Here is a 111,053-nt window from a genome sequence, read left to right as displayed (position 1 = left end):
TCTACAAAGGACTGTGTAAAATACCATGCCCAACTCCAAATGTCCCTGGGACATTTGTCTGTGGCATCTGGGTGCTTAAAGAACAAAAAGAAGTAAACAAAGTTTCTGGAGTCCAAAAACTTCCTGAGGTCTTTGAAAACCTTTTGCCTGCATTTTCTTTGTAGCAGGAATTAGGCAAGAGGCCTGAATCCTTTGTGTGAGGGTCGGGTGAGAAAGAGAAGAGGTGCTGGGTAATCTAGGCCACGGTGAGCCAACCACACTCCTGCAGAGCTGCCCTGATCTTCCACTCTGGTGCCTGAAGTAGCCAGACACACACACACACACACACACACACGCACACACACACACACACACACACACACACACACACACACACACACACACCATCTCCAATTTTCTTTTCTTTTGCTCAAGGCTAGCACTCTATCACTTGAGCCACAGCACTACTTCTGGCTTTTTCTGTTTATGTGGTACTGAGGAATCGAACCCAGGGTTTCACACATGTTAGGCAAGCACTCTACCACTAAGCCACCTTCCCAGCCAGCCTCTCCAGATTTTCTTAAAAGACCACCAAATGTGAAGGGATTCACGACTTTTAGGGGAGCCCTGTCCTCAGGGGGGTGAGGCACAGATGCCACCTCGTCCCAAGGAAAACTCTTCTCGGCATTGCTGGGCTCCTACGAAGACAGAGTTGGTTGAGTGTCAAGTTCCGAATAAACGAGTCCTACGTTGGCCCCACACGGGCCCCCGCGTCTCCGGAGCGGAGCGCGCCGAGTGTCCGGCGCGTGGCTGGACCGCGAAGCTGAACCGTGCAGAACGGGAGCTGATGCTGGCAGCACGGGAGGAGAGGCAGGGCCCGTCTTTCGCTGGCACTGGGGTACGGAGACTTGGGAGTGTGGACATCACGACCACCTTGATTGCCCGGTCAAGCCCAGCCTTCTCTGTTCACCGGTTCCCGCCCACCCATGCCTCGCCTGGCCGGGGAGTGGGGGGGAGAGGGGAAGCGAGCGACGTCCCGAGGGGGGGGGAATCCCACGAGCGTGCGTGTGTGTGTGTGTGTGTGTGTGTGTGCGCGTGTGTGTCCTCTGCGTCCTCCGGTCACACAGCCCCACCTGGCGCGGGGCGGGGCGGGGCGATCGGGGCCCCGGGCCCCGCCCCGAGCGGCCACCGGCCCCGCCCCGCCCGCACCCCGCTGGCTCCGGCCGGCCCTTCCCGCTCGCTCCTCTCGACGCGGTGTCCGACCCTGACCGCGGGCGCGCCGGGGACGCGCCTGGCACCGCCCCCCCCTCCTCCCAGCCTCGCCAACCCCGCCAGCCTCGCGCCCGCAGCCCGTCCCCTCCCTCCGCCCTCCCTCTCTGCTTCCCTCCCTCCCGCGCACTCCCAGGCTCGCTCGCAAGCACCCACCCCGAGGGCTTACACGTCCGGCCGTCCGAGTGGGATCCGCTCCCAGCCCCGTGAGCCCGAGTCTCCCGCAGACCACGGGACTCCAGGTTCCACCACCGGCGAGGAGGTCGCGGTCAGCGATGGCCCTGAGAAGCGCCTTCCCCGCGGCGGCGGTCCTGCTCGGGAGCATCCTCCCCAGCCTCCTCCCGCTGCCCGCGGAGGCCGGGCAGCCTCCGCAGGAGAGCCTGTACCTGTGGATCGACGCGCACCAGGCCAGAGCGCTCATAGGTGAGGCCCCGCGCCCCGCGCCCGCGCCCGCGCCGCTCTGCGTCCCCGCTCTCCTCCTGGAAGCGGGGCGCGCGTGTCCTCGGTGCGCCTCCAAACTTAAACTTCCGAGGGTCGCTGCGAACCCTCCTTTGAATTCCTTAATTAAGATCTGAAAGCTTATCAAGTTCTCTCCATTAAAAAAAATAATAATAACAGCCCCAAACCATGCTGTGGCCGGTTGTTACTGCCCAAGGTCTTTAGGGGAGTTCAGTGTTGATTTGCATCGTTAACTCCAGACTTGTTTTTTCCTGAACACAAGTGTCTGTTAACATCATCCTTAACTGTAGGGGGAGGAAAGGAACTCTGGCAGGTGCTCAGACGGGACCCCCTACTATTCTTTGGCCTTCTCCTCCTTCTCTCTTCCTCTTCCTCCTCCTCCTCTTCCTCCTCCTCCTCCTCCTCCTCCTCCTCCTCCTCCTCCTCCTCCTCCTCCTCTTCCTCCTCATCCTCTTCCACCTCTTCTTCCTCCTCTGCCTCTCCTCTTCCTACTCTTCCTCCTCCTCCTCGTCCTCCTCCTCCTCCATCTTCCTCCTCTTCTTCCTCTTTTCCTCCTCCTCTTCCTCCTCCTTCTCTCCTTCCTCCTCTTGCTCTCTTCCTCCGCCCTCCTCCTCCTCCTCCTCCTCTTCTTTTTCCTTCTAATTTGAAATCTTTCAAGTCCAGCTGGTTTGATGGTTTTGTCTATTATTTAAAAACAGGATTTGAAGAAGATATCCTGATTGTTTCCGAGGGGAAAATGGCACCCTTTACACATGACTTCAGAAAAGCACAGCAGAGAATGCCCGCAATTCCTGTCAATATCCATTCCATGAATTTTACCTGGCAAGCTACAGGGCAGGTAAGTTGTGATCATCAGCGAGTGGGGGAATGTATCCCTTCAGCTTTTTTTTTAACTTCTTAATGACAAATAGAAATAATAGTGCATAGTGTGTAGTATGATAAATTTACTGTTTTCAAGAGTAATTTCTCCTTTGGTTACCAAAACAATAAAGAATCAATTTTGAAGTATTTAAGGTTGTCACATAAGCCAAGCAGCAGTGGCTCATGCCTGTAATCCTAGATACTCAGGAGGCTGATATCTGAAGATCATGGTTTGAAAGTAGGCAGGAAAGTGGGTAAGACTCTTATTTCCAGTTTACCACCAAAAAGCTAGTGGTGGAAGTGGCTCAAGTGTAGAGGACTAGGCCTTGGGTGAAGAAGCTAAGGGATAGCACATAGGCCCCAAGTTCAAGCCCCAGGACTGTTACAAGATTAAAAGTTGTCACATAAATGATTCTCAACAGAAAAAAGTGAGCAATGGCCGATTGCTTACTATTTTGATAAGACTAAGTGTCTTGAGGTTGCTGAAGATATAAGGATCTCAATTACCAATAATACTGTCTTTTTATATTCAAATTTAACATAGCAGTTAAAAGACTCTTTTCCCATAGTATCTACTAATCAATTGATGTCATTCATGCTTTACAGCAAACTTTCAAAGTCTATAAGTATATTTGACATCCTATCATCATATGTTGAATGTTACTCAATGAAATGTGGATGCTATCTATTTCTGATAGGCCATAGACTATCATATTAAATGCTATATGTCACATTCAAATGCTACATAAAAATAATGCAGCCTAATGATGTTTTAAGTTACCATTTAAAATGCTTCCTATGGAACATTGACAACCACCATCTATTTTTTTTTTTATTGTGAGAATACCGTACAGAGGAGTTACAATTACATGGGCAAGATAACGAGTACATTTCTTATCAAGCATTGTTGCCTCCTCGTTGTTTCCCCTTCCCATCCCTTCCCATACCACCATCTATTTTTATAAAGCATTCCTTCTATTCCTTACCACATAAGCATCTTTTATGTGTTACCTTAAAAAAAATACTTTCAAGGGTAACAACCTCAGACAAGAAATGTACTTATTACCTTACTGATGTAACTGTAATCTCTCTGTACAGCATCTTTAAAAGAAAATAAAATTTAAGTTAAAAAAGAACTAAAAATACCTTCAAGAAGTTGTACGAAGGGGTTTCAATTCAACATATAGTTTATTAGTACAATGCATCTTGGTCAGTATCACTTCTTCTATCCATCATTCTCCATGATCTCTCCCAACTCCTCCTATACATCGTATACATTTTCAGAATAATATAAATGGCCTCTTATTTTGGAAAGAAAGGGAGAGCAAAATATTTATGTGAGTTTAGCTTCTATGGTGCAATTGAAGAATAGACCCAAGAGGACAAATGGTAAGTAATAAAATCTTTTGCTCATTAGTTGTTAAAATGTGTCCACTGTGAAAATCATTATAATTATAATTAATGTCACATTTTCAGGGTTTTTTTTCCTTTATTTTCTAACTTCTGAGATGGCTATTTTCAATAAGAATGTGATCAAGAAAACACTTTATAAAAAGTAACTATTTGAAATTGAGAAACCCCTTTGTTTCCTACTAATTGCCTGTTATGGCACAGGCATGACCATTTTAGCTCTTTCTTTTCCCCCCCACTTTATTTGTTCTCCTTCTCTCTGTTTTTAAAATTCTCCTTCTGAAATAGATCAAATCCAGACCCTTCCATGCTTCCATTGCTCTGTGGTTTAAAAAAATGATGTTTTGAATAAAGCATGGTGTTTTGGATCCACTGAAATTCTTGACAGAAAGGACATAAATTCAAATACACCATTATGCAGATGAGCCACCGAGGCTTCTGTGTGAGGCCCTTTCCATAGGTACTTTATAAACAATTAAGTCTGGAATATTGTGAAACTGGTAATAAGTCAATGGGTGGCTATTTCATGATCTCTTTTTCTTTTCATCTGAGTCTTTACTTGTGGTGGACCATTTATTAGATGAGTGAACAATAATCCTATAATTTTAATAAAGTGTTTTGACCAAATACTTATGAACCCATCTAAAGCATCAGAAGGAAGCTTGGATTGGACCTTACTAGCTAAAAGAATTTGGTAGCTATAAGAGACTGAAACTACCAGTAACTCTTTTCTTTATTTTTCTATTCTTTGTGTTTTGCATATGACTTTGTCTTCTAAAGAATGGACTTTGGAGCAAAGGCTTCCATTATTGCTTTCTAACATAAGCATGTTTGCAAATATCAGTACATTGTTGAGTAAAAACCGGTGTGGCATATCAGACAATCTCAGAAATGTGCCTTGTAGGGGATTAGAGAAAATAGTGGGACTTGGATGAAAATGAAGTGTTTTCCCCTCCTGCTTAGGTGTTGATCATGGCACATGAATTATCTCATTAGACAGGACAAGGTTAGCACTTCCATTAAGTCCTTGTTTTTTTATGTTCAGTCTCCAAGGAGAGGTAATCCCAGGTAACAATATGAAATTTGATGTCTAATTTTTCTTCCAGGAGAAAGTAGAAGTGGGGTGGGGGAGAGCATAATGTGGGTAGGTGAATCTACACAATGACAAACAGCAGCATGTTTTTAAATCTTATTTAAATATGACTCACTTTACTCACTAAAATTATGTGATTCCAGCACCATAAGGTTTGAAATGCCAGGAAATTTTGAAGATGGGAAAAATAATGACTTCAATACCAATTAAGTATTTTGAAAGGCACCTGTGCCTAAAGCCAAACCACATCAAAACATTGACATGGAAAATGAAAAGTTGATTCCATTACCTACTTATTTCATCTGAATGATATTAAACACCGAAGTGCTTCAACAATGCATCAACAAAACATATATCAGATTAAAGGCCTTTTAAACTTTATATTTTAGTTTAGCAACATATGAACAAAGTTAAAATAACTTTAGGGTTAAAGATATAGTAGAAGCAGTAAGGTGTTACTTACTTCCAATAAAGTATTAGTCCAGTAGCCCAAAGTGTGCTGGAGGGCATTTAAAATATACCTTCTAGTCTACGTCAGACAAGTGCAAATAGAATATACAATAAGATTCAGTCCCTTGCCTCAAGTTGGATAAATCTTTTGGAAATGGTTTGAATATGTGGAAAATTATTAATTCACAGAGATTCCTGTACCAATTTGATCTGGATGTGCAAAAGGCTTGCAATAAATCATTTGAGTGGGGATTTTTATTCCCAGACATAGCCTAAGGAAATAACCTTGAAAATTCTTCCTTGTGCTGTTTATAAAAGTGAACACAAGAACACAATTTGCAGCTCCAGCAATAGTAAACAGTGTCAAGACTATTCTAAGAGATCCATTTGAGGCCAAGGGAAAATGTTCATGACAAATCAAATAGTCTATCATATGGTATATTCTGATTGAGCCCATTAGAAAATCATCTGGCAGGCCTAAGAAAAATTATCTGATCAAAATGTGATCCTCCAAAGTGTAAACACTGGTTCCACCTACATATATTGCATTCTGTCAATGAGTGCATATTGATTTGTGATTTGTCACTTTAAAAAGCACTGCCATACACATTAAATGTGTATAACAAGTTACATGAGTCAAACTGTATGATGTTCTGTATTATTTAAAATATTATCAATATTTGTTATCTGGTATCTTTTTTTTTTTCAGCTGTAGGGCTTGAACTGGGCATTGTCCCTCAGCTCTTCAGCTCAAGGCTAGCACTCTACCACTTGAGCCACAGCGCCACTTCCAGTTTTCTGAGTGGTTTATTGGAGATAAGAGTCTCACTGACTTTCTTGCCCAGGCTGGCTTTGAACTGCGATCCTCAGATCTCAGTTTCCTGCATAGCTAGGATTACAGGCATGTGCCACCGGTGCCTGGCATCTGGTATCATTTTTACACTACATATCATTCAACATAATGGCAGGAAAAATTGGTTTTCTTGGGTGATCATCTCTATGAAGACCAAAGATAGATTTCACTAAAGTTTATCTGGTTTTTCACTCTGTGTGTGTGTGTGTGTGTGTGTGTGCACGTGTGTGTGTGTGTGTGTGTGTGTGTGTGTGTGTGTGTGTGTGTGTGTGTGTGTGTGTGTGTGTGTGTGTACTAGGGCCTGGGCACTGTCCCTTAGCATTTTTTGATCAATACTGGTGGTCTACCTCTTAAGCTACAGTTCCACTTCTGACTTTTTTTTTTTTTTTTTTTTTTTTTTTTTTTGTCGGTTGTGGGGTTTGAACTTTCGGCCTGGGTGCTGTCCTTCAGCTCAAGGCTAGTGCTCTACCACTTGAGCCACAGTGTCTCTTCTAGTTTTCTAGTGGTTTATTGGAAATGAGAATCTCACAGACTTTCCTGTCTGGGCTGGCTTTGAATTGCAATCCTCAGATCTCAGCCCCCCGAGTTGCTAGGATTACAGGAGTGAGCCACCAGTGCCCAGCCACTTTTGGCTTTTGGTTAATTGGAGATGAGAATTTCACAAATATTTCTGCCAAGGCTGGCTTCAAGCTGTAATTCTCTGATTTTAGCCTCCTGAGTAACTAGAATTAAAGGTCTAAGCTGTAAATGTCTAACTTACTGGTTCATTTGAAGGTTCTCAAAACCTTACTTTAGAAGGCTTTCATATCTGAAACTATTCTACTTTGTTCTCTTCCTGAAATTTTCTTTAAAAAAAATCATGGACAATTTTGCCACTGTTGTATATCTTCATGTAAATTACTCTAATTCTGCCATGGTTATTTTCAAGGCTTTTAGATGAGAGTTTCTTCAATAGAGGCTTAGGCTAAAAGACTCTTTTAGTCATGAAAGGCAAATACCCTTTATTATTGTATACAACTTTTAAATCATTGATGTTTTTCAATGTGACATGCCTTATTCTTTTCCCCTAAATTTGGCAGAAGCAGGAACCATGAGCAACCATTTTTGTTTCCTAAATTAGGCACTAATTAAACATTTTATTTGGAAAATAACACTTCCTAAAACCAATAGCTTTCAAGTAAAAATTTAATGAGAAGTTTTGTTAGACAAATCTGAATTCTAACTTTAGGACACTACTGCTGATTTCCAGATGAGCTAGTTTGGTGTAAGGCCAAAGTATTCTATTTATATAGGTCTTATACATAGATCTTTATTCATAAAGACCATGTAGATTTGATCTTATGACTATAATGTGTTTTGTCACCTGCAGAAACATGCTGATACTGTGAATCTGTTACTTAGTTATGAGGCATGTCTTTAAATGTTGCCTTTTTTTTTTAAGCGGTGGAGATGGATTTATGCTGAGCCAGCTATACTAATTTTCCATCTTCCTTTCCATTCTCCTTGAGACCAGAAGCCTGGGATTTCTGAGCTAGATGGCAAAGGTTGGGGTAAATTGATTAGTATGGCATAAAAATTCTCTGGCAAAGATAACCAACCAATATTCACTTCAAATCTACCACTCTAATTCCTAAGCAATGTCTAGCCATCTGAACCAACTCCAGATCTTAGCAAAAGCCTTTTCTGATATATAAAGTGTAGAATTCTTGCAACCACTAGAAGTCAGTGGTGCAGCTTTATTCTTTTCAATTTCAAGATGCCTAAATGCTAAATTTCAAAATGTTTCTGTGGATACAGGAAAGGAAAAGAAGAGCTGTGTCTGCTGTCCTTGGGAGGTATATGCTGTAGGATGGACTATCATGAAGTACAGAAATTTGCTCCTTTTTCTTTTGTATATAACCCTAAAAATATGAAGTAGGCTGAGGATACAGTGTATGATGTGTGAAACATCTTCCAACATGCAAGGTTAGTTATAAATGAATTTGTGATCCTGACTAGCCCCCTATAGATTAAAAAAAGTCTTGACTATCAAAAACTACCTGAAATAATAGTAATAATAGCAAAGTGTCACATATGAAGAAAGTTTGAGAACTTTGCCTGGAGAATGGTGTCTTTGTGAATGATTCCAGTCAGTACCATCTGAATTCAGCTTAAACGTGAGGAAACTGCCTTTGGAGAGAAAGGAAATACGAAACAGGCCTTTCCTCTGACAGCTGACTCTCATGTTTGGTATTTTTTATTTGTTAAAAAGAACTGAATGGTTCTACTGACATGTTTCTGTAATATCAACTGAATAATCCAATTCCATCACAGTAATGCCCCTAGAGCAGCAGTCTGCTTATTTTCTCAATGTAGTGTTTGATGTGATGTAACCCTGGTCCTATTACATTTTGGCTGAGGTTTGCAATCTCAAGTTTCCCATTGGACCAGTTGAGTTCCGAAGACCTGTATTAAAGTCTCCGCCCCCCACCCCCCACCTTCCTCTCTCCTTTGACAAAAATCAAAGAAAAACAATAGCGGGTGAATTCTAATTTGAGTATATCCTCTCTGTCTTCAAAGGAACTGCCAAATGCCCTTAAACACCTCTTTCCAGTCTGGAAGTTATGGTAATACTTATTATTATTTAAATCCCTTAATTGTACTGTCCAAATTTTTTCCTAATGGAGTTAACGATTGTTTGGGTAGTTATAGCTCAAGTGGTTTTCATATCTTTGCACTCCTGGGGTTTGCCGTCATACTAGAGCATGGTTTTATGTCACCCAATGAAGGAAATGCCTTGTTTTCTGACCCCTGCTCCATGGTTTCAAAGTAGGAATGTGAATATGTTTACATACTGTTGGCATGATATTTTTTTAAAGGAGGTACTCATATCAAAAGGAACAGCTTTAAACCTTTAATGTTTAGATTGTGTTCTACTGTGGTATTTTTGCATTGTGGTGTTGGGGACAGGCCACTGGGGATCAAAGAATAATTCTGCAGAGAGCCCATTTCATTGAGCCAAGCAGGCATGTGCCAGCCATCTGTTGTATCTGTTGATAGAAAACAGCAGTTAGTTTCTCAAACTTTTGCCAGAAAAAAAAAAAAAAGCTTTATTGCTTTGGGGAGATGAGTTACAAGGTACCTTGTAAGCACATCTGGTTCTATGGCGATTTACATGGCATAAATGTAAACTCTGCCATATCTTCCTTCCATGGTGGTGTAAAAGCACATAAACAAACCCTTCACCACTGTCCTCTCTGTTGATTCTTGACTTGAAATACAAACACAAGTATGTTAAATTGTTGTGGTGAAGGAGAAAGATATGACATTCAATAAGGTATTTAACTTTGTATTAAAGTCATTTAACTTACCTATCCCTGATAATGAGTGTTTTCAAGGAAAAGCTTTGGGGATGAAAAGAGTTGAGTAAAAATGGCCTTCATTCTGTTGCCGGAGCACTGGTAAAGGTCTCATCAGATCAGGACTTCTTTTGCTCTAATGATTTAGCCAACATGCTAACATTGCTTAGGAGTCTCTTGGTTATATTTCCATGGACTCTGGCGGATGAGGGCTTTTTCTTCCACACACTGTTTCTCTCTGACTCAAGCATTCAATCTACAGTGAGGCACAGAGGTACAAAGGCAAACTTTCTACCTACTCTAAGGATGCTAATAGCTCAAATGAGGTTAGAAAGTACAGGGTTGACTGAGAACACAAAGGAAGCCACTCTTTCTGCCAGCAGCAGTTCACCAAGCTCCCAGAGCAAGTAGTCTGAATTGATTCCCAAAGGATGAATTACATCAGCCAGAGAGGAAAGTGTTTTCCACATGGAGAATTCAAGACATTCAAATATCTGGAGGTCTTAAACAGTGGGTATTCTTTAAATATTCACGAGAACTTTAAATCTCATCTGGAAAGAAATACAGCTCCATAGAAGGGTATTGAGGTTAAATAATGGAGAAGAGTCTGGGACAGAAGGGTAGAAGGTCAGAACAGCTCACAGTTTCTCCCTTGTGTACAATGAAAAGAATGGACTCAATATCTTTATGTTTAACCAGGGTTGCATTGAGTACATCTTTGGATCTGGGTTGGGTAGACAGCAGCTTCTCCATAGCTGTTATTAATCTCGTCTTTCTTACTAAGCTCCTGGAAGAATCTGTGATATATCTTCTTTTCTATCTCTTCTCTTCCTGCTTCTTCTCCCTTTTTTTTTTTTTTTTTTGTCATGGGGCTTAAACCCAGGGGACCTGGGCCCTGTCCCTGAGCTTTTTTTTTGTTCAGGGCTACAGTTCTACCACTTTGAGCCACAGCTCTACTTCTGGTTTTTAATTGGAGATAAGGGTTTCAAGGACTTTTTTGCCCAGGCTGTGTTCAAACTGTAATCCTCAGGTCTCAGATCTCAGCCTCCTGAGTAGCAGGAGTAGAGGCATAAGCCACTGACACTGCCTTCTCCTCTTCTTCTTCTTCCTCCTTTTGGTGATTCGGGCACAAAGCTAGAAATAATCAATTTAGTTTTCTTAATGGCATAGAGACCTTTGAATAGAACATAAAAGGCAACTTTTATAAATAAGAAACCATACTAATTCAAAAAAGAAGCTGAGCATGATACCTCAAGCTTGTAATCTTAGCTTCTGAAGAAGGGAAGGTCTCAGGAAATCATGTATCAAGGCCAGTCCAGACATTTAAAAAAATGTTGGCAGACTTCATTTCAACCAGTGGCTGAGTGTGGTAGCATGTACCTGTTATCATAACTACAGGGGAAGTACAGTAGATGAGCACAGTGGAATGCACCTGACATGCCCAGAGACACAGGGAAGCACAAATAGGAAGCCTAAATAGGCCTAAAGCAAGGTATTTCCTCAAAAGTAACCCCTACCCGCCCCCCCCCCCACAACAGCTAGAGGTATGGCTCAAGTGGTAGAGTGCCTGTCCCTGCATTCAATCCCTAGTACCACCACCACCACCAAAAAAGACACACAGCGTCTCTTTTCAGCTCAAAAAAAATAGCAACAAAGTCCAATGAAAATACAGAAATTAAGATTAACAAGTGGCCCTTCAATTTAGAGGATGAGAAATTGAACACTGGATATAGATTTAGTTTAAATGTTTATTTAATATGCTTATTTCTTTGAGTATTTGGTTTCTTTTACATTTTATTTTGTTTAAAACTCTAACATCAGAACTCTTACTCTTTTTCCTTATTTTCCTCAAAGACATCTGGATGGTTGTTTTTCTGTGCTGTGTATTTTAGTCTTGTTAAATGTTTGTGGATTGTACATTTTCTTCTTGTTGTGTTTTATGAATGAATGAGATGAGGAAAGCATATTGGAAATTGTCAGGCATCTTTTGAAATCCATTCATCCAAGTAAAATCTTACAGGCAAGTTGAATGCCCTGGGCTTGGATCAGAGTGACAGGTCAGGGAGCACATGCTTAACAACAAGAGAAAACACATCAATATAATCTTTGAATAGTTGCTTTTTGGCCAGAACGTAGCTCATCCTGTGGGTGTAAAGCACAGATCGAGAATCATTACCAGAGACATGCCTGTAATCTCAGCTACTCTAGAGGCAAAGGTTGGGAGGATATTAACTTAATACTGACCCCTAGCAAAAGCAAAAGACTTTAACTGAAAAAAATAAACTAAACTTAAAAGGGTGGGGGGGCATGGCTCCATGAGTGGAGTAATCTTCTTTCAAAAAATAACAATCCATAAAAAAATAACAATCCAAGAACATTTACCAGTACTTGTTATGTCCCAGATCATGGAAATACAAATTTGAATTAATCTAACTTCCTTCAGGAAGCCATCAGATGGGGTGAAGACTGTGGTGTCAGTAATGTGGCTGTAATAATTGTGATAAATTCCCAGGGCCAAAATTCATATGGTTTGTCACTACATAGAAGAGTCTAGCAAAAAGCGTAGGCAGTGGAGAGACAGAGGAAGAGCAGATGACAGTCCTATCAATATAACTGACAAGATATATTAGACATAGGTATTTATGGAATTGAGGTAATAGAAGAATACTCTGTTATGATTAGGTGGATAATTATGTCATAGCTGAGGGAAATAATTACAGGAACAAATGCAGAACACTTTGAAATTGCTGGATATATTTTCTACCAGATGATAAAGTCTGATAGTTTCAAAACTTGATTTCAAAGCTAAGACATGAAATAAAGAGTAGAACTACTGGTCTTGAAGAAAGAATCCTTTAAAAAATCATTTATTATTATTATCATCATCTTTAAGTAGTTGTACAAAGGAGTTGCCATTTAACAAAGCAGTTTATGAATACAATACCTCTTGATAAATGTCACCCGTTAACATTCTCACCCTTCCCTTCTAACCCAACCCTTCCCTCACTCTTCTTAATTTTGTAGGCTATACATTAAATTCTTGACTGTATTCTCCTCCTCTTTTCCTCTTCATTCATCTATCTCCTCACCCCTTTCAAGTACCTGCTTCCTGGTATTTATTTTGCTGAGCTCTCTCGTTGCCTTTCTAAGAAATTATACTATTTGAGTTCTACCTTGAATCTACTGAATTTCAGTTAATACTTTTGTATATGCTTGCATACTGCCTGTTGTATTTACTTATAAGTTTATAAGCTAAATCTGGCTTCTACATGTAAGGAAAAACATACATCCTTTCTCTCTCTTAGCTTGACTTACTTCATTTAACATTTTTTCCAGATCTTTCCATTTTTTAACAAATGGCACAATATCATTCTTTCTATTGGATGAGTAAAATTTCATTGTGTATCTATACCACATTTTCTTGATCCATTCATCCATTGAGGGACATCTGGCCTGTTTCCATACTTGGCTGTTGTGAATAGTGATGCAATGGACATGGTTGTGCTGTGGCTTTACTGTATCTTTTTAGTTCTCTCTTCCTCCCTTGTATCTACTGGCCTCAATTCAGTGTTTATTAATTTTCTACCAAATGGCAAGACTTATGCTAACATTAAAAAGAGAAATGTAAGTTGGATAGAAAGCTTGTCCTTAGAGAGATCACAGTCCAGATGGAAACAGATATGACATAAATAGCAGTATAATTTTGAATGTTTTATAATCGAAATATGGAGAAAGTTCTGTGGAAGTACTGAAAAGAGGCATTCACTCTGTTGGGTGAGGGGGAGGAAATTATCTGCATAGCATTTTTGGTGTTCTTCATTGTGTACCCTAGTGCCCCATAAAACTTCAATAGGTACACTTAGAAATTTTGTTCCATTTAATTTCATGACTTGTATGTACTTGAGATATTGAGTGAATTTTACTTTCCATTTGGCATAAAAATTTGGAGATTGATATGATAAATATCACTATCACTAAAGGTGAACAAAATCAGCTTAGCTAAGTAAAAGCACTCAAGCGAATAAGTTTGTAGGAGCAGATCAGGTTGAACAAACTTATACTGCAAGGCTTGCTAAGACACCTTGTTTCCAGGAACTATTTCAGTATCAATCATGAATATGCCAGAGGGAATCCAAAGCCAAAGTCAAGTCTATGTGGTTTATCTCACACTTAAGACAACACCAGATAGATCCCCTATAGACCTGTAGAATAATCTGGTATTTGGCTCTTGAGTACTGAGTGAGGCTATGTGATTCCTTGCGCTTAAGAGTTCCATTAATATTCCTGTTTCCAGTTAGAACTTGATTAGGATTTGAGTGTTTTATGCTGTAAGTTACAGCAGTAGCCAGCAGGTGGCAATGTAAAAATTACTTCTTTGGGAAATTTTCCACCTCAACCTTTTATGAGGTTTGCAATGCCATGTGTCTAACAGACCCAGACGGCGATTGTAATCTTTATGGTACTCATTTCAATGGTACATTAACATACTTAGTGGGCTGGAAGATAAACTTCCTCAACTTCATACCACTGATAGCATCCGAACTCATGATATACTTGAGAACTCAAAGCCACTAAAATATGAATGATTTCATTACATACTGACTGTATATTACTCACTTTTAAATAATTACTCCAATTCAGATAGTAATCAAGTTTAGGGTTATCTTCCCACCTTCATTTGCTAATTTATTAGAGGATGCAGAATAGCAGAGTTGGGAGATTTCAGAGTTTATCCAGTTACCTGAATTCACTCTTCCCTCCAACTGTCTGTGAATTATGGTCTCAGCCTCTGGTTGAGCATGTCCAGTTGCAAGGGATTCATTAAGGGAAGGTCTTTTTTTTTTCTTCACTTGTTGGTCATGGGGCTTGAACTCTGGGCCTAGACGCTGTCCCTCAGCTCTTCAGCTCAAGGCTAGCACTCTACCAGTTGAGCCACAGTGCCACTTCCAGTTTTCTGAGTGGTTTATTGGGTATAAGAGTCTCACGGACTTTCCTGCCTGGACTGGCTTTGAACCGCAGTCCTTAGATCTCAGCTTCCTAAGTAGCTAGGATTACAGGCATGAGCCACCGACACCTGGCAAAGTATTCTTATTGTGTTAATGAAACATAGTTCTTCATAAGGAAGCAAAATCTGTCTTCCCAGTTTAAGCTGAGTAATCTTAGACTCTACCAGTCTGTAGATATATCTAGCCAGTATCTTACTTATCTTTAAACCCTCAGGCTTCTTGACAAATCTGTTGCTCATGTAAAGCCTCTGTGCCATTTCCCTTTTCCTTCCATAGCAAAGGTCAGCTAATTCTGAGTTCTTAGAAGGGCTCCACATAGCCATCTTTTATGGAGATAGTTTGATCTCCATCTGCTGCCACAGTACTCTTACTCAGGGGGATGCTTCTCAGGTCTGTGCAATCTATGCATGCTCTGTAAACTGTCATGTTAGCACTGATGGGGCCATGTTGGGCTGTGAGCCACAGGCCTTAGGACAACAAAGAAAGGTTTAGGACAGAAGTGGAGTCTACCCTTTTCCTTGTATTAGCACTGAACTTTGTTGCTTCATTACCTTAAGTCCCTCTGATACTGAAGCACATGTCCCTATAGACATCAGGCCCCAATTTTAGGGCTAGGCCTTTGAATCTTTTAGGGCAATGCTGACATTTGCCTCCCCTGCTCTGCCAAGCAACTGCATAAACAAACTCACCATCCTGTGCATGCCAGAGGATACCACAGACAGCTAGTGACATAGCTAAACCCCAAAGCCCGTTTGAAGCTCCACCTAATTGCATCTGAGATTCTTGGCCTTAGCCTTCTCTCTGTTCTTTCTCATTGGAAACTAGAGCATCATCATCCCCTTCAAATCATCTTTGTGCCAAACATCCTTAATTTCTCTAGCAACTATATAATCGGCTTTGCATTTCTTCAAACTTAACCCCTACATACTTATTGAAAGTATAAAATTCTCACAGGTGGAACTTACTAGTATTGTTATTTAATTAACATTGTTATTGGAGGAACTGAAATTTGAACTCAGGGCCTTATACTAGGTCAGGTCTCTACTGTTGAACCATGCTTCCAATTCTTTTTTGTTGCACTGGTAATTTTGAGATAGAGTTCTGATTTTTTCCTCGGGCCATGCCTGGAAAATATGATCCTCCTATTTTATACTTTCTGCCATACCTGGAATAGCAGGTACACACCTCCATGCCCAGCTTCTTTCATCAAGATAATTTTCACAAACACTTTTGCTCAGGCTACCTTGGAATCTTGTTACGCCCTCTGCCTCCCCCCTAGCTAGGATGGCAGGTACAAGCCACTAAAGCCAGCTACTGGTTACAAAGAGGATCTAGTAAACTTTTTGCCCAAGTTGGCCTCTTACAGAGATCCTCTTGATCCCATCACTACAAATTTTCCATGACTAGCGTCGTGAGCCCCATTGCACCTAGCTCCAAATCAGTTTGTCTAAGAAAATTTTAATTTGTAGACATATCAAATTATCTAAATCAAGATCTAGTTCAGATGCCAAATAGAACCAATACAAAAATCTCCTCAGATCATTCCCAGAATTTAAGCATTAAACACATCTGATTTCTTGGGTATGTGTAAGCTTGATTTGAGAGTTGTTATTACATGTCCTTTGACATCTCATCATCGTGAACTGAAGGAGAGAGGGGCTGGCATAGCTCTCCTGAACTGCAGTAAAAAGTATTCTATCATTCTACTAACAGCAGTGCACACATGCATTTATATCGAGAATATTAGTTTAAAACATACTTTTATTAATATCATCTCATTAAGTTTGTTCATGCATCCATACTGTATGTAATTTCAAATGTAGTCATGCTTTAGTGTAACTTTAAATAGCTAAATGTAAAGGAGAATTGATCATTTGCATGAGTGGCCTTTAGCCCAAAGAAAAATAATTGCAAACTGGCCTCTAACAGTTGTGCGTGTTCTTCTGTAATGCACAGATTTATGTGTTTGTGGTCCTATAGAAATAATTTTGACTTTTAATAAAAATAAACATGGGCTTATTCAATAAATAGCATTCAAATTGTCAGAAAATCTTTTCAGTTGAAAATTTAAGAGAATTTCCATTCCATTCCATAGTAGGCATAGAAAAAATTACCCTTCATATATTTTTATATTTTCCCTCCATCAATTCCTTTAGAAACTTAGTGTCCTCATGGCTTTCTTGAAAGATATTTAATTGTGGAAAGTTGTACACAGCCTGTATTAAACAATGCAACTTAAGAGAGGTGATGGAATCTACCCTTTTGGATATGTTAGAGAATAAGATCTAAGGCAGGACAATGAGGGAGTTAGCATGCTAAAAGATGAGTGCCTCTATAAATTTATACCCAGAGGCCCAGCTTCCCTTCCCTCTACTTCATGGGCTGAGCACACTGGCAAGCATGTCATGTTTGGTGGTTAAGTTTGTCAATTTGACTGAGTTATGGGGTACCCAGACATTTGGTCAAATCCAGCTGTGGGTATGTCTATGAAGATGTTTCTGGATTAGACTAACGTTTAGGCTAATAGACTGAACAGAGAATCCTCTAACCAGTTGATGGTTTGAATAGAACAAAAAAAATTGACCTTCCTGTGAGTAAAAAGAACTTCTTATTGCCTGGCTATCTTCAGACTGAAACACCCATTACTTCCCGAATCTCCAATCCATTGACATTCTAACTGGAACTATACTGTGGGCTCCTTTGAGACTCCAGTTTGCCAACTATAGATCTTGGGATTTGTCAGTCTCTAAAATCACGTAAGCCAATTGCTTATCAGCTCTTTGTGGGTGTGGATGTGTCTGTCTGTCTGTCTCTGTTCCTTTCTCCACCCTGTTGTTCAAGTTCTCTGGGGAATACTGACCAAACACAATGGCACAGGCTAAATCTTTATCAATTTAAACTGTTACGGCTGCAGAAAAGCATTAATTTACTTTTTACAGTGAAGGAAAATGCAGTTGTGTAATGTGTACAATGTAGTTGACACACAGTAGACACTGAAAAAGTGGGGTCTTTTCTTCTCTGTGTATTAATGAGCTGTTAGTGCTAGGTGGGAGTTACGAGGCCAAAGAAAGATGGTCTGCCAGATCCCAAGCTGGGAGTGTGCTGGCAAGATGCCCAGATTCCACCAGAAGTGAATGGCATCCCGTTCTCTGAACTCAGTGTCACACTGAGCTGGCCTAGGGAGGTCTGGCTTCCCGCCTGGCTCCCACAACTGCTATCTGGGACCTCAGACAAGTATGTTACTTTATTTCTCATCTGTAAAATGAGGAGTGTTCTTTTAGTGACTGATTATTACTCATCATTTCTGCCTTGGTTTTTGTTTTGTGTTTGAATTGAGATCAGAGTAGAAAAAGCAGTTCTGTCAAGATGATTCCTTTTCAAGAACAATAAAGCAGATTTTGAGTAGCATTAACGGTTCAAAACATTGTTTGCCTGAATAATGATAGTAAAAACCTACTAAACTCTACTAAGTTTTCTATTACTTTGGTCCCAGTCCATTCAGCTTAACTAATAAGCTGACTTTCTGAGTTGAACTCTGACACAAGAAGGCAGGAGAGCTCTACTATTAATAGTTACTTTCCCTTTAAGACTGTTCCCAAATGAGAGGCCTTTTCTGGTTATTCATGTTTAGTCTTGGTTTGGCTCTTTGTAGGGAACTGAGAAATCAATATGTGATTTCTCTTTCTGGTAAAAATAAAGGTTCCTGTGTTACTACTAGCTGTCTTTGTAGTAACTGTAACTTGCGAAACCCATTAGTCACTCAGGAACACGAACTGGACTTCATTAGTGTGTCATTCTTCATTTCCTGTTCATAAATGATTCTTTTTTTTATGAATCCTGACAGAGTTTTTAAAATTTCCATTACCTTTTCCACTGTAAACTAGTATACTCTCTAAAACCTTTTGGAAAAATACAGTAAATGAGAAAAATTGGGAGAAGAAAAGTCATATATGGTCAGCTCACCTAAGTAAATATTAATATGTTGATGTTTTTCCACTTAGTATTTTTTGTATAGTAACAGATTTTTTTCCTTTTGTTGTTTTCTCAACAACAGTAGAAGGTTTTCTATATTAATAATGCTCTGTATACTTGATTTTTAATACACTAAATTCTCTGGTATATTTAAACATTCTCTTACTTAAGATTATGTCTGACTTTTCACAATTATAACTAACACCATGAAGAGCAACTTGATGCATAAAAATGTTTCCATATTAGGATTACTTCATTAGGACTGAGTTCCAGAAATGGAATTTCTGAATCAAAATGCCAGATCATGCCAGATGCTGGTGGTTCATATCTATAATCCTATTATAGCGAGGGGACTGAGATCTGGAAGACTGCGATTTGAAACCAGTGCAGGCAGAAAAGTCTGAGAGATTCCATCTCCAAATATAGCCAGCAAAAAGCCATATAGAAAGTATGGTTCAAGGGGCTGGGAAGGTGGCTCAGTGGTAGAGCGTTTGCCTTGCATGCCTGAGGCCCTGGGTTCGATTCCTCAGCACCACATAAGCAAAAAGAAAAAAGCTGGAAGTGGCACTGTGGCTCAAGGAAGTGAGGTAGATGGGAGCTCAGGTTGGTCTGGGCTTGAGCTGAAGAGCTGAGGGACAGCGCCCAGGCCCAGAGTTTAGGCCCCACGACCGGACCCCCCCCCCAAAAAAAAAAGAAAGTATGGTTCAAGTGACAGAGTGCTAACCAAACAATTCAAGCCAGCATAAGATCTTGAGTTCAAGTTCTGATACCCCAAAAGAAAAAAACCTAGATCATTGTGCAGGCTTTTGACATGTTGTTGCTGGATAGCATGTAATGGCTATTCCATATTTCCAGCAGAATTTTGCAAGAATGTCTAGCCCTGGCATTCCCACCATACCGCTGGCCCCTCCCTCTCTCTGCCCAGACCAACCTGAGCTCCCATCTACCTCACTTCCTACCCTTCTGTCCCAGACTCTTCTCCATTATTTAACCTCTTCTATGGAGCTGTATTTCTTTCCAGATGAGATATAAAGTTCTTGTGAATATTTAAGGAATACCCACTGTTTAAGACCTCCAGATAGTTGAATGTTTTGAGTTCTTCATGTGGAAAACACTTTCCTCTCTGGCTGATCTGATTCATCCTTTGGGTAGCAATTCAAAGACTACTTGCTCTGGGAGCTTGGTGAACTGCTCCTAGCAAAAAGAGTGGCTTCCTTTGTGTTCTCAGCCAACTCTGTACTTTCTAACCTCATTTGAGCTATTAGCATCCTTAGAGTAGGTAGAAAGTTTGCCTTTGTACCTCTGTGCCTCACTGTTTGTTGATTGAATGCTTGAGTCAGAGACTCAAGCTACTACCTAGATAGTGGAGGCTGCCATGTGCTCCCTCTCTGGGGGAAATATGGCTCCTCTAACAAACCTTGTAATAATCTTTCTCCTCTGCCTGCCTGCCTCTGCATGGTCCCCTGGGATGGATGTGATGGACCCTTTCACTGGGGGCATAGCTCAGTGGTAGAACATGTGCTTAACATGTTCAAAGCCCTGGGGTCAACTCCCAAGCAAACCCTCCCTACCTCAAAAATAAAATGAAATTTCCCATCAGAGCTCTAGGATCTATATACTCAAGAAAGAAAAATAAATAAATATAGAAGAATCTTTAGAGAAAATAGTTGGATACCCAAAGAACTGATATCATTTGAACTAGGAATCTTGATTTCTGAATAAACACATTTTAGCCTTTGAGGTGTCTGTCAACTTTTGCTGAATTTACTTTGTGTGGAATCAAATGATTAAGGAAAGTAGTGTGCACCTGGGAAGAGTTCATGGTACGTAGGCGCAAATTATTGTTTTGAAACTGTTGACCTCTTGGCTGTAGATAATCTATAGCCACTTCAAAGTCAGGAGCATCACGTGGCTTCTCTGAGCAAAACCTCCCCCAGTGAACACGTGGCAAACAGAAGGAAAATGGGTCTATCTGATGAAGGGAAGTTCTTCTCATACATCTCATTGGATTGCCTTCATGAATATTGAAGAATGAATTTCTAGATTTGCTATGTGTGTCTGAGATTACCTCTTAGATCATAGGTTACTTAAAGCACTGAACTAATATGCTAGGACTCTGAGAACTATTGAGCTAAATCAATTCCTACAGAGATATGTGTGCAGAAGAAGCTATCATTTTCCAAAATGCTCAGAACTCTATGTTAAACCTTGAAAGAAATTGACAAGTGCTGCCTTAGAATTATGAATTCTCAGAAGAGAAGCAATTATAAAGATTAGTTCAACCACCATATTTTTCACATGGAGAAACCAAATATTGGGCATAATGATAGAGTTCTAAAAATCTCAGCAAGTGCTAATAACAGAGCTGGCAAAAGAGCATGTTTTCTGACAGCCAGATCGGGGCTTTCTATTTCATTTCAGTCTTAAACTCTAGACTGTGAGAAGCTACCACATCACCACATTGTAATTCCCCAGTCACATGAAATATGGAAAGAAAAACATTACCTACAGTTACTCTCTCAGTATGGAGACTAGAGAAGAACAATGATGTGTTAGTGTGTTATCCCGTCTACATACACACATACACACACATAAACATACACACAAATGTACAATTTTAAATTAATAGTTGAGTAGGCACCAGTTCATCTGGTCATGATACATTTTGTTTTTGTTTTTGTTTTTGTTTTTTGGTCTGGTCGTGGGGCCTGAACTCTGGGCCTGGGCGCTGTCCCTCAGCTCTTCAGCTCAAGGCTAGCGCTCTACCACTTGAGCCACAGCGCCACTTCCGGCTTTTTTTCTTATGTGGTGCTGAGGAATCGAACCCAGGGCCTCAGGCATGCAAGGCAAGCGCTCTACCACTGAGCCACCTTCCCAGCCCCTCATGATACATTTTGTCCAGCACAATGTCCAAGCCAGGAACATGGTAACAAGGATGATGTGTTGGGTCAGTCTTGACTGGGTGGTCTTTGGAAATACAACCTAATGTCACTAGTTCTCAGATTCCTCACATAATCTAGAATTACTTCAACTTTAAAGTATCTTGATCTGCCATTTTACCTTAGAGAAGCTTTGTGAAAACTGGCATGTTTATAAAGTCCTCTGAGATCCCCTATGATGGAAAGTAGAACAGCATCCAAAGGATCTGCAGATAAGAGATTTAAAAATCGTATTTGATTTGCTTTTTAATAAGTACTATGTGTCTTTAAAACTAGCATTGTTTTTAAATACCTTTAAGAAAGTGCTCGAATCTGAATAAACCTGTTTCTCAAGCCTGTGCTTATGGATTAACTTTGTCTTTTATCCACTGCCTATGAAGGAAGAATGACATTATGTTAGCATAGCATGTATTAACTCTTAGGTTCTATGGTGCTCTCTTAATTTGTTTCCCAACTCTGGCTCTTTCTTGGAAGCAAATTCTGTCTGTCTGCCTGTCTGGTCATATTCTCTCTCTCTCTCTCTCTTTCTCTCCCTCTCTTTCTCTCTCTTTCTCCCTCACTCCCTCCTTCCTTCCCTCCCTTCATCTTTCCCTCTCTGTCTCCCTCTCTCTCCTCTCCCACCCCACCTTTCAGAACCCACCACTTCTAAAAGTCCATAGCCTTTCCTTGTTTCTCTTTAGTTAGCATGTTTTTTGTTTTTGTTTTTTACCTCCAATACGTTTCCTATCTTTGAAAATTGCCTTCTAATCTAGGAAAATTAAAGTTATGGGTGGTGTTGGGAGGCCTATGGGAGAACAATGGAAAGTGTAACATTGATCAAGATACATTGTACTGATAAACTGACATGTTGAATTGAAACTCCTTTTACAACTATGTAAAGATAATAAGAAAATAAAATTGCATGCTAGTTTTAATGTGGCCACATTTTAATTAAGAACATCAGACTATTTCCATCTTTCAAAGCATCAATTTAAGAAATATTACAACTTTTATGAATATTTTATTTAATTTATTTAATTTATTTTTTGTTGGTCATGGAGCCTGAACTCTGGGCCTGAGCACTGTCCCTCAGCTCTTCAGCTCAAAGCTAGCGCCCTACCACTTGAACCAAAGCGCCACTTCCAGCTTTTTCTGCTTATGTGGTGCTGAGGAATCGAACCCAGGACTTCATGCATGCAAGGCAAGCACTCTACCACTGAGCCACCTTCCCAGTCCCCATGAATATTTTATTATGTGTATCAGTCTCCAATAAAAACATATAAATATTGGTGCTCCAAGACTTTCCTAAACAAAATACCACCCAATAATGTACCCTGACTGACATAAGTCCATGTTGAGTGTAGCTCTTAAATAGATGGTTTATCTATGCCATAGAATGGTAGATGTCCATCTGCCTATTTTGTCAGTAGGCATGCCATGTGGCAAGGAATCTAGATCAATCTTGAAATAAAAGTAGACACTTTTCTTCCTGTCCTCTGTTTTGAGAAAGGACACTTTTTGTTTCTTGTGACTGTAAATTGATGTCTAGGTTGTTCTTCTGGATATTAATAGAAAACAAAAGCCACAACAACAGCTGACCAGTGTATAATTTCTAGTCATCTTTTTTTTGTTCAAAACAAAAGTAAATAAGAAACACTCAGTTCTCAGAGCCTTTCATTTTCATCCATTCATCAAGTCATGATTTAGTTCACATCATCCTTGCCGATTTGCGTATATCAGGTTTTCTATTGCTCTATTTCTTTTCTTCTTATATGGTTTGTCATTCTCTGTCACAACTGGGGGTCTTAATAAGCTTACTGCTGATACATTCTTTAAAAACAGTCAAACTGAAAATGTCTTAAGAGCCTGATCCTATTTCCCTTTGGGATTATTGGTCTTTTTTGATCATCCTGTAGAATGTGTGCATAAGACATTGCCTTTTATAAAATAAACTGGACCATTGAAAGTAGAATGATAAACAGTTGCAGTATCTGTCCTTTGGAATTATACCCAAATAGAGGAATTATGGGACCAAATATAACAAAATAACATTGTAATGAAGATGGGTACAGTGAAGGCACTGTAAAACAGTAGCACTAATCTTAATTTGAAAGCCACTCATGTATCTACAAGTTAAGCACAAAGATCATATTTGCCAGGCTATTTTGAGCTAAGAAGTCTAGAAGAACACAGAAATTATTGTTGCAAGTTTCAAATATGTTTCAAAAGAAATATCCATGATATCAGGTGATAAAACAGACCAAGGTGACACTGAAGGTAGCATGGAGGGAGTAGTTACAGATCTCTATGTCAAGAGAAGGGGACAAATGCAAACAGTAACTCCTTCGATAGACTTTGATATGTCCTGGTTTATTGATTGCTGTAACCTTATACACTTTACCCCTTTTAAAGGACCTGAGGTTTATCCAAAACAGTGAGTCTAATTTTCTTCCCTTAGGCATCTTTTATTTTCTTTACTGTTCCTTCAATTTAGGCTTATTCTTTGTCCCTTATGTAAACCCAAAACCTCTGTTGGTTTTTTTTTCTTTTCTTTTCTTTTTTTCTGTTACAGAGAGACCCGGGTTAGATACTTTCACTCCCAAATCTTTTCTTACATGCTGACTACTCTCTCCTCCAAAATAAAGACAATTAAGCTATGCCAAACACTTGCATTTTAACTTGGCAATATAATGTAATTTAGTTTAATGGGGGGGGTTGAGAGAGAGTAAATCTTAGGTATTGTAAATCATGACATAATGGCTTCAGAGCCACGTCCTAGTCATTTGAGACCTTTACATGAGAGCATGCCTTTTCTAACTGAAATGATTTATTGGGGGAAAAAAGTCTTTTGTCCTCTGGTATATATTTTTTAAGCACACAAACCATGCAATTAAATAAAAAGTCACAAGCTTTGGTTGAATTGCTTTGCACAAATGAGTATCTATTAGATGTGGGGAAAATATTTATTTACCCTTTTAAGCTTTCCAAGAATCCTGCCCATTAGAGCCCTGCCCCCAAGCTTAGGGGTCTGAATACTTCTAGGCTGACAGTAGCTGTGAAAAGTTTCATAGCCTTTTATGAAAGTTGAGAGTCTGTGCTTGGGGAAGAGAGATGTGTATTATTCAGGACTGCTCACTAACACCAAGATTGTAACATATGGAATTCATAAAGGTCCAATTACAGGGCCGTCAGTGTTTGCCACGGTTTTAACTTATGTAAGTTATGGATTATACTTTCATGAGATCATAATCAAAAGGTTATTCTTTGGTAATGGTGTGTTAGAAGAGCTTTATCCTGAACTTCAAAGCTATCCTCTGAGCCCTGAGAACAAAGGCTTAAAAGTTTGAACTGAGGCCAGAATCAGTCTGTATGAGTTAACGACATACCAGACCATCCGGGAGCCGGATCAACCCATGCACGTGCGTGAACTTTCTCTCATCACACAGATCAACAGTCATCACTAACGAAATGACAGTTGATTCAGCTTTAATGTGTGCTTTTTTTTTTAATGAACCAGCTTGACTAACTATGGTATCTGCACACATTTGTCTCAGAATCACTTGTTTTGACTGTAAGGTACTGTCATTTACTGGGTTTCCATAGGAGAGAGATGATCCTAACTAGGGACCTACCCAGGGCAAAGGAATTGCAAATATTGAGGAATTTACAGAAAATATTTCTTAGCAAGGAGAAACCTACTATGTAACTCAATATAACACGTTTTAGAAAAGGAATAAAGAAGGATTGGGGTTTGTCCTAATATTCTGGCAAGCTATGCCAGAGGTTAGCAAATACTACACAATGCCCCTTCTTTGGCTCTTAAAATCCTTAAAGAACTTGAAACTATCCTACCACATATGCCTAGCGCCACCATGTGTCATCACATTGAGCAAGCTTTCCTCTTCTTCACAACAGCCATGCAATGATACTGTGTGGACTACTTTCTTCCCGAGTCTTTAGCTGGATGTTTCAGAATTTTTCTAGTTAGCCTGGGAAAATAATGTGTCCTCGGTTTACCTTACTATTACCCTTATTCTCATTTCTGTAATTAAAAAATGCCTGCTCATTACAATATGAATGTTGTTTAATTTTGAAGACATCCCTCCCCTAGCTACATTCCGGAAGGCAGGCTGTTTCTCAGTAAAGCCACCTTGGGCTGAGGTGCAGAGAAGGAGGCACGGAAAAGAAAGAGAAGCAGAGTGATGATAGGGTTTCCTCTGGCTCCAAAGACTGTGTGGAATGGACACTGTTATTATGGGGTGTTTTCCTGAGTTCCTCCATTGGAATGTCTAGTTTGCTGTGAAGAGATGTGATTCTCTGGCTGATGCCTCATAACCATGCTACCCACTCACTTCTGTACAGCCTGCTTGCTGTTTCCTGAATATGCTAGGAACATCATTCCTGAGCATGCTCCCACCTGACGGACTTGGTATTAATTAATCCTTCTGCAGTGCCACCTCCTCCCAGGCTTCCTGAGGACACACTTTCTCTCTCTTTCTTTCTTTGTTCCAGTGTCTGGTGAAATACCACCTCATCTGAGCATCCTTGCCTGCCCAGTCTCCTCCTTCCATGCTCATTTTTTTTCATCTCTGTCATCTGTCTCTGCAACATAATACTTATCATTACTTCATATATGTCCACTTAAAAATTATGTGTCTTTTCTTCACCACATGGAAAGTGAGGTCTGTGGAAGGCAGAACTTTACCTCTTTCATTCACTGCTGCATCCTGACACCCACAGAAGCATCTGTCACCTTTGGGATATGCTTAGTAAATATTTACTGGATGAGTGAGTGAATGAAAGGATGAACACTGATCAGCTAAATTGAATGATATTCTGTTTGTGTCTCACTTTAAAAAGGTTTTTGTTGGTAATTAGAATTAATTTACTTATAAAACATTTCCAGTGATCACAGCTGGTGGCTGAAATTGAATCAAGCAAATATGGTTTTTGAAATATAAGCACAGTATACCTCAACTGTAAAGATGTTTGACCTAGAAAGCAAGTTTGCTCTATACAAATTCTAATATAAAGGAATTACTGTATAGGATAAAACGTGAATTTAACAGGACCAGTTGCTCTATTTCCTTCAGTATGTTATATACTAGGGACTAACACTTCTGAAAGTCTTTCCTGTCTAATACTAATGCTATACTGGACAATATAAGCAATAAAAAACACTGACCAAGGGTTGGGAAGGTGGCTCAGTGGTAGAGTGCTTGCCTTGCATGCATGAGGCCCTGGGTTCGATTCCACAGTACCACATAAGCAAAAAAAGACCGAAGTGGCTCAAGTGGTACAGTGCTAGCCTTGAGCTAAAGGGCTACAGGACAGCGCCTGGGCCCAGAGTTCAGGCCCCACAACTGACAAAAACCAACCAACCAAACAAACAGAAACACTGACCCAGAATTATGGTGTGTGTGTGTGTGTGTGTGTGTGTGTGTGTGTGTGTGTGTGTGTGTGTGTGTGTGTGTGTGTGTGTGTGTGTGTGTGTGTGTGTGTGTGTATGTATGTGTGTATAAACATATTCTTCATTATTGTGTTATTAGACAAGTTTCTATATCAATATAATAAGGGTTATGGGTATTAGAAAACTTATGAATAATTGAACAAATATAAAATAACTTAGGCCATCATTCTCTGAGAATTAAAGATTAAAACTGAATACAGGGGTTGGAAATGTGGCTCAGTTGGTAGAGCACTAGCCAATGAGTGAAAGCAGTTGATACAGAGTTTGAGTCCCAGGCTCAGGTCTAACAATCAAGACAAGACAAGGAAAGAAATGAAGAGAAAAGAAAAGAAAAGCTGAACACAGAAGCCAATATAAAACTTTTTTAAAAGAAAGTTTTATATTAAGGAAAATTTCAAACATAAACAATTATAGACAGACTAGAAAAATGAGCCCCATATACTTTTCACCTGGGGTTAGGAAGTATTGACTTACGGCCTATCGTGCATTATCTATACTCTCTACTGTCTCCCCCAGATGAATGTATAATAATTTGGAAACAATCTCAAGTATGGCATCGTTTCCTCCATAAATATTTCTTATGTATCTCTAGAACTTTAAAAAAACCCTCAAAAGCTGATAAAAATAATTACTTATGTGGTCAGATATCTAGCTCATGTTTTAATTTCCAACTAGCTCTTGTAAATGTCATATTTTCTTAAATACTCAGCTAATATTCTTCCTCATAAGCCACCCTTCCAAGCCTGTTTTTTGGTTGTTATTTTGGAGATAAAATCTCTCAGACTTTTCTACCCAAGCTGGCTTTGATCCCTGATCCTTCAGATCTCAGCTTCCTGAGTAGCTAGGATACAACTGTGAGCCACTGGCATGTAGCTATTCTTGTGTGTGCGTGTGTGTGTGTGTGTGTGTGTGTGTGTGTGTGTGTGTGTGTGTGTGTGTGTTTGTAGCTATTCTTGAGTCTATATTTCAAATGAAATCAGAAATTTCATGACTTGGAGTCAACATGGTAAAATATTACTTATGTATATATATATACATGCATATATATATATAGAGAGAGAGACATATTAGGTTATGACTGATTTGAATCAAGTTTGCATTTGTCTTTCACAGTTTTTGAGCCACAAAGGATATGTTAGGCCCTGGAAATTCAAATAACAAACAACAAGCCTGTTCTACAGGGGACGTTTTTAAAAGGATTTACTACAAGTACAATAATTAAGACAAGGGGAAAAGGACAAAAAAAGAAGCATATGAATAGGTCATTTTGTTGATGCTCAATGGAATAAGTCAAAGTTTTCTTGGTGGTCCAGGGCAGGGGTGAGTGTTTCAGACACAAAATACAGAGTAGGAGTCATGATAGAATATGGACGTGTAGAGGACTCAAAGATTGCTGTGTCTGGATCAAGGACATGTGAGACAAAACAAGATGAAGAGATTGGCAAACACAGCTAGCAGCAAAGCTGTAGCCAAACCGTTTCTTGGTATTAGAAGCCAACAGGGCTTTATGTGGGGGAGTGATGTAGTCCATTTACTATTTAGGAAGAAAGACTGGATGGCATAGTTGATCAAAGGGAATTAATCTGGAAGAATGAGTTACTAAGGAGATTAAGTTAGAGGACAACTGTGAGGGCTTGGATGGAAGATGTCTGAATTTTGGGAGTTAACAGTGGGAAGAAAAAGAAGGAAATTGAGTTGAGAAATCAATGAGAGTTCCTGGGAGTTTCTTTTGGTGAAAGAAAAGAAAGAGTCTGAAAAGACTGGCAAGTCAGTATCACAGGTGGTCAGGTACATAGTATTTTCTTAAGAAATCCAAGTGGTCAAGATTACTAGGAAGATAAAGAGTTTGCTTCAAACATGGTATATACAAGAGGAGATGTCTGGAACTCAAAAGAAGACAGAAAGTGGAGATAATAATTTGGAGGCCACTGAAATGTAAGTATAAATCAAAGTCATAGAATTGTTAAGTCACCCCTTGAGAGGAGAGCAGAAGCAAGAAAAGAACCAACAGTTACTTCTTGGAAACATCAATATTGAAGAAAATGGTTGCTAACTTCGCATCATGGACCTTCTCAGAATATGGTATGAGCTAGGGGTTCACTCTCCCTACAACATTCATGTTTGTGTACACACAAGACCTATAGATTTTCTAAGGGTACACAGCCCAGGAACAACTGTTTTTTAAGGTGCAGTTGTAGAGAGAAAAGCACGTGGAAGTGGATAGAGTAAGTGTGGAAGAAAAACCAGGACATTCAAAGAGATAACTGCTATATTTAAAAGAGAAAAGAAGATCACTGCAATAAACAATTCTCAGAAAAGATAGGTGAGATGCAGAGGGAAATGTGCTCACTAGGCTTAACAACGTGGAGTCATCAGTGACCTGGTAATGGAGATGGATCAAAAACTACCCTGTGGTGGCTCCCTTGTAGCTGTGCACCCATGCTTCTCACATTTGTTTCCTATACTATCTGTCAGGCTGTTCTTGGTCTCTAAAGTGCCCACTACACCACCTGTAATAATGTTCTTTCTCCTCAGATACTTAGCTTGCCCCCATGGCAAATACCCAATGCTGTCCTCCAACTACTGTCTGATTTATAGGTTGCCATTTTGCAAGTGTTTGAATTAGAGCAGACTTCCTATAAGGAGTAGGGACTTGTCATGCAGGCTTGTGGAGTGAATGGGTATAGAAGCTTCCAGAAGTCCAACTGAGTCTTATTTTGTTCTTTCCATGGGAAATGTTGGCATCAGCAACAATCCAATTTGCTGAACAGGGCTGTGTTGACTTTTTTTTTATTTGTTATTGTTGTTTTCTAAGTGTTAGGGATTAAACCCAAAGGCTTGCACATACTAGACAAGCACACAAGCACTGAGTTGTACTTCTAGCCCTTTATTTGATTTAAAGACTGCTTTCATTTATTCCTTTTCTTCAGCCTTAAGACAAACTAAAAAAAAAAAGACAAACAAAAACAAAAAAACTTTCCCACCTTCCAATACTTTGCTTTTCAACATCCTTGTTTATCTCTCCCTAAAAACATAAATCAAAATTCAAAACCTAACTTTTGGTTTCATTTAATACCAATGCAATATAGCTCTCAGTTTGCATTCCTATCTTTAGAAAGTGCTTGGCTAACGATTTGTCAGATAGGCAGGTCTGTTTCTGTTTAGCAGGAGCAAGGGTGATTCCAAACCCTAGGAAAAAAATGGAAAAGGTCTTAGAAATTTCAGATTTATGTGAAACCAAACTGTGTGATCGCCTGCCAGTTTTAGTTTACAAAATTCACATGGTCTCGGATGTGTTTACTTGAACTTTAAGTTTTAATGTCACCATTATATTCCAATAACCTCAGTCCCTCAACCCAGTCCACTGGCTATGGTCTTGTTTCGTGTGCATAAAAATAATTACTAGAACAGAAGAACTTGGCTGATTGATATTCTCTCCTTAAGCAATATTCCTTTCAATGCCAATTTGAACCAAGACCAGTGAAGCAATTAAATAACTACTTAGCATAAATTGTGCCTTTTCTTTTTAAAGCTAGATGCAAAAGAAGGCAAAGAAGAATGGCCACCACCAATATCTCACAGTTTTTCAGAGGTATTAACGCATTGTAATTTATAGAAGGCAAAATGACTCGAGTCAAGTAGGAAATATAAACCGGAAGAGTATTGGGAAAATTATGTTTCAAGACTGGACTTTGCTTGTATTATCTGGTTATATTCTTTTTAGGAGCCTATTGCCAAGATTTTTGCCCCACAACAAGCATAAAACTACATACAGATTGTCTGGATATTAAATGTCAATGTTTACTTGATTCCTCTTCCCTCCCCTTTTGCCCCTCCCCACCACCACCACAAAGCATTCTCTATTTTCTAGATGCCCTGCAGAAACTAGCTGCACAACAAAGTAAAAAAGAATCTTTGACCCATAAAAAAATAAGTTAGCAATTGCCAAAACAGAAAGCAGTTGCCTGTCAGTAGAATCAGAAGCAAATACCATTTTACCACAACAATGTATTCTGGAATGCCCGAGGTTTACCCTCCTGGCTGCTTCTCGTAGGTCTTTTATTCATTCAGCAAATATTTTCAGATATTTTGCTGGTGTACAGTGTTAACTGGAAAGAATACAGAATTGCATTTTAAACCATAAGGAATCCAAATTTTAAAAGAAAACATGACACACACATACAAACAGTGGAATAATAATACATGGTGGTATATGTTTTAGGGCCAAGCTGATTGAAATCCAGTGAAGGTCAGTAGAGATCAAACCACAGGATTGTGGCATCACTATAGACTAGTTGAGCTCCAGAAGATGATCCCTGCTGGGGAGCAGTAAGAGATAAAGGAATTTTGGAGCCAAACTACAGAGATCCTAACCAGGCCTAGGATAAAATTTGGGGATGTGGCTGTAAAGAGATAAGACAGAGACAAGAAACAACAATGACTGAGGCTCAGTACTTTTACTATTAGGAAAAAATGGCAGTACTGTTGACAAACTTCCAGTGAAGTTCCTTAAAGGTGAAGTCACTGGAAGGGAAGAATGGGTTTACTCACTGGTGGCTGCTTGTTAGAGATGAGCTTATGATTGCGAGCAAAAGGAATAGAGCCAATGAGGAAATGCAGGAAGACCAAGAAGGGGGCTGAGAATCAACAGTGTTGCACAATCTAAGGTTAACAAGTTCTGAGTATGAAGGATGAAGCTTTGTAGGGAGATACTAGAACACTGAGGAGAAATGGGAGATCTGAAGTTTTTGGTCTAGACATTCAGACCTCAGATTATTTTACTCATTGTGCATCCTTATTCACTTTGCTTATGGCGTTAACATTGCATGATTTTCCTGGTTTATTTTAGTAGATGTCATTTCATCTTTCATACACAGTATAGGAACCCTTTTATATTCCTTTAGTACTTCTTCTACCCTGTATCCTGCCAGTCTGAATTCACTCATGTGCTATTATGATAGATTGTAATAATAATAGGAAATTGTTGTGAGAATAGTGGTTGTGGCACAGTAAGAATACAAGAAAATTATTTAATATTTCAAACCTCTGGCTTCCAGGTGTTTTATATCCATAAATGCCTCAAGATTATTAGTGTTTTAGTTTTCTCTGCTTAAATTCCAGTCATCAAGATGGATGAAATTAGGATTGGTCTAAGGCTATGTGTAGTGGCGCATAATGGTAAATTCCAGCTTCTCTAGAATTGCAGGCACGAGGATTTTAGTTCACACCAATATGGGAAATGTAGTGCAAGACTCTATCTGCAAAACAAACTTTAGAAGGACTGGGAACATGACTCAAATGGTAGAGCGCTAGTTTAGCAAGTGTAAGGTCCTGAGTTCAATCCCTAGTACTGAAATTTAAAAAAAAGTGGGGGGGGGGGAAGGTTTGAGAGCCACAGTTTTATGAAAGACTAATCCTAAACTCAGAGGTTTCTGCAATCAATATATTCAACATACACTATAAACACCAAACTTCAAAGACGGAAATGCTGGGTTCTCCCCATTCTTCCCGATCATGAATGCAGTTCGGGGCCTTCTTTCTCCATGTCTGCCCCGCAAAGAACATTGGAGCAAAGGCCTTATGAGCTGTCCTGTTTTGCTGCTTAAGTGATGTCTTCATCTATTCTGGAAAGAAGAACTCTAATTTCAGCCAAGTCAATTGGAAGCAAGATAAATGGCTTCTAACTTTCCTCCCTTGATAATATTTGGGTGTTTTTTAATACTTCTCTGTGAAAAGAAAATTTACTGCATGGAAAAACCAGGCCAACAAAAAAAGAATTTCAGCAACTTAATTTAGGAGTGAATGGACCCATTCTTTGTTTGAATACAAAGCCATCTTTTCATGCATTTCCCCAATAATTGCCCAACTTGCCTCTACCTGAATTTCCATTAATGTCATTTGATGAAACAAAACGTACTTTTTCCTAATAGAAGTTTCAGACTCTCCAATATAACTTCTCTATTACAGGCCATACTTTGACTTCTTTTTATCTAAGTAATAAATCAACAGTTTGTGAAACTTGTTCCCAAATTTTAAAATTAGTTCTCTGTTCTTTTGGCCAAAAATTTAAGTTTTATTTGCCTTCAAATAAATTTTTCCAATGGAAAGACTGGGGTTTAGGAATATTTCTTATATTAAAAAAGATAAATGGAAAATTCTGTCTAGAAGTTAGAATATGGCATAAGTCTACCAGTCATTCCACCAGCCATTTTATGACTTTTTAACTAAGCCCTTAAGTTAAATGAAGGATAAATTTACCCACTTTCTTGTGATCATGATAATATATTTTTTTGGGGGGGGTCTGGTCGTGGGGCCTGAACTCTGGGCCTGGACGCTATCCCTCAGCTCTTCAGCTCAAAGCTAGCGCTCTACCACTAGGGCCACAGAACCACTTCCAACTTTTTTCTTTTTGCTTATGTGGTGCTGAGGAATCGAACCCAGGGCCTCATGCATACAAGGCAAGTGCTCTACCACTGAGCCACCTTCCCAGCCCCGATTTGGAAATACTTCTTAACAGTAAGTAAAGCTTTCAAAGAAGTCAGTTTCAATATGATAAAGAAGGTTGTCCAGTTTCTAAATGATTTCTAGTTAGAAGTTTTCAGAAGCAATTAAAACAATTGGGAAACCTTTTTTTTTTCTAAAAAGTATACTAAATATGAAGGAAATTCCATATTGCAGTGATTCAAGCACCATTATTATTTTCAATAAGGAGAACGAAAAAAGGGTTTATTCCAACCCCTACCATTTTCTGATAAGATCCAAGGAAGAAACTATTTTGCTTGGAAAAAAGGTTTATGTGAACATACATACCTTAAAGTTGTATTTTTGGCTCTGAATGAAATACTTTCAATTCCACAGTCTCAACATTACCAAAACCTTTTGAATGAGACATTCAGAAGCGACTTGAATATGGATTTTGCTTTCAAGAAAACATACAAGTTACTGACATGAAATGGTTACATGAGCACAGTCACCCTAAGTAGAAGTCTAAGAAGAATATTTTACAGCCAGAGGATACTATACATAGCTACCATTGTCATCAGCCACACAGAACTGAAAGCAGAGTAGGAGATTAATGCTTCTTTTTAAACAAGTGCATTAATGTCATTAGAAACCACATACAGAAAAATTGATGAAGAGAGAAAGGGAAAAACAGCTACCATGGATGCTTTCCTTCATTGTTTTCATCTTGGTGTTTTGTTTCTTTTCTTCTTAATAAAATACTTTTGTCATGAGTTTATATTTTTGCTTGTTGTCATCACTATATTTGGTAATGTAAATAATTCACATATAGTTCATTATAATGGCATCCACCACTGTGTCTATTCACAGTGCCAACTAGAAAATGTGAAATGATAATACTATTGAGCAAAGGGTAGACAGAAATGCAGTTGAAAGGAGTCGTTTTCTTCTTTCTTTCTTTCTTTCCTTCTTTCCTTCTTTCTTTCTTTTCTTTTGCCAGTCCTGGGGATTGAACTCAGGGCCTGGTCACTGTCCTTGAGCTTTTTGCTCAAGGCTAGTACTCTACCACTTGAGCATCACTTGCCACTTTTTCTGTTTATGTGGTCCTGAGGAATCAAACCCAGGGCTTCATGCATGGTAGGCAAGCACTCTACCACTAAGCCACATTCCCAGCCCAACATTAGGTCACTTTTTTTTGTTGTTGTTGTGGGGCCTGAGTGCTGTCCTGGAGCCTCTTTGTGCTCAAGGCTAGCACTCTACCACTTGAGCCACAGTGCCACTTGGGAGTCATTTTCAACACCCAGATTCATAAAAATGGGTCCATTTTAATACAGTTATTGGTTTTCTTGCAAGGATGTTAGTACTATTTGTTTTCTTCTTCAAAGGAATTAATGACAAATTGAATTCCTTTTCCTGGCAATATTCCTTTCATCAGGCTTCTTTCAAGTGGATCCTTCTTAGGTAGGGTAGAAATGATCTGTCTTAGGGCTTTTGTTCTCAGGAGTCTCTTAATGAATGAATTTTGCAATCTAACACATAAAACTTGCTGACCTAAGGAACCACTCAAGGAGGTCTTCCAGCAAGGCAGAAATCCTTGCCACAACTCAAAGAAGATGCAGGAGAAATTTGGTGACTGAAAGGGCTACTCTTGGCTTAGTGCTCAGCAAGTGTTTTTCAGCTCCCCACAAAGATACTTTTCCTGAAGTAGCTGAGATGTCCTTGTTATCTTTCTTTCTTTCTTTTTTTTTTTTTTTGTCGGTTGTGGGTCTTGAACTCTGGGCCTGGGCGCTGTCCCTCAGCTCTTCAGCTCAAGGCAAGCACTCTACCACTTGAGCTACAGCGCCACTTCCGGTTTTCTGGTGATTTATTGGAGATAGGAGTCTCACGGTCTTTCCTGCCCGGGCTGGCTTTGAACCGCGATCCTCAGATCTCAGCCTCCTGAGTAGCTAGGATTACAGGCGTGAGCCACCAGTGCCCAGCTGTTATCTTTCTTATGAAGTCCTTAATGATTAATTGATTTGATACTGTGATTTAAAGCAGAAAGTTCTTAGACTATCTACCATGTATCTCTATATCTTCTATGTTAGAAAATAAATTTTATACTGTATGTAAGAAAGACTTTACTCTTTTTATTTCTTTGTTTCTTCTTCTGGTACTGGGGCTTGAACTCAGGGCCTCTCTCTCTGCTCTTACTTAGCTTTTTCGCTTAAGACTGATACTCTACTACTTCAGCCGCACATCCATTTCTGTTTTTTTTTGCTGGTTAATTGAAGATAAGATTCTCTTGGATTTGTCTACCTAGAATGGCTTAGAACTGTGATCCTCAGATCTCAGCCCCTGAATTGCTAGGATTGCACACATAACCCACCAGCATCCAGCGTTCCATTCTTTTTTAACCCCACTCAGTCCAAGGTGATGTAACTAATTTTTTTAACTGACCTGTTCCAGTTTGGGATATCTCTATAGGAATAGCCATTCAAATTGCCTGAAGTTAAATGAAGGATAAATTTGCCCTCTGTGTTGTGATAAAGATAATATATTTTTATTTGATCTTTATTGATTATTCTTTATTCCTAATCAAGAACAAATCATTTCCAGAGTATGTCTTAAGGTTGAACATTAAAACTCTAGTGAGACTGTGCACTTTTGGTCTTCATAATCATTTAAGTCAGCCAGATTTTTTTTTCTCAACTAGTGACTTAATGGGAAAATAAAAAATGTTTACATTGTAAAGTTTTATGGCTTCTTGTCATACTGTAGTGATGGCTTAATGCATTTTAAGGCTTTTCACTCCATAACTAAATTGGGACTAATATAGGTCTTTCAAACGGAATGAGACTGAAAAAAATAAATGTGAATACTGAGATCATTAACTTTGGGCCTTCACATGTTTTCTTTTGCTAATAAGTTGCTGTTTTCATTACCCCTTATTTGTTATAGCTCTACAAATTCTGATTAGAAGACTATTTGGGTTTGAAAAGAGTTTTAAAAAATGACCCAAGTCACTGAGATGTATTTTCTAAGGGCTAGTCAATAACTTTTTTATTTCCCTAAGAGCATTTTTTCTCAGTCCTTTTCATAGATGACAAATAAATAATATTGTTTAAGAGACCACTTTCTGTGGCTTGTTAGGGTGAATGTTTTCTTCATCTTAAAGGAATCGCTCCTTTCCAAACAGAGCATCTAATTCAAGAGCTATAACTCACAGAAAGTGAATTAAGTTTTATAGACTCTTAGATGTCAGGGGTTGCAGAGCTCCTGGAGGGAAGTTACCATGCTCCCATCAGACAGAGGAACACTGGAAGTGCCTTTTCAATCTCCCTGGTTTCCATGGTACTAACTGTCAAATGTCTTTTGTTGTAGGCAGAATACTTCTATGAATTCCTGTCCTTGCGCTCTCTGGATAAAGGCATCATGGCCGACCCAACTGTCAATGTCCCTCTGCTGGGAACAGTGCCTCACAAGGCATCAGGTGGGTGGTCATTGCCTTGGAGAAAGGGTCACACTTACAAATGGAATGGTAGCTGGGTGCCAGTGGCTCATGTCTGTAATCTGAGCTACTCAGGAGGCTGAGATGTGAGGATTGCAATAAAGACATCTAGAGCAGAAAAGACTGGGAAACTCTTATCTCTAATTGACTACCAAAAGAAAAAAAGAAAAGAAAAAACAGGAGTGGAGCTGTGTCTTAAGTGGTACATCACTAGCATTGAGTGAGAAAGCTAAGAGACACTGTCCAAGCCCTGAGGTGATGCCCCAATAACACACACACACACACACACACACACACACACACACACACACACACACACACACACACACACAAATTGAATGATGATGAGATTAATATTTAAGATCTAAATAGTATCTACCAATATTTGAAGATTTAAATGCCTTCCAGAGTTTAGAGTCACTTAATTATTATCCTTGGGACAAAGTATTAGGATGATAGTGAAGAAATGATGGATTTATAATTTCCTAAAAAACTCAGCAGAGCTCCAACACATACCAAGCTTATAAATTATTCCAGATTTATGAACAAAAAAATACACAGAACTGGTGAGATCTATTCAGACAATAAGTGTGTGTTAATACAGTGCATATAACTGTAACAAAGACTTACAGTAACATCTACGTGCCACTGGCTCACTCCTATAATCCTAGGTGTTCAGGAGATTGAGATCTAAGGATCATAGTTCCAAATTTTTCTCTGGCAGGAAAGACCATGAGACTCTTATCTCCAATTAACCAACAAAAACACAGAAGTGGAAATGTGACTCAAATAATAGAGTGTTATCAAATAATCTAAGCAGGAATCTGAGGCCCTAACTAAGTTCAAGTCTCAGTACCAGCACACACATACATGAAAGATGATTTATACAAATTTTTTCTTGCTCTTTTTTTCCTAAAAGAACCAACCAAGGGCATAATAAATATATAGTGTATTTCCTTTCCAGTTTATATTTTGAATTTTGCTTTGTCTTTTTTTGATGATCAAAATATATATAGAAGCTCATTTCAATTACTGAATTCATTAGTTAAATTAGTTACAGTTACATCTGCTCAGATTCCACTAAACCTTGAATCTAATTTCTAGTTTAATTTTCTAATTTCTAATTTAATTTTCATAGTATATTTCTCCCCAACTTTATATGTTTTTTGCATCTAGAAATAAAACATTAAAATTCTATTTCTGAAGATATTGACAACTTGGAAAATGGGATTGCATCATACTGAAGCATTTCTGCATGGCAAAGGACATAGCTAGCAAGATAAATAGGAAGTCCATAGAATGGGAGAAGATTTTTACTAGCTATACATTAGACAAGAGCCTCATATCTAAAATGTACTTAGAGCTCAAAAAATTAAATTTCCCCAAAACAAATCCTCAAAGAAACAATAACAATAAATGGACTAAAGACTTAAAGACTCCTCAGAAGAAGTAAAAATGGCCAATAGACATATGAAGAGATGTTCAACATCTCTGGCCATAAAAGAATGCAAATCAAAACAATATTGAGATTACCCCTCACCCCAGTTAAAATGGCCATTATTAAGAAAACTAACAATAACAGATGCTGGCCAAAAGGGAACACTTCTACATGTCAGTGGAATGTAAACTTGTTTAACTACTCTAGAAAGTAGTATGAAGGTTCTTCAAAAAAGTAAACATAGAGCTTCCCTTTTGGCCAGATCCCCACCACCATCTGGAGGGAAGGAGAAGTTGGGGAGGTGGGGAGGGAAGGGATAGTAGGGGAAAAACAAAGGAGGGGGTAACAATGCTTGAGAGGAAATGTATTCAGTACCTTACTCATATAACTGTAATCCCTCTGTATAGTATTTTTACACTAAAATATATATATTAAAAAAGAGGAAGCTGCCCTATGACCCAGCAATTCCACTTCTAGGCATTTGTCCTATTGACCACAAACCAGGTCACATTAAAGCTCCTAGCACAACCATGTTCATTGCAGCATTGTTTACCATAGCCAATATAATGGAATCAATCCAGGTGCCCCTCAGCAGACAAATAGATCACATACACACACACACATACACACACACACACACACACACACACACACACACACACACACACTGGAATTCTTTGCTTCTTTCAGAAAGAATGATATTGTCCTATTCATAAGGAAATGGGAAGACTTGGAAAAACATTAACCTAAGTAAGTCACACTGAAAGAAACATAGGTTGCATGGTGTTCCTCATTTGGAATAAATTAAAATGTGACTATAAATCTACAAGTCAGTACAATGGATGATAAGACAAAAATTACACTTGGACATGGACTCTAAGCATTCACACAGTGAGACCAAAGGAGGAAATTCTTAGGAGAGGATCACAAAGACTCAATAGCTATGTGCATATTATTATATAAAATGATACTTATCAAAATGAACTCCAAAAATGGAAACAAGAGGTTTCTTGGTATTTTATTTTTTGTTTTTGGGTTTTGTCACTGTTTCTGATTTCTGTCTTTTATGTAAGTTTAACTGTTTGTGGGGAGGGTAAGGAGGAGCACAGGAATTGTAGGACAAAGGGTGAAATAATAACAGTGATACTCAGTAGACACTATGTTGAAAATGGACTATACAACTTGTTGGGATGGGTGGTCAGGAATGAACAAATGGGAAGAAAACAAGGGAAGAGATGACATTGTTCAAAAAGAAGTGTACTCATTACCTGACTCATGTAACTGTAACCCCTCTGTATATCACCTTTACAACACAAAATATTCTGAAGGTGGACTACTGAATGTCAAGAAGAATAAATCATCAGAAGTTGTTAAAGATGTTGACACCTAAGATTTGAAACATCATTATGTGAGATGTCTTAGGTTAAACATCAATTGCTAATCATGTAAAATCTTTAAAAAGAATACAATTCAGAGGAAAAAGGCAAATGACATTTGGGACAAGATGAGATTAAAAAAGAACAAGTTTTTCCTGGGAAAAGGTGATGTACTCACAAGAACACATGTGCACATTGGCATGTATTGCCCCTTTCCTGGCAAGCACATACATGTAGTTTCTGGAAGCAGAGGCAGGGTTTGTTTGAAAAAATGCAGGTGCAGAAAGTTTATGGGAATTTTAGACCATCACATGCAGTTATGCCTTAGCTCATTAGCTCAGTCAGCACAGCAGAAATGAAAGTACCTTGAATTATTAAAAAGTAACCAAATCAGTGTGTCATTGCTCTTAAGAAGCCAGGTAGCATTCATTATTCTCCTGGCATATTTTATACCCCTGAGCTGTTAAGCTCTTCTTTTATCCCACAGACTCCTATATTCATGCACATTGCATGTAAAAAACAAAAGAAAACTCTTGATCTTTGACAATTATGAAGTGGTTGCCTTCTGGCATCTACAAGAGAACAAAAACAGGAAATGCAAACTGCAGGGTGGTTCAGTGAAATTACTAAGTTGTATAACAAAGGATAGTTTCCATGAAGCCAAGGTTTGCCTCTTTGGACACTGTCCCTGTCATAGTATAAAGCCCACAGATCAGTGGGCTGTTTCTCAACTGAAGACTTTCAAGAATCCACTATCTAGAAATTTGGGAATAGATGCTAGATGTCACAGGTATTGTCTTCCCAGTCGCCCCAGTTCTTAACAAAATGGAAAGCCCTCAGTAGCTTATCAGCATTGACTGAGAAAGCAAGTGGCCTGTCAAGGTGTGGTGAAGAGCTGATGCACCTTGATGTTGGTTCTAGTTTGGGAGTGCTCTGTAAGCCTGTGGTGTGGAGGCTAAGCATCCTCTGCCTTTCTCATCTCATTATGAGGCCATTGGCTCAAGTGACTAGAGTCTGTGCAAATGTGAGAACCATTCCCGTCTCAGTGAAGAAGAGGCAGCCATCAGAATAAGTTTGCATTTGTTTCTACATGCGAATTAAGTTATGTGCAATCAACTACACATCAATATGTGAATGCCTTGTGAATAGGTCTGTGTTTTAGTTTGCCTGAGTTGTTTTAGCTCATCTCAGTTTAGATTATACTACCTAGACTACACTGGAATTCACATCAGCTGGCCTCATTTCACTGGGATTTTTTGTAAAAGTGGTTCTCTGCTCATATGTTGATTGCTGGAGAAGCACAACCTGACTTTCCATTTCTCTGATTCCTGTCTATTCTCTTTCTTTGTGCTTGTGTCTTTTCAGATATATGCTAAGATTTTATTCTCTCTGAATAAAATCATGTTAGTGAATTTCAGTCTCTGTTATATGTGTGTAGGTAGATGCCTGTGGGCACATGCAAGTGTGTGTTAGAGCATATAAGGGAGTATGAGCGTGTGTTCCATACTGTATACATGTCTGTGTCTAGTTTGTGACAAATAGTATGGTAGATGCAGAAAAACATTATAAATTTATTATTAACAAAAATAAGGTATGGTCCTTGCCTTTGATAATCTCATCCTTAGCAAAGATAATCATTGTATTTCGGACATCATATTTAAACTGGTTTGTGTGATATATAAGTGAAATGGGGGGAGGGGATTGTGAAGGGGAAAACTGAGAGAAAATGTGGGAGAGGGTGACACTGTTCAAAAAGAAATGTACCCATTTGCTGACTTGCAATTCCACTTTTGGGCATTTACCCAAACGATCATAAACAAGGCTATACTAAAGCTATTACCACAACTATGTTTATTGCAGCATTATTTACCATAGCTAAGATATGGAACCAACCCAGATGCCCCTCAGTAGATGAATGGATAAGGAAAATGTGATATACATATACTTACATACATAAATACATACATAAATACATACACAATGGAATTCCATGCCTTCATCAGAAAGAAAGACATTGCCCCATTTATTAGGAAATGGAAAGACTTGGAAAAGTCTTTTATTAAGTGAAGTAAGCCAGGCCCAAAGAAACATAGGTCCCATGGTTTCCCTTATTTGCAATAACTAGCGTAAGTCTAGGACAAGCAGAAAAGGCCAAAAGCCATGTACATATGACCATATAAGATGATATTAAGTGAAATGAACCCCAAGATAGGGACAGAACTTGTTTTTTTCTTTCTTGCTATTGTTTTTAATGTATCTAAAATGTGCTATGTGATTTTTTTGTTTCTCTTGTATCTTCTTCCCCCACAGTATAACCCCTGTTTTCACTGTATTTGACATTGATACCCTGCATTATGTATATACATTTTTCTGATTTGGGGAGGGGAGGGGAAATAACAAAATGCTGAAACAAGGATACAGATTGATCCATTGTAACAATGAGATGTACAAGACACTATGTAGAAAACGAACTTTACAACTTGGGGGTGGGGGAGGGAGTTTAGGAGGTGGGTAGAGAAGGATGGTAGGGGAAAAACAAAGGAGAAGCTAACAATGCTCAATAGGAAATGTACTCATTACCTTATTCATGTAACTGTAACCCATCTGTACACTACTTTTACAATAAAAAAGGAAAGCAAAAAAAAAAAAATCACACAAAAAAAGAAAAGAAAAAGACAATCCTGGAAACCAGGAAAGTTTGGATGAAGGCAGGAAAAGTATCCTTTTGGGTTCTTCATCTGCTTATGTCTCAGAGCATTTAGTGGCCTACCAATGCGTGTAAAATTGCACAAGAGGCAGGACACCCATGACTGATGCTTGTAATCCTAGCTACTCAGGAGGCTGAGATCTGAAGATTATGGTTTGAAGCCAGCCTGGATATGAAAGTTCATGAGATTCTCATCTCCAACTAATCAACACCCCCCCCCAAATAAACAGCCAGAAGTGGAGTTGTGAGTGAAGATTGATATAGCACCAGCCTTGAGCAAACAAGCTCAGGAGCAGTGCCCAAGCTCTGAGTTAAAGTCTCAGGACTGTTACGTGTACACACATATACACAGAGACACATAAAAATGCCTAAGAGGAAAAGCTTTTTCAATGTAATAAAATAAAACAGCTTGATAGAGAAAACTTTTTTTTAGCTGCTCATTAACTCCTTTATTTACTTCTGAAATAAATCTTTATTGATGGATTTGTTTTGTTGTGTGAATTGGCATTTTCATGTATAGGATTTTAATAAATGAAACCTTCCTTTCTTTTTTTCCTTTCACCCTCTTTTCTTCCCTCCTTTATAGCCCTTCCTCCTTCCTCCTTTCCTTCTTTCCTTCTTTCTTTCCTATTTCTTTTCTTTTTGTGGTACTGGGATTTGAGTTCATGGCTTCATACTTTCTAGGCACTTGAGCCATGCCCCTAGTTTTAAATGAAGACAGTTTTAATTTGATATAATCTTGTTTTTCTCTTTTTATTTCTGTTAAAATTATCTGTATTTCTTTTTCATCATATAATAAATTGAGAAGCTCACATTTCAAGGTTTGGGAAAGTGGAAATGGTTGTTACTTAAGGAATGGCACAGTAATAAGTCTTAACAATGCAAAGCCTTCAGAAGAATTTTTGCTTTCCAAGAACATTGAGAAGATTGTGTGACCCAGGTGGGCACTGGTGGCTCATGCCTGCAATCCCAGCTACTCAGGTAGCTGAGCTATGGAGGACTGTCAAAGCCAGTCCAAGCAGAAATGCTCACTAGACTCTATATCCAAAATAACCAGCAAAAAAAGCAGGGCTTGGGTGTGGCTTACGTGGTAGAATGCCCTCCAAGAAAAGAAGAAAAAATAAGACCAGCCTGTGTGCTTATAGCAAAAAAAAAAAAAAAAAAAAAAAAAAAGCAGGACAATTTCTAGATCATTTCTTCTTGCAAACCTTGAAAGAAAGTCTGTAAACCCTCTACAAGGAAATGATTTATCTTCATTTGATGTGGTTTGCCCAAGTTGAACAGTCAACTTACCAGCCATCTAGAAACAACATGATGCAAAACTGCACATGGATACCTCCTGATAGTATTCCTTTCTACTCATAAGGACAAATTAAAGCCTCGTGGGTCAGTCCAGGGTAGGGTCCATCTGGCCCACGTCTGTATAAAGGACTGAGAAATCATTTAGTACATGACAGGACAGATGTGGTCACTTCTTGTCAGCTACTCATTAACCATCTGCCTGTATTGATAATTTTGTATGGCCAGAGAATGATACCAATATCCAAATGGCCCTTGGCAGTGAAAAAACAAGTTTCTCCACCCTTGAAGCAGATTCTGGAAATTCATATAACCAGCCACTCAACCTAAAGCCTGGATCTGTCACATTTGACCCAATGCTTTGTGGATATTCCACAGTTGTTGCCTCTGCGTGCAGAAATATTTAGTTCCCTATTCCTGCTTTAATGTTCCATTGTCTATAGTTACACATAGGAGAAGCGTTCCTTGTTAGGAGCCTACACCATGAGGGAGGGCACTGAGACTATGTCATTGCACCAATTTCCACTTCACATTTCACAAATTTCCTGAGAAGAGTAACTTCACTAACTCAGCCCAGTGATTAAAGTCTAGTCGGAGTTGTAGAAAGTTTTCAGAGATACATTGTCACTGTCAAGCAGACAGAATAAAAAGAATGGACTTCTGTGGTTCATGGCCATACTTAATATATTGTGATATGTTCATTTCGAGCTCTTTTTTGATGATAAGGGTGCCCACAAAATGTTTTACCCTGATTAATATGTTAATGCTGCATTTTATGCCTTTAATTTCATGTGTGTGTGTGTGTGTGTGTGCCAGGACTGGGGACTTCAACTCCTGGGCCTTGAGCTGTCACTTAGCTTCTTTGTTCAAGGTTAGTGCTTTACTACTTGAGGCTTTTTCTGGTTAATTGGAGATAAGAGTCTCATGGACTTTTCTGTTGGGATTAGATTCGAACCTCAATCTTCAGATTTCAGCCTCCTGAGTAGCTAGGATTGACAGGCATAAGCCACTAGCACTTGACTTAGTTTTCAAAAAGATAGGGTAAGCCCAGATGATCAACAGAATATCCCAATTCAGTCTGAGTTGAGTACAAATTAGTGAGAGTTGTGCATTCTTGCTCTACCCCTCATGGTACACAAGTTTGGTGGAGAATGACCAAATGATCCAAATTATTCTCTTCTTCCAGAAGATCACCAAAATGTGAAGTTTTTTTTTCTTATTCTATATCTCTCTTTTCAAGAGTTCTGTAAAACCAGAATGAACTAGCTAACATATTTCCCTATACTTTCTCTCTCTTTTTCTTCTAGTTGTTCAGGTTGGTTTCCCATGTCTTGGCAAACAGGATGGGGTGGCAGCATTTGAAGTAAACATCATTGTGATGAACTCTGAAGGCAATACCATCCTGCAGACACCACAAAATGCCATCTTCTTTAAAACATGTCAACAAGGTACACAGGGATTGTGATGCAACAGGAGGCTCAGAAGGCTTCCAAAACTTGTTGTTATGTATAATTGCTAAACAAACCAGTGGGAAGGAGGAGCGACGAGCCGCGGGTCCAGTAGCAGTATTCAGATACCCTTTCTCTGGCTTGGAGGATGACATTTAAATTCTAGGAACCCCATTACCCACATAACCCCTTTCTCACACGAGACAGTCTTTTTACCTGTCACATGTAACAGTAGCCACACCCCTGCCAAAGGCCTGGGGAAGCTCATGCCCACTGAGGATAGGACCCAAGATCAGATAACCCCACTATTGCACAGGCCTGGGCTCACTGGACACCACACTGCCATGCCCCTGATGTCCACTAAGCTTGAAGGCCTGGTTCCTTCTCCATTCACACACAAGCTTCCCTCACACTGAATTCAAGCACTGGAACTAATTAGGACTCTCCTGACGTATAAAAAGTCATCCCTGCTGAGCACCAGTGACTCACCTGTGTAACCCCAGCTATTCAGAAAGCTGAGATCTGAAGGTATTGGTTCAAAGGCAGTCTGAGCAGAAAAATCCTGAGCCTCTTATCTCTAATTAACCAGTTTTTCTGCTTTGAGCAGAAAAGCTAAGCAAGAACATGAGGCCTTGAGTTCAAGCTTTTATATTGGCATGTGCGCATGCACACACACACACACACACACACACACACACACACACACACACACACACACAGAATCATTCCACTCCTTGAAAATGAGCACCAGGGGAAATAACATTCATTCCTCCTCAGTGTGAATTTAAATAGGTGCCATATTTTGATAGCCCCAGGGAAGGCAAAATAAAACTTTCTCTCCCTTCTGTAAGCCCCCTACCTCTGGTAGTTGGATTACTAAAGAGAAAATCTTTGTGTGGATTTAGTGAAATTCAAGTGGTGTGGAGAGAATATTCTCAATTACCTTCATTGGCGCACTGGTATAAAAATGCCCACTCATACCTCACACTGGCTGCAACTCACCCAAAATGATCTCAAGGGAGTACTCTAAGCCTTGTTTCTCTTTGTTGCAGCTGAGTGCCCAGGAGGGTGCCGAAATGGTGGCTTCTGTAATGACCGGCGAGTCTGTGAATGTCCTGATGGGTTCTATGGGCCACATTGTGAGAAAGGTAAAGAAACAGAGGGACTGGAAGCTCTATCTTGCTTCCCGATGAACATGGATGCTTCTATGTCACATAGCAGTCCCATGGAGGTGGTTGTTATTGTTGTTGTTATTGGTGGTGGTTTTGTGTGTGCGTGTGTGTATGTGTGTGTGTGTGTGTGTGTGTGTGTGTGTGTGTGTGTGTGTGTGTGTGTGTGCCCCAGTACTAAGGCTTGAACTCAGGACTCGGGAGCTGTCCCTTAGCTTTTTCACTCAAGGCTAACACTACCACTTGAGCCACTTCTCTTCTGGCTTTTTGATGGTTAATTGAAGATAAAAGTGTCTTTGGAAAGTATTTCTACTAGGAGTAGTTTCTATTAAATCCAGAGAGGCTGATAGGGGAAGAGAATTTTGGCACAACATTTGCATTTTGGGGGGGGTTCTCTTCCTTCCACTATTCTTTATGCTGCAGTAGGGGATAATATTATGAAAGTTTGGGTGTTTTCCCCCTTCCACTTAAGTTGTCTTAGAAAATCTACCATCATCATTGATTGGAAGTTATTCCAACTAAAAATACCATGATACACAATTAAGTACACACCCAAGTTGTGGCATTATTATAAGTACAAAAAAAGAAAAAGAAGATGAAATTTAGATAGTAAGTTCTTCCATTTTCCATGTAGGGGAAATTACTTTAAGAAAATTACATGAAAAAAGATAAAGATAACAAATATTAATTATAAAGTGCTTAAATATCAAGAATTTATTTAACCAGAGTAAGCATCTTCAGGAAACAAGAATCATTTATTTTTCTTATTTGCACATATGAGAATTGAAAGACCAAGGAAACAGGGCAGAAAGGAGATTTTACAGTTTTTAAAAGATCATATGCATCATAGTCAAGATGATTCTGGGAAAAAAAATTTAATCAGGCTTTCAAAGTAAAACAAAATTAAAAATTCCTAAGAAATTAAGCACTGAAAAATAACCTAAAAGTTGAAAAAAAATCTAAAAAGCAGGGACACATGTGTCCCTGGAGAGTGAAGATTTGAGAGTGAATCACAAAGCCTGCCATTGTTGGATCCTGCCCTAAAGTCCTCTGTGGCTTTAATCCGTGTTCTTTCTTTTTCTCTCCCTGGAAGCCCTTTGCACACCACGGTGTATGAATGGCGGACTCTGTGTCACCCCTGGTTTCTGCATCTGCCCACCAGGATTCTACGGAGTCAATTGTGACAAAGGTAATAATTTCTCTTTAGGAATAGTGTTCTCCTTTCTCAACTGTTCCGTGCCATCACTCTGTAAATAAGGTGTATCACTGCAGAAATAATTGAGACCTCAAGGTATGGGCAGCTTAACCAAGCAGAAGTTTTCCCTCCCAGCATGCTCCAGTGCCAGGATATGTCTATAGGTATCTTGCCATGTCTCCAGCAGCATATACCTGAGCCCTGAGTAGAGTTTTGGAATACCTTGGACCCATTAAAAACAGGAGTAGGTACTTGGTTGAGAAAGAGAGGAGAGAAACACACAAAACTTCCACACTCGTTCTGTCGGTAGGAATTAGCCTCATGATCTTACCTAAATTCTGGACTAATGTTGCTCTAACTGAATGATAATCTGTCGATTGAAATTATTTTCTAATGCTATGTCACAAATACTTTGTGGTCACTGTTGAAGGAGTATGTCGGTATTCCAGCATTATTAGATTCCAGTAAATTTTTCGGAATCCGGCCCAGCACCAGTGGCTCACACCTGTAAGCCTATCTGCTCAGAAAGCTGACTGAGATCTGAGTATCCCAGTTTGAAGCCAGCGTGGGCAGGGAACTTTGTGAGAATTTTATCTCCAATAAACTACTGAAAAAAAAAAAAAAAAAAAAAAAGGACTTGGAAGTGAAGTTGCGGCTCTAGCCGTGGTCCAAAAGAAGCTCAGTGCCTGCACCCTGGCCCTGAGTTCCAGCCTCAGAACTGCCCCACCCCTACCCCCGCCCCCCATTTTTTTTTCAGGATCTTTTTTTTTTTGCCAATCCTGGAGCTTGAATTCTGGTTCTGGGCTCTATTGCTGAGTTTCTTTTGCTCAAGGCTATCATTTTACTGCTTGAGCCACAGCACCACTTCCGGCTGGAGAGTTAAATTATTGGCATGGAACTAGACTTTAGCATTATATATTGAAAGAAGCATTGATACCTTTTATTGGTCCTTGGTGCATTAGCTACAAGCCTTTCTGAGTGGCTAGTTAAGCATTAGCCAACTTATCCTCAGCTTCGGAGAAAGTTGCTTAGTGTCTTGGGCTCATTGCACAAGAGAATTGTATTGGTCTATTTTCTGTTTTTGTTTTTTTTTTTGTCGGTCGTGGGGCTTGAACTCTGGGCCTGGGCGCTGTCCCTCAGCTCTTCAGCTCAAGGCGAGCGCTCTACCACTTGAGCTACAGCGCCACTTCCGGTTTTCTGGTGGTTTATTGGAGATAGGAGTCTCACGGTCTCTCCTGCCCGGGCTGGCTTTGAACCGCGATCCTCAGATCTCAGCCTCCTGAGTAGCTAGGATTACAGGCGTGAGCCACCAGCGCCCGGCTTTTGGTCTATTTTCTAAGGTTGAATGCTTTTTAAAGAAAAGATGCTAACTTTGCTCAGAGTTCTAGAAATTCAAGAACATGCCACCAGCATCTGCTTGGGTGTATAGTAAGGGTCTCATTTTAAGTATACCTGCAAGAGGGAGCAATTGCATAGCAAAACCAGAAGCCAGAAAGATTCAAGGGCTTCTTTGTTTTATTATCTTTAAGTCATGGTACAAAGGAGTTGCAAAGCAGTTTATGAATGCTGTACATCTTGATCAATGTCACCCCTTTCAGCATCCTCCCCTGTCCCTCCCAACATCACCTTCTCTCCCTTTTCTTAATTTTATAGGATATACACTGGAGTTTCATTGCATCCTCCCCCACTTCTCTTCTTCACTCATTTGCCCCTCTCCCCTTGGCCCCACCCCACCCCTGTCAAGTATCCACTTCCCAGTTTACTTTGTTGAATTTTGATTTTGACTTTGTAAAGAATTGCACCATTTGAATTCTGCCTTGAATCTACCACGCATCAGGTAATACACTTGTACACACTTGCATCCCACCCAGTGTATTTTCTTATGAGTTTATTTGGGCTTCTTCTTATAATTACACCTTGCTCTCACAGGAACTAACCAAGCTCCCATAAAAACTGTACTCTTCCTTTCTGAGGGTGGTAGCCCCAGTGACCTGTCTTTCATTAGATTCCACTTCTTAGAGGTGCCAGGGCTTCTCACACTGCCACACTTGAGGACCGTGTTTCCAGTCGTATAAACCTTTGGGGTACCCACACTTGAGGATCATGTTTCCAGTGTATAAACCTTTGGGGTACCCACTCAAACCACAGTAGAATGTAGAAAAACTTGAAAAATAACACAGAACACAGTATAAAGCATGTGGCCAAGTAATATAACCAGGTTTATTGAATTCTATGACTTTCAATTAAACAAGTAGGCTATTTCATTTTATATATCACTAAAAGGCAGTGATTATGGGCATGGGCCAAATGGGCCCTGGTCCTCACATGTTCCCCTCTCCTCTTATCCTCTAGAGTACAGAGAACTGTACAGAGACAGGATGCACCTACAAAAACAATGGTCCTAGCAATGCTGGTGACAAGTAACAAACAGAAAGCCCAGAAAGTGGGATGTCCTAGATCCTAAATTCTATACTAAAATGATATGCTACTACTCATTTCTACACCAAGATGCTTGGCCTTGCCAAAAAAAGAAGTATACGTAGCCTTGTGATAAATTGGGAGACACTTAGGAGTTTGAAAACAGTTTTGTATTTAAGAAGCATATATTCTTATAATACTTCAGCTCAACTTTATTTCCAACAAGGAACTCACAAACTTCTAACTTTGGATTTCCTTTCTGATTTTCCTACTGGAAACTTACTTCAACCTTTGTTCATTTATAGCCAAGATTGGCCTCTTTTATATGGGACAAGAACAAATAAGACATTTCACTGAAATTGCTAACAATCCAAGCTCTAATTTTAAAATCGTCTCTACAGAGTGAGCCAACTTGTCTACTTTTAGGTATTTCCTTCCCCACTTCTATTTCTCTTTAAGTGCCAGTAAGCAGTGAAATACTAGAAACCGACATCAGAGGGATGGTTTAGAATGAAGCACAGTGTGATTATTACTTGAGTAGAATAATTAGGCTCAACTAAAATTCATCTAAGTTTTTTTCACCCCCTGCAATTCAGCTACCACCACATCTCTACCTGTGGGATCTCCCAAGCATCCACAGTCTGTCTTTTTTTCTGAAAAAGATTACTCCTCTCTTCAAATGTCATAAAAGTCAAATTTAAAAAAAAAAAAAACCTGCCCATTTTATTCTGGAACTTGTTTCCACCTTATTGGATCCTGATAGTTATGCCTTCTTGTCATTTTTATCTGCTTCAAAGTAAGCTTTCTCCTTTTTGCTCTTCTCTTATCCTCCAGCCAGATTTTTCAAACCAAGTATTTTCTTGGACTTAGCCTCTTTCCTTAAAGGCGCAGGCTTCATTTAAAAATTTAAGTATTTCTTTACATACTGTGCCCCTTTTTCCTTTTATATAAAATCCTAGGGTGGGCAGAATATAATGTAGGTGATAGTTCATGATATTGCATTATGTCCTATACCCAAGTAATTGTAATTATAATTTGAACCCATTACTTTAAGTAACTGAAATAATTAGTTACAACTTTCGTTATTTGTGAAGTGGCTTATTCGGTACGTAAATGAGCATGTATAGATAGCTAAGAAATATTACTCACTTTAAATAAAATCTGATACAACACTTCATTCTTTGTTCTGACAGCAAACTGCTCAACCACCTGCTTTAATGGAGGAACGTGTTTCTATCCTGGAAAATGTATTTGTCCTCCAGGACTAGAAGGAGAACAGTGTGAAATAAGTGAGTGTCGGCTTTCTGCATTCTCTTATTTTGTTTGGAGGGTGGAGCCTTAGGAACTGCATCGCACCCCTCTTTTTACCCACATGGAATCTGGGCTGAGGATAAGTTGACCGATGCTTAGCTAAAAAGAATCAAGAGCTGTATAAGATCTTAGGCCAATGGTTTCTTCTAACTATACTCCTGTGCTACTTATTTCAGCAAAAGGTGGAGCAAAGAAATGACACAGCTCACCATAGAGACTCAACAAATGCTCTCAGTTGGGTTAGGTTTGGTTCTTAGTCATTTGTTCTTTACATATGCAAAGCTTTTAGCTTCAGTCTGGAAATGAAGTCCAGAGCTTTGAAATAACTGAGTTGTGTCCACCTACTTGCAAAAAGAGTAAGTTCTCTCTCTGCCACTCACTGTCATATGTCCTGGAATAAGTAAGCCTACTAACCTGCATAAAGAAAAGAAAAAAAACACTCAAAGAAAGAGTAAAGGTGGAAAGCAACAACAACAACAATAAACTGGGTAGCACACAGAACGGTGTAAATGAATCCTACAGTTTTGTAGTGGACAGAACTGTGTACACACAATGCCTATTGCATCATTCTGTATTTCTGAGGTTCAAAAACTGGTAGAACTAATAGATGAAGATGCAAATAAGAATCACAGGGGGTACAAAGGAACTTAGTGTGATGCTGAAAGTGTTCTGTATCTTAATTGATGAAGTATCCCGTGATAGTTTATGTAAAAAAAAATTGAGTTGTAAACTTAGGATGAGAACACATTTCCCCCTTACTGTATATATGTCATGCTTTAATACAAAAAAAAAGGAATTCAAGGTAGACTGAAATAGAGAATCATTGTTTTGAGAACACCAAACTGTTTGTTCTGAATCTATAACTTCAACAAATCATTTTATGTCTCTCTTAAACTCAGAAGTGAGCCACAGCACCTGAGTGCATGCCCAGGAAAGAGCAATAAGAATGACAGGTGTCCACTGAGAGTGGTGTATCCCTGTCCTTGCCATGTACATTCAGGGAGACTTCATTGACATTCTCATTTCTAGCTATTTTGTCATTAGAGAGCATCATTGTGTTTGTTCTGGTCGTTTTTCTGAAGTGGTAACGGGTTCAAAATTGAATAATGCTAAGTTCCTATTTTAACTGCAGCTACCAATTTATTTGTGGGTTTTTGTACTTTAATGATTAGTAGATGAAGTAACAGTCTTTTATAGAGTTCAGATGAAATACCTCTGAAGTTTTCATAGAACATGTAATTAATTGTCAGGATGTGGTTTCTATTCTTATTAATTACCCTTTCCTGATAAAGACCTCTTCAAAATTATTTCCCTCAATTTTTTTCCCATGCTCACCCCAGACAGTGCATACTAAAGTAGGTTTGGGTTTATGAGTCTTTATTCATGGGGCTCATTTCATGTAAAGATATCTTTTCATGTCCTTGACTTTATGAGCTTTCCATTGGCAAAGGCAATTTTTTTTTGTTGGTTATGGAGCTTGAACTCAGGGCCTGGGCCACTGTCCCTGAGCTTCTTTTACTCAGGACTAGCACTCTGCTACTTGAACCACAACACCACTTACTGTTTTTTCTGTGTATGTGATACTGAGGACTCGAACCCAGAGTTTCATGCATGCTAGGCAAGCACTCTGCCATGAAGACACATTCCCAGCCCTGGAGGCAATATTGTTTTATTCTGGTTTCTTTTATTATTTTTTCCTAACTGGACCAAAATAGTGGGTTTCTACCTGATTGATCTTACCACAACTTGTATTCGAATTGTTTTAGGAAATTTTCTGCTTGCATTTCAGCAGCCACCTTATCAGTAAAAATTAGAAATGGATCATCAGTTGAAACTGTACCTCTGAAAGTGTACAGACAAAATATAGTGGAATTCTCTATTCCTCCTTTTTAGTTAAGGTAGAAAATTCAACATTTTACAGTTGAATATTATCCTGAATGTTAACAGAATTGTGTATCTATCATCTTTATTAAATTCAGCATCCCACGCCCCAAGAAGACCTACTTCACTTTAAACTTGCCTAATCCAAACATTTCATTTAAGTGGAGTCCTGTGCTATGTGGCATTTTGTATCTTCTTTCTTTCACTTTTAGGTTCATCTTAATGTCACCATGGCTCATGAGTGTGTAGGATACATTAGTGAATAATTTATTTAATTGCTAAGCAATATTCAGTCTACCACATTTTGTTTATTTGTCCATCCATTGGTGAACGTTCAGGTTATTTCCACATGAGGGCTGTCATGGACAATGTTGCTAAGAATATTTGCATACCGTTTTCTTGAGTGGAAAGTTTATTTTTGGTAGATGCAAAAGAGTAGAATTGTTGGGTCATAGGCAAAAAATGTTTCTGAAGACTTGCCAGACTGGTTTCCAAATGGTGCCAGACTGCACCATTTCACATGCCCACAATGTATAAGAGTTCTGATTGTTTCACATCCTCACCAACACTCAATATTCTCTTTTTATGAGATTGCATTTTTATGTCATTCTTTATTTTTATGTACTCTATCAGGAATGGTAACTTCACTTTGACTTGTGTGTGAGATATACTGTATCTGTCAACAAATTAAACCATGTTAGAAGTATCTGGACGGATTGAGGGGGATGGATGGATGAATGGATGGAGAGATATTGCATTTGCCTTGTTATTTAACTCTTCAAGATAAGTCAAGATTCGTTAATGAACCTTCAGTTTAGAAGACCAAACAGGGCTGGCATGTAGCTCAATCATACCAAAAAAAAGAAAAGAAAAGAAAAATCATGCAAATTTCGAATATTGTTTTATATATAAACATTTTAAATAATATGGTGCCCTCTTATGAAAGTTCTCTGTATAAAATGTTCTTGGTAAGAAATTTAGAATGTTTGAGGCTATTGAAATACCTGTCATTTAAAGACCCAGAGATGATGAATGTTGGCATTTGTCTTAAGCCCTCTTATCTTTGTTAGTGAAATAGAGTAACAAATTTAGGTTATTTTATAATCAAAGAGGTCGAGGAAACAATGTCTTTATGTTGTAGATACCTTATGACATGACATTGTCTTCCTAAGGATTGGTCCACTGATTATACTAAAATATCTGTGTGATGGTATAACCCCTGTTTTCACTGTATTTGATGTAGGTCTAATTTGGGGAGGGGAAGGGAAAAAAGAAAATGTTTAAATATGGATACAGGTTGACCCATTGTAACAATGAGATGTACAAGACACTGTTGAACATCGAACTTTACAATTTAGGCCCAGGGGGAGGAGGGGAGGAGGGGAGTGTAGTTGTGGAAGTGGGAGGGAAGGAATGGTAGGGGAAAACAAATGCTTGATAAGAAATGTACTCATTACCTTGCTCATGTATCTATAACCCCGCTGTACAGTATTTTCACAAAAAAACTTTTTAAAAACAAATTAAATTATATCAAAAAATAAAAATAAGAATAAAACGTCTCTGTGAGCTTAATTAAATTTATTTGCCCTTAGGTAATAGTCTCTCTAGGCTGATTCAGTATTCCATCATCTAGTAGATAAAACTTGGCTGCAAAACTTTTCAGGGAAGTTGATACTAAAGACATGTGGATTCCAATTTTTAAAAACCATCGGATCATGAGGTTTGGCCAAATCTAATGCTAGATACATCTCTATAGATACGTATCATATATCTCTATATATGTGGACTACATCAAGAGATATGTATTGATTTATAGATAGAAATATATAGATATGTATCAAGATAGGTAGGTAGGTAGGCAGATAGACAGACAGACAGACAGACAGACAGATAGATAGATAGATCACACAAGATAATACTTTTACTTACAATTTAGGATAGATATGTAGATGTGGATAGATATATAAGAAATAGTATTACGTTGTGTGTTCCCAAAAGAAAAGTCAAGCCATATAAAAGCCATAACAGGCCTAAAATAGTGGTATATGACTGGTATGTGACCTCTCAAAGCCGTGTAACTCCTTAGAAATATGTACTTACCTCTGAAAGAAGCACTGAATTCCTTGCTTTTTTGCTTTCCTATTATAGGCAAATGCCCACAACCCTGTCGAAATGGAGGTAAATGCATAGGCAAAAGCAAATGCAAGTGCTCCAAAGGTTATCAAGGAGACCTCTGTTCTAAGCGTAAGTACCACACACATACCATCAGTCAGTCTGGAGTACGTGTAATTTGAATTAATGTCCAATTGCTAATGATAGTCCATGCCCATCTACATAGGGTCCATTTGTACTGCATATTGCCTTAATTATCACAGTTGAATTTTCTTTAGTAATGTATTTGTTTCCTCTAGGTAGCCCAAAGATGCTATAGGGAATCCATATACATACATAAAAATTTACATACATACACCCACACAACTGGATATTTTGTTTTGTGTTTGCCTTATCTAATTGAAGTTAGATTGTCTTAAAGAAAATAAAATTCTACTGCCTAGCAGTTTCTAAATCTTACTGGAGTCTTTTGGAAATAAGAAATCTTGGACATGTAGTTCTATATCACTCAAGACTTTTCCAAGGAGTCGCAAACTGCCATTGAGCTGGAGATTGACTTAAGAAAAAGAAAAATTGCTGGGGCATAGGGGAGCTCTATGTGGAGTCTTTTGAGGAACCCACTTTTGGGCATTTACCTGAATGATCACAAACAAGACCATACTAAAGCTACCAGCACGACTATGTTTACTGCAACATTATTTACCATAGCTAAGATATGGAACCAACCCAGATGCCCCTCAGTAGATGAATGGATCAAGAAAATGTGGTATATATACACAATGGAATTCTATGCCTCCATCAGAAAGAATGACAGTGCCCCATTTGTTAGGACACTTTCTATTGAAAGACCTGGAGAAAATTATATTAAGTGAAGTAAGCCAGGCCCAAAGAAACATAGGTCCCATGGTTTCCCTAATTTGTAATAACTAGTATATGTCTGAGACAAGCAGAAACAGTCAGATAAGTTGATGTTAGGTGAAATGAACCCCTAGATAAGAACTCAAATGGTTTTTTTTCCTTCTTGCTATTGTTTCTAACATATTTATAAGATGATTTCTTTGTTGCTTTGTATGTCCCTCCGCCACGGTATAACCCCTGTTTTCACTGTATTTGATGTTGGTATAATTTGTGGAGGGGAAGGGAAAAACCAAAATTTTAAAATAGGGATACAGGTGGACCCATTGCAACAATGAGATGTACAAGACGTTATGTCAAAAACGAACTTTACAATCTTGGCACAGGGGGGTAGGTTTGGGGGGGGAGGGTGGATGGTAGGGAAGGGGGGAGATAGGAAGGGATGGTAAGGGGAAACAAAGGAGGAGGCAACAATGCTTGATAAGAAATGTACTCAGTACCTTGCCCATGTAATTGTAACTCCTCTGTATGGTATTTTCACAATAAAAAATACAATACAGCACAAAACAACAACAACAACAAAGAAAAATTGGACTTGGGGTGCGAGGGATGGGAGGATTGGAGGGGAGGGAAAGGGGGAGAAAAATGAGGGAGCAGGTAACAAGTTCGACAAAAAAATATACTCACTAGCTTACTTATGTACCTGTAACCCCTCTGTACATCACCATGACAATAAAATTTTAAAAAAAGAAAAGAAAAAAATTGGGGGAATGAAGCCAAAACTAACTCAATTCTAAAGAACTACAGATAAAGTAGCTGTGTGATTCTGTTGAAAAAGCAAAGCTCAGGAAACATTGACCTCTTCTGTTTCCAGCTGTTTGTGAGCCTGGCTGTGGTGCCCATGGAACCTGCCATGAACCCAACAAATGCCAGTGTCGAGAAGGTTGGCATGGAAGACACTGCAATAAAAGTGAGTGGGAAGCCATCCAAGGGGCCAGCCTAACTCAGACCATTTGCCATATCACCAACAGCAGTTTCACCAGCACTGTAAAATATCACCACAGATATTTTCTAGATTAAGTTAGTAACTCAGGTTGATTTGATAACACCGTATGTTAAAAGGGTTCTTCTAAAAATTCTAAATCGATTATAGATCCAGAATGTATGATCACTGATTTTAAAAATTAAGACTTACCAACTTACATATAAAACATGACTTTTACTTTTTAAAATCTTTCAATGGGATTGTAATAATAGTGTTTTAAAATAATAGTGTGTTAAAAAGAGATCTTTGGAGGGAAAGAAATAGGCTATGAAGCTTTCTATGGAAGAGATGTTACAATGAAATTGCACTTTTTTTTCAAACATAGTGGTTACCAAGTATAAAATAGCTATAGTGATAAACCACTTGACTATTATATACGCGAAATGAAGTCAGTATTGACTGGTGTCTTCCATGCACTTAATAGGAACCTAGGCATGAGTGACATATCAGTTAACAGGAAGAAAGGCCTTTACTTATGTAGTACCCATTCCTGTAAGGGGTAGCCAAGTAGCATGTGAGCATAACAGCACAATTTTCATGCCTGTGGCAGCTGGAAGTCAGCAGTGTATGGGGTCCACTATCTATTACGCTTTGAGGAAGGAAAAATTTCATTCATGCAACAGAAGTCCACCTTGTGCTTGAGTATGTTGCTCAAAAATAGTGGATACAGATTTACCTATCCGATTATGTCAGATCTATATTAGTGGCCTCCAAAGAGTGGTGTAAGAAGCTTAGTGAGTATGAATATTATTAGTTCTGATGCCAAAGGGTCATATTATTTTTTTCTTTTTTTCACCATTTATTGAGTGTTTTTAAGAGTTTTATTATATATATTTACATGTAAAGATATTTAACATAGAACTAATTGATTGAAATCTTTCAAATGTCTATTTTATAATATTCACATATTATTGTTATAAATTTACATATATATGCATATTGGTTTTAAGAAATGTGTGCAGATGGCCTAGGCTACACTAAGCCACTGATTTCTTTCTTTTTTACCCAGCGGATTGGCTGGATGGCTGATGATATGGGCTTCATTCTGTGGGAACTAGCTCCTCACTAATTCCTATGGGTGGATGGTATACCCAATAGAACATAGTTTTGAAGAAATCTGTGGACTAAAAGTCGTATGTGAGCCCATCAGTTTGTTTTCCTTTTCCTTTTTCCTTTTTTTGGGGGGAGGGGAGAGAGGAACAAGTTCAAGGTCTTGATTTTGCTAGGCAATCATTCTACTATTTGAGCTACTCCCCTAGGGCCTAATGCTTTTTGCCTCTGGCTGGCCTCCAACAGTAATTCCCCTGCCTCACCTATGGGAGAGCTGTGATTATAGTTGTGAACCACTAACCTCGGCCTAGGAGACTAATCATTTCTAGAGTCATTTTTGTGAAGAATAGGCAAATCTTTTATGCCATCCTCAATTGGACACAAGCTCCAAGAATCAAAGTAATTTTCCACAAGTCCTTGGAGCCTAGGGTTGATTGGAAGTTATACTATATATGCCAGCAGTCCGTACATCCCAGTTGTGAGTAACACATCTGGTTTAGTTGTCACCAAGAGTGATGAGAGGTTGGCATTGTTCCCACTGATGAAGACATTCAGCCACTCTTCCACAAAAAGGCAAGTTAGAGGGCCTCCTATAATAGACCAATAAAGAAATGAAGTTCTCAGGCCTACAGCATCCAAATAACACCCCACTGGAGACCACATGTTTAATCTGCCATCAGAGTACCTCCTTAAATAAGGCATTGTGTGCCACGAAGATGTCTGGTTCTGTATTCAAATGCAAGTGTGTTTCTCCCTCCCCCCCCCCAAAGCCTTTCAGCTGCTTTATACATAATAGAATCAAGAGGAAAGAATGGGCATATATTGACTAGGGGAGGTGACAAGGAAGCTGTGAGGCACGGAACAGACTCCTAGTGGGGTGACATGTTGGGAGGTCCCCGGCACCAACGCGTCATAGTGGGGAAGAGAATCCTGCAGATCGACATCCTGCTTAGGCTTTCCCTCACCAGCAGGGAGGGTGGGGCTTCATGGGTGGCACGTCAAGCGGCATGGTAGGGATTTACTACAGAGCTTTGTCGGCTCAAGTTTTGACCATTCCATGAGCTACTAGCTTACATACTCACGATTCAAAGGAACACATTCAAGAACAAAGTATTCTGTTCTCAGTAGCGAAACAGTATACTTGCATTTAAAAACCACAAGAGACAAACAAGATGACAAACTTGACTGGGATGCAAAGGAACATTGAAACAAACATTATTTTGTAATTAATTTTCATTTATTTTTATTAGCATGTATTCATTACATAAAGGGATTTCACTGTGGTAGTTTCAAACATCCATATGATGTACTTCATAATCAAATTCATCCCATCTATTATTCTTACTTATCCTCCCACCTTTTCGATAGTTTTTTTTTAATGAATGACATTATTCTGTTTCAAACATGCATATGAAGTGTTTTGTTAGATCAAGACAATCAGCTTTAGGAAATAAAAAATGAACCATACCCCAAGCACTGTTACAAGTTCACAAGTAGAAGGAAGGGAGATCTCAAATAGTATAACTCACTATTAGATTCCACTTATACTAAGCTGTAAATGGATAGATACAGTCTGTGAGCACAATTCACAAATCCCATTGACAAGGAGTCAGATCAGATCACAAGGTCTTTAATTCTTCTAAAATTTATTTTTGTGTAAGTGACATAGCATACTGGATCTTATGATCTATAATATGAATAGTGGATGGGATCAACATAATTGAGGCTGATTTTATGATGTAATGAAAAAGGCCAGCGATAAAATGCAGGATTAGTGGAAACCTTAGCAGAAAATCCTTACCCACCCTTGGGTGATAAACATCCATCTTCTATTCAGTCCCATTAATCCAATGTCTACACTAAGAATTTCTATGTTTTCACCATAAAAAAAATTATTAAAAAAAAAAGAATTTCCATATGCTGTGTACCAGTAGCTCCTGCCTGTAATAATAGCTACCTAGGAGGCTGAGATATGAGGCTTGAAGTTCAAAGCCAGGCAGGAAAGTCCATGAGATTCTTCTCTCCAGTAAAGCACCAGAAATCCAGATGTGGAGATGTGGCTCCAGTGGTTAGAGCATCAGCCTTGAGTGAAATAGCCTAGCAAGAATGTGAGGCCCCAAGTTGAAGCCCAGGTAACAATGCATGTACACATGCACGCGTGTGCGCACACACACACACACACACACACACACACACACACACACACACACACACCAGTTTTCATATAGCCAAAACATTTAATGAGTTCAGTGGGAGGCAGATTTGCTAGGTTTTCGTTAACAGAGTTCTTGAGTTTGCCACGTTTCTTAATTCAGGTAGCCTTTTGTGGTCACTGTGGTCTTCCACCCCAGGTTAAAAAGGGAAAATGGCCTTCATTTGAATGGTTAATGAAGAATCTAAAGAGCTTGTTTTTGTAGTTTCATTTCTTTTAAGCTGTGAATAATTTTGCAGGGTACGGAGTCAGCCTCATGCATGCCCTGAGGCCAGCAGGCGCCCAGCTTGGGCAGCACACGCCTTCACTTAAAAAGACCGAGGAGCGGCAGGATCCACCTGAATCCAATTATATCTGGTGAACTCCCGCATCTGAAACGTTTTAAGTTACACCAAGTTCATAGCCTTCGTTAACCTTTCATGTGCTAAAGGTTCAAATAATGTTCATTACACTTAAGAATACTGGCCTGAATTTTATTAGCTTCATTATAAATCACCGAGCTGATATTTACTCTTCCTTTTAAGTTTTCTAAGTATGTCTGTAGCATGGTGGTATAGATTTTCTCCTTTTAGTCCTTTAGGACAGATTTTTGTATTATGTCAGTTGATCAGGTTAAAATTTTTGTCTTTTCAGTGTGTAGTTGGAAGATATTTGCAAAATTACAATGGGGCTGGAAAACATTAGAGGGGTTAAATTGGGCAAAAGTCACAAATGTTTGCATTAGACAGGTAGTGCTGAAATTACAGAATTTCAAGTGTTATTGTCATTTATTTAGATACTTGTCACATTTTAACAATTGCTCTTATTTTTAAACTCTCATACAATATATTTTGACCTGACGATTATAGCAGAGAGATCACTATTAAAATGAAATTACACTGTTGTGGTGGCACTTAAACAATATAATATATTGTAAACACAATGAAATAAGGAATATAATGTATGAAGTTTTTGCATTGGCTTGAAGCAATATAATATATTGTAAACAAAACACAGCTCTTACATAATAAACATTTTATACTGTTTGTATGTATAAAATAAAGGTTACTGCTTTAATTTTCTCAGTGTTGGGTGGAATAGTCTATGAATTCTTGCTATCATATGACAGTGAAGTTGGTTGCAGTTTTCAGGGTAGTTAATAGTTTTTAGTAAATAAGACATTCTGTTTCTCAACCCTGCCATTGTCCCTGTCTTTCCAGCCTTGTTCTTCCTTCCCAGCCCTTCATCTCCACTCAAGCCAGGCCATGGGACATTCTCTTGTAACTGCCTTTGTTGACATATCCCGCCATTTCTTTTCAAGTCTTCTCAGGCTAAAATATTAAGTATTTGTTTTCATTTTCAGCTAATATAACTGAAATAAATTTGGTTACTGTTCAGAGCTGAAGAGTGCATGATCATGAGGATGAAACATTTGGGGAAGGGCCATCATATTATATTCACACATGGTAGAAGACCGAAGGACAAGAGAGTATAGGAGCATGAGAGCAAGATGGAGCTTAACAGTCCACTCTTAGGACAACTAACCAACTCCTGCATTGACAACATTAATCCATTCAATGTGGGCCCAGCCTACATGACCCTGTCACTGCTTATAAGGCCCCACCTCCCAACAATGTTGTATTGGGAATTACTCTTTATTATTTAACTTATTGATCCCAAGTACTTTTCATTAGTTATTTTATTATCCTATGATGCAAATATTATTGTGCCTTTTTATAGGATCTGGAAATCTAGGATTAGAAATCATAATTTACCCAAGATCACACATAAGGGAAGGGCTTGAAGCTATGTTTTCTGACTTTAAAATGTCAATATTGTTCTTTCCTGCCTTGCATTTTCTTAGTAGATTACAAAACTCTATATCCTAAAGATTGATTTTTCAACATGTACTATTCATTTTGCCAAGGCAAGTAGAGACTTTCTAAATAATTGAATATGAATGGGATGTTTTGTGCTAGGATGAGGCATGACCAGCTGTGTGACCTAAGGAAATGGAGCATGGGTGAGAAGTGGGCAAGGAAACAGAGTGGATGTATCTTTTGTGATGGTAATGGAGTACAGTGACCTTTCTTTAACTGTCTGGACCACAGTGTCAATCTGTGGTCCCACAGACTTGGCAAAGCACATCTGGAGCCAGAACCAAGTTGGGGAGCCAACTAATTTACTCCAATTTTTTTTTTGCTAGAAATGACATCAAATGTAGAGTGCTTACTTTATTCTATACGCTCTATTTATATTGCTCAATGAATGACTCATAGAATGGTATCCATTCTATGATACATATTTATCTAAGTTGCCCCTCTCCAAATCATTTCAATTACATGGTCCATTAAAAATTTGTAAAAAAGTAGTCCTCCTTATAACCACTGTTTATTTACAAGGACAACGGTATTGATTTGTGCATTATAGATGCCAGACATGTTAAAAGGAAGAGAGAAATATAAGTTGATACTCTAATATCCTATCATGTACTCAAAAGACAGTTGTATGTACACCCTGAAGTGCACACACAGCTCACAGGATACCTTAGGTAAAGGTGGAGAGATAATGGGATCTGAAACGGCTTTAGGAACAGAGAGGAGAGTGTGTACTGAAAGCAGATTTCAGGGCTAAGCAGGGGACCAGATGACCAGGTGGATGTGGGGTTCAGAATAGGGAAGCACTGGAACAGTGACATAATAACTGAGACAGGAAACCAAACAGGATAGACAAGCAAATGATAGGTTTGTGGATGTTGAGTTTAACATGCCTTTGGGACATCTTACCAAATGCCTGATAGACCATAAGAAGTACATTTAGTGGTTTAAGGCCAATAATTCGTTCATTATTAGTCTATGATACATGAATAATACTAATTATATATTGAATCACTTTAAATAAAAATGCACATTGAAGCTTTATTTAGAGAGATGTCATATTAGCCACTTATTTTTAATTTTTAGGTTCTATATATAGTTGACATTCTTTGTTTCTTTTCTGTTGTTGCTTATTTATGGAGAAGTATGGCCTTTATTATTTGGCAAATTGAGCATGGTTTCTGCCCCTAGCCACTAGATGCATTATGAATCTTCATCCAAAATATATCCTTTGGTTATTTCATTAATTTATGTAAGATCATAACCTTGGAAGCCAGCTTGTAAAACAAATGCCAATAATTGCTATTTTATGAGATTCGGAATCAGTCTTGTTATTTTATGTGGTTTATAGGGAAAAAAGAGATTGGTGGAAGAAAAGGTATTTGCATAAGACATCTCTATGAAATAATTGAAGTCAGTGGGTGCCTCTGGCTCACATCTGCAATCCTAGCTACTCAGGAGGCTGAGATCTAAGGATCGTGGTTCGAAGCCAACACGAGCAGGAAAGTCCAAGAAGACTCTTATCTCCAATAAACTACTCAGAAGAAGCTGGAAGTGGTGCTGTGGCTCAAGTGGTAGGGCACTAACTTTGGGCACCAAGAGGCTCAAGGATAAACCCAAGCCCTGAGTTCAAGCCCAGGACTATCCAAAAAAAGAAATAAGTAAAAGTACTAAGAAGTCAAGATAGTTTGAAAAGATGTACACTATTTGACACAATAAGATATGCAGAAAAGTGAGGTAGAAGGAAATAAAATTAAGACACAGAATGAGCCAAGGAGTAAGCTTAGCAAAAGGTGTACAGGCCTTGCATACCTGTGAGAGATGGACCATACATTTGGCTCTAAGCTGTGCTCCAACCACCTCAGAGAGAGAGCCATACCTGTTTATGGGCTCCAAACATCATAAGCACAACACAAATGAGTTGCTCAGAAGTTCAACCATAGAAGCTTCTCCCATTAGAGCTGGATGAAGGTGACTTTTGGGGTGGCATCACTTTAAGATAACCATCTTTGAAAACATCAATTTCCTGTTTATTTGTGTTGGAATAGCATGAAGAGGTGAATAAGAATGGCTGGTGACTGATAATGTACAGGAAGAGAGGGAAATAAAAGGAGCAACCCCATTCATAATAACCTCCCCAAAAATAAAATATTTAGGAATTAACCTAACCAAAGATGTAAAAGAACTATTTAATGAGAACTATAAAAAGTTAAAGAAAGAAATTGCAGAAGACACTAGGAAATGGAAAGACCTCCCATGCTCCTGGATAGGCCAGGCCGACTTAATATAGTAAAGATAGTAATACTTCCAAAACTAATATACAAATTCAATGCAATTCCTATTAAAATCCCAATGACGTACATCACTGAAATACAGAAAACAGTCCAAAAATTCATATGGAACAACAAAAGACCTAGAATAGCCAAAACAATTCTAGGGGATAAAGACAATATGGGAGGGCTATCCATGCCAAACTTCAAACTCTACTACAGAGCTATAATAACAAAGACAGCATGGTACTGGCATAAAAACAGACCCGAAGACCAATGGAACAGAATAGAAGATCCAGAAATAAATCCACAGGCCTACAGCCAGCTGATATTTGACAAAGGAGCCAAAGACATACAATGGAAGAAACACAGCCTCTTCAACCGCTGGTGCTGGGAAAACTGGGCAGCCACATGCAGAAAACTAAAAGTGGACCCCAGCCTATCACCATGCACCAACATCAACTCAAAATGGATTAAAGACCTTAACATTAAACCTGAATCTCTGAAACTACTGCAGGACAGAGTAGGAAAGACACTTGAACTAATAGGCACAGGAAGGAACTTCCTGAACAGAGTCCCAGGGTCACAACAAGTTGGAGAGAGACTTGACAAATGGGATTACCTTAAAATAAAAAGCTTCTGCACAGATAAAGCTATCGCAACCAAGCTAGAAAGACAACCAACTAATTGGGAAAAAATATTTACCAGCAATATATCAGACAAGGGGTTAACATCCTGTATATACAGGGAACTCAAGAAACTAATCCCTCCCAAACCTAACAAACTAATTACTAAATGGGCAAGGGAACTAAAGAGGGACTCCTCAAATGAAGAAAAAAAAATGGCAAAGAAACACATGAGGAAATGTTCATCATCCCTGGTGGTGAAGGAAATGCAAATAAAGACAACCCTGAGATACCACCTTACCCCAGTCAGAATGTCCCACATCCACAAGTCAGCCAACGACAAATGCTGGAGGGGATGTGGAGAAAGAGGAACGCTATTACACTGCTGGTGGGAATGTACACTTATACAACCACTTTGGAAATCAGTCTGGAGGGTCCTTAGAAAGCTAAAGATTGACCTCCCTTACGACCCAGTCATACCACTTCTAGGCATCTACCCTGAACAACAGGAACTAATATACAAGGACACGTGCACCTCCATGTTTATTGCAGCACTGTTCACAATAGCTAGGATATGGAAACAACCCAGATGCCCCACCACAGATGAATGGATCCAAAAATTGTGGTATCTGTACACAATGGAATATTATGCAGCCATTAGAAATGACAAAATAATGGCATTTGCAGGGAAATGGATGGAGCTAGAAGGAATCATGTTGAGCGAGGTAAGCCAAGAACGAAGAGACAAATGGTACATAGTCTCCCTGATAAGTGGATGCTAAATCCAAAATGTTAGGTGATATGACAAAACTAACAGGACTTAAGAAACAAAGAACTCCCACTCATCTGGTTGAACCACTACTAAATATCCCCATGCTGCTGATCACATATATGGTATATAACATGTGAGCACCGTTATATATTACAGACTGTGATAGACAATTTGATCCAGGAAAGTTAGAATGAACTTGTGACTTTAAATGAGCATCATTATTCCACAATACTGTGAATTTCTGGAAATTATGTAATCACTTAATCACAATCAAAAAAAAAAAAAAAGAACCTCGGGGAAGGGAGGGAGGGAGGGGATGGTAGGGGGAAAACAATGGAGGGGGTAACAAGGTTCAAGAGGAAGAGTACTCATTACCTCACTCATGTAACTGTAACCCTCTGTATAGTATCTTTACAATAAAAATAAATAAATAAAAATTAAAAAATAAAAAGAATGGCTGGTGACCGGATTTAGCTTCTCATCCACTATTTCAGATCATTTGTTTCTGGCTCTCAAAGTCTTCTCCACTTAGCAAACCAAAACTCAGTTAAGTCCAGTCACCCTACTCCAAGGGAAGTTTATTGAACATTCTGTTACTTGAATGTGGCTTTTCAAGATGTACCCTTCAACGATAAACAGTATACTCTTCTTAGAAGAGTATAGACATTTTCCCCATCTCCATCCAGGGCCAGTGGTCCTTAAGATACCATTTTAGTTTGATATCCTAAGCATAACTCCAAATGAGCTAGTCTTTAAGTGAGCTTCATCTCCCATGGGCTCTCATGAAGATATCAGTGCTCATTACTTCATGAGAGACAGACAGAAATCATAGAATCAACTGTTTCTTTTCATATTCTTCCAGAAGGCACAAATCTTCACCATCAAATCCAGTTTAATACAAGCATTTCTATTCATAGTAGAATTGGGAAAAAGAATGCAGTGGTGAAGTGAGTAATTTTTAAATTGGTAAATCAGAAATGTGGCTGTTCCAAAAGAATTTCCATTGAATATCAGTTCTCAGGCTGCTGTGGGGGCTTTTGTTTGTTCACTGAGGACCAAATTTAGGCCTACCAAATGCTAAGAAGAGCAAAAGCGTTTTTTATTTTTATTTTTTTAATTTTTAATTTTAATTTATATATTTTTTATTGTAAAAAGTTTACAGAGGGGTTGCAATTACATGAGTAAGGTAATAAATACATTTCCTATCAAGCATTGTTACCTCCTCCTTTGTTTTTCCTCTACCATCCCTTCCCTCCGCATCTCCCCAATGCCCCCCTCCCCCCGCCACAGGTTGTAAAGTTTGTTTTCAACATAGTGTCTTGTACAACTCATTGTTACAATGGGTCAACCTGTATCCTTGTTTCAGCATTTCCTTATTTCCCTTCTCTTCCCCGAATTAGAAAAATGTTATATACAAGATGCAGGGCACCAATGTCAAATGCAGTGAAAACAGGGGTTATACCATGGGGGAAGAACATACAAGAGAAACAAAAAAATCACATAGCACATTTTAGATATGTTAAAAACAATAGCAAGAAAGATAAAACAAGTTGTGTCGCTATCTTGGGGTTCATTTCACTTAATATCATTTTATATGGTCATATGTACATAGCTTTTGCCCTTTTCTGCTTGTCCTAGACTTATACTAGTTATTGCAAATAAGGGAAACCATGGGATCTGTGTTTCTTTGGGCCTGGCTTACTTCACTTAATGTAATTTTTTCCAAGTCTTTCCATTTCCTAACAAATGGGGCAATGTCATTCTTTCTGATGGAGGCATAGAATTCCATTGTGTATATATGCCACATTTTCTTGATCCATTCATCTACTGAGGGGCATTTGGGTTGGTTCTATATCTTAGCTATGGTAAATAATGCTGCAATAAACATAGCTGTGCTGGTAGCTTCAGTATAGACTTGTTTGTGATCATTTGGGTAAATGCCCAAAAGTGGGATTGCTGGGTCATAGGGGAGCTCTATGTGGAGTCTTTTGAGGAACCTCCACACTACTTTCCAAAGTGGTTGAACAAGTTTACACTTCCACCAACAATGCAGTAGGGGTCCCTTTTGGCCACATCCCCTCCAGCATCTGTTGTTATTAGAGTTCTTGATTATAGCCATTCTAACTGGGGTGGTGGAATCTCAATGTTGTTTTGATTTGCATTTCTTTTATGGCTAGAGAAGTTGAGCATTTCTTCATGTGTTTACTGGCCATTCTTATTTCCTCTTCAGAGAAGTTTCTCTTTAAGTCTTTAGCCCACTTATTTATCGGGCATTTGTTTCTTGGAGGATTTGTTGTTGGGGGATTTAGTTTTTTGAGTTCTAAGCATATTTTAGATATGAGACCCTTGTCCGTTGTATGGCTAGTGAAGATCTTCTTCCAATCTGGGCTTTCTATTGATCTTGCTAGCTATGTCCTTTGCCATGCAGAAGCTCTGCATTTTCATGCAATCCCTTTGTCCAACCTTTCTTTGATTTGATGTGTTTCTGGGTCTTTATTAAGAAAATTTCTGCCTATGCCAATGAGCCCTAGAGTTTCTCCTATTCCTTCCTGTAATATTTTCAGGGTGTCTGCTTTAACATTCTAACCTCTTTCTTCAATGAAATAGAAGAAGCAACCAAAAAATTAATATGGAACAATAAAAGACCCTGAATAGCAAAAACAATCCTTAATAGAACAAACAGGAATATCAATACCAAATTTCAAACTCTATTACAAAGGCATAGTAATCAAAACAGCTTGGTACGGGCACAAGAACAGACCTCAGGACCAATGGAATAGAACTGAAAACCCAGAAATGAACCCACAGACCTATAGCCATCTAATCTTCTATAAGGGAGATTAAAAAAATAGAATGGAAGAAAGACAGCCTCTTCAGTAAATGGTACTGCCAAAATTGGTTAGTTACCTGTAGAAAACTAAAGTTAGATCCTTATATATCACCCTGCACCAGAATCAACTCCAAATGGATCAAAGACCTCGAAATCAAAGCATATGCTTTTCCACTGAGCTAAATCCCAATAAAGCCACTGGCACAGCCATGTTTATTGCAGCATTGATTATGATAGCCAAGATGTGTAATCAGCCCATATTCCCCTCAGTGGATGAATGGATTAAGAAAATGTGGTATATATAGACAATGTATTGTGCCATTTGTTAGGAAATGGAAGGACTTGGAAAAATTATATTAAGTAAGCCAGACCCAGAGAAAAACAGCTTGCATGGTTTTACTCATTTGTGGGAGCTAGAATGTGCCTATAAATTTATAAGTAAACACATTGGGTAGTGTACAAGCAGTTATAAATGAATTAACTTAAGTATAATGGACTCTATGGAGAGTGCAAATGGTATAATTCTTTAGAAAGACTAAGTTAAAGGCCACCAAATAAGCACCAGGAAATGGGTACTTATAAGATGGGGAGGGCCAAGAGGAGAGGAATAGAAGAATGAACTGGGGAAGGGAATAGAAGGCAGGCAAGAATACATTGTATATACCACAGAACTGAGGAAAATAAGGGAAAGGGTGAGTCAAAGGGGGCGAATATGTTGGAAGGATGACATAAATTAAAATGCATTGTGTACATAAATTGCTAAGTGGCAAAAAATTCAATGCATGACCTAAAAAATAAGAAAAGTAAGAGAAGGGATGGGGTGAGAATGTTGAAAGGGGTAATACTGATCAAGAGGCATTGTATTCATAAACTGCTTTGTTGAATGTCAACTCCTTTGTACATCTACTCAATGATTATAAAAATATTCAAAACAAAAAAAGAATTTCCAAAGGCCATTACGAAGAACGGAGGGAAAAAAGAAAACATGACTATCCAACGAAAGGAGTTTGTCACAATAATCCTTAGGCCATTTATGCAACTGGTGCAAATATAAAAATTTAATAAGTACATCAAATAAATGTCCACCATATGGCTCAACATTAAAAAATAGAACTCCTACACAGGAAACTGACACCATAAAACAAAATATTCAGGTGTTTTGTGAGATGTTTTTTAAAATGTTTTAAAAATCTTAATGCAAACTCCAAATGTAAATTGATTTTGTACCTGTACACTGGTTTATTGTTGATAAGTATTAAATATTAGAAATAAAAAATTAATTTTTATTAAGATTTTGCACTGCATGATTTTTGTTTTCCTGCACAACATATTAACCTTTCTGATCTTGTTCAGCTGCTAAACTCAATTGACATTTCTTGGAATTCCAAGCCCGTGACAGGTTCATGGCTGGCAATAAAATGCCACTGAGTTGATAGATAATCCACAGAGGGACCATTGAAAACTGACTTTATGCAAAATGAATCCGCTTTCTGCTCTAGAGAATATGACAATAGGTATTCTTTTGTTGAGCATTGTCCTGGAGCTAGATCTGGAGCTATCATTAGCAGAGAAGAGAAAAAGGAAAAAGAAAAAGCAAAGACTTTGGAACCAAATATGTAATTTGAGGGGTCAAGAGCAAAATGAAAATAGAGGGGTTCAAAGCTTATTAGGAATTTAAGCATAGTACTAACAGAGCATTGTGCCAGGTAGATCATTCTTTTTTACATAGAACCCTGAAAAACCACACAAGTCACACACCACTGAGGTCAGCCCATAAGAAACAAGTTCTTATGCCCATGTACAGGGTGAGCATCCCCAGCCCCCAAATTCTAAATATTCCCAGAATCCCAATAATTCCAGAAACTTTTGGAGCATCAGCATAAGGTCCTAATTGAAAAATCTCATACGTGACCTCATGTGACACATCTCAACCAGCACACTAAATTTATTGACAAAATTACCTCAGGGCTGGTGTGGTAGTGCATACCAGAAATCTTGCTAATTGGGAGGCAAGACCCTTTTTCAGGGTGTGTATATAAGGTGTATATAAAGCATTAGCTTGCTTACTTGCATGCGTGCTTGAGTTTTCTTTCTTTCTCTCTCTGTTTCCCTTCCTTCTTCCCTCTCTCCCTCCCTCCCTCCATCCTCTATTCCTTCCTTCCTTCCTTCCTTCCTTCCTTCCTTCCTTCCTTCCTTCCTTTCCTTCCTTCTTTTTTGATCAGGGCTTAAATTCAGGGCCTAGGTGCTGTCCCTGAGCTCCTTTTGCTCAAGGCTAGTGCTCTACCACTTTGAACCACAGCTCAACTTCCTGTTTTCTGGTGATTAAGTGGAGAGAGGAATCTCACATACTTTCCCACCCAGGCTGGCATCAAACCAAGATCCTCAGATCTCAGCCTCCTCTCTAGCTAGGATTACAGGCCTGAGCCACCAGCACCCAGCTAAAACATGAATTTCATAATTAGACTTCAGTTCCAACTCCAAGATATCATATTGCATCTTTCCTAAAATCCAAAAATCAATCTGGAATCTGGAACCCTCTGGTCCCATGCATTTTAAATAAGGATTAATGAACCTTGGCAAGGGGATTTAGACAAAATGGTAAACATCTTTCTCTGCTTAGGTGCTGGCCAAGTGAACTGTTCCTCACTTTCATGACTGACTCTAGTAAGCTAATCTTCAGAATGGAAGAATCATTTGCCATCAAACATATTAAGTCAGTTTGCCACTGCTGAATTTCTTCTGAATTAACATCACAAACACAAATGAATCATCACAAACATAAAAATTAGGAAGGAACATAGGGGGGAAACTAAGGGAGGCAATCTATTTGCTTTATGTTTCATTTCAGTCAAATTCTTTGAACCACAGTTTTTGCTTCAAAATAAAAAATTGTTATGTTTAAGTTCATAGCTCACAAGGGAAAGATATTTTCGTCATTTTGTGAACAATCCACTGTAATGAGAGAGAGAGAGAGAGAGAGAGAGAGAGAGAGAGAGAGAGAGAGACAGAGAGACAGAGAGACAGAGAGACAGAGAGACAGAGAGAGACAGAGACAGAGAGAGACAGAGACAGAGAGAGACAGAGAGAGAGTAAGAGGAAGGAGGAGAGGGAGAGAGGGAGAGAACGAGAGGGGGAGAGAGGGAGAGAGGGAGGAGGGATCATTTTAGGGTTCTTCTAATTTATGGCTGCTGTTCTTTATTAAAAGACAGAAACACAGAAACCTGGCTGAGCTGAGATGTCATGCCCGTGACAAAAAATAAGTTCATCCCATAGAAATTTAATTCAATGAGGAGCTATATGACACTTTCCAGAAACCCCCAAACAAATGTTCTCAACATCCCAATTAGTTTTGCCTCACTTCAGGGAACACCCAGGACTAAAAAGCAAGCCTGTGAAGATGCCTCTTTGCTAAAAGTTTACATTTGAGGCTAAAACACAGCCTAACAGATTTGGGCAAGGAGCAAACACTGCCTCCCAGGTGCAAAGGCAGTCCATGGGCACCTGGTCCACAGGACACCTGGTTAAATACAGAGTCCTTTGGCTTGTGTCACCTGAGTTAAACTCCAAGTAGTCTACTGGAGTTTCAAAGCTGTTTCGCTTCCAGTTATTTGGATATTTTGCCCTGGCTTGTTTATTTGGATTACATACTAAACCAAAACCAGACTGAGGAGACAGCTTCAGCGTAACAAACAGAGGTGAGCCTTAGGCTGCAGCCACCCTGGCTCCATGTGGGAGCCACCCTTGAAATGACAATGAGAACATAGGTTATTCCATGACACATCGACCTGATGTAAGCCACTAACAATGTACCAAAAGAAATTATTGTGGCAGCATGCCTTGAAAAGCATAACCTTTGAAACAGACCATCAGGTTGAAATTGAAATAAGTTGGAGCTTTCAACGCTAGGCCAAATGTCCACCAAGGCTTTTACATGAATGCCAAACCAAGGTCGATGTTCCACCAACATGCATGATTGAGACTCCTGGCAGACAAGAGGAGGAGGGTAGTTAATAAAGTGAATTTCTGCTAACAAACCTTATTCCAACCCAAAAGTAGCATTCAAAACTTTGTAGAGAAATGTTCTGTGGAAATTTTCATTCACAGCAGATCTGCGATAGGATTTAGTAAATCTTAGGGGAGGGTGAGAGTTTGCTAAAGATAACAAAACAATCTAGAAGCAATATCAGCCCTGGTGTGGAGATTACAAAATTGTGTCATAAAGAACATGTATTCACCAAAATGGTCACAGAAATTATGTCTAAATAGAAGTTAGATGTTGAAATAGAAATAGGATTTGGGGGTCAAATACAACTAGAAGATGAGTCATACTAAATCAGTGGATGTCTAGTGGTCCTTTTCAGGGCCCATGTTACATGACTACATGAGTCTCTTATGCATCTATAAGAAAGGAATGGTATGCAACTTTCTCCAAACTTCTTTGGACAAAGACACTCTCTCCCTAAGTATTTCCAAGAATAAAATTCCCACATGGTACTCTTTGGGAAGCACACCTCTAGTTAAGTAGTTTGAAGTAGTCCCTGAAATCAAATCATTAGCATACATTTTCCTGCAGAATTTCATCTTCTGTATGTTTGAAGCTAATCCAAGAATAACTGAAACTTGCAACTTACCACACAAATAATTTCCAGTTTAAATTGTAATTTGTTTACTTTTCCTCTATGTATTCCAAAAGAAATTGATCGGCTTTGTTCATTTAGTGAAGCATTAGAAAGCACCTTATTACAAATGCTTTTACACTTTGGAGAGAAACTTACAACTACAGAGTTAGTTTCCTTCACAAAAGAATAAATAGATCAGTATAATGAATTTATTTCCAGGGTATTTGTGTGAGTCCTTTGTACAGCACATGACCAAACGTCTGAGAAAACAATTGAAAAGGTGAAAGAGTTATTGTTGGCTCATGGCTTCAGAGATCTCAGCCCACGATCAGCTGACTCCTTTGTTACAAGCCTAAAGGGAAACTGCGAAATCATGAAGGAAGGGTATGGGGAGGAAAGCTGCTCACCTCATAGAAGCTAGGAACAAGAGAGAAAGGGAGAGAAAGAAGAGGAGGAGAAGAAAAGGAGGAGGAGGAGGAGAAAGAGGAAGAAAGAGGTGGGAGAAAGGGAGGAGAGAAGAAAGAGAGAAGAGAGAGAGAGAGTCCAAAGATGGACAAAAGTATACTTCTTACCTATTTGGCTTCATCTCCTAATAGTCCATCCAGTTACAAACTTAAGCAATGGATTAGTCCATTCACGAGGTCAGCATCCACATGATCCAGTAACCTCTCAATAGCTCCACCAGTTGAAGATCAAGCCTTAAACACATGAGCATTTTGGGGAGTCATTCATAGCCAAACTATAGCAATATTTAAATAACATCCAGCAGTAAAAGAACTATTGAATCATAGGTAAAGCACTTTTTTTTTTCCTTTTTTTTTTCCAGTCCCGAGCTTGAGCTCAGGGCCTGAGCGCTGTCCCTGAGCTGCTTTTTTTGCTCAAGGCTAGCACCATTTGAGCCACAGTGCCACTTCCAGCTTTTTCTGTTTATGTGGTAATGAGGAATCAAACCAAGGGCTTTGTGCATGCTAGGCAAATACTCTATTGCTAGCCACATTCCCAGCCTGGTAAAGCATTTGTTTCTTTTTTGGGGGTGGGGAGGCATAGGTCATGGGGCTTGAACTCTGGGCCTAGGCGCTGTCCCTGAGCTCTTCAGCTCAAGGTGATCGCTCTACCACTTGAGCCACAGAGACACTTCCTGTTTTCTGGTGGTGAATTGGAGATAAGCGTCTCACAGACTTTCCTGCCGGGGCTGGCTTTGAACCGCAATCCTCAGATCTCAGCCTCCTGAGTAGTTAGGATTACAGGCGTGAGCCACCAGTGCCCAGCTGCCTTTGAAATGTGTTTCTGGTAATTTCATAAATTCTAGTCTCCATGTTGCTTTTGGAATATTACTCAACTTTAAATTGAGGACAAAAATGTTGGACAGAAATTGAAAGTTCACCATTAAAGAAAAAGAGTAGGGATTATAGTTTACTAGGAGGAATAATAGCCTGATAATAAAAAGATGCAAACTTTAGTTCTTCCACTCACTAGCATCTTGTCCAATATGCTGAAAATGATTAGATGTGCTCCTATATGTCTCCCTCTTTGAATTTCTTCCCCTAAAATTTAGTCCCCAGCTTGTAAATGAATAGACAAAATATGGTATAGCCAAACAATGTAGGAAAAGTAAAAAAAAAAATTCTGGGTTGGGCTTTAGAAATAAATGTACTTCATACTAACTAAAAGAAGATAGATAGATAGATAGGTAGGTAGGTAGATAGATAGATAGATAGGTACATAGATAGATAGATAGATAGATAGATAGATATAGATAGATAGATAGATAGATAGATAGATAGATAGATGTATCGTGTGTGTGTGTGTGTGTGTGTGTGTGTGTGTGTGTGTGTGTATGTGTGTGAGTTTATTTATCTTGGGCACTGATGGCTCACACCTGTAATCCTAGCTACTTGGGAGGCTGAGGTCTGAGAATTGACTGAAGCCAGCACAGGAAGAAAATTTCATTAGACTCAATCTCCAAAATACCCAGCAAAAGACAGCCTGGAGAAATGGCTCAAGTAGTAGAGCACCATCCAAACAAGTAAGCTGAGCAAGCACAAGTCCATGAGTTCAAATCCCAGTACTGGCAAAAAGAAGAAATAAAACTTAAGTAAATTTTAAAAAGTAAATTTATATATGTATATATGTGTATACACGTGTGTGTGTGTGTGTGTGTGTGTGTGTGTGTGTGTCAGAAAGGACAAAGCTACAAAAACAGAAAGCAGATTACCTGGGGCTGGAGTGTAGGGGTGAAAGGAAAATTGGAATTTGGCTGAAAATTGGTTTAAAATGTTTACTGTTTCAAAACTGGATTTTAGTGGTGATTGCAACTATTTAATAAGCTGACATGTTTATCATGGTATGCAAATTATACTTCAACTAAGTTATTTCTTTTTTTGGGGGGGTCCAGTTGTGGGGCCTGAACTCTGGGTCTGGATGCTGTCCCTCAGCTCTTCAGCTCAAGGCTAGCACTCTACCACTTGAGCCACAGCGCCACTTGCGGCTTTTTTTTCTTTTTGCTTATGTGGTGCTGAGGAATCGAACCCAGGCCCTCAGGCATACAAGGCAAGTGCTCTACCACTGAGCCACCTTCCAGACCCATAACTGAGTTATTTCTAAGCGAACAATAATGATCACCTAAGCTAAAGTGAGTGATGCAAAATTTGCAGGAATGTAATGTGTGGTGTATGTGTTGGTCACAGCTAAGATATTGTTATATTTGAATGCTATTGAAAAAGAAAACTATCAGATTTCATGGGCTGGCAGACAGGTACAGCAGGAAAAATCATCTTTCCAGGAGGGCAGCAGGCAAAGTTGGTTCCAGTGTGAAGCACACCCCTCCACAGACCTACTGATCACTCTCCCTTGTCCTGCAGCCTCAAGGGTCAAGATTCCTGTGTCCCATAGACACTGAGCCTAACTTGCCCCAGGGTGAGTGACATCAAAGCATATGAACCCTTTTCTTTGCCCCTACACAGTTTCCAATAAGGTTGCTGAGGGTCTACCCACTAAGGGAGGCTCTGGGAAATGTCATCTCTTAACATACTGCCTAGACTATGGTAGGTACTAATTAAATACTTTGCAGATGGTATGATCCCATATCCAACGTTCCCTAAAGACTCCACCCCAAAACTCATAAAGCTGACAAATACCTTTGGCAAAGAAGCAGGATATAAAATGAACTCACATATAGAGAAGCTATGTAATAATAATAATAATAATAATAATAATAATAATAATAATAATAATAATAATAATAAATTAGACAGGATCCTAAACATTAACATACAATGAGACCAAAGGAGGGTACTCTTAGAAGAGGAACACAAAGTGTGGGCTGCGAAGGTGGCTCAGTGGTACAGCACTTGTCTTGCATGCCTGAGGCCCTGGGTTCGATTCTTCAGCACCACATAAGCAAAAAGGAAAAAAAAAGCCAGAAGTGGCACTGTGGCTCAAGTGGTAGAGCACTAGTCTTGAGCTGAAGAGCTGAGGGACAGCGCCCAGGCCCAGAGTTCAGGCCCCACAACTGGACCCCCCACCCCCAAAAAAGAAGAGGAGCACAAAGTGCAATGCCTATGCACATCTGATCATATAATATTTATCAAAATGAACTCAAGGAAATGGAAACAAAAGGCTTTTTTTCTTCATTGTTATTTTTATTTTCTTTTCTTCTTGTCTTGTTTATTCATTTATCTGTCTTTGGGTGGGTAAAGGGGGCACAGAAATGGAGGGACAAGGGGTGAACAAATGCAGCAGTGGTACTCACTACTCGCTAGACACTGTGTTGAAAATGAACTGTACAACTTGTGGGTGGGGTGGGAGGGAAAAACTGGGAGGAGCAAGGGAAGGAGTGGCATTGTCCAAAAAGAAATGTACTCATGACCTGGCATGTAATTGTAACCCCTCTGTATATCACCCTCATAATAACAATTTTAAAAAGAAAAAAGTTAACCCACAAACCAGAAGCTTTTTTGTAGACCAGCAATCAGCAGATGGAGAGGGAAAGTAGGAGAACAATTCCATTCACAATAATCTAAAAAACAAACAACCTAGGAATGAAACTAACCAAGGGGGGAAAAGACCTCTATAATAAAAATTATAAAACTTTGAAGGAAGGAATGAGGTAGAAAGAGCTCCCATATTTATGGATTGGCAGAATTAATATTGTGAAAATGGCCAAACTTCCAAGGGCAAGCTATAATACCCATTAATTTGATTAATGCAAAACCCAATATCATTCTTCACACAGAGAAAAAACAATCATATGGAACCACAAAAGGCCTGAATAGCTAAGCTAATTCTGAATCAAAAGATGATAGATAGATAGACAGACAGACAGACAGAAAGACAGACAGAGATAGCTAAAAGTGGAGTAGATAAAAACTGTAAGAAAAGACTTCAAATATAAAATGGTTTTAAGTAAGTCATTAAATCACAGATGACTTTAATTTTTTTGCATTTTTGTGTATTTCTAATTTTATCTGATATTTTATTTTTTATACTCAGAACAAAACAATAAATATAATTTTTAAACCTACCATAACGACATGATATTCTTTTTGCTTTCAATAGTGAAATGTCAGGAAATGTATCCATCTGTCAAAATTATTTGTTTCTCTCTGGGTTCAGGGTACACGGAAGGTACTTGATATTCATTGACTGAACTTAGCAGCGAGCAGCCTGCAATTCATCAGTTTGACTGTCACCAGTAGTTCAATAAATCCATTGGAATCACTACAGAAGAATTTCTAATGGGATCATGGAAACAATTTGGCTGGTAGAAAACAAATGATTAAAAAGTCATTACATTATCTACACAGGCAGGAGAAGAATTGCCTAATTTAACCACGAAAGTCACTACAAAAGACCAAAATAATTACAGTCTAAGTGGATGCTCAAAATAAGAGAATCATTTGATTTTAATGATACCTTGAGAGAAAATTAGGAGTGCAGGCTGGCTTTGCCAGAATCGCGTAAAACAGCTCATTAGCACCCTCATTGGCCTCAATTGACGACACATTCTCTCCCCGGCGCCCAGTCCCCCTCATGGGAGCCCCTACTCGTTAATTTCATTTTGGTGTCTGGGTCTAATGTCTTCAAATGCTGGAGGCTCAGTTAAGGCAAGCCAAGGGACAGGTTTCCCATGAGACTCATCTCCTTGTAAGTTCCTATAAGGCTCAGTCTGTAGCAGCATCTCACCCTTGGGTAGCCAAGAACCTGTGGACCACCAGAGAAATGTGGAAATTTAGTCTATGAGGCATGTGGGCTGAACAATTACAACAGCAACAACAAATAAGTCTTGTAAGGGAAACAAGAGTGAGATTCCCCACAGCATTTGAAGAGTTCTCTAAAATTTGCTTTCCTTCCTAAAGGAGTCTACTATTTCCCAAGAATCCAAGGAATGCCTTCAAGTCTTGTATTTCTTAGCAAGGATGGATGCAACAAAATTATTGTTCATTTATTTATTTACATAACATTTGAGTTCTCACCACCATCTGAGTTTGAAGACAGAGTCACTGCATTAAGAAGCAAACAGTTTAATGTCGGAGTTAGAATCTTTTCTGTTAAAGCAGATGCTTGACATAGCACAACCAAGTTAAGGATAGCCACCATCTTATAAGAAGCTATTTGAGTCTAAGCCATATCCTGTTACAAGAATAGTTGTTGTAGGGGCTAGAAATATGGCTCAAGTAGGAGAGTACCAGCTGAGTAAGATTTTTTTTCTGACATGTTTCTGCTTTGACCATATGCCCTGGTTTGGGTTGCTTGTTCTGATAAACTTGTAAATAACCCCTTTCAAATTAGCCAATTGTGAGCCTAAGTTCTGACCAATCATAGCAAAGGGCAGTAATGCCTAGGTATAAAACCTGGGTGGACTGGCTGCCAAGCAGGCTTGCTTACTCTGCCTCCTGTTAATGGCATGCCCTGCTGCAGAAGTAGAATCTGGCCTTGCCAAGATCCCTTTGAGTTGGTGTTCTTATTCCTGTGTGACACCCCAATATCCAGACATTTCCAACATCAGGAGGGAAGGCAGGTAATCCTGCACTTTGTGGAATAGCTGTGTGAAGAGGGTACTTGTTTCTTGCCTGAGCCATGGTGAAGAAAGATCCTGCCTTCTGCAGGGAACACCTCAAGTTCATTCTGAAAGACATCAGACAGGTGGAGAAAAAGGCAATGGGAGTGGCAACACACACACACACTCACACACACACACACACACACACACAATTAAAAATAAACATAAGATTGCTGGTGCTTATTGTTAGAATGTTGTGTTTTTGCGAAAAACAGCTTTTTCGTCTAATGTTATATTCAATTCATGTTACCCATGAAATTCTTCCATTGCATTCTTTTGAGTAGAAAGTCTTATACTTCAAAGGGTTTAATCTAGGGTTTTAGCCAAAGTAGAATTATTTCACAATTTTTTTCTAACAACTAGGATTTTTATAATTGCAGTTAATTGAAGTAGAAAATAATAAAGTTTTATAATAAATTCATTTTTTGTGTGTGTGGGGAGCAGAGTTGGGGTTTGAACTCAGGGCTGTATACTGACCAGGCAGGAATTCTTCTAATGGCACCACAGCTCCAGCTTTTTGCATTAAGTATGTTTTAAATAGGGTCTCACATTTATTCCCAGATCCGCCTGGATCAACATCCAGAGAGATATTAGAATATCTCTCACATAGCTGGCATGACAGGCACAAGCCAACACCCCAGCTTTTATTGGTTGAAATGTAGTGTTGAGAAGTGTTTTGCCTGGACAGGCTTTGAACCACAATCCTCCTGATCTCTGCTTCCCAGTACTGAGTGGCATGAAGCACCATCCACTGATTCTCCTGATTTGAAGATGCAAACCAAAGCCAGATTCTTCTGCTAATAGTACTGGAATTATTGCCACAAATGTTATTGTCCTCAAGCAATATTGATTGGCCAGGCTTGTTTAAAATAGAAATCAGACTGACATGGTAAATATTTTTTTCTGGAAAATAAGAGAAGTAATCAGACTCTTTATTGGTCTGAAAAGATTTCTTACCTATAAATTAAAAGATGAATGTGCCAACTAAAGCAAATAGAATAAGCTTATAAAACAAGTATGATAAACACATTTCTATGAGTCAAAAGAAATCTCTCCTTTCAATCTGTTTTCCATTCTTTTTTAGAATTTTCAATTTTTATTTTAAAGGTGATATACAGAGAGGTCATAATTACATAAGTCAGATAAAGACTTTCTATTTTAGACAATGTCACCCCATCCCTCTCTCCCAGTTTTCTGTTTTCCATTCTTATCTCTTCCTTTTCCTCGCTGAATAATTCACTCCTAAAACCCCTAAGAGGGAGAGACCCAGGTAGACTTCCACACCAGCAGTGGGAAGAGAAGGAAGCCTAAGTGTAGCACCTAAGCATTATGAAAAGGGGTCCATGCATAGAGAGTCATGAAGAGGCTGTCCAGATGAGGGTGGCCTGCAGTGATAATTGTGGCAAAAGCAGAAGGTTTTTTCACAGGAGGACACACCCCAGTTCATGATGTCCAAGTCTAAGTAGGGCTAAGAGGACATCATCGCATGAGGCAGCCCAGACAGGGTGGCAGAACCCATGTGAATGGTGAGCAAGCAGCACAGGTGGTCACAGAAGGGTAGTAGCCATCTTAGGAACAGGAATGAAGTGGATAAGAATGATCTGCTGTGAACAGGGTGACGGGTGAAATAAGCAAATGCACACACACACAAAAAAAATGGAAGTCACCTTTCACTGGCAGAGAGCAAAATTGCAAATGAGATTTTCAGATCTCAGCCTCCTGAGTAGCAAGGATCACAGGTATGAGCCACTAGAACCCAGCACAATAAATTTAATCTATAACAGAATACCTGGGAATATTAGGATTTCTGGCTACTCTCTCTACACCGTGGGTGAGAAACTACCAACTGCCAAAACAATTCTTTTGGATATCCTGAGAGCAGCTGGGCCTTTCTATTTAGTTCTCTGCGCCGTGCCCCAACACCCAACTGTGGAGCATAGGCCCATTTGTTATTAGTGATGGTTTCTCCAGGCTTGACAACTTATCCCATGCTTAACTTAAAACACAAAGGGCTAGACACCTGTCTGTCAAGTTTCTTTGCCAGAATAATATGCTGAGATGCTTTCACCAGCTGACATCTGTAAGTGATGCATGTTCAGTGGTATCTTGTTTAGAAGCCAACATTTCTGAAGGACAATGACAGATGGTTGGATACAAGATGCCAGGGAAAAGCAATTCTCTTTTGTCTCCATTGACCACATGTTTATTAATTATTTATTGGGACAAACTGAATGACGGTGTCTCCTCTAAATGTATACATTGAAATCCAAACCAGTTTGATGGTGTTAGCAGGTGACACCTTGGGCAAATAACTAGGTCATAAAGGAGCCCTAAGGAATGGTATTAGTGCTCTTGCAATGAGGACCTAGAATGTTCTCCTACAATTTTCCACCACTGAAGATAGCAAGAAAATGGCCTTCTCTAAGCCAGATGTTAGTTCACAGCACATCTAATAGCACTCAATCTAAGACATTTATTATGATACAGATATTATGCTGAAAACAAAGGATAAAAAAGAAGCTATTTCCTCAAAAATGGCAGTATTTATTGAAAATTGTTAACGAAACAACTATATCATATATACATATGAACACAAATAATTCTGCTTATTTTTCTCAGTAAATTTTCATCAACTTAATGCACCTGTGTATCCAGCACACAAATCAGCAGTGCCCAGAAATCTCCTTGTTCCTTCTAACCCCAGCCAAAGTTAACAATTCCCATTATTTATTTATTTATTTATTAGGGTTTTTTTTTTTTTGCCAGTACTGGGGCTTAAACTTTGGGCCTGGGTACTGCCCCTTCGTTTTTGTGCTCAAGGCTAACCCCCTACCACTTGAGCCACAGTTCCATGTTTGTTTGGCATATATATATATATATATATATATATATATGTATATATATACATATATATGTATGTATATATATTTATTTATTGTAAAGATACTGTACTGTACAGTTACATGAGTAAGGTAATGAGTACATTTCCTCTCAAGTATTGTTACCCCCTCCTTTGTTTTTCCCTACCATCCTTTCCCTCCCCACCTCCCCAATTCCTCCCTCCCCCCACCCCCCTCCCCCCACCTCAAGTTGTAAAGTTCGTTTTCAACATAGTACCTTGTACATCTCATTGTTACAATAGGTCATCCTGTATCCTTGTTTCAGCATTTTGTTATTTCCCTTTCCCTCCCCAAATTAGAAAAATGTATATACAAGGTGCAGGGTACCCGAATCAAGGCTTTTATTTTCTGGTTAATTGGAGATAAGAGTCTCAAGGACTTTCCTGCCAGTGCTGGCTTGGAACTGTGATCCTCAGATCTCAGCTTTCTGAGTAGCATGAGCCACAGATGCCTGGTTATTCCCCCATCTTTCAATAAAGCATACATCTTCCAAACTGGCTAGCTTTTTAAGGCTATTCAACAGGGAAAACTAAGTAGTGGTTCATCTAGAATGATGCTGCTGCTCCTAGGATACTGGATCCTACCATACCTGGGCAGTGCCCTGGGTGGCTATCTAGCTCTGCTTTCTGTAGTGCAGAGCTGCTACTTCACGGGTGGCAGTGGTCTTTGTTTGGTGTGGACTTGGATGGTAAATTAAAAAGCAAAATTAAACAAGGGGCCCTGGGGAAATCCAACTCCTTCCCTTTTTTGGATTAGATGAAACATTGTGGGACTCTCTGGGTGTCCATCTTCTGCTGAGATCTTGTGACACCCCTGAATATGAGTAGTGTTTGAGCTGGGAAAACCTTAGAACTTTTGAGTCATTGGAGAAAACTGTGGAATGCTTCCCCACAAGCCTGAGGGCTGCCAAGTGAACATGCTGGTAGCTGTAATTTCTTCTCTTATTAATCCCTTCCTCACGCCATTTATCATGTCCTCCTATTGGCCTGACCTTTCATTTGTCCTCTTTCCTCTTATTCTATTATTTCTATAAGAGTTTCACTCGGGTTTCGTCAGTGATTATATAAAGAACAGAAGGATAGAAAGACGACACTTCCCTAGAAGAGAGGCAGGGGACTCATATTGATGCAGTCATCATAGGTCACATGCTTTTAAGCCAATGAAAACAAGAGACATGTCTTGCAATACAGGAAATGTTTTGCATGATGTTTCCCCTTTAAAGAGAATATTGAGATAATGCTAGAGTGGATGAGTAAGTTATGTCCATGGGGAGAAATAAGGTAAACATAAAAGTTCTGAAATATTACTTTTCATTTTTCAGAACCTATGAGCTTCTGGTAGATCATCTCACCCAACATTCTCATGTTACACATGACAAAGCATGCCCATAAATGCTGTTGGAATAGTCGGTGGCAGAAACCCACAACTTTAGTCACCCTAAATACAATACACTTTGTCTTAGGATTGTTCACTTAAATTGAAGGAACACTGATTTTACCCTAGGTGTCCTGCTTTAGAGTGACAAGCTCTAGTAAGTTGAGAAATTAAGAATCACAGTATTGGGGCTGGGAAGGTGGCTCAGTAGTAGAGTGCTTGCTTTGCATGCATGAGGCCCTGGATTCGATTCCTCAGTACCATATAAGCAGAAAAACCCAGAAGTAGTGCTGTGGCTCAAGTGGTAGAGTGCTAACCTTTAGCTGAAGAGCTGAGGGACAGTGCCCAGGCCCAGAGTTCAAGCCCCACAACTGACAAAAAAACAAAAGAATCAGTATTATTTGCAAAGTTACCCATCAGAATTTATTCCAGTCTTCTGAAAGCACAATACAAAGGAAACCATCCTTTTACTACCTCAAATTAAGGGGGGGGTGCACATTTAGGGAGGTTTCCCTAACTTACTTGTTTTGGAAGTGTTGAAACTTCTCTGAGGAATGCAATCTTTTTTGTCTTCTTGTGGTTTGTTTGATATTCATTACCCTCTTTCATCCCCAGTTATCCCTTTCTCTCCCTCCTCCCACTCTGCCCTCCCACCCCACCCTAGTCCCATGTCAAGTGGGAAGGCTCTTAAAGGGAAATATCACAGTCACCACGGACTTATCATCATCCCTCAGATTGATCCCACATGCTGCCTCCACCGATGGAGGCTGAGGCCAGCGCTGTAGGCACTCTACACGGATGACACAGAGCAGGCCTCCTTTTGCTCTTCATTTCCCATCTCTGAGATAAGTTCAGCCTGCCAGACTCAAGAATTTCCACTCTCCTAGCTTCCAGATAACTTCCAGCCACGCCCTTTCTATTTCCTCAACTACTTGCAAGAGCAACAAAATTCAGGGGATTGAAAATCTTAAAAATGTTATTTCATCTAGTCCTGCGCTTGCAGAATTCATGCTTAGATTTACCTTGAGCTCGTGCCTAGTCTTACTCAGGCACTTATTCCTTTTGTATCTATAAATTGTATTTAAGGATTAAAAATATTTTGGGGCTAGTGTGTTTCCAGGATGGAAGAAATCCGACTCTAATAACAGCTCCAATACGAATTTGTCATTTGTTTCCAGTATGTTTGAAGAGGTGTCTCAGTTCTTACCACTCCAAGCTGGCCTCTTGAAACTTCAGTGAGACTTTCCAAGTGCTTCTGCCATGAGCCATGATCTGGAGCCTGAATATGCTGTGCTACAGCAGGGGGCAGGGGGCACAGAAGAGGGAAGTGCAGGATGTGTTGGTCTAGGATGGACGGATGGGTGCACCTCACCATTCTAACACAATCCTTTCAGCATTGGTTTCTGAAACATTCTCATCCTCAGCATTTGTTCAGGGAAGACTTCAAGTTTGTTTCATTTAAAGGAAGAAGTTGCTTATTGTTTGGTTTCTTTCCATGATGTTCATTGTTTAAAAGACTGTGTAGAGGAGCCAGCAAATCCTTCCTAAAAAAAAAAAAAACAGGAAGATTTGTCTGGTTCTTCTAATTGCTTTCTCAGTTACTGGAGCATCAGGGCAGGTCTTACCCAACGGCCACACTACTGAAGAGCCAGCCAGCAGCGGACATGAAAAGAGGAGAGAGAAAGACACAAAAAAGCATTCTGCTCTGATAAACTGCTCCATGGCATTCAAGGAGGAAAAAGGCACATAACTCAGAATGCAAACTAAATGTGTGCACAGCAAGAAACAGACTACCCACTGAGGTAGTCTGTACAAAGATGCAAAGTTCAGTCATACACTAAGCTTATGAGCTAGTGGAGCCCAGGCCATCCTGCAGGAAGATAAACACTCTTGCCCTATAAAATTCAGTTATGAAAAGTATTTATCATGTATCTGATGGATTTGCCACATGTCAAGACTTACTTTCATTTCATGAATTCTTTTTCAACACATACACACACACACACACACACACACACACACACACACACACACAGTTGTTGGGATGGGAAAACGTCTGTTAACAATTTTAACATATGTAAGATTGCCCAAGAGGTGTATCATGTTTAGATGGTTTCAGAATTTCATTAATCCACCTTGCAGGAATGTGATATTTTACAGATTGTACTTGTATACAATACAAAGACAACTAATTTTTAACAGACAGAGCAGCTTCTCATTTACCAACATGCTCCTCACACTTCCTTAGTTGTTCAGACACACAGAAGTAATTTCATACATACTCAGTATATACTTAGTTTCTGGCTTCTTGTCGCCTTAGAAAATAGGCTTTCCTTGAATAAAGTTTACAAGAGATAAGATTTGGACAAAATATTTTAATTGCTTGGGCAGGAGTGCCTCCTGTTTTGTTTCTCCTTATTAGATTTGGGGGAAAAAACTCTTCAAATTTAAAGATATAAAGTATCTCTCATGAGTTGATGTGTCTCTGTGGGGCACATCAGACAAGTTCCTGCAATGAATTTCCAGGATGACCATTTACAGCTGCCTCCCTGAAACTCAAGTATTAAAACAAGAGTGCTATTCTTTTAGACAAAAACATCTGTCCCCCATGAACCTCTGTGCATTTGAGCTAAGGTCCATGATTATGCCTGAAAAGCTGTTTCTCTTTCGGAACATGATCTGCCAATGCCTTATTGAATTGGTGGTCATCACTACCTCTAACGTGACTGATTGACACTCTGCCAAGAAAGCATGCAATGATCTAAATGTAAACTAGAAATGTTTCATCCCAACTCAGGACTAAGTGTGACCACTGTCAAGAAGCTAGAAATGCAAAAGGGAGGTTAAATCAGCACCTTGTCACTGGGTAGAATAATTCTCACAAGAATTTTCAATAAAATTTTAAATTGGAATAATTATTGATTATCTCTAACGCCAAAAGCAAAAGAAAAAAAAAGCCTTAAACACATCTTGGGGTTTTCTTTTGTTTTTGTTTTCCTTTTTTTTTTTTTTTGTCAATGTGGAGCTTGAACTTGGGGTCTGAATGCTATCCCTGAGCCTCTTTGTACTCAAGGATAGTGCTCTATCACTTGAGCCACAGCATAACTTCCAGTTTTTGAGTGGTTAATTGGAGATAAGAGTCTCACAGGGACTTTCTGGCCCAGATGGCTTCAAATTGTGATCCTCAGATCTCAGCCTCCTGAGTAGCTAGGGTTACAGGTATGAGCCACCCATGCCCAGATACATCTTGGTTTTTAAATTTTACTTTCAAATTAAATTTAATTAATTTTAAATTCAAATGGAAGAACTATTTTAAAAAAACAATAATTAAGCTGGCCACTGATGGTTCATGCCTATAATTCTAGTTCCTTAAGAGACTGAGATCTGAGGATTGAGATTTGAAGCCAGCTCAGGCAGGAAAATCCATGAGACTCTCCAATTAACTACCAAAAAGTAAAAAAAAAAAAAATGAGCCTGTGGCTCAAGTGGTAGAATGTCAATTTTGAGGGGAAAAAAAAGGTAATGCCCAGGTCCTGATTTCAATCCCTACTACCAGCATAACAACAGCAATAATAATAATAGCAGAGCTGAACTTGTAGCTCAGCAGTAGATAGATGGCCTGGCATTTGCAAGACCTTAAGTTTGATCTCTAGCAATCTAGCAACAACAAAAACCCTACATACTATTGGGGTGGCCTTGCCACTTTCCTAAGCTCTCCCTACTGGGGCCCTATGAGTCTTCTATATTACCCCATTCTAAGCAAACTGGTCTTAGCAATTGCTCTGACTTGTAGTTGAAACGATAAAAATAGATTCACCCATATATCCATAGGGCAAGCTCCAACACTACCTCCAAACCTTCGCTTTCCCTCGCTTTCTAAAAAGCTCTTACCCTAATTAAAATGTGTAATGCTCTTCCAGCCCCATACTTTCCATTGCACATGCCCTAACCTTTTCCGTTAAGATTTATGGTCTTCTAACATGCTATATGATTTCTTTATTTAGTACCTGTATTGTTCCTTTTCTTTTTCTCCCACTAGAATGGAAACTTCAGAAATGCAGGAATGTTGGTTTATTTAGGTAACTGATAGGTCCTGAGTGCATATAATAGTACTTAGAACATTGTATGGGCTCCATGTTTGTTGAATGCATAAGAAAATAGCTTAAAGAAGTAAAAGGCCATGTGAAGGACACTCACAGAAGAAGGGAGAACACCTCTTAGAAGCTATCTTCTAACATGAAGCAGAAGCCTTGCTCTTGCAGTAAAAAGAAGGGAGCAAGGCAGAGGTTACCATGGAAATCCCTGGCTTTTCTTCAAGGTGGACTCCCCCCCACCCCCTCCAAGAGGATGATGGGGCTGTAGAAAGCCAAAAAAAAAAGTCTTAAGGAGATCCAGGACAATTCCAAGAGTCCCTTCATCATGCACATACTTCTTAGGCTTTCTGTACATCTGAAAAAGGGGGAGAAAGGGAGAGGACAAAATAATGCAAGGATCCAAAAGAAACTAAGATAGGTCAAAAGGAGATAGTACAAACTCATCTAAATGAATGAATTGCACTGATTGAAAATTGTGAAGTTGTTCCTATCAATAAGAATAAAGCCTTATCATAAAAATAAGCTAATTCAGCTGTGTACTGGTGGCTCATATTGTAATCCTAGCTACTCCGGAGGTTAAGAACTGAGGATTGTGGTTCAAAATCCATGAGACTCTTATCTCCAATTAGCCAGCAACATGACAGACTGAAGATGTAGCTTCAAGTGCTAGAGTGCCAGACATGCGAAAGAAAGGCAAATGAGCTGTGGCTCTGAGTTCAGATCCCAGCACTTATATGAAAGAAAGAGAAAGAGAAAGAAAGAAAGAAAGAAAGAGAGAGGGGGGAGGGAGGGAGGGAGGGAAGAAAGGAAGGAGGGAGGGAGGGAAAGAAGGAAAGAAAGAAAAGAAATTCCATAGCCCATTATATATTTGTATGAAAATAGAAAAAAGCATAAAAACAATATATACCAGCTGTCAATGTCATCTCCACTGGGTGGGAAGGAAGAAAGTGGGAAAATTTTAGTTTTATATCTTTTTCATTTTTTTTTACTGATTACAATAGGCAAACATTACATTGACTTTGTAGATGGTTTTTAAAATGTGTACTATATTAAAAATTAGGTTATATTAGTAATTTCTCTAGAGATTAATTGCCACATGAGTCACCCTAAAAACTCATGTGTCTCTTTAGAATGGTTGCTGTAATTCACACAATAGTCATTCCAAAGCTACCTGCTTGTGATAGCATCTAACCATGATAAAAGCTTCCAGTTAAAAAAATTTCCTTGGGGCTGGGAATGTGGCTTAGTGGTAGAGTGCTTGCCTAGCATGCAGAAAGCCCTGGGTCTGATTCCTCATTATGACATAAACAGAGAAAGCCAGAAGTGGTGCTATGACTCAAGTGGTAGAGCACTAGCCTTGAACAAAAGAAGCTCAGGGACAGTTGCCCATGCCCTGAATTCAAGCCCCAGGACTGGCAAAAAAAAGTCCTTTTGGAAGGTTGTTACAACTGATGTAAGAGTTTGAGATCCAACAGGAGAAACACAACGCACCAGTCTTCATTATATTTGTGTATGTGCTTCCTGGGTGTGTTGGAACTTAGTGTTCCAAGCAGGAACTGGATTTTGCTTTGGTTTTTTTTTTCTTTTAATAACAACTTTTATAGGGAACAAATCAGGTTAGATCTAGGACAGGGTGATATTGTAAGAGAAAGGAGTAAAATATCAGCCTTTCAATTCGCATTAAAGTGACAAAACAATTGAGCCCTTCCAATATTATGGAGCACAGTGATAGATACTAATAATGTACAGGGATAAAGACACAATTTCTGCCAGCCAGGAACTTGCAAGGCTCAGGGGTGAACAAGTCATTCATTTGTCATTGGTCAGTTCCCTTTTTCATCCTCATTAGCAGCCATACCAGATCTTTACCAATCAAACTTTCTCAACTACCTGCCTTCTCCTGTTTTAGCAAATAGTCTGACTTGGCACTTAGTAAGGAAAATGAATGATCAGGGATGAATCCTGTCAACACTTGATCTCCACAAACTACAAGCACCTCCATCTACCCATTCTGATGTATTTTCTCCAGTCTCACTCTTCCTGCACCTAGATCTCAGTCCTTCAATCATCTCCCACCCTCTCCTAGAGGGAGAGGATGTCCTATCTGTTTTCCTTTATTAGTTCAATGTCTTCAGTGTATAAGTAGGCTCAAGTTAATTCTCTTCTAAAATCATCCTCCCTAAACCTTACATCTTCTGCCTTTTTCTTTTCTTCCCTTTACATTATTGATAGGAGCTAGGTTAGGTCACAATAACATAACCACACACACACACACACACACACACACACACACACACACACACACACACACACACACACACACACACACACACATTCAGTGACCTACTATAAACAGTAAGTTCTTGCCAATCCCTCCTAAGCTTCTTTTGCATGTGCACCCTCATTAAGGGCCCCGAGCTAATGCTGGCTCTGCCACTGGAACATCTATAATAGCATGGCATAGCCTGGGAAAATATACAGCAGTTCTTAAATGCTTGAGTGTAATGTTTCTGAAGTCACATGGCCCCAAGTTAAAAAAAAAAAAAAAGAGAAATCCAAGTTTCCAAGAAGTCAAGTGGCTTGCCTATGAGAATCTCTTCATTATGGAATGGGATTATTTCTGAACTCAGATGGCTTGCTTTCAAACACCAGAGTGAAAAATAAGTCTGTAGTTTAACTGTTTCATGATGCCAATCACAGATTCGAATTTTTAATGGGTTTAACAGGTTTGCTATCACTTGAGTGAACCAGGCAGGAATATACAGCACTAATAGCACTAGATTTAAAAAAATCCATGAATCTGAGGAAGCTACTGGTTTTTAAAACTTTTTTCTTGTTATTATAAAGGTGATATACAAAGGGGCTACAGTTACATAAGTCAGGTAAAGAGTGTATTTCTTTGACAATGCAATCCCTCCTTTTACTCTCTCCATTTTTCCCTTCCATCCCCACCCACAAGTTGTATAGTTCATATTCAACATAGTGTCTAGTGTGTACTACTGCTGCATTTGTTCATCTTTGTCCCTCCAGATGCTACTGTTTTTATGGCCTTCTTTGATCCAGTTCATCTATTACTACACATTAGCAGTACAATGAATAACAGAGATAGTAGTAGAAGACCAGTGCTTAGCATATGATGTTTGGGAAAGGAAGAAAACCCTGAAATAAGTAAAGAAGAAAGAAAAGGAAGGAAGGAAGGAAGGAAAAGAGAGAGAAAGGGAAGGAGGGAGGGGAAAAAGAAAGGGAGAGAAGGGAAGGAGTAGAAAAAGGAGAGAAAGAAGGCAAAGGGAGAAGGAAAAAGTTATTTAAGTCACCAAGACTCATTTCCAAAGTGACATGTCATGACTTATAAACTACCAACACTATATCCCACAAGCTTAAATGAAGAGACCCATTAGTATGCTCAGTTTACTATACTACTTTAAAGGGACATAAATTAAGCAGAATAGATGAACTTACAAAAGAATAATTAGATATAAAATAAAAACGCAATCACTGAAACAAGATGCCCAGTCGATATTTTAAAAATCTGAGCTGGATGTAGTTATTGGAGCAAAGGAAATAAATTATGATGACAAAAATACTGGAAACTTTCACGAAGATTGTAAAAGAAAAGAAATAATATTAACAAGGAGTTGGGATAGAGAGTTCAGAATGAGAGGTATCAGCTTTCATCTGATAAGAATCCTGGAATCAGCTCATCAATCAAACAACAATTTTTTTATTTACTATCCATTATATGCCAGACACTATCCTATGCTTACATCTATCAATGAACAAAACAGGGGGACTAAATCCCTGCCCTCTTGCAGCTTTCATTCTTTTTATTTTTTTATTTTTTGGATCCGGTCGTGGGGCCTGAACTCTGGGCCTCGGCGCTGTCCCTCAGCTCTTCAGCTCAAGGCTAGCGCTCTACCACTTGAGCCACAGCACCACTTCCAGCTTTTTTCTTTTTGCTTATGTGGTGCTGAGGAATCAAACCCAGGACCTCATGCAGGTAAGGCAAGCACTCTACCACTGCGCCACCTTCCCAGCCCTGCAGCTACATTCTTGCAGGAAGAGAAAGACAAGAATGTACCTAGTTCAATGACTACTAGTCGTGTGGGGCTTCCCATGTGGGAGGCCATTGCTATCGAGGCTTGAGAACACAAAGTGCACATGGCAGAATAATAAAAATGTAAAGTTCCCACAAACTTAAAGCAAAATTGATTGCTGCAGTCCTAAAAATTAGTAGATAGCAGAATTTGTTCAATTTGTCAAGAAAAACACATCTCAGCAAACATGCTTTTGCCAGCCAATTATTTGCAGGCCCTTCTCAAAGCCTGGCCAACAGGGACCGACTCACTCCAGTCAACACTCCTCTGAGTGTCAACCAGTCAACACAGTCTTGCCAAACAACAATTCTTCTTTGTGATGTCAACACACCAGGTTCCTACAAGTCTGTCAGTCTCAAGTTTCTTATTTTCCCAAATCTCAAGTCTCTATGTAAGTTCTAGAACTTTCTCTACTCAGAGACACCATGCTTATCAGTAGTCTTCTTTGATTTACTTTGACAGAAAAGTGAGTGAAACTCATACTCCAATCTCTCTGTATGTCTCTCCCCACCCCCAAATACACTCTCTCTTTTTGTTATTGTAAACATGATGTACAGAGGGGTCATAGTTATATAAGTAAGGTAATTAGTACAGTTCTTTTTATTTTATTTTATTTTATTTGTGAACATACTGTACAGAGGGGTTACAATTACATGGGCAGGATAATGCATACATTTCTTACCAAGCGTACAGTTCTTTTTGAATAGTGTCACCTCTTCCCTTGTCTTCTCCCAGTTTTTCCCTCCCATCTCCCTTTCTCTACAAGTTGTACAGTTCATTCTCAACATAGTGTCTAGTGCATATCACTGCTGCATTTGTTCATCCTTTGTCCCACCATTTCTGCGCTTCCCCTTACTCTCCCCAAAATAGATAAACTTACATATAAGACAAAATGTACAGAAATGAAAAACAACAACAAAGGAGGAAAAACAAACAAACAAGAAGCAAAGTAACATAAAACCTCTTGTTTCCATTTCTTGGAGTTTGTTTCTATAAACAATATTTTATATGGTCATATGCACATAGCTATTAAACCTTTGTGATCCTCTCCTAAGAATATTCTCCTTTGGAAGATCTTCACTAGCCATACAACAGACAAGGGTCTCATATCTAAAATACACTTAGAACTCAAACAACTAGATCCTCCAACAACAAATCCTCAAAGAAACAACCTCCCGATTAATAAGTGGGCTAGAGACTTAAAGAGAAACTTCTCTGAAGAGGAAATAAGGATGGCCAATAGAACATGAAGAAATGCTCAACTTCTCTAGCCATAAAAGAAATGCAAATCAAAACAACATTGAGATTCCACCTCACTCCAGTTAGAATGGTTAGAATGGCTATAATCAAGAAATCTAATAACAACAGATGCTGGAAGGGATATGGCCAGAAGGGAACCTTACTGCATTGTTGGTGGGAGTGTAAACTTGTTTAACCACTTTGGAAAGCAGTATGGAGGTTCCTCAAAAGACTCCACATAGAGGCTGGGAAGATGGCTCAGTGATAGAGTGCTTGTTTTGCATGCATGCATGGTTTCTATTCCTCAGCACCACATAAGCAGAAAAAGCTGGAAGTGGCACTGTGACTCAAGTGGTAGAGCGCTAGCCTTGAGCTGAAGGGCTCAAGGGCTCAAGAGGTGGACAGCGCCCAGGCATGGAGACTGACAAAAAAAAAAAAAAAAAAAGACTCCACATAGAGCTCCCCTATGACCCAGCAATCCCACTTTTTGGCATTTACCCAAAAGATTACAAACAAGGCCATACTAAAGCTACCAGTGCAACTATGTTTATCGCAGCATTATTTACCATAGTTAAGATACGGAACCAACCCAGCTGCCCCTCAGTAGATGAATGGATCAAGAAAATGTGGTATATTTATACAATGGAATTCTATGCCTCCATCAGAAAGAATGACATTGCCCCATTTGTTAGGAAATGGAAAGACTTGGAAAAAATTATATTAAATGAAGTAAGCCAAGCCCAAAGAAACACAGATCCCATGGTTTCCCTTATTTGCAATAACTAGAGTAAGTCTAGGACTTACTAGTCTAGAGTAACTCTAGAGTAAGTCTAGAAAGGGCAAAAGCTATGTACACATGATCATATAAAATGATATTAAGTGAAATGAACCCCAAGATAGGGACACAATAGGTTTTATCTTTCTTGCTATTGTTTTTAATGTAATTAAAATATACAATGTGACTTTTTTTGTTTCTCTTGTATGTTCTTCCCCCATGGTATAACCTCTGTTGTCATTGTATTTGATTCTGGTGCCCTGCATCTTATATATACATTTTTCTAATTTGGGGAGGGGAAGGGGAAACAACAAAATGCTGAAACAAGGATACAGGTTGACCCATTGTAACAATGAGATGTATAAGACACTCTGTTGAAAATGAACTTTACAACGGGGTGTGGGGGGAGTTGGGGAGTTAGGGAGGGAAGGGATGGTAGGGGAAAAACAAAGGAGGAGGTAACAATGTTTGATAGTTACTCATGTTACTGTAACCCCTCTGTACAGTATTTTTACAATAAAAAACATATTTAAAAAAGGATATTCTCCTTTGGTCTCACTATGTGCATGTCTAGATATCTGTATAATTTGCTACATCCCAGTATATTTTTTGTCTTTTACCATCTAGTGTGTTTACTTATAGATATATAGGTACTTTCTAGTTACAACAAATGAGAGAAATCATTCAACCTATGTATCTTTGGGTCTTGCTTACTTCACTTAATATAATTTCTTTCCAAATCTTTCCATTTCCTTATGAATGGTACAATATTATTCTTTCTGATGAATGCATAGATTTCCATTGTGTATATACATTTTCTTGATCAATTTGTCTGCTGTGGAGCATCTGGGTTGATTCCATATCTTGGCTATAGTAAATAATACTGCAATGAATATGGTTGTGCTGGTAGCTTTAATGTGGCCTTGTTTCACACACACACACACACACACACACACACACACACACACACACACACACACACACACACACACACACACACTTTGCAGAACAAGGGAGAAGGGACACAATTCCAGGGCTCATAGCAACACAAGAGGGTAAGTATAAGAGTAGATCTTAAGAACAAAGGAGATTTACAATACAGCAATAAATACAATAAGGGCATTATTTATGTTTCAAGGTAACAGAGCAGACACATTAAAAAATTTGAAGATACTAGGGCTTATTACTTCACATGGTTAAGATCAGGGGGTTAGAATTCAACTCAAGACGAGATGTGTTCCACCATGTGGGCTAGCATGAGTTAGTTTTTATTGACCTAGCTTCAAGTCCACTAATTGTTTTCTTTGCTGCTTCAAGCTTATGAAGAAACCTATCAAAATATTTTTGTCATATGTGTTTTCTTTCCTCCAGTTGCCATGGGTTTCTCCAGTGTCCTAAAAGCAACATTGTAGTGATTTAAGAATTTGCTTCACAGGGCAGATGGGAGATACAGGCCTTTCATCTGATGTCAGCTGTTCCTGAGAAGTGTACCATGAGTAAGTCTTTCTTAGAACTCTCATCATTACCCTCCCTGCCCCCAATCTTTTCACAGTACTTGGTGAGGTCCATGGAGAAGAGTGGCTGTGAATCCCCATGTTATCTGCGGCTCCTTGGTATTATTCATTCAGCTTTTGGTTAACCATGTTGGCAGTGGGATACATCCTTTGAAACAACTGCTAAAATTTCATATCTCTATAAGGCATCTGTTTTTCCACAGATTTCATGAGTTAATTGTGCCAGGGCCTCAGTGCTCTGATGGGTCAGTGAGAAATTGCCAATTTGAAACCTTGCATTTGTGTCACTGTGACAGAAGAATGATAGTCCTTCTAGCTTCCTATACACTAAAGCTGAATTCCAAAGTTCTAATTCACTATTCTTTAAGAGTTATGTGATTCCAGGAAAGTCATTTAATCTTTTAGAAATAATGATAGAAACAGAATGCTAGAAAAAAATCTCTAATGTCTTTTCCAGGATACATGCACCATAGTTGCCATAAACCAAACAGAAACCACAGATAGATCCTGACATCGTTGCATCAGCCAACTGTATAGAAAGTTTATGAGAACTTGAAGTCAAATTTGATACAATCATTTCTACCAACAGGACCACAATACAGTTGTCTTTCCTAAGTAACCTTCTCTTTATTCGGCAGATTCAATAGAGAAAACTCATTTCTATTTGATGGATTCTGGTGCTCATTTTCTCCTTAGCTAATTGTCATCTCTAATACTTATTTTCTTTCATGATGAACTTTGTCATTCTTGGATGGCTCTACAACTTTCTTTTTTTTTTTTTTGGATCCAGTCGTGGGGTCTGAACTCTGGGCCTGGGTGCTGTCCTTCAGCTCTTCAGCTCAAGGCCAGCACTCTACCACTTGAGCAACAGCGCCACTTCCAGCTTTTTTTTCTTTTTGCTTATGTGGTGCTGAGGAATCGAACCCAGGGCCTCAGGCATGCAAGGCAAGCGCTCTACCACTGAGCCACCTTCCCAGTCCCTACTCTACAACTTTCTTGTGTTTCCTTCTTTTCCATAATCTCTGGCAACTGAAGGAAAGTCTAGAGTTGTCTCTGCCACAAATGTTCACAAATCTTGATACTATTGCTCAGATTGTTTAAGGACTTATCTTGAGGGTACTTACAGGGAAGGCACAACGTACAAAAGCTCCATGTACCAACTCTACCAACAACCTAGCCTCTCCAAGCCATCATCAAAGAGAAGCCTAAGAGGTGATCTTCTCCTTTTATTCCAACTGGAACTAAAAGGGTTTTAGTCCACAAGCCAGGCTAGTCTGAAAACAGCCTTGCACAGTTGATGATTGCATGGGAATATGCACATGGCATTGATGAATCCTTGGTCTGGCTCTTACAATTGATTGCTGGATTTAACAGGCCAGAGTTGGCTACTACATAGAAGCAGGATCCTGAGCTCTGGAGAGCTTCACCTCATGCCTGTCCAACTTCCCCTTCACTGTTTATTTTTATGTCTTACTCAAGCCCCTTCTCTTTTATAATTGATGACTTTCCAGGCTTAATGTTCAGCCAAAGGAATTAACAGATAACCCAAGGCAATGATTTCATTGCTATGGACTCAAAAGTACTGCCATTACGCTGGATAAAATGGAATTTTATGACCTCTCCTTTCTAGATTCCATCCCAACACAGTATGAAGTCCAGTGGTTGTTAGATGGCAGGAAGTTGCCTGGGCTCAGGACATTGAGAAGATGACTGCTTGTTGGAAGAGTTTTGCTACCTGGAGAAACATTTTCCTTCTAAGGAGAACTTTTGTGATGATACATTTTATCAAATGTTTGACACTCAACTGGTCTGGCTTTTCTACCCAATCAGTTGGATATATGCTGAAACAGTATTTCCTTTCTTTTGATTTACGTAACTCATTTAAGATTTGTAAATTTCAAAAGCTAGGCTCCCGTGGCTCACACCTGTCATCCTAGCTACTCAGGAGGCTGAGATCTGAGGATCACGGTTTATCTCCAATAAACCACTAGAAAACTGGAAGTGGTGCTATGGCTCAAGCAGTAGAGTGCTTGTCTTGAGCTGAAGAGCTCAGGGATAGTGCCCAGGCCCAGAGTTCAAGCCCCATGACCAATAACAAAAAAAGGATTTGTAAATTTCCTGAACCAAAATTTTGTGACCTATTTAAACTTTTTTTTTCTACACTATTTCATATCACTCAACTTCCACTTTTCTCTCTTCTGAAAAAAGGTAGCTTTCTAAGATGAAGTCACACACACACACACACACACACACACACACACACACACACACATACTACCTTAAAAGTTTTACAGAGGTCCACAAGTCATTGAAAACTCAATCAGCTTCATTTCAACTTTAGATGTGGGAAGTAAATATCCTTTCACGAGACCCTCTAAATGCAGTCTCTTTATACATAGGCTTGTGGAGCAGCCAGAGTGATTGGGAGTACAATTTCTTTTCTTTGTACACTACCCAGCCTCAGGCAATGTGTCACAGCAACAGAAAACTGACAAAAACACACTCCACATCCTTTCCATTTCCCTCCTCCTTTAAGTCTACAAGAATCGATTATTATGACCAAAAATCCTTAACTGATAAACCCTTATCAACCCAAAAACTGTGCAGATCTCTACATCTTACAGGAGTGCCAGCTCCATTCTTTGAATTCAAAGTTTCTCATAATGAATTAAAATATAATTTTTCATTGTTTTCTACTTTAAAAATCCCGTATATAAACCCAGGCCATTCCTTCCAAGAAGCTTAAGAATCCAGCCTTCTCACCTTTCCAGTTTACCTAGTAGTATCCTATAATATGTTCTCTGCTTTCCACATGTACATTTCCCTCTTGTCTGATTATTCTTAACACATCGATATTTTTAACCAAGTTCAATGTCAGGTACTAGGAAAAACCTATCAAAATCATAATCTACACCAACTTCTCTCTCTCTCTCTCTCTCTCTCTCTCTCTCTCTCTCTCTCTCTCTCTCTCTCTCTCTCTCTCTCTCTCTCTCTTCTCTAAACTTCTGTAGCAATCTAAAAGTATATGATTCAAATTTGACTTCTAATTATACTTGTGTTAGGTACCTTCATATTATTGTGACAAGATACCTGACATAAACAACTTAAGGGAAGATGAGTTTATTTTGCTCAAGGTTTCAGAGAGTTCATCCACCATGGTGTGGAAAGGGTAATGGAGCAGAACTTCAACTCATGGAAGCCCAGAAGCAGACAGAAGACCGAAAGGGACCAGCACAAAATATCACCTTCAAAGACACACCTCCAATCACTTATCTCCTTCAATCACCACCTTCCACACTTTCCATCACTTCCCAATAGTCTATTCAACCATTCATTAGGTCAGAGCCTTCATGATCTAATTGGGCCTGGAACTGCCCTCAGAAACTCACTCAGCAGTGTGCTTTACTGATCTCCCAGGTATCTCTCAAGCAAATCCAGTTGGCAATCAAGCTTAACCATCGTGAGTCTTTCCCTTGCAATAGTCCCATGGAGCTTTAAAAACTACTAACTGGAGTCTGAACACCCCTCCCTCACCCCCAGAGTATCTGATTTAATTTATTTCCATATAGACATCAGTGTTTTTAAAAAAAAAAAAAACCCTGTCAAAGTTGAATAACAACAATATAGGTTGGAAGGAACTCGAAGGGAAAAGTCTTGCAGCCAAAGAAAAGAAAACATAGAATGAGATTGAGGCAAGAAGCAATCTGTAGAGTTCTGAGAATGAAAAGTGTCACCAGGACAATTAGGGCTCAAAAGGTTAGGGAGAGACCTGCAATGAAACTACCCATAAGAGCATGCAGCTTTCCGAGAACTGCACTGCAACTTAACACTACCTACCCAGCCTTCTTTCCTACCCTCTCTCCTTCACAAGGGCCAGCGCAGCATTGCTGTCAAGGTTTTCTCCATAACTTTCCCTTCCTTCTCTTTTCCGCTCAATAAAACTCCAACATATATAACCCTGTTCTAGCACGTGCTTCTCAGAGAACCTAAGAAAGCATAATTAATAAACTTACTCTCCTTGTCCTACTGAAAAGATTACACTCCCTGCTGTGTGAGAATGGATTAGAGAAACATCACAGATAAGAGACAATACCAATAGGAGACAATAACCAATGGAGTTAGGGGTGACTTGAATCAGGGAGGCATAGATTAAGTACAATAGACACCAGATTTGATGAGTGATTTCAAGCTTCAGATCCCATCTGTTGCTTGAGATGGAGCTTCTTATGTGCTACTAAGGTTTCCTTGCAATCCTAAAGAAACAGAGAATACGCATGCAGGACTTCCATCTCTTCAGGTAAATCAAGTTGGGAAAAGCATGTACTGAGATTGTGGGATATGAAGTGGTTTTCTCAGTTAATTTTAAAACATTGTATAATTTGGATCATGAGTGAAGTTTTAGCAGCATGAGATTCTCCAATGGCAGAGATTAGAGCATTGCTATTGGTACCACTATAATCATGGAAGGGTCGGCATTTCTACTGCTCATGACATTTTTTGGGGGGGGGTCCAGTCATGGGGCCTGAACTCTGGGCCTGGGCACTGTCCCTCAGCTCTTTAGCTCAAGGCTAGTGCTCTACCACTTGAGCCACAGCGCCACTTCCGGCTTTTTTCTTTTTGCTTATGTGGTGCTGAGGAATCGAACCCAGGGCCTCAGGCATGCAAGGCAAGCACTCTACCACTGAGCCACCTTCCCAGCCCCGTACTCATGACATTTTAAGAGCTATAAAACTTACAACATAGCATGCACAGTTGGCCATAAACATTTTTAAATTTTCCAGCAAAGATTCAATCACTCAGTCTTAAAAAGCAAGAATGGAAATGTAAGTAGTATTTGTTTAGCATCCATTTAACCTAAAAGGGCTAACCTTTATTGTACCATCAATTTGATGAGTGAAAATCTTCATGTAAAGAAATAAGGGTTTTCTATTGACATTTTGCAAATGAGTCGCAAAAAATAAAGTGTATATGTTGAGCTTTGCAAAAACCCACTTTCTGCTCACTCCAAGGTCTCAAAGGAAAGAATTAAAGGATCTTTTACAAGGATCTTTATTTTATTTCTGGGGGGAAATAATTCCTCATGATCTCTGAACCTTAAAGATAATAGGATCCAGGACCAGTGGCTCACACTTGTAATCCTAGCTACTCAGGAGGCTAAGATCTGAGGATTAAGGTTCAAAGCCTGCCTGGGCAAGAAAGTTCGTGAAACTCTAATTACAACCAAAGAGTTACAAGTAGAGGTGTGGGTCAAGTGGTAGAGCATCGGCCTTGAGCAAAAAGAAAAAAATCTAAGAGACAGTGCCTAGGTCCTGAGTTCAACACACACACACACACACACACACACACACACACACACACACACACACACACACACACACACACACACACACACACACACACACACTAATGGAGATACTAAATAACATGCAATGTTCCATCCTAATGATTTGTTTTTATTCCCATCAGAGTGGTCTTAAAAATGAAAAATGAGCTCACTATTCCAGTCCTGTTCCTACACACCTGTAGCTGACATCTTAAGTGATATCATTGCACTTGAGCAGGTAGCAAATAAATTTCAAATCTCATTTGCTCCTGGAGCAGAAAGCTGTTTGACCAGCAGATTTCAGTGGTACCTTGATGGTGCAGGCAGCAGAACCTCCCAGACTCTGGGCACTAGAGCCAAAGACTGGAGCAAGTGGTGGGAGTGTAGGGAGGTCTACAGAGGGTGATCTGCCCCTGCCAATAAAGTGTTCGTTATTTCCTTTAACACCTTGAGACCACCTGCAGGCATAAAGGTTAGCCTGAGGACTGGAGATTCTTTTTCAAAAGGTGCTTCCTGCGTGAGTTATGGGACAATAAGAAAATCATTTGTTGGTTTATAAGTCAGCTGACATGGCCTTTGATCATTCAGATGAGACAGTTCTGCCTGCAAGCGATCCATCTTTCTTTTCATTTTTTTTTGTTGTTGTTCCAAAGACTAACACCAACAGATACAAATCAAAGGAGGTGTTCTTTCAATAAAGGAAATTCCAGAAAGGATGCTGAGCCTTAATTAAAATATAACCCTTTTGTTTCAAGGGCTCTTCTTTCCCTTGAAAAAAAAAAAAGGAAATGTATTCTCTGAAGAAGCATGTGCCCTGGCTGGTGAGAGAGAGTTCCTCAACAAGTAAGGATCTGTCTGTATTCAGGGCACATCTTGGGGAAGCCTTCAAGGGAATCGTGCCTGGAGTCCCATCGGACTTAATCATCACACTCCTTCATCACAACATAATGAGTGTTATTACTTCCTCATGTGGCCTGTGGGCTTTGTTAATTAAAGAATGGAAAGGTAAGTAGTTCCAACCTTTTGCTTTTAATTAATCAAACGATGTGTTTTCCATCTTCGAGTTGCTGGGCAGCAAGCAAAGTATGAAGTATGCCTTCCAATATCCAGAAGAGTTCAGAGAAACCCTCAGCTGCTGTTTGGAGGCAGCATAGATGCCATGGCACAAGACTGGCTGGCTGTCCTTTGCTTCTTCTTTCTAAATTTAAAATCAGTTATAGGGGCAAGACTGTTGCCTACAATGTGACGGTATTGGCAGAAAAAAAAATAAAAGCTGTTCTGTGCGATCTTATCAGTATAAATAAAATCTTCTTCAAGATCCACAGCTAGCATCAGGGCTATTATTCATAAGTGACCAGGAGGTATCCAACACCAGGCCAGAAGTAGCACTGATATTTGCTGAGGGTTCCTCAGGACAAAACTTGGACTCCATGTCACATGATGCCGCCTTCCCATTCACTTGACTTAGGAAAACTTCTGGCATGAGGATCATTTTCTCACCTTAGAATAGTCTCTGCATTTTGGGCTGGGAAGGTGGCTCAGTGGTAGAGCACTTGCCTTGAGCTGAAGAGCTGAGGGACAGTGCCCAGGCCCAGAGTTCAGGCCCCACAACTGGACCGCCCCCCCCAAAAAAAAAGAAAAGAAAAGAATAGTCTCTGCATTTTGAATAGAAATATATTACCCAGAAATAAAACAGTACATTCAGAAGCAGCAGAGTTTAGGAAAGACAGCACAGTCAGGAGCAAGCATCCTAGAATCCTTTTTTTTCTGGAGGGATTTTAGGAAAGGTCTGAAGAGAGGGTGGCAAATGGGTTTGAACTAGTGAGCCAGCTCTGTGTAATTGGCATTGATGCTTGCTTGGAGCTCAGCTTTGAGAAGCTGTAGGGAGGCATAGAGTCTAAGCTCTGTAGGGAGGAAAGGTATAACTGCCTGTTAATGCCTGTTAATTGAGGAGGCTCAATAGGGAAGACGTCATCTAGAAAGCCAGGCCCACTAAGCTACCTAGAATGATGTGGAGCTGTAAGGTGAATACGGTTTCTTCTAATATGACAAAAGTGATCTCTGTGGCTGGGGATTGGGCTCAATGGAAGATTGAAGGAAGGAGTGAGTACCAGAGGGATAAATAGTATAAGTCTATACTCACATATGTATATGTATATATACTTATCTATACATATATAAGTATATAATTTATATATATATATATGTATACACGTACATGTGCATATACATACACATGCACATTCATACATGTGTGTATACATATACACATATATATATATGCATTGCATATTGTGTATCTATACATATGTGTAATGTATGTATGAAGATATGCATGTATATAAATATGTACATATATGTAAGTGTATATTTTACATAATTTGGGGGAAAATGTGAACTCTGCAAGAGAATACCTGTGTGGGGTTAGGGCAGGAGACCAGGTGGCCTCTACCATTCCCTCTTCTGCCAGGCTCCTTTTTTGCCTTAGAAGTGTCTTACACCATATTCTGGCTCATATATACGCAATAACTCCTCCTTCAGCAGCTAGCAGTGTAGCTAAAGTGGGCTGGTTTGTTTAAAGAAGCTGTGTCTAGGCCAAGTACCAGTGGCTGACCCTGTAATCCTAGCTATACAGGAGTCCTAGATCTGAGGATCATGGTACCAAACCAGCCTGGGCAGAAAAGTCCATGAGACTCTTATTTCCAATGAACCAGCAAAAAGCTGGAAGTAGAGATGTGGCTCAATTACTAGAATACCAGTCTTGAGTGGAAAAGCCAAGTGAGCCCTTTCGATACTTTGGTGTAGCCTATGGAACCTCTCGTCAGAATATTGATTTCAGAGGTATAAAATAAAATATTTTTATAAAGCATTGTATTGAAATATAGTGAGCAAATATGAACATCAATGAGACAGTAAAACTTATTGACATAAATGAGATCTAGTTGTATATGAACTTATTGATTAATATCCGAAATAACAAGATAGTATATTTAAAGTCTATAAAAGTTATATTTGTCTATTTTTAAGCTGCAATGTGAAGGCTGCTGGTCTTCATTTGAATAACAACTTTAAACTGAGGGTGATCCTCACATGGCCTGCTTCTACACATGGATAAAAACTTCTCACATACCAGTGAGGGGATGACGGAAAATATGGATGCTTGGGTCAGCCTCCAGGATTGCTAGCTGAGTGGCCACTAAGCAGAAAGCTGCGTAGTCAGGTATTGGCTAACTATGTCATGGTACATCTACAGAGAGGAGGGGTTTGATCCTGTGTAGTAGTTTATCAGCAGGTTTAGTAACAATCATAGTCCTAAAGTCCTAAAAACTATCTATCTATCTATCTATATCTCTATATATGTATACATATACATATACATATATATATATATATAAACACTGAGATTTGAACTTAGGGTTTCATGCTTCCTTGGCAGGCTCTTTAAAAATGCCTCCAGCTTTCTTTTGCTCTGATTTGCTTGTTGTCTCTGGTAAAGCTTGAACTCAGGGCCTGGGCACTGTTCCTGAGCATTTTTGCTCAAGACTAGTGCTCTACCACTTTGAGCACTTTCAATTTTCCAGGGGTTAATTGGAGATAAGAATCTCACAGAGTTCCTGCCTAGGCTGGCTTCAAACTATGATCCTCAGATCTCAGCCTCCTGAGTAACTAGGATTACAAACATATCCACCAGTGCCTACAGCTCTAATTTATTTTTAGATACAGTCTTGCATTTTGCCCAGACAAGCCTAGATTGCAATCCTATTTATATTTCCTACTGTTGCTGGGAGGCACTACCACACACACTTACCATGACACTTTTAATGTTGAGAGGGTCTCACAAACTTTTCCCTGGGTTGGCTTCAAGCCATAATTCTCCTTATTTGTCTGCTGAGTAGCTAGGATTACAGGCATGAGTCGCCATGCCTGACAAATGCAATGTCTTGAGGTATCTGAAACAATTATCATTTATATCAAAATACCTGTGATTTCTATTGGTGACTAAGTCATTGATACTTCCCCAATAACTTGCCCCAGATTTCTTCTGCATTCACACTTTGGGAGGTTTAAATAAATATTTTATTTTTTAGTACAGTTTTAGATCCATAGCAAAGTTAAGTAACTATTTCCTGGCCCCTCAGTACAGGCTGCACCCCTATTGTCAGCCCTTCCCCTACCAGGACGGCACATTTACGAGCAATGAGCATACACTGGCTGGCTCATCATTCTCACCCAGAGTACAAGAGCTTGTCTTGGTGCTGCCCATTGTTGGGGTTTAGACAAGTAATATGATAGCATATAATACTTACATTACAGTATCATACCAGGTAGTTTTGTGGCCAGAACATCCTCTGTGTTCTTCCTACTTATCTCTTACCCACCCACTTCTATCCCTTGGCAATCTGTCTCCACATAGATGCCTTTGTGATCCTATTTTTTTTTTTTGCTCTGTGCCTTTGCAGTTCCTCCCACAAAATACAAATTGTACTCTCCCACTCCAGACTTTGGATTTGGCCTTGTGACATGCTTTGGTCAAAGGGTAGGCAGCAGCGACTTGGTGCCCTTTCCAAGCACAGGCCTGCAGAATCTTCATGTGTATTCACTGACCTTAGTGTTACTTTCCTTTCTCAGGGAAAAAGCATACTCAGACTGGCCCATTGGTTTAAAGGATAACTAAAGACACTTGGCACCGAACTGTATTGCTAATCTGCAAAATCACTGGAAAAGTCAGATTCAACCAGCTGACCCCACTCTTGGCTTAAATAACCCAGCAATGCATGAGGAGCCTACTGGAAATCAGACAAGCTATTTCAGCAGATAGATAGGTAGGTGGGTAGATAGATATCAGACAGACAGAAGACAGACAGACAGACAGATAGATATAGCATTAGGAAGAAATGTTGGTTGTATACGACAAGTATTTTTGTGATCCTTTTAATGCAGCAGCTGAAGATTACTCCATATAATTTAAACAAATCTTAAAATTTAATTAAAGCCTATACCATCTAGTTAGAAATTAGTAAATAGCAATGTTTTCCCATCCAAGTTTATAAGCACTTCTTAAGCAGAAGCAGGATATTCACAGATTAAATTTTGTTGAAGCTCTGGGCTCCTTTGTGTAAAATGTTATCATTTCTAACCCTTTCATTTACCATGGCATCAGAAATTAAATTGACAACACAAACATAAATTCTAAAGATTCTCTAACATCATAGTAAAAACCTTGGTGAGTCACCAGGGCAGCTCTTCTGGGAGCAAAGTTAGGTCTAGAACCACCTTGTTTTGGTAGAGACACTGAGGAGGAGAAATCTGTTTGCAGAAGCCAGAAATTTAAGGGTTCTGACAGCTTGCACAGTGGGCCTGAGGTTTATTAATCAGTTTTGCAATGTTATCAGTGGAGTATAAAGGGAGTTGGTTTCAACTGCGGAATGCAGAAGAGGAGAAGGTTCAAAAGCTAGCTACACATAGCTATGTCTGTGCACTGGCTGTAAGCTAGTGCTTTCCTCAATACAGGGCAGTTCTTCCCACTCTTCTTCCTGGACAAAGTCTGGGTAGAAACTTCTCTCTCCCGTCTATTCACTTACTTTTCCATTCCAGAAGGAATGAATAGAAACAACCATCCTGTTCAGTTAAAATCTTGCTCTCATCCTGCAAAGATATATTATCTCACTCATGTTCAGGAAAATAGTTTAACAACTGTCCACCAGACAGTTCCTAAAGCCTGGATTACTACATGTAGAACACCATAAAAAAGAGGATGGTGTACAGAAATCAACATTTTCTTTTCATTTTGTTCCATTCAATTTGGCGCAACTCTCTGCATGAGCAGAAAGACATGTATCTTCTAAGAGTGAACTGCTTTCAGGCTCAGAGCAGCTTCAATTATGTAACTCATCAAGGTCCCTCTACAAGTTAAAAGTCGAATAATACTACCAGCAAGAACTTAAGCACCTCTCTCAGACTCCATTTCTCCCACTGAAACAAAAAGGTTGGGTGAGGGGGAACAGAAACATCTTAAATATACTGTGCAAGATCCTAAACCATACCTGAAATGTATTTGTGTCAGAGGATAAATCATACTAAGGGCAAGAATTGTCTTTAAACAACAGTGCTTAGTAGAAGGGAAAAGAAGAAGAAAATCCCTTGGGAAATTGCCCGTGGGAGCCAGTCCCATAAAAACTGCACAAAATTTATCCCAACTGAATGTTCTAAGAACCTCAAAGTAAGAATTTAGTTTACAGGAGACTAGACTCCCAGTGTATTAGAAGCAAGTACAAATTCATATTGGAAGAGGCTCATAGAGCTTCATTCTACCAAAATGGACAGCTTCCAGTAAAAGCAAAGACAAACAAGTTCTTTTAAAAACAAACAAACAAAAACCACAAAACAAGGAACTATAGGCGAGATTTAAAAAAGAGCAGATTAAATCCTTTGTGACTTCAGCTTGCAGAACCACAAAAATCAAACATCAAAGAAGTACACTTAATACACTTCAGTAAGTAGAACTGATTCTGGAAATTATCCTTCAGCAGCAAAAAGATTTTGAAAGGAATAAAGAAGTTCTAGAAATAGAAAATTCAGTAAAAGAAATACATTTATTGAAACCTACTCAAATCCACAGCTACAGAGAGAATTAATGAACTGAAAAACAGAACTGAAGAACTACACTTCAACCTAAAGATAAAAGACATAGGCAAGATGAAAGACAGGATGTTACCTAAAGGAGAGAATTAAAAAGCAATTTTCAAGTTTTTGAAGGAAAAGATCTTGTGTATTCCATTATCTGTATGATCTGGATAATGAAGGCCAGGTAAAAAAAGAGATTCTCAGCCATCCAAGGTATCCAAAAATGGTTACACTAAGACTCAAATTGAATGTTTAGGTTGAATATCTTTATAAAGGGAAGGGGAACACAGCGAAGTAATATTGAGATCTATGAACTAAAGATATTTAAATATCATGTTTTTTTTTTTTTTTTTTTGGGTCCAGTCGTGGGGCCTGAACTCTGGGCCTGGGCGCTGTCCCTCAGCTCTTCAGCTCAAGGCTAGCACTCTACCACTTGAGCCACAGCGCCACTTCCGGCTTTTTTTCTTTTTGCTTATGTGGTGCTGGGAATCGAACCCAGGGCCTCAGGCATGCAAGGCAAGCGCTCTACCACTGAGCCAACTTCCCAGCCCTAAATATCATGTTTCTTAAGAAGGGTATTTTCCTGTGGACCTCAAGGGATATACCAAAGTTCAATTCATATTTCATGAACTATTAAAGAGAATTTAAATTTTACCATGTAACAACTATACACACTGCGAAGTATCTTATCCTAAATATTAACATGCTGGAGGTTGATATGAGGCATCTCATCAGGGTATTGACTTACAACAGAATAAGTAGATATGAAGAATTTTTAACTATAAAAGAAGTGGAGAGTCTAATCTAAGGGTAGGTAGATGAAAGAGATGACATTGTTCAAAAGAAATGTACTCTTTATGTGACTTATGTAACCGTAATCCTTCTGTACATTACCTTATGATAACAATAGATAATTTTTAAATGATAGATGAATAAAAATCATTTTAGAGTTTTTAGTCTTAAAAAGTTAAGTTTGAAAGAGAGAAAATCAAAATTAAATACATATATTATATATATAGCATATATTTGAGTATATGTGTTTGTTGTTTAGAAGATCCATATCTTCCTAGTAAAAGACATTGCCATCTCTACGCCTTACTGTGCATGCAAACATAAGACAGATTTCTTTTTTTAATATATATATTTATTGTAAAGATACTGTACAAAGGGGTTACAGTTACATGAATAAGATAATGAGTACATTTCCTGTCAAACATTGTTACCCCCTCCTTTGTTTTTCTCCTACCATCCCTTCCCTCCCCACCTCTCCAACCCCCCCCCACCCCTGCGAAGTTGTAAAGTTCATTTTCAACATAGTGTCTTGTACATCTCATTGTTACAATGGGTCAACCTGTATCCTTATTTCAGCATTTTGTTATTTCCTCCCCAAACTAGAAAAATGTATAAACAAGACACAGGGTACCAGAATCAAATACAGTGAAAACAGGGGTTATACCATGGGGAAAGAACATACAAAAGAAACCAAAAAAAATCAGATAGTACAATATAAATTCATGAAAAACAACAGCAAGAAAGATAAAACCTCTTGTATCCCTATCTTGGGGTTCATTTCGCTTAGCATCATCTTATGTGGTCATATGTACGTAGCTTTTGGCATTTTCTGCTTGTCCCAGACATATACTAGTTATTGCAGATAAGGGAAACCATGGGACCTATGTTTCTTTGGGCCTGGCTTACTTCACTTAATATAATTTTTTCCAAGTCTTTCCATTCCTAACAAATGGGGCAATGTCATTCTTTCTGATGGAGGCATAGAATTCCATTGTGTGTATGTATATGTATATGTATATGTATATGTATATGTATATATGTATATATATATATGTCACATTTTCTTGACCCATTCATCTACTGAGGGGCATCAGTGTTGGTTCCATATCTTACCTATTATGAATAATGCTGCGATAAGCATAGCTGTGCTGGTAGCTTTAGTATGGCCTTGTTTGTGATCATTTGGGTAAATGCCCAAAAGTGGGATTGCTGGGTCATAGGGGAGCTCTATGTGGAGTCTTTTGAGGAACCTCCATACTGCTTTCCAAAGTGATTGAGTAAGTTTACACTTCCACCAACAATGCAGTAGGGTTCCCTTCTGTCCAGATCCCCTCCAGCATCTGTTGTTATTAGAGTTCTTGATTATAACCATTCTAACTGGAATGAGGTGGAATCTCAATGTTGTTTTGATTTGCATTTCTTTTATGGCTAGAGAAGTTGAGCATTTCTTCATGTGTCTATTGACCATTCTTATTTTCTCTTCAGAGAAGTCTCTCTAAGTCTTTAGCCCACTTATTAATTGGGAGATTGTTCCTTTGAGGATTTGTTGTTGGAGGATTTAATTTTTTGAGTTCTAAGTATACTTTAGATATGAAACCTTTGTCCACTGTATGGCTAGTGAAGATCTTCTTCCAGTCCGTGGACTTTCTATTGATCTTGCTAGCTATGGCTTTTGCCATGCAGAAGCTCTGCAATTTAATGTAATCCCATTTGTCTAACCTTTCTTTGATTTGTTGTGTTTCTGGGTCTTTATTAAGAAAATTTCGGCCTGTGTCAATGAGCCCTAGAGATTCTCCTATTCCTTCCTGTAATGTTTTCAGGGTGTCTGCTCTCTCGAGACCTTTAATCCATTTGGAGTTGATTCTGGTGTAGGGTGATATATAAGGATCTAGCTTTAGTTTTTTACATGTAACTAATCAGTTTTGCCAGACCCATTTACTGAAGAGGCTATTTTTCTTCCATTCTACTTTTTTAGCTCCCTTATCGAAGATTAGGTGGCTATAGGTCTATGGGTGCATTTCTGGGATTTCAATTCTATTCCATTGGTCCTGAGGTCTGTTCTTGTGCCAGTACCAAGCTGTTTTGATTACTATGGCTTTGTAGTAGAGTTTGAAATTTGGTATTGATATTTCTCCAGCACTGTTCTTTCTGTTGAGGATTGTTTTTGCTATTCGGGATCTTTTATTGTTCCATATGAATTTTTGGATTGCTTCTTCTATTTCATTGAAGAATGAGGTTGGGATATTGATAGGTATCACATTCAATTTGTAGATAGCCTTTGGCAGTATTGCCATTTTCACGATGTTAATCCTCCCAATCCAGGAGCATGGGAGGTTTTTCCACTCCTTTAGTTCTGCTTTAATTTCCTATTTCAGGTTTTTAAAGTTTTCATCATAGAGGTCCTTCACTTCTTTACTTAACTCCTAGGCATCTTATTTTTTGTGGGGCTATCACAAAACGAGTTGCTTTCCTGATTTCAATAAGAGAAATTCTTTAATCTTCCTGTATGTTTTTTCATCATCTGTAAAGCAGAATATCAGTTAAGAGGACTTGAGGGACTAAACAAGAATGTTCATCATCTAAAGTCCAAAGACAGAGGCACTCTAGTGTGTCTGCCTTCCCGCAAGCTGGCTCTTCTTCAGACCACAAGATGGCTGTGGCCTGTCACGCATCCTGTGTACAACTATTTACAGTAGCCAAAGGCTGCTTTTTCTTAGTTCTCTGAATGTTCCCAACAGGCTTCT

The 111,053-nt window shown here is 39.1% G+C and overlaps 1 protein-coding gene across 2 annotated transcripts; it reads left to right on the top strand.

Moving 5' to 3' along the window:
- Positions 1–1,307: 1,307 nt before the first annotated feature.
- Wif1 (WNT inhibitory factor 1) lies at positions 1,308–61,574 on the top strand. Of its 2 annotated transcripts, XM_070036677.1 has the most exons (10): positions 1,310–1,671; positions 2,406–2,545; positions 36,904–37,012; positions 45,158–45,298; positions 46,351–46,446; positions 47,561–47,656; positions 51,274–51,369; positions 55,421–55,516; positions 57,114–57,209; positions 60,786–61,574. In XM_070036677.1, exons 1-10 carry the CDS (start codon positions 1,524–1,526, stop codon positions 60,905–60,907), a joined length of 1,140 nt encoding a protein of 379 aa, XP_069892778.1. In that variant the 5' UTR covers positions 1,310–1,523; the 3' UTR covers positions 60,908–61,574. The 2 variants fall into 2 exon arrangements, with proteins under 2 accessions (XP_069892784.1, XP_069892778.1); XM_070036683.1 differs by lacking the exon at positions 45,158–45,298 and having other exon boundaries at positions 1,308–1,671.
- Positions 61,575–111,053: the final 49,479 nt, after the last annotated feature.

Source organism: Dipodomys merriami, unplaced genomic scaffold (assembly GCF_024711535.1).
Source record: "Dipodomys merriami isolate MVZ:Mamm:240054 unplaced genomic scaffold, mDipMer1.0.p SCAF_10, whole genome shotgun sequence".
NCBI classification, from domain to species: Eukaryota; Metazoa; Chordata; class Mammalia; order Rodentia; family Heteromyidae; genus Dipodomys; species Dipodomys merriami.
Note: the sequence above shows the minus strand (reverse complement) of the source record. Positions and strands in the feature narration are given on the sequence as shown.

Bases quoted from the DNA above. Each gene is read 5' to 3' on its own strand.
- Wif1 (XM_070036677.1), top strand. From the start codon at position 1,524: ATGGCCCTGAGAAGCGCCTTCCCCGCGGCGGCGGTCCTGCTCGGGAGC. The intron at 55,517-57,113 runs GTAAGTACCACA...TTCTGTTTCCAG, and splicing joins AGGAGACCTCTGTTCTAAGC to CTGTTTGTGAGCCTGGCTGT. The intron at 57,210-60,785 runs GTGAGTGGGAAG...ATAATTTTGCAG, and splicing joins TGGAAGACACTGCAATAAAA to GGTACGGAGTCAGCCTCATG.